Here is a 144,179-nt window from a genome sequence, read left to right as displayed (position 1 = left end):
GGACAGCATTCAAACGGAATATCAATATTCACCACCTATCCTTCTTAGCATTAGGGCTCTTTTCTTCCCCTCCACATTATGATTCCTGAAACTTACTCGGGATACACACCTAAATTATCCTAACCCCCCTAAACCCAATTCTTATTAACTATTCCACAAACTATTAACCTCACCTTTCTTTCTTCCAAGCTTACCAAACATGTGATGTAGATTTTCCATGTAAAATAGCAATCACCAATCATCCTTTCTGGAATTACGAATTTTATATCATTACTACGCAGTAGAACATCAAGGCATATCCTCACTCAACACATAAATTATAAAAGCACAAATGTCTTTATTTGAATTCAAAAGTTTCAATATTGTTCAAATGTGTGTGAATTCCTAAGGGACCAAACTGTTGAAGTCATCAGTCCCTAGACTTACACACTATTTAAGCTTACTTAAACTAACTTATGCTAAGAACAACACACACACCCATGTCCGAGGAAGGACTCGAACTTCCGGCGGGACGGCCCGCGCAATCCATGACACGGTGCCTCTATCCGCACGGCCACTCTGTGCGGCGTTTCAATATTATTTTAACGTTTCCAGTATCTGTTTCTAATAGTTTTAATACCATTGGATGAAGAACGATTGTAAATAAATTTCCGATAGCATATTATCCTCTTGTCCACCCGCCCCATTCCCCAAATTTGAAAAGAATGAAGGAGTTGAAACATTATTATTATGAAAGGCGTGACTTTATATTGAATATATGCTAATTTCGTACAGAAAGCATACGTACCTCGTTGTTTGCAGGTCTACAGGGAGAGTCACCAGACGCTGTATGGGAAGTGTTGTGGTCCATTGCACAAATGACGGCTACGGGACCAGCAGTCTCACTGGTACTTTCTGGGTGGTCCATAGCCGAAGAATTGACAGTGATTTTGGCATCAGGAAAGGCAGATGTACCAGAGGAGGGAATGGAGGTTTTACTGGGAGTGGAAGGTGGAAAAGAAACGATAGGGGAGGCTACACAGCCATTGGAAGTGTTGTCCACGCTGGAGGCAGAATTGATGATGGAAATGATGTTGGATGTGCCCGCATTGGTAAGTGTACAGGAGGTGGCAGGAGTGGAAGCAGATGAAGGAAAAGTAATGATGGGCGAAGCAGTGGAGCCTGTGGGGCTCTGCGTCGCAGCCCTGCTACATGCAGAGGTCCCATATTCATTGGTGGGGGAACCAGTGGACATAGTAGAAGGGTAACTTTTGGGTACACTGGAGCCAAAAGACCGAATGGCAATGGAGGGGGAAGTGACTCTAGCGATGGTGTTACAAGTATGTACTGAACCAGAAGCAGGAATTGCACTGGAAACCGAAGAGCCGAATGTTTTGGTGGGGGAAGGAGAACGAGTTGATACAGCACTTGAGGTAGAAGAGGCGAAGGTAATTGTGGGGGATGCTGCATTGCTACTTAGAGTGTAACCTCCCACTCTGTCGAAGCCGGACCCCACAGTCGCATTTGAGGAAGCAGATTTAATAGTTGGCGACCTGGTCCTGCTGCTGGGAGTGTAAGGGCCTTTTGCACTGGAGCCAGATACAGTGGTTGCATTGGAAGCAGATGAGTCAAATATGATGGTTGGAGAAGGGTCCCTACTAGTGGATGCATAAGAGCCTTTTGCACTGGAGGCAGAAGTGGTGGTTGCATTGGAGGCAGATCGGTCAAATTTAATGTTTGGGAAAGCGGCCCTACTAGTGGGGGAATAACGGTCTTTTGCAGTGGCAGCAGAAATGGAGGTTATGTTGGAGGCAGATGGGCCGAATTTACTGGTTGGTGAACTGGCTCTGCCACTGCTGGCATAAGATCGTTTTGCACTGGAGCCAGAAGAGGTCGTTGCCTTGGAGGCAGATCGGCCGAATTTAATGGTTGGAGAAGCGGCTCTACTACTGGGGACATATGAGCTTTTTGCTGTGGATGCAGACGTGGTCGTTGCATTGGAGGCAGATGAGCCAAATTTAATGGTTGGGGAGGCGGTTCTGTTACTAGGGGAGTAAGCATCTTTCACACTGTCAGCTGTTGAAACAGTACTGTAGTCTGAAGGGAAGGAAGTGACGTTGGGTGATATGGCATAGATACTGGTATTGCAGGAACCAGTTTTACTGGTGGTTGTAGCATCAGTCGCAATGGAGCTGGCAGAACCTCTGGTAATGTCTGGTGAAGCAGCTGAGGTGCTGGGGGACCGAGCAGTGACTACAGTGGTGATAGAAGAGGCAATGGTCAGCGTGGGGGTTTCAGCGACGGTACTGGGGTTGGAAGCAGACGTGGCGCAAGGAGCGTAATCGGCGGTCGCACTGGCAACAGAAGCGCTGTTGGAACTGCACGCGGAAGCAGAAGCAACGGAGCTGCTCCGAGCTGCCATCATAGCGCTCACCACGCCGCTCAGGAGGCTGGCCTTTGAGGGACTCAGAGCCGTCATCTTCGGAACCTGTACGAGAAAAAAGAGCTGTCTCAACAAATAAGGGTGATCTATTAACTAGAAAAAGTTATGTACAAGGCATTTTAGGAAGAATATAACCAAACTAAAAATTACGAGGGTTATTCGGAAAGTACGGAACGATCGGTCGTGAAATGGAAACCACAGTGAAAATCCGACGAAGTTTTGCACAGTTGGGTTGGGCAGTGTTTCTAGTGTGCCCTTCGATCGCGTTACGTCGTTCGTTTTAGTTCTGAGCACACGGGGAGCACATAAAGATACCTAGAACAATAGTGTTTCCCGCCAAGTACGAGGGCCTGGTGAGAAATTTCGCCTGAAGCTATGCAGCCAACATTACATAACTGTCGTACGGTTTCTTCTTCAAGACAATTCTCAGCCGCATTCTGCAGGGGCAATGAAGATGCTCCTGCGTCGTTTTCAATTGGAAATGTATGATTACCCACAATATAGCCCGTAATTGTCTCCCTCTGAGTTTCATGTCTGCTCAGATGAACCGCTGGCTATGAAGACAACATTTTGGCACAGTCAACGAGCTGTAGGCCAGCGTAGAGAATTGGCGGAAAACACTGGTGGCTGTCTTCTATAACGAGGGTATTGGAAAGTTGGTACAACGCTACGACAAACGTCTAAGTCGGATCGGCGACTATGGAGATAAGTAGCTGGAAGTCGTAGCTAACTGTTGCAAATAAAACAGATTTGAGTTTCAATGTGGTTTCCATTTCGCGACCTATCGTTCCTTACTTTCTGAATAGCCCTCGTAATATGAGTGCTGCAAAATTGATGAATTGGTGGCTAAATGAAATGCCACTAGTTAAAAATACAATGACTTTTTTACGCGTTGCAGGAGATACCTCTCATCAGAAAGTCTGTAAATCAAAATACAAATGACAGAAAATATACAAAGATATACAGAGGTATATGACAAAAGTACAAGCATTACGAAGTTTCGTCATACTGAGAGCTGCCATAAACACCATGATCGTCTAGGTATTACGATGTACAAAGGCACGTTGTAATTGATACAACTGTCATTGCAGACTAATTCCAAAACTACAACATGCTTTTATGGTAAACGATTTATGACACCAAAGGGCGGTGAAGTATACATGTGGAGTGCCGCATAGCGACAAAAACAGAATAATAAATTTTAATTTATTTACATAAAAATTACTGAATATAAAACACAACAATCAGAAAGGTATACAAAGCGAGAAAGTTAAACAACACGTCGTAAAACAATTTTTACTTTGATATAAAATGCCATCAATAGAATCGAGATGTAAAATAATATGCATCAGGTATACAAACCAATTATACAAAATCAAAATCATGCACAAAAGACGTACTGACAAAAAGTGTGTACGATCCTTCATACTGATATACAAAATATACGAAATTCGAATGTTAACCAGAAAAAAAGCACTCGTGGTATACAACATGAATACAAGCACTCACAGGATCAGGTAATAGAACTAATACCATTGAAAGATACTAAAATAAATGAAGAGATATGCGAAATACAAGAATAATGTAACAAAGTCCCAGGAATACAAAGCAGATGGAGGGTGTAATAATAAATATAAAAATAATTCCGCACTTGGGTGTCATTTAGCACGTGAGAGACAACTCGTGTTTCCCATAGACACAGGTCTTAAGACACTTCATGTTGAACCAAAAGGGCGTGAGGTTGGTATTTGAAGAGTTAGAAATTTTTATACACCAATCGCGTGATTCATCTTCAGTACTGAATGAACTGCTGTCTTCAAGACACCAGTGGCTCCTTAAATATTTGAGGAAACACTATACTTGTAATTCTGTGTGTTTCCCACCAGCTCTACCCTACTCCACATATGTATTCAGTCATGCAGTTGGTCGTTATACCTTTCATTTTCGTCGTATCTTATTACTTATGAAAAATACAAATATTTTTTGTGTGTACTTGCGACACTTTCCTTCATTCTACCTTAGTTTTGTACTATTCTTTTTGGTTTATGTTATTTTAGACAAATATATTGTTACTGCGCACACTTTTTTTGATATGTATTTTTCTTGAGGGTTTAAGTACCTGACGGCTTTGGCAGTCAAAGTTATTTTGCATTTCATTTACTCATTAATGAGTTGTTATTACTTTTTCTATGAAAATGAGCAGATGGCATTGTTGGCCAGGAGGCCCCATGCGGGGAAGTTCGGCACCGAAGTGCAAGTCTTATTTCATTCGACACCACATTGGACGACTTGCACGTCGGTGATGAAGATGAAATGATGATGAGGACAACGCAACACCCGGTCCCCGAGCAGAGAACATCTCCAACCAGGCCGGGAATAGAATCCAGCCCCGCCCGTATGGACGGCGTTCATGTTACAACCCAGCTAAGCACGTGGACCACTTTTTCTGTATTACGTGCAGCATTTCATTATAACTTATTTTAATGTTCTTACGTGTTCGATCTCCATCCCCTTTCCTGTGAGTGTGGGAGCTATTGCTCTAATTCTATGTATGTCTCATTTTTATGTTTCGTTATGCGGAAGTAGGCTTTCTGTACATACAGGGTTTGAGTCCTTGACAAAATTTAAAAAAACTTTTTTGCTTATTTATTATAACAATTTGATCTGTTAACTTTTATGCATTTCCAAAGCATTATTATGCGCTTCACACTACCTTGTATTCCTGGAGATCAGTTACATTATTTTATGGAATTTATCTTCCTCTTGATTTATTTTAGTATCTTTCAATGGTACTAGTTCCATTACTTGCTCTTGTGTGTCTTGTATTCCACAACTGCTTTGTTCTTTTTTTCTTTTTCTTTTTTACATTGGAATTTCATATATTTTGTATATCAGTATGTAGAATGGTTCACACTTTTTTTTAATACGTCATTTGTATATTATTTTGATTTTATATAATTGGTTTATATACCCGATGGATATTATTATATACCTCTGTTCTATTGATGGCATTTTATACGAATGTAAAAATTGTTTTACGGCGTGTTGTTTAACTTTCTTGCTTTGTATAATTCTTGGAAAGTTGTGTTTTATATTCATTAATTTTTGTGTAAGTAAATTAAAATTTATTATTCTGTTTTCGCCGCTACGCGGCACCACCTATGTATACTTGACCGCCCTCTGGTAACATAAAATGCTTACCTAGAAAGCATGATGTAGTTTCGAAATTAGTCTGTCATGACAGTTGTATCAATTAGAACGTGCCTTTGTACATCTTAACGCCTAGATGATCATGATGTGTATGTCAACTCTCAATATGACGAAACTTTGTAATGCTTGTACTTCTGTCATGTTGCTCTATATACCTTTGTATATTTTTTGACATTTGGGTTTTGGTTTCCAGACTATCTGATGACGGGTATCTTTCGAAGCGCGTCAAATAAAGACATTGGTTTTTAACTAGTGGCATTTCATTTAGTGACCAATTCAGCATGAAACATGGCAAAGTGCTGCGCACGAATGACCACACTTCAGTTAAGCAATAGTTTTAAGAAATTCATGTGATATCCAAAAATATGAGGTGGCTTCAGAAAGAAACCCGGTTGTGGTACGGCCAATAAAACTAAAGTTCCAGCCTTTTTAATTAAGCAAGCACCGATTAGAATGCAGCAGGATGGCAGACAGACGGACGACCAGAGCGGAAGTAGCGTGCCGAAGGATTACGATAAGAGCCGAGTCGGGGGCGGTAGGCCAGAACCGTGACTTGCAAGAATGTGAAGGCGGAACGACACAGAAAAGCCAGGGGTAGCTTAATACGACACAGCATTCACAGTCGGACACCCCTTGGGGATGGAGAAGGTGGACTGGTCCAACCAGAGGCTGTCGAAGGGTAAAAAGTAGTTCGTTTGAAAAAACTTTAAATTAGAGCAAAGGTGCAGAGTAAAATTTGCAGAAGAGTGTAAATCGAAAGTGTATTTGCACAGAAAGCAAAGGCAAAGTATAAGGTAAAATGCGTCCGTTTTAAGGGCTGAGATGGTGGCTGACGGCCCAAGCGGTTTAGTGGGGGAGAAGGAGCGCACAGCTCCCCATTGTTGAGGAATAGCAGCTAGACCGGGAAGCAGTACGGATGGCCGGCAGCTGCACTCCCGCAAGATTACCATCTAAGCTTAGCCTTTTTGCTAAATCTGCTTAAGATCGTGACAAACTAACGTTCGCATAGGTGGTGAAGTTATTTTGACTGTGAATGTATGTTTATCTTAATATGTGTCAATTACTGAGGTATAGACGCAAATAGCAAATTGAGCAGAGCTTAGTGCAGGCAGCAACTCGACAGCCATTGAACACAGTAAGTCAGCTGCTGTGGGGTATCAAGTGTAAGTAAAGACTGAGTTCCATGGCATCCGGTAATACAAGATCCTGGCCTTGTGCACTAAAACACCCACGTGGCAGCTGAGTGAATTACGTTAATATGATCACAATTGGGATTAGCCTGATTGAGACAACAACCAAATACAATTGGTATCCGACAGTGGTCTGAAACCCACTTAGTAGCCAATACTTCACGTTTACTGGGAACATTTTCTGTGTTTTCCTCTTCTTCTACCAAGCGAGGTGGCTGGATTCTGGGGTGCAAACTACGATTTTACAACTTCTTTGTAATAAATGGTATCAAAGAATTTTGAGGCCAACGTGTCTCTAGAATATAATTGCTTTTATCAGAGCTGTGTTGCAGTATTTGGTAGCACCAGAATTCCTCTCCAAAACCTTAGTTCTACGTATTTGCTAAGTCCAGAATCCACAGAGCGCCGAATAACGTACGAGCGGTTGAACTGCAGGTAAGGTCGAGAAAGTGTGGAGGCTGACTACGCCACCACAGCGCAGGTAAGTCACAAAGATGACTTGCCACGGACCCCTGTAAATCTACCGCTTACGATACCAGACAGTCCAAGATGTCCAGTACGTTATAAGTTAGTGTTTGTCATTCTGCAGAGGGGATGTTACAAAGTGGTACATCAGCCTAGGGAATGTTACAAGCGATTTTGCAGCACTCATATTGATTTTATATACAAGGCAGTTCATAAATACCATTTAGGTTCCAGGAGACTGCGCGAAAACTGCAAGACATACAGGAAAATGACACGTATCAGTGGATAGAGTATCTCTCCAAGTTGAGATTCATAATGCACTTCCAGGTGTAGCTGCTGAGCGCGTCATGAGATGGAGGCGTGTCCGGACGCGTAACTCCGTACTATCGCAACCAATTAGTTCACGCTTGGAGATAAGCAACCCAATTAACAAGTTTCCAAAGCGGTTGTAGCAGCTGCAGCAGCAGCAACTGCAGTGAACTGCGTACACATATTGACGTTTGCCGCATAACAAAGGGTGCCCATACTGAGCACCTGTTTTATGAGTTAAAAACTTGAAGGGATGCTCCATGCACATAAAATATGAGTCCATAAACATCGAATAAATTAGGTCAAATTCCAGAACACACTCTGAGTTCCTAGACCTGCCAGGGGAGCGCCTCACAGAACACGAGAGTGGTCCGAGATTGAGGACAAAGCAAACATGGATCTGTATGAAGTTAGATACGCGGTCTTCTTCCAAACACAGTGCTGCACACATATCCATAAGGCCCGTGCCACGCACGCACCAAAGTTGAAATGCCATTGAGGGAGGCCATGTAGCTTCAACGGAAGTGAGTGCACTACTCCCAGGGATGAACTGTTTTAATCTAATTTGCCGTCTTTTACCCGAATTTTATGGACTCACTTTTACATGTACGTGAACAAGGAACACAGGTCCAGAAACCAGGTTGTGCTTTTCTTTTAGGAAATAAAAATTTTACAAAAAAAAGAGGAAAGTCTTCATATGGACCTACGTCCTTTTGAAATGGTTTTCGCTTAGTACAAATTAAATGTACATTTTTTGTCTAGTTTCGTGCATCTACGTGTTTTATCCTAATCCCTGGATTGGTCGTGGTAATGCAATCTGGCCACAAAGATCGCTCGACTTTACGCCATCAGATTGTTTTTCATGGCATTGGATGCAGTCTGAGTTGTATAAATGAAAGGTAAATATGAGAGGTTAGCTGCTTGGTCGCACCATGGTCGTTGCTGCCCTCATTAGGGAGCGTGCAGAGGCACTCACACAAAGAACATAATATTTCTGCCAAGAGTGCACAAATACATTGAAGCTGACTGTGGGATATTTCAAAATTTATTGTGAAGTGTGCGATAGCTGTAATTCTACGTGTACCATAATGCTTTGAGGTAACAATGTTAAAAATACGTATTTTTAAACAGATACTTTGTGAAACGCACGTTGCACTATTTCCTAACTCTTGTACATGTGTAAACCCGACAACTGATACTTCGTTAAACGCATGTTGCAATATTTCCTAACTCTTGTACGTGTGGAAACCTGACAACGTATTGATAATACAGATTATTATTAATAATGTACATTAAGTGTGTTCTGTCTCGTTAACCATTCGGGAATCATTTGCTTCAAATGATCGTTCCTGTCATATCCCTGAATACTAACCATTCCTCCTGGCACATGCTGTACATTATACAGTATTTAACCTTAGAGAACGTTATAAGCAAAAGATTTAATTACATAAAAATACAGTAATTAGACAGACTTCACTCAAAACAAACATTAGTACTACAGTAGTTCCAAATAAAATAATATACTGCACTAGGGTGTATAAAATACACTACATCTACATCTACATTTATACTCCGCAAGCCACCCAACGGTGTGTGGCGGAGGGCACTTTACGTGCCACTGTCATTACCTCCCTTTTCTGTTCCAGTCGCGTATGGTTCGCGGGAAGAACGACTGTCTGAAAGCCTCCGTGCGCGCTCAAATCTCTCTAATCTTACATTCGTTATCTCCTCGCGAGGTATAAGTAGGGGGAAGCAATATATTCGATACCTCATCCAGAAACGCACCCTCTCTAAACCTGTACAGCAAGCTACACCGCGATGCAGAGCGCCTCTCTTGCAGAGTCTGCCACTTGAGTTTGCTAAACATCTCCGTGACGCTATCACGCTTACCAAATAACCCTGTGACGAAACGCGCCGCTCTTCTTTGGATCTTCTCTATCTCCTCCGTCAACCCGATCTGGTACGGATCCCACACTGATGAGCAATACTCAAGTATAGGTCGAACGAGTGTTTTGTAAGCCACCTCCTTTGTTGATGGACTACATTTTCTAAGGACTCTCCCAGTGAATCTCAATCTGGTACCCGCCATACCAACAATTAATTTTATATGATCATTCCACTTCAAATCGTTCCGCACGCATACTCCCAGATATTTTACAGAAGTAACTGCTACCAGTGTTTGTTCCACTATCATATAATCATACAATAAAGGATCCTTCTTTCAATGTATTCGCAATACATTACATTTATCTATGTTAAGGGTCAGTTGCCACTCCCTGCACCAAGAGCCTATCCGCTGCAGATCTTCCAGCATTTCGCTACAATTTTCTAATGCTGCAACTTCTCTGTATACTACAGCATCATCCGCGAAAAGCCGCATGGAACTTCCGACACTATCTACTAGGTCATTTACGTATATTGTGAAAAGCAATGGTCCCATAACACTCCCCTGTGGCACGCCAGAGGTTACTTTAACGTCTGTAGACGTCTCTCCACTGATAACAACATGCTGTGTTCTGTTTGCTAAAAACTCTTCAATCCAGCCACACAGCTGGTCTGATATTCCGTAGGCTCTTACTTTGTTTATCAAGCGACAGTGTGGAACTGTATCGAACGCCTTCCGGAAGTCAAGGAAAATGGCATCTACCTGAGAGCCTGTATCTAATATTTTCTGGGTCTCATGAACAAATAAAGCGAGTTGGGTCTCACACGATCGCTGTTTCCGGAATCCATGTTGATTCCTACAGAGTAGATTCTGGGTTTCCAAAAACGACATGATACTCGAGCAAAAAACATGTTCGAAAAATTCTACAACAGATCGACGTCAGAGATATAGGTCTATAGTTTTGCGCATCTGCTCGACGACCCTTCTTGAAGATGGGACTACCTGTGCTCTTTTCCAATCGTTTGGAACCTTCCGTTCCTCTAGAGACTTGCGGTACACGGCTGTTAGAAGGGGGGCAAGTTCTTTCGGGTACTCTGTGTAGAATCGAATTTGTATCTCGTCAGGTCCAGTGGACTTTCCTCTGTTGAGTGATTCCAGTTGCTTTTCTATTCCTTGGCCATTGATTTCGATGGCAGCCATTTTTTTGTTTGTGCGAGGATTTAGAGAAGGAACTGCAGTGCGGTCTTCCTATGTGAAACAGCTTTGGAAAAAGGTGTTTAGTGTTTCAGCTTTACGCTTGTCATCCTCTGTTTCAATGCCATCATCATCCCGGAGTGTCTGGATATGCTGTTTCGAGCCACTTACTGATTTAACGTAAGACCAGAACTTCCTAGGATTTTCTTTCAAGTCGGTACATAGAATTTTACTTTCGAATTCACTGAACGCTTCACGCATAGCCCTCCTTACGCTAACTTTGACATCGTTTAGCTTCTGTTTGTCTGAGAGGTTTTGGCTGCTTTTAAACTTTGAGTGAAGCTCTCTTTGCTTTCGCAGTAGTTTCCTAACTTTGTTGTTGAACCACGGTGGGTTTTTCCCGTCCCTCACAGTTTTACTCGGCACTTTTTCCATAAACACTCAACATTGTCAGTGTCGGAACAGAAATTTTCGTTTTGATCTGTTAGGTAGTCTGAAATCTGCCTTCTATTACTCTTGCTAAACAGATAAACCTTCCTCCCTTTTTTTTATATTCCTATTAACGTCCATATTCAGGTATGCTGCAACGGCCTTATGATCACTGATTCCCTGTTCTGCACATACAGAGTCGAAAAGTTCAGGTCTGTTTGTTATCAGTAGGTCCAAGATGTTATCTCCACAAGTCGGTTCTCTGTTTAATTGCTCGAGGTAATTTTCGGATAGTACACTCAGTATAATGTCACTCGATGCTCTGTCCCTGCCACCCGTCCTAAACATCTGAGTGTCCCAGTCTATATCTGGTAAATTGAAATCTCCACCTAAGACTATAACATGCTGAGAAAATTTGTATTCCAAATTTTCTCTCAGTTGTTCTGCTACTAATGCTGCTGAGTCGGGAGGTCGGTAACAGGAGCCAATTATTAACCTAGCTCTGTTGTTGAGTGTAACCTCCACCCATAATAATTCACAGGAACTATCCACTTCTACTTCACTACAGGATAAACTACTACTAACAGCGACAAACACGCCACCACCGGTTGCATGCAATCTATCCTTTCTAAACACCGTCTGCGCCTTTGCAAAAATTTCAGCAGAATTTATCTCTGGCTTCAGCCAGCTTTCTGTACCTGTAACGATTTCAGCTTCGGTGCATTCTATCAGCGCTTGAACTTCCGGTACTTTACCAATGCAGCTTCGACAGTTTACAATTACAATACCGATTGCTGCTTGGTCCCCGCATGCCCCGACTTTGCCCCGCACCCTTTGAGGCTGTTGCCCTTTCTGTACTTGCCCGAGGCCATCTAACCTAAAAAACCGCCCAGTCCACGCCACACAACCCCTGCTACCCGCGTAGCCGCTTGCTGCGTGTGGTGGACTCCTGATCTATCCAGCGGAACCCGAAACCCCACCACCCTATGGCGCAAGTCCACTACAGAGTAAATGACTATTTGCAACACTGTCTGCAATCTACTGAAGGTTAATTTTTCCACTGCTTTAAAGAATTCAGTTGCCTTTTACAGTGGATCATTTCGTGCATTTTCCTTTGTGAATATTGTTTTACGTGTATCACGTGCAGCAACGGAGTATGGTTTGCTTCACATTGTCTCTGTACCCTCGCAATCATTTTGTTCTATTAGCCAATACTTCACGTTTACTGGGAACATGTTCTGTGTTTTCCTCTTCTTCTATCAAGCGAGGTGGAGCATTGGTTAGCACGCTGGAGACGCAGTCGGGAGGACGGCCATGCTGATTTAGGTTTTCCGCGAAGTCCCTAAATCGCTTCAGGCAAATGCCGGGATGGTTCCTTTGAAAGGGCACGGCCGACTTCCTTACGCACTCTCCCCTAATCCGATGGGATTGATGACCTCGCTGTTTGGTCCCCGTCCCCGAACCAACCAACCAATTTCTTCTTCTTCTTCTTATCATTTTCGACCGATTTGCCAATCTCAGTAACATCTTTGTCGTCTACGATCTCTGAAATCTTCAAGATCAATGTTGCACCGCAGAATATCACGTGCAGACTGGATATCACTGCTACTGAAACCTATGTCTTTACGTTATTCATCTGTCGCATTGTTCCAGCATTCGTAATACTGGTGAAATTGATGCTTTACCATCCAACGTCTACTGAATACGCAAGCAAGTCTTCGGATTTACATATTTCAAGACTATTTCCGTTTCTTCATCTAAATTTACTACTGAACCGAACAGCTCACTGCGATAATGAACCTTGGATGGTCGTATGATGCCCTGATACAGTAGCTGAATTAATGCCATTGTTTCTTTAGACAATAACAAAGATTTTACTTTTCCATATTGTGACTACAACACATGAGCAGATGGATGATCGCAGGGGCTTCCTCATCGACGCATCAAATTCTTCTTGAAAGCACTTTGTAAAGATGTTAGACGTTATCCAAGCATTCTTTGAATGAGTGTAAGTGAATTGTAACGATGATATATTTGCATACTTGAAAAACTCTGCTTTTCACTGTCGCCTATACAAAAACGTTTCATCTTATGTCTATCCATTATATTTTCGGCAAAGGGAAGGGTAATTCTTTCGTTACTAATTCTGAAATCCATCTTATTTTCAGAATGTCTTACAGCGAGAGTTCTGGTTGGAACAGTCGATAATAATGCGCCGTTTTCATCACAATTAGACTATATACTTAATGATAATTTTAATTTTCATCTACTGTGACTTTAGAACTCCAGGAAACTATCGTTCACCATCCGAAGATCTAGTTTCTCCTTCAATGTTCATTTGGATAATTCCATGGTGACGTATTCTCATTAAAAACGATCTATGGGAGGTCGTAAAGACATTGCTGTCATTTAAATCAAAGTGAAATTTGATCTTTAATAATTGACCCGGAAAGAGGTACACTTTCGCTTCACTTGTTAAAACCCACTTATAAAAACATTCCTCAAATTCTACGTCTTTTCTTAATTTCATCTTTTCTATGTCCATTCCTACAGTACTCTCAACTGTGGTCACAGAACTTTTTATCATACGACAAAAATCTCAAAATTACTATAATTCAACGCTGTTCAGGCAAACAGTATACTGAATGAAAACTTTTCTGTTGATATAAATAGCATACTTTATGCTATTTTAAAACTTTGGTTCGAACTGGGACCCCAATCAGGAGCGTTCCCTTAAACCGGAAATGCTTTCAGAAATTGAGTTCCTTACGCACTCATAATGGTCCGCCCCACATCTTTAGCCTGTACGTAGCTCTACTGTTTCAATCTACCAATATTTCTGCTTAGCGTTCCAAGTGCTCCAAAGACTTTCTCGCACTCTTTACTAATCTTATACTTGTAGGAGGCAGATTATTTCAGTAAATGGCTTACCTACATTAGTTTACAGTTTCGGTTGGCGGGGAGGACTGCCTGCAGTTGGTAAAAGCTTTCATTGCGAGAGTCAATGGACAGAGTTCGAGTACCAATCAGGCAGGTAGCTTTTATTAGCCAGAAAATTTCGATATATAATTTACCAAATAATTATTATATCTGTATTAATAAGCTAACTGACACAAAATTTGTAATGTCAAGGAGAAATAATAAGAAACATATCAAATCTGTAATAACGAGAAGTAACAGCTATACGAACGAACGATTGAATTTTTAGAAAAGTGAATAGGCATTAGCTATATTCTTAGATATTACCAATTAAGTTAATTTGGTCAGCGCCATCAGCAGCAGTAGCTCGCCTCGTCGGGTTTCTACAGTGTCACGAAGAAGGTTTAGAATACTCAGGTGAACTGCGTGTTGCTCGAATATGATACTAATTGTATAACAATGGGAAGTCACGACGTCAGCCTCTTCATCTACATCTACATCTACATGACGTGATTACTCTGCTATTCACTATTAAATGTCTGGCAGAGGGTGCAGTGAACCACTTCCAAGTTGTCTCTGTACCGTTCTACTCTCGAACGGCGAGTGGGGAAAAAAATGGTTCAAATGGCTTTGAGCACTATGGGACTTTACATCTATGGTCATCAGTCCCCTAGAACTTAGAACTACTTTAATCTAACTAACCTAAGGACATCACACAACACCCAGTCATCACGAGGCAGAGAAAATCCCTGACCCCGCCGGGAATGGAACCCGGGAACCCGTGCGCGGGAACCGAGAACGCTACCGCACGACCACGAGTTGCGGACCGCGCGGGAAAAACGAGCACTTACATTTTTCTATGCGAGTCCTGATTTTTCTTATTTTATCATGATGATCATTTGTCCCTATGTAGGTGGGTACCATCAGAATATTTTTGCAATCTGAGGAGATAACTGGTGACCGAAATTTCATGAGAAGATACCGTCGCAGCGAAAAACGCCTTTGTTTTAATGATTGCCACTCCAATTCACGTATCATGTCTGTGGCACTATCTCCCCTATTTCGCGATAATACAAAACAAGCCGCTCTTCTTTGAACTTCTTCAATATCATCCGTAGGTCCTACCTGATACGGATTCCACTCCGCACAGCAATACTCCAGAATAGGGCGGACAAGTGTAGTGTAAGCAGTCTCTTTAGTAGATCTGTTGCACCTTCTAAGTGTTCTGCCAGTGAATCGCAGTCTTTGGTTTGCTCTATCCAAAACATTATCTATGTGATCGTTCCAGTTTAGATTATTTGTAATTGTAATCACTAAGTATTTAGTTGAAAATACAGCCTTCAGATTTGTGTGACTTATCGCGTAATCGAATTTTGCGGATTTCTTTTGGTACTCAAGTGAATAACTTCACACTTTTCTTTATTCAGAGTCAATTGCCACTTTTCGCACCATACAGATATCTTACCTAAATCAATTTTGCAATACATTTTGGTCATCTGATGACTTTGCAAGACGGTAAATGACAGCATCCTCTGCAAATAATCTAAGAAGGCTACTCAGATTGTCTCCTATGTCATTAATATAGATCGCGAACAATAGAGGGCCTATAGCATTCCTTGGGGAACGCCGGATATTACTTCTGTTTTACTCGATGACTTTCCGTGTATTACTATGAACTGTGACCTTTCTGACAGGAAATGACGATTCCAGTCGCGCAACTGAGGCGATATTCCGTAGGCACACAGTTTGCTTAGAAGACGCTTGTGAGGAACGGTGTCGAAAGCCTTCTGAAAATCTAAAAATATGGAGTCAATATTACACCCCCTGTCGATAGCACTGATTACTTCATGAGTATAAAGAGCTAGTTGTGTTCCGCAAGAACGATATTTTCTGAACTCGTGCTGTGTGTCAGTAAATCTTTTTCTTCGAGGTAGTTGATAATGTTCGAATACAGTATACGTTCCATAACCCTACTGCAAATCGACGTTAGTAATATGGGCCTGTAATTCAGCGGATTACTCCTATTACCCTTTTTGGGTATTGGTGTGACTTGAGCAAATTTCCAGTCTTTAGGTACGGAACTTTCTGTGAGCGAGCGATTGTATATAATTGCTAAATATGGAGCTATTGCATCTGCATACTCTGAAAGGAACGTGACTGGTATACAATCTGGACCGGAGGGCTTGCTTTTATTAAGTGATTTAAACTGCTTTGCTACACCGCGGATATCTACTTCTATGTTTCACATCTTTGCAGTTGTTCTTGATTGGAATTCAGAAATACACTCCTGGAAATTGAAATAAGAACACCGTGAATTCATTGTCCCAGGAAGGGGAAACTTTATTGACACATTCCTGGGGTCAGATACATCACATGATCACACTGGCAGAACCACAGGCACATAGACACAGGCAACAGAGCATGCACAATGTCGGCACTAGTAGAGTGTGTATCCACCTTTCGCAGCAATGCAGGCTGCTATTCTCACATGGAGACGATCGTAGAGATGCTGGATGTAGTCCTGTGGAACGGCTTGCCATGCCATTTCCACCTGGCGCCTCAGTTGGACCAGCGTTCGTGCTGGACGTGCAGACCGCGTGAGACGACGCTTCATCCAGTCCCAAACATGCTCAATGGGGGACAGATCCGGAGATCTTGCTGGCCAGGGTAGTTGGCTTACACCTTCTAGAGCACGTTGGGTGGCACGGGATACATGCGGACGTGCATTGTCCTGTTGGAACAGCAAGTTCCCTTGCCGGTCTAGGAATGGTAGAACGATGGGTTCGATGACGGTTAGGATGTACCGTGCACTATTCAGTGTCCCCTCGACGATCACCAGTGGTGTACGGCCAGTGTCGGAGATCGCTCCCCACACCATGATGCCGGGTGTTGGCCCTGTGTGCCTCGGTCGTATGCAGTCCTGATTGTGGCGCTCACCTGCACGGCGCCAAACACGCATACGACCATCATTGGCACCAAGGCAGAAGCGACTCTCATCGCTGAAGACGACACGTCTCCATTCGTCCCTCCATTCACGCCTGTCGCGACACCACTGGAGGCGGGCTGCACGATGTTGGGGCGTGAGCGGAAGACGGCCTAACGGTGTGCGGGACCGTAGCCCAGCTTCATGGAGACGGTTGCGAATGGTCCTCGCCGATACCCCAGGAGCAACAGTGTCCCTAATTTGCTGGGAAGTGGCGGTGCGGTCCCCTACGGCACTGCGTAGGATCCTACGGTCTTGGCGTGCATCCGTGCGTCGCTGCGGTCCGGTCCCAGGCCGATGGGCACGTGCACCTTCCGCCGACCACTGGCGACAACATCGATGTACTGTGGAGACCTCACGCCCCACGTGTTGAGCAATTCGGCGGTACGTCCACCCGGCCTCCCGCATGCCCACTATACGCCCTCGCTCAAAGTCCGTCAACTGCACATACGGTTGACGTCCACGCTGTCGCGGCATGCTACCAGTGTCAAAGACTGCGATGGAGCTCCGTATGCCACGGCAAACTGGCTGACACTGACGGCGGCGGTGCACAAATGCTGCGCAGCTAGCGCCATTCGACGGCCAACACCGCGGTTCCTGGTGTGTCCGCTGTGCCGTGCGTGTGATCATTGCTTGTACAGCCCTCTCGCAGTGTCCGGAGCAAGTATGGTGGGTCTGACACACCGGTGTCAATGTGTTCTTTTTTCCATTTCCAGGAGTGTATTTACTTCGTCTTCTTTGGTGGAGTTTCGGAAAACCGTGTTTAATAACTCTGCTTTGGTGGCACTGTCATCAGTGACTTCACCGTTGTTATCGCGCAGTGAAGGTATTGACTGCGTCTTGCCACTGGTGTGCTTTATATATGACGAGAATCTCTTTGGGTTTTCTGCCAGATTCCGAGACAGAGTTTAGTTGTGGGAATTATTAAAAGCATCTCACATTGAAGCATGCGCTATGTTTCGAACTTCATGCTAAGTACAGTGAGCGCTCCTGGGATTATATTCAACTCCTAACAGTTGATATAGTCTTCGAAAATCGCCATCTAATATTCAATAATATTTGTACTGGGGGCCGGCCGTGCGGTTTTAGGCGCTACAGTCCGGAGCCGAGCGACCGCTACGGCCGCAGGTTCGAATCCTGCCTCGGGCATGGATGTGTGTGATGTCCTTAGGTTAGTTAGGTTTAATTAGTTCTACGTTCTAGGTGACTGATGACCTCAGAAGTTAAGTCGCATAGTGCTCAGAGCCATTTGTACTGGAACATGAACAATTATTTCACAGATTGGAACATGTTATCAGAAGACCAGTATAACTTTACACGTGGAAGTGCGTTAGGTGGACGACTCTCCGCTGCGATCAATATTAATCCCATTTGGTGTATAGCGATGACACAGGCCAGTGCAGGATACTGTTATGAAGGTCTATGACCATAGTGCCATTTTTTTTATCATGCGTATCACATAGAACGAGATGTAAGGCAGTCATCGGAGCACTGACAAAGATACCGCGTCAGCTCGTCATGACCGATTTCGTCCAGATGTATGCTGTGTGTAGGGATTGGACAGAAATGAATGTGACAGAAGTGGCAGCTCCGGATGGACAAGCGTTTAGAAAAAAACCTAGCATTTTTGGCGCTGGTCGGTTGAGGTGTAAGTAGGCTGTCTAGGTTTTTATATGGTAACACCACGTAGCGCTCTATATGAAAACCACTGGCTGTGCTGTGTGCAGTCTGTGGCTAGTTTGCATTGTTGTCCGCCATTGTAGTGTTGGGCAGCTGGATGGTAACAGCACGTAGCGTTGTGCAGTTAGAGGTGAGCCGCCAGCAGTGGTGGATGTGGGGAGAGAGATGGCAGAGTTTTGAGAGCGGATGATCTGGACGTGTGTCCATCAGAGACAGTAAATTTGTAAGACTGGATGCCATGAACTGCTATATATATTATGACTTTTGAACACTATTAAGGTAAATACAGTGTTTCTTCTCTATCAAAATCTTTCATTTGCTAACTATGCCTATCAGTAGTTAGTGCCTTCAGTAGTTTTTATTTAGCTGGCAAAAAAATGGTTCAAATGGCTCTGAGCACTATGGGACCTAACATCTATGGTCATCAGTCCCCTAGAACTTAGAACTACTTAAACCTAACTAACCTAAGGACATCACACAACACCCAGTCAGCACGAGGCAGAGAAAATCCCTGACCCCGCCGGGAATCGAACCCGGGATTTAGCTGGCAGTATTGGCGCTCGCTGTATTGCAGTAGTAATGAAGATTTTTGTGAGGTAAGTGATTTGTGAAAGGTATAGGTTAATGTTAGTGAGGACCATTCTTTTGTAGGGATTACTGAAAGTCAGATTCCGTTGCGCTAAAAAATATTGTGTGTCAGTTTAAGCACAGTCATGTATAATTTTTCTAAGGGGACGTTTCATAGAAGCACTAGCCATATATTTTATTTTATTCAGTTTATTGGCTTTCGAGAGGTGCCCATCCAGCTAACTCAACAGTGGAATGTCAGTAATGACGATACGAAAGCAAGGACAATACCGAGTTCCTGAACGGAGAATATCTCCGCCCAGGACGGGAATCTAACCCTGGCGCACGGCTTGGCAATCTGTCGTGTACGGTAATCTGAGGGTCGTGAGATTAAGGCCTTTCCGAGAACGTCGTTTTTACGTTATTTACACTGCAAATAAACCGAGATAATGCTCATTATGATGTACCCTATGTGATGAAACTCTACGTGTAGGTAACAACTTTCTTCCTAGATGTTTCAAGATGAAAAAAGATTACTGTCGTACAATATTATAGTAATTTCCAACCCCCCCTTCCCTTCCATCTCCCCACAGCCCCCACACGCACACCGCTAGTGCAATCCTGGGACATCCAATTTTATCGTCAGCAAAGCAATTCGTTCAGAAAGCTTCAAAACTACTTTTACCTCATCGCGAGAGCAAAAGAAATCACATACCGAGAAGACGCCATCAAAATACGTTCCACTATACATTACGAGGGAAATGATGCGTTACGTGTGATTTTCTGTCAAACTATGTGATGAGAGAGAATCTCTTATGAATGGAATCCAAGTATGTTTTCGTATAGAAACTTTAAATCAACCAAGTAATTGTATAAACGCGGCGTTTGTAACGTATGAAAGATGCCGAGGAAATTACTGCTTCCGCTGCTTTTACGATGAATATCACCCCAGCATGTGTAAATCAACAACTGTAAAATAATAAAAGTATCCAATTTTATATACGAACTTCTCGTATACGCCTTACAAACTCTTCCTGGAAATTTATTTACAATCCTAGGTTTTCCTTTACTTTTCCTTCTACGAAAATATTAAGAAATACAATATACTGAGAATTATTTCGGTTTATTTGCAGTGTAAGTAACGCAAAAACTGAAAATGCAAAATGCATTTCCGCTTAGTGACTTGATCTCATAACCCACTGATAAACGCTCTGTACTCTTTCCGCCGCGCCAACCACTACCTTGAAACTATGCCTCATGGACTCCAAAAGTGCTTTTTTTTCTAACTACTTGACGATCTGAAGTCCCACTTCTGTCACTTTCATTTCTGGTCAAGTGCTATGTATATCACAAATTTGGATGAAATCGGTGAATGGGCGCTGTCTTCTTGTGAGACCTAATAAGTGGTGTAGCAAGAGGTGAGTAAGTATTGTAAGAGCTAAATCTGAATGTTCCACATTGCCATATTGGTAAAAACAGTGAGAAGGGAATCTACGTCTACATCTACATAGATATTGTGGAAAACATCGTATGGTGCGTGGCAGAGTGTACCCTGTACCACTAATAGTCATTTCCTTTTCTGTTCCACTCGAAAATAGAGCGAGGGAAAAACGTCTGACTTTATGTGTCTGTATGAGCCCTAATTTCTCGTATCTTATCTTCGTGGTCCTTACGCGCAATGTACGTTGACGGCAGTAGAAACGTTCGGTAATCACCTTCAAATAGCGGTTCTCTAAATTTTATCAACAAAGTTTCTCGGAAAGAACGTCGCTTTCCCACCAGAGATTTCCTTTTGAGTTCCAGAAGCATCTCTGTAACACTTACGTGTTGCTCGAACCTACTGGTAACAAATGTAGCAGCCCGCCTCTAAATTGCTTCGATGTCTTCCTCTAATCCGACGTCGTACGGATCCCAAACACTAGAGCAGTATTCAAGAACGGGTCGCACCAGCGTCCTATATGCAGTCCCCTTTACAGGTGAACCACTCTTTCCTAAAATTCTCCCAATAAACCGAAGTCGACCATTCGCCTTCCCTGTCACAGTTCTCACATGCATGATGTAAGATAAATATTTCTGACCGTGCTGAAATCTGCAAACCACTAAAAATCTTATCCTTCAACAGTTTTTCAAATTACTTCCAACAAAAATTAGTCTTTAGAATGTATCTCCAGCGCAATATGCTTTGTCTTGAAACCTCATAGGACTCAAACTTGGAACTTCAGCCTCTCACGGGCAATGCTCTTATCTATTAGCCATCCAGGAACGTCTCGCGAACCGCTCGCGCTGGTTTGCTTCTACTAGTACCGGGTGCTTATAATTAAAGTGCGGCTACTCACAGAGATACAGTGTGGGCTGTAATCACCATAAGGCAGCGAAAATTGGTAGATATTCGAATGCGTTAATGCGGAACCGATTTACGCTGAAAAAAAATAGTTCCAGTTTTGGCCACCAGATGAAAATCTGGCGCTGTGAATGCAAGAAACACGTTTTGAAATGTTTCAATATGTAATGGATCAGGAACGGGGTTGCGCAGAAAAGGTCAAACAAGTGAGAAGGGCATGATGTGGATTTTTTATTATTAACTGCCACTTGCACTATTTGTTCAAATATGAGCACTGGAGACGTCGATGAGATGCTGTAAAGAGCCAGATTTGCATCTGGTGGCCAAAATTGCAACTAATTTTTTTTATAGCGTAAACCGGTTTCGTTTAATGCATTACGATAATAACAGCCCACAATAGATCTCCCTGAGTAGGTACACTTTGATTACAACCACCTGGTACCTCGACTGTGATTATTTCATTTTCCCGGAATAACCTTCCCTCCAGGAGTGCATGTCCTGTAGGCTATGTAGGAGAACTTATCTGACCTTTGGGAAGTAACAGAAAGGTACTAACAGTAGTAAATGAGTGAGGGCAGTTCATGTGTCGTGCCTGGATTACTCAGTCGGTAAGAGCACCCCGAGGTACCCGCGAAACACTAGCTTCTGGGATCGAGTCCAGATATGACACGCAGTCTTAATCTATTGGGAAATTTCAAAAGCTTGAGTGTACAAGTCGAGTTCACTGACCTTTGCTAACCACCCGGCCTCATGCCTAAGGCAACTCACAGCGGTAGCTACATACTGACACACGGTTTTACCCACCAGCAATATCATAACACTGCAAGTTAGCCTCACTGCTAGATATTATGTGTACATATTTGAAGGCTAGATGTATTCCATGTTCGAAACTCTGTTTTACTCAGAAGATGCCTTACCGTGGTGATCGTTCCGCTCACAGTACAACTGCTATTGTCCAGTTGTGGTCTGCTGGACATTCAGACGATGTATCTCCCAGGTCTCCACAGTCCACAGACCTCATAATATAAACCCTTGTTCGTTGTTTCTAAGAGAAGTGCTTACATTGTTATAAAATTCGATTGAATCCGTCCAGGTCTTGTAACCGTTAATTTTTAGACTAATATTGTTGTATTGGTATACACCATATTACACGACAAGATATTGCTTTTTAAAGGTGTTTCTGTATGTTGCCTGTCTACATCTGTATGTATAAAATATGCAGTAGGCACTCGACAAATAATTTTTAAAAGAATAGCTGACAACTACGCACCTGTAGCTTGGGTCTACACTGTTCAAGTGATTCGTTTCTAAGGCGCAACTCCTGGAGCTGTTGGGCCAGTAGCTCTTGATTTTCCAACCACGACATATACGTCTCCGTCCAGCTAGAGCGCTTCGCCTCCAATGTGCCACCTCCATAGCTGTAGAAAAACCAGTATAACTGTCGGAGGATTGTTGCAATGACTCTGTGAAGAATGTGATTTACATTGACTAGTTAAATTAGAGATAGGTGTTATCTATCTCCTTTTTAGGTGTTATCTATCTCCTTTCTCCTTAACTAATGCAATAGTTCGGCGTGCCACACGTTCCAACAACGCACAGACCTTTTACTGGCCGTCTGTGTGGCAGTCGTTCACATGACGGGCAAGACAAGAGATTTCTGCACAAATGAGAGTATTCAGTTCATCGAGAACAGAGGCTTGGGGAAGTCACTCTCTGCATTGTGTGGTCGTTAGAGTTTTGGCAGGATACTGTTAAAGGGTCTACGAGAATCTACATTCTGGTAAGACTTGAGCTACCTGCATCAAATGCTACTGTCAACAACAAGTGGATTTGAGGGTAGTAGTCAGCTTGTAACAGCTGATAAATTAGTCATAGCGCATCTTAACACCCATCAATTGGAAGTGGACTACAGCCATACTATTCAGAACCAACTCTTCCCTATCACTTACAGATGTCACTGTCGTATCAAAACATTATTGGTAACAACGCATTGCAAGGAACATAGATTATCACGTTGGTCAGGAAGTTACTATTTGATGCCCGAAGGATGTAAAAACTTGTGCTAATGAACACTAATCTAGTTGTAAGAGCGTACTGAACAATACATCATTCGAAGGACGATTTTGACAAAAGAGGAGAGTTTGGGCATGTTATGAATTCTATTTATGGTAAATATTTACATGGGATGGTACTGAACACTCGTTACATCCGTAATCTTCTTCACAGTTGGACGATGCAGCTGATAGTGGAGCATCAACTTCTAGTTGGTCCTCTAGGAGTACATCAATGGTCACTTCGTCAACAGAACGCTGTCATGAAGGTTGTAATAGCCTTGGATTCTGATTCTGCTGTGTTCAGGGATTTAGTTACAAGTGGTACTCGAAAGATTATAGACCAGCGGGCAATCGACTCGAAGACCAGGCTGTGCCCTCACATCGCTGTACCACATTTTCCCCCACACCTGCCCATCACCAACAATGTCTTCAGTAATATCAGAAACATTTGAATTGTACATAGTTTAGTCTTTTCTTATCCACTGCATGATGTTCACCCTTGTCACTTAAGTGACTTTAATGGACCTTTATTTCTGAGAGTAACAGAGTAGTTGGAAGCAAAAAAAGCAATTCAGTAAACATTTCAAGGTGTAAAAAAGGGGAGCAACGAGCTCTCTGGATCGATGTTGACCTTAAATCTTTGGTGACATAAGTACGTGACTTGAAGTGAGAGCAGTATTATTGTCTTCTCTCACTCCTCTGATGTGAAACGTCTGAATTTTTCGAGTAGAGAGGGGATGGGGTAAGAAGCGCGTGGCCAGTTGGTCCAAAGCCGCGATGGCACTTCTGACTGAAGACAAATTTTGAAAAGGGTTAATATTTCACAATTTTAAACTGTACTGCAGATGGAATCTCTGCTGCATAATGCCACACTCCTCTCCCCGAGATTCTAATGTGATTCAACTCTACTTAATCAGTATGCACATCTATGAAAGGCCTTCTTGTTTGTGTTGCCACTTCCAAATGTATTGCAAAGAATTCTAAATACATTTTATCAGAAATCTGCTGATTGGTGTGGTGGTCTTTGGTCAATCAATATAGTAATTCATACACACACTGGTGTAGTGATGAAGGGTTTCACTTATGGTCTGAATGTGGTATGAGTAGTAATATGTGGTCACCATGACACAATTCTCACAAGTTTTTCGGGCTAAGAAAAACCATAACCATAGTTAGAACTTAGTATATCTTTTCCCTCCAACATATGTTTTCTCGATTGCACAGTCTCGCGCCGGTAACATTGAATACGAGGGTAATCCCAAAAGTAAGGCCTTCTATTTTTTTTATAAGTACACAGACCTGCTAATTCTACAACGGTTTACATCAGTTTACAGCTTGAACATTTAGCTATTTTTCGACATAATCACCGTTTCTGTCGATGCATTTTTATAGACGCTGTGGCAGTTTTTGTATACCCGTGTCATACCAGCTCGCCGCCAAGCTGCGAAGGAGGATGCCGCCACTGGCGTGATTGTTGCTTGGTCTCAGGTGTAAAGTGGTATGCCCAGGTTTCGTCACCGTGACAATTGAGTCCAGAAAGTTGTCCTGTTCGGCTGCAAGGCGGTGAAGAAATGCACGGGTATGCATCAACTCGTTGCCACATGTGGTCCTCAGACAGCATGCGTGGCACCCATCTTGCGCACACCTTCCGGTAGTTCAATGTTCCCGTTAAAATTCTGTGAGCGGTGCTTCGGGAAACCTCAGGAACCAACGTGCAGAGATCATCCAGGATGTTCCGCCGATCTTTACGCATGCTTTGCTCAACCTACAACACTGTCTCCTCAGAAATTGACGGTCTTCCGCTCCTTTGTTCGTCGTGAATTTCGATTCGACAAACTGCAAACTCTCTACACCACTTACGAACATTTTTGCCAACCATGCACGACTCACCATGCAACTCCGTCAATTGGCGATGGATTTCAATCGGTACAGTGCCTTTTGCGTTCGAAAACCGAATAATTGCGCGCAATTCGCACTTGGCGGTAACATCCAACTGAAGCTCCATTCTCAGTAGATACCAAGCCAAGACTGAGCGCCTCAGCCCGGTGTGCGCATGTTTACACACAGCGCGTGAAGCACTCTTCATAACAGTGTGACCAACTGCCACACAAACAGAGTTCTGTACTTATAAAAAAATAGGAGACCTTACTTTTGGGGTTACCCTCGTAAAAAGTTCTCAGATTTACAGCCACGTCGACTGATTAAAATTACACGAGCTTTCCGCCAAGCACTTCGTGGCGATTGTCAAGTGCTATGACAGGCAGAGGCTGCTAGTATGCCCCTTATATAACATTAGCTGCTGTTGCTCGCGGCGACGCCCTGTGTGGGCATACTTTGACTCGGCGTTGAATGTGCCCGCTTCAACCATGTGGTCACTGGTGGGCTGCAGCTCAGCAAAGGGTGGGATCCAGTGATTGCGCCACTTCAAAGTATCCCGACACATGGCGATGCCACCAGCACCAGCAGCTAATTTATATAAGGGGCATATTAGCAGCCACTGCCTGTCCTAGCACTTGACTGTGAGCAAGGAGTGCTTGGCCAAAAGGTCGTGTAATTTTAATCACTTAATGCAACTGGAAACCCGACAACTTTTTATTCATTTCTTTTCTCGTTTTCATTGTTTTACTTGAATGTGTCTGTCATTAGGAACTTCTTTATTAAGAAAATGATACGAAAAAAGAGCGAGAGAGGGGGGGGGGAGGGGGGAGAGAGAAGCAATGTGTGTTTTACATATTTTTTATTATTCGTTTTTAAAACAGAAAGTTGTCAACTGTTTTCTTACAGATGTGAAATATCATCCTCCGATAGGCTATGCATAATTAATTTCATAAAAACAGTAGAAATTGAGATAATATAGTACTTGCATATATATATATATATATATATATATATATATATATATATATATATATATATATATATATTATTTTCAGGATTAACTCTCTACTCATAAGTTTGAAGAATGTACAAGGTTTCTTTTCTCTTGTTCTTCACAATGTTTTTGTGTCTTCAAATAATGAATGCTACTTAATCATTTTTGTGTGCACTTTGCTACAGATTACCTACTTACAAACATTATAATGTTTAGTATAACTAAACAGTTTGCCAGCGTGTGAACAAAACGTCAAAAATATAGTATTTCTTAGCTACCAGTGATACTAATGTTGTAAAAACTTGTGTGTACGGCTACTGATGAAAAAGTGAAGTGGTTATTCAATGAGGACAAGAAGGGGGATGATGAGTATAAGGACATGATGGAAACTTAGGTTAGTATTTCACTTCATTTCGAATAATAAAATGCAATAGCAATCTTCGTGAATGTTTTTTGCAATATTTTCTAATTAATGACTCTAGGAGTCAAAATCGATGAACACTGCATATGCGATGAGGCCAAGGAAATCTGTCTACAACGTCATCGCCATTAGGATGTATCCATATCGTTTTTGCAAACACTCACTTTATTTCTTATGCAAACTTAAATCATTCCTCTGTCCATGTACCGGCACTTCCCTACTACTTTCGTCTTTTATATAAATTATGAATCAGGTATTGGGTATGAGACGATCCTTGATATTGTTTCTCTACCAAAGGAGATCTCAACCATACCTGTTTACCTATTACATTTTGTTTTAGTGGTGTTTGGCCTACTGTTTATTTAAAATCGAAATAAGTTACATATTTTGCGAAATTAATTAATTGCAATTCAGTAATGATGGTAACTGCAATTATATGATTATTCCTGATATTGGTTTTAAGTCAATATTTCCAAAGAAACTTAATTGCGCAAGAGTTCAGAAAGATTTCTGTCGTCCAAAATCACATTTAATCCAAGTTTTGTGAGGAGTTATAAATCTTATCCAACTAATATGACATAACGGCGATTTTGCAACATACTTATTGTTATTTTTACTTCTCTGCACTAACATTCACACCCACAATGAAGATATTTAAATCGCATCATAAGTGTTGCATTTGAAAAACATGTTACATTCCAAAATTATGGGAAACAATCTACTTACTTATATTATTAGACATCGATTTAGAATGCGAACAGTATCGAACACCTAAGCTGTCGACTATCTACATTGACTATCTACACTGAATATTAAAGAAAAGCCAACAGTACCATATGTGACAATTAAAAAGAATCTTCTCTATGAAACAAGGAAATATAAGACAGATATGTAAGTCTCACGATTGATAGTCGAATGCAGTTACTACATTTAGCTAATCTCTAATAATTAATCTCGACCAATTCATTTCACATGCAGCCTTAGATTCTACCTCAGTGGATTTAAGTTTCCTGTTTGTTCCTCCACCTGGTTCAAATGGCTCTGAGCAGTATGCGACTTAACTTCTTAGGTCATCAGTCGCCTAGAACTTAGAACTAATTAAATCTAACAAACCTATGGACATCACACACATCCATGCCAGAGGCAGGATTCGAACCTGCGACCGTAGCGGTCGCTCGGTTCCAGACTGTAGCGCCTAGAACCGGACGGCCACTCCGGCCGGCTGTTCCTCCACCTTCAACATCATTCAGTCACTCTTTTAGGCAAACACTTCAGTTTATCGCAAGTTTGATTGTTGTCAGTTTTCAGATTTAGCAACTTCTTGTCGCTGAGTTTTGTGTGAGACCCACTACCCTCTGGATGTGCTTTAAATTCTGGCCTTTATCTATGCATGGTTTTGCGGTTGACTATAGTTGGAGTTGTGAACTATGGCGGGTCGAGTTCAGGCTTGTTCTGCGCAACCTACGTCACGTATTCTCCGACAGCCAATGAGCGCTCAGTAGTATTATGAGCGCTCTGCTGTGAATGCTGTATCTAATGCGAGCATTAAATGTGATCGTAGCGAGTTGATCAGTTACTTTAGATTCCAGTTGTTGCGATTTGTCATCACTGATTGTGGAAGTAAGTGATAAATTCTGCATAAGCAGGCGAGAGACATATTTTGCAGGATATATGCTTTCTTCAAGCGGAAAGCACGCGCATACGCGTACCTTAATTGTGGCTTGGAATCGTCAACAATGCAATTCCCGTCTGTACCTCGACATGCGCAAACCGCCATGGTTCGTGGACCGGACTCTATAGTCCGATCACGAACGATGGCGGTTAGCGCAGGTCGAGACAAGGACGGGAATTGCATTGTTGCCGGTTCAAAGCGGCACTTAACGGTACGCACATACACGTGCTTTGTGCTTGATGAAAGCGTCTATCCCGCAAATTATGTCTCTCGCTTGCTTGTGCAGAATTTGTGGTTCACCATCATCAACCACGACAGCTCACAACAAATGGCTTAAAAATTAACTAAGTAACTCGCTACGATCGCGTACAATGCTCGCATTGCATACAACATTCACAACAGAGCGCTCAGAACACTGACGCTCATTGTCTGTCGGAGAACGCTTGATTTACCAATAGTCACTTAATATAATAAGCAAAAAAGGATTCTCACGTATGAGCGTTCCAAACAAACAGTGAGCTGCGCTCGTGCCGAGATGTAGCACAGATACCAAGGATTTTAATGATAATATCATACTTATTTTCTTGTGATTCCCAGTTCTACTTGTGCAGTCTTAAACAGTGTCGGGTTTTTGTTGACAGTAGGTAGGATTAGTGTCACAATGGGCGCTTTTATGTGGTTTATATGTTTTCTCCAGCCGAACAGATCGCAAGCTAACCAACGCGGGTTAACCGGCCGACAGCAACTGGAAAGTGTTCTGTATTAAACAGTTTGTAATTTTGCAGAATTTTTGCCATTCGAGGACCCTTAGAATCCCCATCTCCCGGCACCTATCCTGATTACGTTAACAGCCACTGGACAACGGCCTTGCCGCTGTGATAAGACCGGTCCCCGTCAGTTCACCGAAGTTAAGCGCTGTCGGGCTGGGCTAGCACTTGGATGGGTGACCATCCGGTCTGCCGAGCGCTGTTGGCAAGTGGGGTGCACTCAGCCATTTCGAGGTAAACTGAGGAGCTATCTGATTGAGAAGTAGCGGCTCCGGTCTCGGAAACTGACATACGGCAGGGAGAGCAGTGTGCTGACCACATGCCCCTCCGTATCTGCATCCAGTGATGCCTATGAGCTGAGTATGACACGGCGGCCGTGCAGTACCGTTGGGCCTTCATGGCCTATTCTGGAGGAGTTTAGTTTTTTAATAGCCACTGCTGGTGGACAAGGTACGTTAGACCCGTTTGAGGGTACGACTGGTGTTTTTAAACCTAAAAAATGTAGCATCACCGTTCTGGCGTCAGACAGGTCAATCGGGACCGACCGACCACCTAGTCATCGTTTCCCAATGGTGCCATTTGCATGCCGTCTGGAGGGCCTGGGGTCTGCAAACCGCTCTCCCGGTCGTTGTAGGCTTTGCAGATCTTCGAGCCGCTACTTAGCAAGCAAGTAGCTCCTCAGCCGGGATCAGCGACAGACTGGACGTGCTCCAGACCTTCGGCGAATAAAAAATCTCTGGCAGTACGGATAACTGAACCGAGGTCCTGTGCACGGCAATCAGCCATGATGACTACTCAGATACGAAGGCAGATGTTTTCAAACCTACAGTGCACATAAAACCAGTTACAACTTAGATTTTCTCGGGGCTTCCAATTTCTTTGGGTGCATTCTCACCCTCAGCTAAAAGGTAGCGAAATAGGGGTCTCGCCGAAGATTTCTGTTTCTGTGTTCCTGATTTTACGCTTTATGTTACTGAAGTATTGAAGGACAAAGTTATAAAATAGTAGGTATTGAAGTGTGGGCTAACAAGACACTTAAGCTTTCAAGCAGATACCGGGAGACATGCGCAGGAGTCGATCGACATCTTCCTTGAAATGTGGATTGCATTTTTCCCAAATCTTGTGAACGATGTAAGCTGAGCAATCCAGAGCCCTTAGCTACCTTTCTTTCCACCAATCCTTCCTGTGTGATAGGTACAAACTGTAAGACAACTAGTAAAGAAGGTAAATGCGAATAAAATAATGAAAGAGGTGTGTTCCATGAATCTTTCTAATCACTTAATGTTGCGTGTCTGATGGCTCCTCGCATTTGGACCTCGGCAACTCAGTCATCCGACTACATCTTACAGCCACGCTTAAAGCTTCAATAAACAACTAAAAGCCATATTATAAATCCCAGCAGTGTTAAAATTAAGAACGAGTTAATAGACGCGAATGAAGCATTGTGATCTGTGGAGAATTTCGCACACTTCTAGGTGATAACGCTGTCACCTGAGTCAGATAACGGATGTGAGAAAGTCTGAACAAAGGACCGATTAAAACTGAGCCCTTCCAGATATCGACATCTTAATAAATGGTAGTAGTTTAAAACAATTATTCCGCACATTATAACTAGGATATCGTTTTTACCTCCCGCTCTGCATGCTGGTGTACGATGGGACGATTGATGGCAGCCTGTCAATGGGTGGTGCACCGTCGTCTGTCAGGAGCTCGTCATCCAAGTCCTCCAGAGATGGCTGCCAGTCCTGCAGAGTGCTGGTCCTCGATGGCGATCTGCTTGCTTCCGACTGCTCAGTCTACCAAAAGAACATTGACATCAATAGCTCATAATTATGAAAATGCTACTTTCTGATGTAATGCCACTATGTAAATGTTTAAGAGTTTTTTCTTCCTCATATTACTTTTTTCTTCATGGTAAAAGCTCCTTTCTTCATCTGCAGCTCTTTTGCAATTCCAAGCAGTTCGATATTTTGTGTTTATTTTTTAAAAATATATATTTGTTTTTACAAATTCCTCTATACAGCGAGATGGATGAGTACTGGAATAAGTATGCAAGATTTTACAAATTGAATAAACCTGTGTGATAGATTTTATTTCAGTGTTAACACAGCTGTTTCGGTTGTCGTTCCTGGGTTAATATCTTATGAGGTAAAAATCCACAATTTTGCACGGTTTATGTCACAAAATAGGGGCCACGCACACGTGAGTAATATAGCGAAATGTTTAAGCACTTTTAGCATGTAGCAGGTAAAACTGACAGTTCTAAAGAATCAATTATGTAATCGACAATAATGAATATGTAGCGTAATTAGACAAAGGATATGTTCGATTATCGTGTCTCTTTCCATCTCCTCCTCTCCCTCTCTTGTTCATCACCTCCTCGTACTTCTCTTTCTGTCCATCACCTCCTCCCCCTCTTTCCCCATTTCCTTTTGCTCCTCTCTCTGCCCATCTCTTCCTTTTCGCTTTCTGCATTCACTTCCTCCCACCCCTCTGCCCACCTCCTCTTTCCTCTCTCACCACTTTCTTTGACCTTGAGCCTTATCAATTGTTATTGCAAATTCAGATTCCATAGTAGTATTCAAGTCATAGAGTGATAAACCGTAAATACAACATTTCGGTAACGTATACGAACGTTCGGTTGCGTCAAAATTTTGAAGCAATCGGCGAAGAATTTTTGTAGATCTAAGATTTTGAACGAACGAACATTTACATCTTTTTATATAGGTTTTCTAAATGTGTTACTTGTTCTCAACCCCTTTTACCTGCCAGGGCATCACTATACTGGTAAAGTGGATGCTGGGTCTCATATATTTCAAGTGAAACTCCTAATTAATCATCCCAAACATTTTTTATCAACGGTTCTCCGACATCTTTAGAAAATTAATAGACCATGGATCTGTGTCTGACGAATGGTCGTAAAAATAAGATACGCTTAACTACCTTTGACGTTCAGAGCTAAATACTTCGTGTACCATCAAGTTTCGAGTCAAGAACTAATTTCACTTTTGGTAACGATTGTTTCAGATACCTACATGTTCAATAGGTGAAATAACTTAATTATTTCAGAACAGAAACTAAATTTGAAAAATAACAATCAAATCAGTCAAAAATATATGTAGAGAACTGTAGCAGTTTTATGGTTAGATTTCTTTTACTAATCCTTCTGACTGCTTTAGAGAAGGTTAGACTAGCGTGTACCAATAAACTTGGACCTTTTAGTTTGAAGCCGGACAAGTCATCAGGTGTCCCATGGAGAAAATATGGTAGGCGGAATACCTTTAAGTTTGTTACGTATTCCAAACCTGAATGTAGTGCAGAAATTGGGAAGGTCAAATCCTGGGTAGATTTAGAAAATCAGTGCAAATGTAAGAATAAACTATTTCAAGGTGTTAATCCTTTTTATATTGGTGTAGAAATAGCAGGAGACGAACCCGCTAAGAATGATGTTGTTCAATCTGAAGTTAAATATGTAACATATGTTGTACGTAGCTGTAGATGTAGGAAGTATGCAGCAGACCTCAGCAGTTACGGTGGCTAGGACAGTTGCAAAGTCTAAGAGAAAGAAGAAGGTTCTGCTGTTAGGTAGTTCTCATGGTAGAGGTGTAGGCCAGCAGTTGCAGGAAGTTTTGGGGAGTGAGTACCAGGTCACCAGCATTGTGAAGCCTAATGCAGGATTGGCTCAGGTGACTTTTAACATAGGGGGGTTATGTAGGGATTTTACTAAAGAGGATCAGGTAGTGATTGTGGGTGGGGCTGGTAATAGTATTGATAGGGATGGGAAGTATGACATAGATGGTGACCTGGAAAAGATAGCCACTCAGACTGGCAACACGAATGTGCATTTCGTGGAACTGTTTCAGCGTCACGATCGGCCTCATCTTAATATAGCCGTCAGGCGTAATAACATGAGACTTGGGGGTGCGCTGATGACAGAAGGCATGAGTCACATTTCAGTGGTGTCGGTGGAGTCTATCAGTAGGACGGGTTTCACCAGACATGGCCTGCACCTCAACAGGTATGGGAAGGGGAGGTTGGCAAAACTTATAGGTGACAGCATAGGTGGGGGTGGTGGGATCACTCATGGGAAAATTCCGGTAGTTGTGGGTGTTAGAGCTGTACCTTTTTTAGATTGAAGTCAGCTGATAGGTATTTCTGCTTAAGGGAAGTCTCTCTAACAAAGAAACCACTTTCTACAAAGCTTGGGTATCCGATTAATGAGGGAATTAGTATATTTCATCAAAATATACAAGGTATTCGAGATAAAGTTAGTGAACTGCTTATAGATGTTGACTCTGAAATTATTGGTATATCTGAACACTTCTTAAATAAGGAGATAATTCAGAGACTTCCTTTACCAGGATACAGGTTGGCTGGCAGCTTTTCTAGGAGCTCTTTGCGGTGTGGGGGAGTAGCCATGTATGTGAAAAACGGTATCCCATTTGAGTCAATTGATGTTTCAAAGTACTGCACTGAAAAGGTGTTTGAATGTTGTGCAGGTGTGGTTAAATTTAGTGGAGCTAAACTTCTTACTGTTGTTATTTATAGATCCCCAGACTCCGATTTCACAACATTTTTGCTAAAGCTAGAGGAGGTTCTTGGTTCACTTTATAGGAAATACAAAAAGTTAGTTATATGTGGTGACTTCAATATTAATTGTATAAGTGATTGTGCAAGGAAAAGGATGCTGGTAGACCTCCTTAATTCATATAATCTTATGCAAACCGTATTCTTTCCAACGAGAGTGCAAGGGAACAGTAGAACAACCATAGACAATATTTTTGTTCATTCGTCATTATTAGAAGGGCATTCTGTTAGCAAAAAAGTGAATGGCCTTTCAGATCATGATGCACAAATTTTAAGTCTAAAAGATTTTTGTGCTTCAACACATGTTAAATATAGTTACCAACTTTTTAGGAAAGCTGATCCAGTTGCTGTACAGACTTTTGTAAACCTTATCAAGGAACAAGATTGGCAAGATGTTTATAGTGCTGATACAGTAGACGATAAATATAATGCTTTCCTCAAGACTTTTCTCGTGCTCTTTGAAAGTTGCTTTCCGTTAGAACGTTTAAAACAGGGTACTAGCACAAACAGGCAGCCTGGGTGGCTGACTAAAGGGATAAGAATATCTTGTAGAACAAAGTGGCAATTATATCAAAACGTTAGAAACAGTCAAAATCTAAATGCAGCAGCCCATTACAAACAGTATTGTAAGGTGCTTAAAAAAGTTATTAGGAAGGCAAAAAGTATGTGGTATGCAGATAGAATAGCTAAGTCTCAGGATAAAATTAAAACCATATGGTCAGTCGTAAAGGAAGTGGCTGGTCTGCAGAGACAGGTCGAGGATATAGAATCAGTGCGTAGTGGGGATGTCCGTGTTGCTGATAAGTCGCATATATGTACAGTACTTAATAATCACTTTCTGAATATAGCAGGTGAACTAAATAGAAACCTAGTCCCAACAGGGAATCATATAGCGCTCTTAGAAAAAAGTGTTCCGAGACTGTTACCTGAAATGCTCCTCCATGATACTGACAAGAGGGAGATTGAGTTAATAATTAAATCACTAAAGACCAAGAACTCTCATGGATATGACGGGGTATCTAGCAGAATACTGAAGTATTGTTCCACGTATATTAGCTCAGTACTTAGCCATATCTGTAACTTTTCCTTTAGCAGTGGTCGGTTTCCTGACCGATTAAAGTACTCGGTAGTGAAGCCACTTTATAAAAAGGGAGACAGGGATAATGTTGACAATTATAGACCTATTTCTATGCCATCGGTGTTTGCTAAAGTTATCGAGAGGCTTGTATATACAAGGTTACTGCAGCATTTAAATTCACATAATTTGCTGTCAAATGTACAGTTTGGTTTTAGAAATGGCTTAACAACTGAAAATGCTATATTCTCTTTTCTCTGTGAGGTTTTGGACGGATTAAATAAAAGGTTGAGAACGTTAGGTGTTTTCTTTGATTTAACGAAGGCTTTTGACTGTGTTGACCACAAAATATTACTGCAGAAGTTGGAACATTATGGAGTAAGGGGAGTAGCTTACAATTGGTTCGCCTCCTACTTTAAGAACAGAAAGCAGAAGGTAATCCTCCGCAATATTGAGAGTGGTAATGATGTTCAGTCCCAATGGGGCACTGTTAAATGGGGCGTTCCCCAAGGGTCGGTGCTGGGGCCACTGCTGTTCCTTATTTATGTAAATGATATGCCTTCTAGTATTACAGGTGATTCAAAAATATTTCTGTTTGCTGATGACACCACCTTGGTAGTGAAGGATCTTGTGTGTAATATTGAAACATTATCAAATAATGTAGTTCATGAAGTAAGTTCGTGGCTTGTGGAAAATAATTTGATGCTAAATCACAGTAAGACTCAGTTTTTACAGTTTCTAACCCACAATTCAACAAGAACTGACATTTTAATCAGACAGAATGGGCATGTTATAAGCGAGACGGAACAGTTCAAGTTCCTAGGCGTACAGATAGATAGTAAGCTGTTGTGGAAAGCCCATGTTCAGGATCTTGTTCAGAAACTAAATGCCGCTTTATTTACCATTAGAACAGTATCTGAAATAAGTGACATTTCAACACGAAAAGTAGTATACTTCGCATATTTTCATACGCTTATGTCATATGGTATTATTTTTTGGGGTAATTCTTCTGATTCAAAAAGGGTATTTTTGGCTCAAAAACGGGCTGTTCGAGCTATGTGTGGTGTAAGTTCGAAAACCTCTTGTCGACCCCTATTCAATAGTCTGGGAATTTTGACATTGCCCTCACAGTATGTATTTTCTTTAATGTCGTTTGTTGTTAGCAATATTAGCTTATTCCCAAGAGTTAGCAGCTTTCACTCAGTTAATACTAGGCAGAAATCAAATCTGCATGTGGAATGCACTTCCTTGACTCTTGTGCAGAAAGGAGTGCAGTATTCTGCTGCATCCATTTTCAATAAGCTACCACAAGAACTCAAAAATCTTAGCAGTAGCCCAAACACTTTTAAGTCTAAACTGAAGAGTTTCCTCATGGCTCACTCCTTCTATTCTGTCGAGGAGCTCCTGGAAGAGATAAAAAATTAAGCAAATTCCAGTGTTACATTCTTGATTTTCTTTATTTAAACTAACGACTTGTTTCATTTTATCTGTTTCTACAATCGTGTTATAATTTCATGTATTGACTCGTTCCATGACCATGGAGACTTCTCCTAAATGTGGTCCCACGGAACAATAAATAAATAAATAAATAAATAAATGTGCGGACAGCTTTACGTTAATTGCAACAGCGGTCACGCATATAACTCACTGCAAGAGTCGAAGTTTGTTCTTCACTGTTCGATTAAGACTCCCACTACAAAATATTGTTTGTTCCTTGGCGCATGTGGCTTCGATTGCTTTACCTCTCTCCGTTGCCAATGGGAAGTTCTATACCTACATCTATATCTATACTCTCTCTACAAACCACCGCTAAGTGCATGGCAGAGGGTTTTGTTGAAATACAGCTGTCGATATATTCTGTTACTGGATTTATCGGAAATTTAGTATAACTCGTAAGGACACATGGCCACCAAAGGTACCGAAAAAAAGGAAGATTTTACTATGGAAAACAGACCACTTATTTTTTCCGGAAGTCCTAGCAATTTAAATGCCCCCTACTGTTGCTAAAAGGTACAGATATTTTAGTGGTCACCAAATAAATGTGTCACCCGTGTAGTTAATGCTGGACCTTTTTCAATTTCTTGAGTCATTCCAGCATAACGCAGAGCCCGAAAGACGGGCAATATTGAAGAGCAGTTCACATCTGTGCCCTCTAGATGCTTACTTCTTTCATAATGCCCATCCCCGAGATCTCCAACCCCCGCAATGGAGTTTACATTCTCCAAAATAAGATATGTGCGGCTTTCCAAGCTTATATATCATCATATTTTGAAATAGTGTAACGAACTCCTTTGACTTGCTGCAGACTTTAGAGACAAACAATACTGATGAATTGTTGACCACTTATACATAATACGTTGCAGGTGCTTATGTTCTGAGTTCTCTGCGTGACCCGACGTGTAAATTCCTTGTAAATCTTTTTGAATGTTACATCAGAACATCCTCTCTATGACTGAAAACACTGTTTGCAATCGACCTATAGCTATCATTTACTAAGGTATTTGCCGTCAAGTTGAAAAAAAAAAAGAACTGTCTTCGACGTCACAGTAGCTGAAACACCCATAACAGCTATTTTTTACGAGATGAGGTATCTCTACATCCAGAAAACTTTTTAACTGACTCTACTACTCACATCTATAGATTTCGCTCCCGAAAGGCCGACACAGAAATTTGACATTGGCAAATACGAACACGCGATTTATTTTCGAAAAACCGTTTTGATCGTACTGGTTGGGCTTATACCAGTTTACCGGCTTCGACTCTTGTGAGCTACCATCATAATTTAAAAAATACAGAAAAGACGAAGTACGAAGTTGGTGTTAAACATACATAAAATTAAAAAGTGCAAGATAAACAGAAGAACAAAAATATACTCAGTATCTTGTTACAAAATATGCACATCTTCAACGGGACAACGAGCACATGAAGTCAGCAGTACTTGACTGTAAGCGTGTAGTGTTGTCTGACGAGTCACGATTTTGCCTCTTTTCAAATGAAGCAAAGCGTCAGGCGCACCGACGAACACACACAGTCAATAATGAAAATTGCTACTCACCAACTTTCCTTCTCTGTATATGGTGAGGAGCAACTTTCCTTCTCTGTACATGGTGAGCAGCAACTTTCCTTCTCTGGTGTTGTTACATTCCATCCTGGATTTTCCATTGTTTAATAAAGAAAATTGTGACATTCCTCATGTAATCTCGGGTGATGCGAATAAGATCACTGATGTAGGATTTTCACACGAAGATGCAGTACTGTGACTTGAACACCTTTTGTTTGTTGAAACTTCAGTATCACAGTATTCGAAAGAGCTGTTGGCAATAGGTTTATGGGTTTGGGTCACAGTTAAGAACACATCTTTCACTGCAATATCTGGATATACACCTATCTAGTATTTCAAGGCAACATTGTTTGTTTCTAAAATCAGACTATATCGATTACTGTAAAATCTCTGCAGTTAACAGCTACAACATTGCTATATACTGAAACCTTTCGCTGTACCTGCTGTCCTGTGTGACTTGGCACTGTAGATACTGAATGATGGCTGGGCGAACTCAGACGCACAGTGCTCAAGAAGCCTTCCTCTTCAGCAGTAGGCGACTGCTGTTCGGGGACGTCGTCCTCCAGCCGAGTTACGTGCAGCTGCTGCTGGTTCTGCAGCCAGGAAGTGTACGTGTGCGTCCAGCTACTGCGTTTCGCCGGCGTCGCTATGCCACTGGAGCACACAGGAGGGTATATAAGTCACTGCTACCTTACACAGCCACTATATATTTGTTCCATGTGCTGATCAAATCTGCTACAGAACTGATAACGGGTAAACAGGGGACGACATTAAGCCAACATTAAAATTCTTCGTCTTAGAAACCTAGGCTCTCTTACCTTTGCATTTTTTTTTTTTTTTTTTTTCTTTATTGTATTTCAATTCCCCATCGGGGCGGGCTGGCAGCAGCATATGCGCTGCTCTTCAGCCGAAAGACATAGAACAAAACAATAGAAGACATTTAAAAACAGCAAAGGAGAGAAGAAGGCGAACATAGATATACAAAAGGGAGAACATCATGGAAGGCAATATACAAAAAAAACGGGGTGACTGTAAAATGGAGATAAAAAAACTGTTTAAAAGTAGCACACACAAAAAGCCACACTCTGCGACGATTAAAAGAACACAAGGCACAGTATGACTGGAGCATGAAGGTGTTGACGGATGGCATAGCACACTGACGGCGAACCTCAAGGCAGTACACAATTAAAATCACACCTCTGGACGCACACGAGAAATAGCACGAAACACAACACTGACGTGGCACACTGATGATGATCAATACAGAGGATCTGCCAGGTTCAAGGAGATGAGGGAGACCTGAAGAAGGGAGGGAGGGGAAGAGATGGGGGAGGGGTACCTTTGCATCAAGAGGAGCATTACATATGTAAAGGAATTTGAGTACTTGAATGAGCTTCAATGTGAAATCTTTTTCTTGCTTGTACTATGGTCATTCAGTACATAATGCTTCACAATTTTTCTCAATATACAGGGTGGTCCATTGATAGTGACCGGGCCAAATATCTCTCACGAAATAAGCGACAAACGAAAAAACTACAAAGAACGAAACTTTCCTAGCTTGAAGGGGGAAACCAGATGGCGCTATGGTTGACCCGCGAGATGACGCTGCCATAGGTCAAACGGATAAAAAAATGACTCTGAGCACTATGGGACTTAACTGCTGTGGTCACCAGTCCCCTAGAACTTGAACTACTTAAACCTAACTAGCCTAAGGACAGCACACACATCCATGCCCGAGGCAGGATTCGAACCTGCGACCGTAGCAGCAGCGCGGCTCCGGACTGGAGCGCCTAGAACCACACAGCCACCGTGTACGTAAAGAAATATGAATTTTTTAGTTGGACCACTTTTTTGGCTTTGTGATAGATGGCGCTGTAATAGTCACAAACATATGGCTCATAATTTTAGACGAACAGTTAGAAACAGGCAGGTTTTTTAAGTTAAAATACTGAACGTAGGTACCGTACGTTTGAACATTTTATTTCGGTTGTTCCAATGTGATACATGTACCTTTGTGAACTTATCATTTCTGAGTACGCATGCTGTTGCAGCGTGATTTCCTGTAAATTCCATATTAATGCAATAAATGATCAAAATGATGTCTGTCAACCTCAATGCATTTGGCAATACCTATAACGACATTCCTCTCAACAGCGAGTAGTTCGCCTTCCTTAATGTTCGCACATGCATCGACAATGCGCTGACGCATGTTGTCAGGCGTTGTCGGTGGATCACGATAGCAAATATCCTTCAACTTTCCCCACAGAAAGAAATCTGGGGACATCAGATCCGGTGAACGTGCAGGCCATGGTATGGTGCTTCGACGACCAATCCACCTGTCATGAAATATGCTATTCAATACCGCTTCAACCGCACGCGAGCTATGTGCCGGACATCCATCGCCAGTCTGTCATGCAGTGAAACATCTTGTAGTAACATCGGTAGAACATCACGTAGGAAATCAGCATACATTGCACCACTTAGACTGCCATCTATGAAATGGGGGCCAATTATCCTTCCTCCCATAATGCAGCATCATACATTAACCTGCCAATGTCACTGATGTTCCACTTGTCGCAGCCATCGCGGATTTTCCGTTGCCCAATAGTACATATTATGCCGGTTTAACGTTACCGCTGTTGGTGAATGACGCTTCGTCGCTAAATAGAACGCGTGCAAAAAATCTGTCATCGTCCCGTAATTTCTCTTGTGCCCAGTGGCAGAACTGTACACGACGTTCAAAGTCGTCGCCATGCAATTCCTGGTGCATCGAAATATGGTATGGGTGCAATAGATGTTGGTGTAGCATCCTCAACACCGACTTTTTTGAGATTCTCGATTGTCGCGCAATTTGTCTGCTACTGATGTGCGGATTAACCGCGACAGTAGCTAAAACACCTACTTGGGCATCATCATTCGTTGCAGGTCGTGTTTGACGTTTCACATGTGACTGAACACTTCCTGTTTACTTAAATAACTTAACTATGCGGTGAACCGTCCGGACACTTGGACGTGTCGTCCAGGATACCGAGCAGCATACATAGCACACGCCCGTTGGGCATTTTCATCACAATAGCTATACATCAACAAGATATCGACCTTTTCCGCAATTGGTAAACGGTCCATTTTAACACGGGTAATGTATCACGAAGCAAATAGCTTCTGCACTGGCGGAATGTTACGCGATACCACGTACTTATACGTTTGTGACTATTGCAGCGCCATATATCACAAAGTGAAAAAGTGGTCCAAATAAAACATTCATATTTCTTTACATACTACACGAATATGTAATAAATTGGGGCCCGCATCTCGTGGTCGTGCGGTAGCGTTCTCGCTTCCCACGCCCGGGTTCCCGGGTTCGATTCCCGGCGGGGTCAGGGATTTTCTCTGCCTCGTGATGGCTGGGTGTTGTGTGATGTCCTTCGGTTAGTTAGGTTTAAGTAGTTCTAAGTTCTAGGGGACTGATGACCATAAATCTTAAGTCCCACAGTGCTCAGAGCCATTTGAACCATTTTTTAATAAATTGGGGGTTCGTATTTAAAGAAACGCAGTTGATATCCGTTTGACCTATGGCAGCGCCATCTAGCGGTCCAACCATAGCGCCATCTGGTTTCCCCCTTCAAGCTAGACGAGTTTCATTCTTAGTAGTTTTTTTGCTTGATGCTTATTTCGTGAGATATTTGGCTCGGTCACTATCAATGGACCACCCTGTATATTTATACTTAAGATATATAGTTCCGTGACAATACCAGTAAACAATTGTTTTACTTGTATTATTTCATCACGTTCTATGGCCTTACGCCAGCATTGGATAAGAGTATATGTTGGTTAAAGCTCTTGTCGTGTGCTCGTAGCTGCGTTTCCACTGCATGAATCATTTTCAAAGTGTGTCCCAGGGGAATGTGGCCCAAACAGATGGAATTTCGAGGGCGATAGGTCTGGGCTGTAGGATGCCTGAGGTAATAATGTCCAACACAATTTGGCGGTAGGTTGCTGCGTTCTGAGACTTGTGTGTGAACGTGCGTTATCCTGTTGGTACAAAATTTCTTTTGGATTCTTGTCAGACGGAACACTTCGAACACGGTTTATGAGTTTAAAATAATATCTATCTTTCAGATGTGACTTTGTTCAGAGTATTGACATACGTCTCCGAATTAATAATTGGCCCTTTTGGCATCACATCCACGAGAATGACACTACCAGTATCCCAAAAGACTCATCATGACTTTGCAGCTGAGGGAACTACCTTGAATTCTCATTTTTTGCTGATACAGGTGATGCCACATAAGTGACTGCCTTTTTGCTTCCGGCTCAAAGTGATGCACACATCTTTCGTCACCTGTAACGATCCGTGACAGAAAGATCATTCCATTAGCCTTAAATTGCCGCAAAAGTTAAGATGAAATAGATTTTTTTCTTTTGTGAGTGTTCGTGGAAACCATAGTGAACACATCGTGAATATCCAAGAGCCTCAGTCAAGTTCCCCGATAACTGTAGAGCCAATTGCCGAGTTGTGATGCTCCTATATGCACGTATAATGGCATCCATGTGATTCACCATGTCGGGAGCTGTGGCGGTGACAGGGCGTCCCGAACGTGGCCGATCATGGATTTTAGTCTCTGCACTTCCTAACACTTTAAGTCTCCCTACTCAGTGTCCAACAGCACTGTTATCGACTGCATCTTTACCATATACGGCACACAATCGTTTGCAGATGTTCACCACGTTTTCTTTTTCCGCAGCCAAGAATTCAGTTACAGCTCGTCACTTGTAATGAGTTCGTTGACTGCGGATCTCCCATCTAGCGGAATCCGAAGCTTCGTAACCGTGTAGAAGAAAGATTACAGTTGAAGCGCTAAAGCGACGTTTCCACATACAGGATGGTCAGGAACAGTCTGGAAACCTTGTAAGTGTTTTGCAGGTGAGAGTATGCTGAGAAATAATTGTTCAGAAAAAATTTTGATACGTTGCGACGTTTTCGAGTTGTTTAGCATTGAAGTTAGCTAGTTACCTCCTCACGCGCGCAAATTCAAGCAGCTCGCCAGCGGCGGTGTCTCCAAACGTGTTCTTCATTTCGTTTCCCCATACCGAACAGTCGTAGCTTTTGCTCTCCTAGTCAAAATTTATCACCTACGAAAAAGGCACAGTTTAACTGGGGGTGAGCATTTCAGCAAGGTGTATCTAAAGGACCCACTAAAGACTGTGCATTACCAAGTTCTAGAGCACGCAAGTGGCCGAATTTTCTCGTGTAACTACCTAACTGGCGAACTTTTAATGCTAAATAACTCGGAAACGGCGCAGTGTACACATTTTTTTTAACAATTATTTCTCAGCACAACTTCCCCTGCAACACCATTACAAACTTTTCAGATTGTTGCTAACCACCTTATACGTATTAACAGCTGTAAAAAATTGAGAGATTGCTCATTGAATGACCCTTGTACAACATTTTTAGCTCGTTTAAGGATAATTTTCTGTCTTGCAAAAAAACAGTAGATATTGGATGTACTACTTGATTAAACGGAAAATTTTAAGATAAAGCCGGCCGAAGTGGCCGTGCGGTTAAAGGCGCTGCAGTCTGGAACCGCGAGACCGCTACGATCGCAGGTTCGAATCCTGCCTCGGGCATGGATGTTTGTGATGTCCTTAGGTTAGTTAGGTTTAACTAGTTCTAAGTTCTAGGGGACTAATGACCTCAGCAGTTGAGTCCCATAGTGCTCAGAGCCATTTGAACCATTTTAAGATAAAAGGGAGCTTCTACAGTACGTTTATTCAAACAGTTTACAGGTATCCGCGTTTTCAACTACAAACGAAACATTTGTCATATGTAAGAAACACATTTTGTATACAGTATAAAAACGCAGACAGGTAAGCAGATCGGACAGTAGAATAGTCACCCCTAAAACATATCACGCTAATGCCGTGTAACAACCCTTCTAATTTTGATACTGATCTCAGTTCGGCGAGGGAAGAATTCACAAGTCACTTTACGTGTGCCATCTCCAACTGAAACCACCTACTGATGATTAGATTCCGCAGAACTACCAAACTGATGGGATGCTACTGCTAAGTTTCACCTGCTGTTAAAAACAGTCCTAGAAATTTTTCTGCACGATTAAGATAGGGTGATTTAGCGGGGCAGCCGAGGTGCAGTAGTGTGCCTGAGTGGTTCATCGATCAAACCGGGAATATATGCTCTGTAAACACAGTGTTGTCGTTTTGGAAGAAGGATGTGCCCACAGCATACTCGTCATGAAGATAAAGAACAACAATAGGACACCGAAAATGTTGAAATAAACACCGTTGTAACCTGAATGAGTAGACCAAGTCATGGTATTGTACATCACTTTTTTCTCTTGTATTGTGAATCTTTCTTCTCTCGAATGATATCCCTGCAATAATCTGCTAACATAGAAGGCAGCCCCTTCCTTTCATAACGCCTTTCTATGGTAGAAATGTCTTTATGAAATCATTCGCCACGTTCATTCGATACGTCTCTGTGAAGTAGTGTAGATGGGAGTCCATCATATGCATCTCAGATCTTGATATGCTTTGATCAAGTCATTAACCTTTGCTTTGTAGTTAGTAGCTCTTCTTCTTCCGAGGAAGTTTTCTGCCACCGTCTTGAAACAGTCCCATGCTGTCTTTTCTTTGTCAGTTAAACGTGCTTCAAAATTTCCATCTTTTTGCAGCTCCTTGTTTTGTGGGCCCACAAATACGCCTTCCTTTATTTCTGCAGCTGAAAGGCGGGGGTATCTGCAAGCTAGATATGCAACCCACTGCCTATTGGATCCATGGCCTTAACGAATTGTTTCATTAGGCTAAGTGTGATGTGAAGCGGTGGAAGTAGTATATCTTCAAGAGCTACCAGACTTTCACATTGTACATTCTTTTCGCCCACTTTCCATCTCCGCCTAGGCCGCTTCTTTTTCACATAGTGAGAATTTCTGTCTCGACTATCCCACTCGCAAAGAAAACAGGCATACTTCGTGTAGCCTAGTTGCATTTCCAATACAATAGCAATTACTTTGAAATCCGCACATATTTTGCATTTGTATTCATTGTATTGTACTGAATTTAGCATCCTTGGTACGAATTCGTAATTCTCTTTGGTCAAGCAGGCGTAAGCTACTGTAACAGAAGGTATTTTATTTCCATTATGGAGCAAAACACCCTTGAGACTTGGTTTCGACGCATCTATGAAAAGTCTCCAATCCTGTGAAATGTAGGTGAAGTACAGCACTTTCATTAGCCCAACAACGTCATTGCAAAACGTCAGTGCTCTGTCAGCTGCAAAATAGGAAATAAAGGCATGTTCTCTGTGCCTGAACACACTGATTTTAGTACTCTGGTGGAGTAGATTATACTCTTGTAATCTTGAACCAAGCAGATGCGCCTTTTGTTTACTTAGTCCTAGATGACGTACTAAATCAAAAATGGTTCAAATGGCTCTGAGCACTATGGGACTTAACTTCTGAGGTCATCAGTCCGCTATAACTTAGAACTACTTAAACCTAACTAACCTAAGGACATCACACACATCCATGCCCGAGGCAGGATTCAAACCTGCGACCATAGCGGTCGCGCAGTTTCAGATTGTAGCGCCTAGAACCGCTCGGCCACCCCGGCCGGCACGTACTAAATCATTTAAAACCGCTTGTGTTAACAAATGTGGGGATGACTCACTTGTGTAGCGATATAAAGGATCATCATCTATGATTTCTTCAGTACTACTTACTTCACTGTCACTCCGAATTTGACCTGGAGCTCTTGAAGGTACTGGAGGGCTGTCAGAATGTTGCACTGGCATTCTCGCTGAAGGCAGATATAGGTAAACAAAGTGCCTCTTAGATTTTTTTGTTTGTAAAACCCTGAATTTTTGTTAGACAGAAATAACAATTAGTAACGTGGTCCTTGGGCTCTCTCCACGCCATGGGCACAGCGAACATTCTCTTTACCTTTCCACTATCGAATTAGTTTGCAGTAACATGTAGCACAACAGAAATGTGGTGCCCATTCTTTACCTTGATCTCCTACCTCTACTACAAAGTAATCTTTATATGCTTTCTTTATGACTGTTAAATTCTCTTCCTACTTCTGACAAAGGCGAACTTCCCACAGAGATAGCAGAAGTTGTCTGGCTTATATCGACATCCACAACGACACGGCCTTTCTGAAAATTTAAAAATACCTCTTCAATAATACACCTGTACTACATTAATACTAGAGAACTAGAGAAACGCCGGCCGTGGTGGCCGAGCGGTTCTAGGCGCTACAGTCTGGGACCGCGCGACCGCTGCGGTCGCAGGTTCGAATCCTGCCTCGGGCATGGATGTTTGTGATGTCCTTAGGTTATCAGTAAACTCTTCCGGGCTAAGCTGCCGTGGTCGATTTGTAGAACTTCTTCTCCCTGCCGTTTCGTTCTCAACTACGGAGAACATCTTCCGAGGTGAGTCGACGACTGGCTGCTAGGAGCTGGGGCCGCCGCTTATATAGAGATCGTAGGGGGCGCCACCACACGTCACGTGGCGTCGATGTGCAGCTAAGTTGCCGTGGTCGATCCAACTTAGTCCGGAAGAGTTTACTGATAAAGACGCCGGCCGTGAAAGCCTACATGGAATGATTCGACGTCTCTACGGGGAGGAAATGTCAACTAAGGTACGACGACTGGAGAACCTACGCAAGAAGAAAGGTCAACAACTTTGCTCACTCACTTTTCTGCTACGCTGTCGTGATACCGGTATAGTTCCCAAGTTTTTAAAAGTGAGAAGAATGTTTCATTCGGCACAAGCTAACCGTATTTACTCTCGTATGGAACTGGCATTACTACGTGAGCGGATACATCAGACACGACGAGGACTGGCGGTATGTGATGGCCAACTGCTAAATCTTCATTTACTTATTAGCAATACTATGCAGTTTTGTCATTGGAACAAAGTGGACAGTTTAATATTTAGATCTATGGAGATTAGTGCAGAAGTGTCTTCCAATAGGCAGAAGGAGAAGTTTAATCGTCTACAAGAGGGTCGACAGGAAACACCGATTCCAAACAATTCCCAAACGGTTATTAATTTATCGGAAAAAGAATTGTCGAAGGAAGAACTTTCTGTTCTGTCTAAAGGAGGGAATTTTGCAATAACTCCATCCAAGATTCCTGTGGAGGACATTATTGCTAATATAGAGGCAGGAATTCGTCAGTTACCATCATATTCTGCTGATGAAATTAGAATGGAAACCTCCAGGATATTTCGCAAAGCTAAGCCACCCAGCAGCAATCTGTCTCAAGGGGAAAGGAAGGCATTGCGGGAGATCAATGCAGACAAGAATGTTATTATAGTTGCCGCTGACAAGGGAAATGTTACTGTTTTAATGAATACTGAGGATTATCACAAGAAGATCAGTGATCTCCTGGAACCCAGCACATACAAGAAGTTGAAAAAGGATCCCACAACGAATGTGCTGAATGCCACCAATCGTCTGATAAAACAGTCTTCCATTCCTACAGAATTTAAAAAGTATCTTTGTAAAACGGAGGCTTATCCTCCGAGATTATATGGATTACCAAAGATACATAAACCTGATGTTCCTTTGAGACCAATAGTCAGCGCAATTGGAGCTCCTTCCCAAGAACTAGCCAGACACCTTGCCTCTTTGTTACAACCTTACATAGGCAAAACTGAGAGCCATATTAAAAACTCTCTACACTTCATTGAGAAATTGAGGGAAATTACTGTCGGTCCTAATGACATACTTGTCAGTTTTGATATAGTGTCTTTGTTCACGATGGTTCCAGTTGATGAAGCTCTCTCCCATATAGCCGATATGTTCCCTACTGATATAGTAGCCTTGTTCCAACACTGTCTATCCTCAACCTATTTTCAGTACAATGGTGAATTTTATGAACAGATCGATGGGGTAGCCTTGGGAAGCCCCCTAAGTCCCGCAATTGCGAATTTATTCATGGAATATTTTGAACATCAAGCACTGCAGTCGGCCAAAAAAAGCCCCTCGAAGTGGTATCGGTATGTGGATGATACCTTTGTAATATGGAATCATGAGGAAGAACACTTGAATGATTTTCTGGTACACTTAAATAGCATCAACCCAAAGATTAAATTTACTATGGAGAAGGAGAAGAATGGACAACTTAACTTCTTGGATATATCAGTTATCAAACGGGCGGATGGGACCTTAGGCCATAAGGTCTACAGGAAAGGTACACATACTGATCGCTACCTCCATAAGAACTCAAACCACCACCCTAGGCAAAAAAGGGGGTCATAAAAACACTAGTGGATAGGGCCAATAATATTTGTGAGCCAGGCTACTTACAAGAAGAACTAAATCATTTACGAATGGCCTTTGCGATAAATGGTTATACGAAAAACGAGATTAACCGAGCACTTCACCCAAATAGAAAAATGCCTAAAAATAGGAGACAGCAACAACCATCAGCTGGAAAAGTATTTTTTCCGTTCATCCATAATATAGGCCAATATAGGGCCAATAATATTTGTGAACCAGGCTACTTACAAGAAGAACTAAATCATTTACGAATGGCCTTTGCGAAAAATGGTTATACGAAAAACGAGATTAACCGAGCACTTCACCCAAATAGAAAAATGCCTAAAAATAGGAGACAGCAACAACCATCAGCAGGAAAAGTATTTCTTCCGTTCATCCATAATATCACGGATCGCATTGGAAAGGTACTAGCCAAGTTTCAGGTAGAGACCATTTTTAGACCTACTAAGAAAATTAGTGAATGCCTAAGATCAACAAAAGATGCTCGTCACCCCCTAGCCACCCCCGGGCTATATAAAATTCCGTGTAGTTGTGGCAGGGTTTACATAGGAACTACAAAAAGAAGCATCAATACACGGTTGACGGAGCACAAAAGAAACTGTCGCTTGGGACATATCGACAAATCGGCAGCAGCGGAACATGTTTTTAAGGATGGAGATCACGAAATAAAATTTGATGAAACAAGCGTGCTAGCGAGGACGTCGCACTATTATACACGTATGTATAGAGAGGCAATTGAAATCCACAAACATCAACACAATTTTAATCGTAAAGAAGAAGGATTAAAATTGGATAAGATATGGCGGTCGACGTTGCATCAATCACGTGACAATCGATTGCCTGCAATCGAGAGAACAGACGATAGCCAGAGATAGCTGCACATCGACGCCACGTGACGTGTGGTGGCGCCCCCTACGATCTCTATATAAGCGGCGGCCCCAGCTCCTAGCAGCCAGTCGTCGACTCACCTCGGAAGATGTTCTCCGTAGTTGAGAACGAAACGTCAGGGAGAAGAAGTTCTACAGATCGACCACGGCAACTTAGCCCGGAAGAGTTTGCTGATAAAGACGCGGCCGTGAAAGCCTACATGGAATGGTCCTTAGGTTAGTTTGATTTAAGTAGTTCTAAGTTCTAGGGGACTGATGACCTCAGACGCTAAGTCCCATAGTGCTCAGAGCCATTTGAACCATTTTGAACTAGAGAAACGCTGATATGCAAAACCAAACAGTCAATTTACCTTCAGCGACAGGCTAAATCAGTTTAAACACAGGAACTTATAAGTTCAACTGTGCTTGGAGATATGACAGAGACGGTTACTTGTCAGCCAAAACACCCGATCGTTAAGATTGACACAAATTACTGCTAACACCACTGTTGTAAACTCGATGCACCTGCCTCTGGGAAGCGTGAAGGTTTACTGCCGAGGCAGCGACCGGCTGTCGCCCTTCGAATTAATGAGCTGTTCAGGTGGTCTTAATGACATAGGTGTGGCGGGGGATAAACAAATAATGTCTGATCCTTCCCACCTGCCGTTGAACAAGAAATTGTCACTTTCCATCAGTACTGGATGCGGCAACATATCAGTTTTTTTTAATAAAGTATCCCTGACTACGATATTATGTTTACATACTAGAATTTCCAACGGTAAACAGGTTTAGAAGCACACACTTTAATATCAGAAATAGAACCCTTGCCGAACAGTGTAATGCGTGACACTCATCACTGGTGCCTGTCGCTTAGGAAGTTCTTAAGACCACTCATCATAATATATCATATTACATGGTTGCGCGTGGTACACCGCCCTTTGTAGAGTCGTTACTGCGTCCTTGTTGATACACCAACAAATAAAACAACTTTATTCGTGGAGTGGTCATGGGCACATCCAAACATGACGTTCCTTTCTGCCATTCTGTAACGTCTCAATATCGACTGCACTGATGACATACTAACAGCAGCACATACACACCACAAACAATTGTACACTTTCCTACATACCACTTCACTGCCATGACTTATGTCGGCGGCGGGGGATCACGTAACCGGCTTCACAGCGACCAGCATTCCTTTTAAGGGAGTGACTAATATTTTGTGCATTCTAATTATTACGAAAATGCAAATACATTAATTTGTTCTTAACTCCTGAAATTGCATAACACATACTAGCAAAGGTCACTGTCATCCACACCTCCAAATTTTCCCGCACGCACTTGTACACATATGGCGCAGCTGCAAAACGTTGTGTGATACTTATTCCAAGGTCATGTGTACTGACGACCATGAACTTTGAGTCACAAGTGACTTTTGTTTTATACGAGGGCTATTTCGTTTTGTAGGCGTAAGGTGCGATCGGTCGCGACATGGAGACCACAGTGAAAATCCCACGAAGCTTTGCACAGATGTGTTGGACAGCGTCTCTAGTATGCGCTTCGATCGCGTCACGTCGCACCTTTCAATTTTAAGTGCATAGCGAGCACGTAAAGATGCCTAGATAATAGCGTCGCGCGCCAAGTATGAGTGCCTGACGAGAGATTTCGCCTGATGTCATACATCCCATACAGCTGTTATGCTTTTCCTCGTTCATGGCAAAACTCGGAGGCACTCTGCAGGGATAAAGAAGATGATCCTGCAGCGTTTTCGTTGGGAAATGTTGATCACCCACTCAGTATACAGCCCGTAATTGGCTTCCTCTGAGTTTAATCTCTGCTCTTATGAATCGCTGGCTATGGAGGCAACATTTTGGCACAGACAACGAGCTGCAGACCAGCGTAGGGACCGGGCAGAAAGCACAGGTGGCTGTCTTTTATGGCGAGGATATTGGAAAGTTGGTACAATGCCACGACAAACGTCTAAGTCGGATCGGCGACTATGGAGATTAGTAGCTGGAAATCGTAGCTAACTGTTATAAATAAAACATTTCTGATTTTCACTGTGGTTTCCATTTGCGCGACCGATCGGACTTTAATAAACGAATCGCTCTCTTTCAAGTATCCACATTTGTCACGAATTTGGGAATGACAGAAACTGGAACTAACTAGTAGGATTAATAAAGTTCTATGTTAAACTAACAGCCTCGTAGAAATTATGTCATTCTTCAAATTTATTGAGGCTGTGGCGCTCACTCAGAAGAAGACAATCAATATGAAATAGTAGGCAGTGATATCTTGATCCGAAACAGAACCAGCGAGATATGTGAAAGAGGTACCTGCTATGTTTGCTGCTGTGGGCTGAAGAGGTATCTGATTTTGTTGCCGTCGGTAGCCGCTGTTTCGATGGCGCATCTTCGGGCGGCAGTAACTGGTCGCCGCTGCCTTCCGGTAGAGGCTGCAGGCGGCTTGTCCTGATCACACTCGACGGCGACCCGAGCGCTTTCTTCTGCAAGCTCTGTACAATACAACATTCGGCGTGCTCTATCATTATTTTAAATACACGTCACGAAAAACAGCATAGAGTTCCTTATTTGTTGACAGATTTCTTGCACATGCTGCTGAACAGATCTGCTAAGCGGAATCAAAAGTGTCAACTATTTATTCTCGGCCATAATGGCTATGTTTGTGAACCATGACTGTTTCTAATTTCTGACAAAATACAATATGCAACAGTGCAATGTTAATCAACAGCTCCGCCATTACACTAGTGATGCAAGTGAAGCAGCAAGATGATGAAATCGCTGTGATATCATACATAGTCAACCACAAGGAAGAAAACCAGCAGAAGACATCACTGATTTCGATTTCTAGCCATCCACTGCCCCCCTTCTCCCCCTGAAATGCCAGACCAGCCGCTACGATAACAAACAATGGGCAATGGGTTCTAAATTAATCTAGTTTAAGACTGTTTGTTAAGTAACATTTGTCTGCATGTATTTATGTATGTATGTATGTATAAACGCCTGAAGATGAACAGAACATGTTCAAAACGCGTTGTATTATGTTGGAATAAACATAAAATAAAAAAGTTACTGGTAGCAGAAATTAGAAATAAATAAGTGTCAACTATTCTCGCATTTGCGCAATGCATCCACTGTGTCGGCGAAACACAACTTCATTAATTTACCGAGAACAATGCCTGGACATGCAGAGAGATGGTGGTATGAATGGAAAATTGTATTTACGAGGGGCGTTCCACAAGTAATGCAACACATTCTTTTTTCTCGGCCAATTTCGGTTGAAAAATGAGGAATTTGCTGTGGTACATCGTGCAATATTCCCGCTTCAGTCTCTATAATTTCATGAAATTCCGACAGGTGGCCTTCAAAATGGTGACTGCAACGTAGGTGCATTCCGAGGATAGAGCTGTCATTGAGTTTCTTTCGGCACAAAAACACAGCATCGCAAATACTCATAGGCACTTGCAGAATGTGTACGGAGACCTGGCCAGCGAACGAAATCACAGTGAGTCGCTACGCGGGACATCAATGCTGCAAGGTCGCCAAAACCTATCCGATCTCCCGTGCCGACCGACCGCCCAAAACTGTCTCTCCTGCAGTGTTGGAACATGTGGACACTCACATTTGAGGTGTTCGACGGATCATAATCAAACATCTCGCTGCACAACTGGATATCTCTGTTGGTAGCGCTGACACACTTGTCCATCATTAGGGGTACTCAAAAGTGCATGCACGCTGGGCTTCTCGTCCACCCTACAGTCCGGATCTCTCGTCTTCCGACTTCCGTCTGTTTGGCCCAATGAAGGATGCACTCCACGAGAAGCAGTACATGCATGAAGGGGAGATTATTTATGCAGCAAGACGGCGGGTCCGATGTCGACCAGTAGAGTGGTACCATGCTGGCATGGTCCCTCTCAGTAAGGAAACGTAAGGCCGTCCCATTGAACGGAGACTATGTTGAAAAATATAGCCAAAAGAGTCATGAATACTATAGTGAATTGGAATCTTGAATAAAGCGAACCTGCTTTTAGGGAGAAAAATGTGTTGCATTATCGCCGGCCTGTGTGGCCGAACGGTTCTAGGCGCTTCAGTCTCGAACCGAGCGATCACTACGGTCGCAGGTTCGAATCCTGCCTCGGGCGTGGATGTGTGTGATGTCCTAAGGTTAGTTAGGTTTAAGGAGTTCTAAGTTCTAGGGGACTGATGAGCTCAGATGTTAAGTCCCATAGTGCTCAGAGCCATTTGAACCATTTGGTGCATTATCTATTGAACGCCCCTCGTATTATGACGGTATATGCACTGGTGAGCAATACTTAGGGGCGAAAGTAACTTTTCCCTGATATGTCGCAGTCAAGTATCACAGATCGATCAAAGTTGGGACCATACATAGAAATAGAAAAACTGCTACAGTATAGTAGTATAGTACAGAAGTTAACTGAAAGAAATACCTAGTGAGACGAACAGAAATGACACTTTCATTGAAAGACAATGATTACACTGAAGTCATCCCGATTCATGATGGTCCCCCAGACGTTAAAGAAGTCCGGACATGGTTCTTAATAGGTTGTGTGGTCACCACGGACGGCACAGTATTCTCTGAAATGTGCTCCGATGCTGATCACAAGGTTAGTAAGGAGTTCGTGTGCTACGGCGTTGTGTTCCTTCACCAGCACGGTCTTCGACTGCTGGATGGTCATTGGTGCATGTGGAAGTGCTGCGATGTCTCCCGACAGCATCCCACACGTGGTCGATGGGACTTAAGTCGAAAAACGGGCAAGATAACTCCGAATACCCTACCGTTCCAAGAGCTCCTCCACATGCGCTGTTCGAAGCTGTCGCGCCTTTTCATCCATAGAAATGAAGTCAGGGCCGAATTCACCTATGAAAAGATGCACAGGGGTAATGAGTACAGTGTCACTTACAATAATGTTGACCGGTGAGTACTTTTGTCGTACGTACCACTTAGATTTCTGTTAGCACTGAAAAACCTACGTAAAGGCAGCTGCTCTCAGTCGTTAAGTGAAGGCCATGAGGTTCTGGGTTGTCCATGGTGAGAGGTAATGTCTGAAATTTGGTATTCACGGCACACTCTCGATACTGTGGAACTCGGAATATTGAATTCCCTAATGATGTCTGAAATGGAATGTCCCAGTAGTCTAGCTCCAGCTACCATTCCGCGTCCGAAGTCTGTTAATTTCCGTCGTGCAGCAAGAACCACGTCGGAGATCTTTTCACATTAATCACCTGAGTACAAATGACAACTCCAGCAATACACTGACATTTTGTACCTTGTGTGTGTGATACTATCGCCACTGTATATGTATATATCGCTACCCCATGAACTATGCAATGATGTAAGTCATGTTAGCTTCATCTTAGGAATAGTTCCTTTTATATGGTAACACGGTAGTAGTAGAGTGGTATGACAGTCGTTTAGATGGATAAACTGGAAAACAAGTTGTCAAAAATTTCTTTCTTTTGGGTAGACAATCATCAACAGAAATTCACCTGAAGTTGTTAAAAACATGTAATGAATCTGTGCCTCCAGTTTGTGCCAATCTTAACATCTAATTGCTACACAATCTGACAATTATTATTTTTATTACTACACTGACGGAAAAAAACTGAAACAACAAGAAGTTATGCGACATAAACGAAAATTGGTAGGCGTGTTTTTACGTCTGAAAGACATATTCCATTTTTGCGCCGGGGTACAAATCAGATTTGCTTGAAATTCTCGATATGATTGTGGTGAGCGTTTGTTACCTTTGAGACTGGACATGGAGCGTTGATGTTAGTCAATAATTCCTTTAAGACGACAAAGACCCCATTATCAACACCTCACTAACTTTGAGTGAGATCGTGTAATAGGGCTAATAGAAGCTGGATGGCCCTTTAGCCATAATGCAGAAAGACTGGGCAGGAAAGTGGTTACTATACATGATTGCTGGCAGCGGTGGTCACCAGAATGTACGGTCGCAAGAAGACCGGGCTGTGGATGGGCAGGTGGCACTACCGAGAGGTAAGACTATCGTGTTCGGCATATGGTTCTGACGCATCGTACTACATCTGCAGTAGCAATTTGAGCAGCAGTTGATACCACAGTGACACTACGAACTGTTACAAATCAGTTACTTCAAGGACAGCTCCACGCAATACGTCCTATAGCGTACAATCCACTGACCCCAAACCAGCGCAATTTGCGACTTCAGTGGTATCAAGCGAGAAGTCATTTGACGGCAGGGTGAAGGTCTGTTGCGTTCTATGATGAAAGCTGTTTCTGCCCCGGTGACAGTGAAGGACGTGTGTTGGTTAGAAGGCCAGCTGACGACCTGCAACCAACTTGTCTGTGTGCTAGACGCACTGGACCTACACCTGGAGTTATGGTCTGGGGTGCGATTTCGCTTGACAGCAGGAGCACTCTCGTGGTTATCCCACGCACCCTGACTGCAAAGTTGCACGTTAATATGGTGAATCGACTTGATAAGCTGTCATTCATTAACAGCATTTCAGACGGTGTTTTCCAACAAGATAACGCTCGTACTACGCGATTCATAATCGGCGCGCTATTTGAAGGACCCTTTATAATGATTAGTTTTACCCATTCCCACCCTCCGTCTTTCCTTCCATATTCATTACGCTTACTGGGTGCTTGTGCATAATATCATTGATAACCGAATCATGAAAAGAAACAATGTCACCACAAAACCACATCTTCGTAACCAGTGTTTTATGAAAAATTTCATCAACTGTATTAAATCTGTAATTGTATATTTAATTCATTATATTAATCATTTAATTATGTAAATTTGTTTTTACATGTACATTATCTAACAAAAAAATGAAGGACGTAAAAGACATGGTAGAATGCCAGTCTAGTTCCGTACGTTTACACACCACCAGCGGGTAAGTAACTGGAGGTGCTATTCTCTGTGAAAGGTAAAATGGCCACCAGAGTGCGTTAGTGTTTAGTGTTATCAGACTCACTGTGGGTCTCCATTTCGGGAGGTTGATCTAATCGTGTAAGGTGGTTACTGAGAGTTAGGTCCTATTCTGCCAATGTTTTGGAAAGGTATAGAGTTATTTCTAGTGTCATGATGGGGCGAGTCATTGGGTACGGCACCAGGCTATAGCTAGCAGTAATTGAGGGACCCCTGTGTCCTCACGCGTTACGTCTGATGCGACAGTATTGTCGTGCCATTTTTCAATAGGACAACGCTCGTCCACACTTGAACAGTGTCTGTGAACTGTGTGCGAGATGTTAAGGTACTCCTATGTCTAGCAGGATTCCCAGATCTGCCCCCGATATAGCTTGTGTGAAGCTTGTAAGGGCGTCGTCTCCTTCCCAGTGCCAGTATCCAGTATAGTATACCAAGAGCAAGCTGCAGCAGTTGTGGATCAGATTGCCTCAGAGCATTATACGACGGCTTTATGTTACGCTTCCCCACCGTATTTGCGCAAGTATGATATACCCCTTGGGCTTTCTAGGCGATGGATGTCGTGCATCGATCGGCTGACCAGACTGACAATTTAACCAATGCTACTGGTTTAAAGTGAACATATATCGCGAGGTGGTGCGTTTCACCTGCGCAAGCGAAATGTTAATTCATTGACATAGAGTTGCTCCTTGTTAACGTGGAGTTTAGTAGTGACGGCCATAACAGAGTCTGTTGCTTTTCAAAGGTAATTGCGCGTATTTAATTTTGATGAAAGGATTCTGTGATGAACTATTATGTACTACAAGCTTGTATAGGACTTCGAACGTTAGGTGGACGATGTTTGCCGTAGAACCTGCTTCAATAACACAGTAAAAAGCGTAGAAAAAAGAAACTCATTTCACTCGCAGGCAATCATCGAATGACCAAATGCGAAAGGCAGTTTTCCAGTTCGAGAAGATCATATAGAAGATTTCTTTCTGTTACATGTCAAGAATTTTACTGGCAAACGTCGGAGTCGGCAGCTGCTTCTCCACCACGAGAGAAACTTGTCCACGTGTACGAAATTAGGTACGTTGTGGGGGTCTTCGACGCCGCACGGAATGTTGTTCTACACAGACATAAAGAGACACACTAGTTCAATAACAACGAGTTTAATATTAAAAGCTGGAGAAACATTAATTTTTCCTTATGAGCAGTAAAATATAGTAGCGTCGAGGGGCGGAGGGGTGTAACGTCACGCTGATGGGTTGGTTCACGCTATTTAACTTTGTTTCGGAATCATTGCAATAACTGTCTTCTCGACTCGTGTAGATTCATTTGTTTCCTATTTCTTTTCTGGCTGCTAACAATCTTTTGTCAGGTAGCGTATTTCAAATCATTTTGGGCTGAATAGTAGTGAGGTGACTACACTTAACTATGGCTACTCGCTCTCCTGATTGGTTGACAACAGGAACTACCAACAAAGGAAAACTATCAAGGAATTTCAGAGTGTTTTCTTAGATGAAATAAGTCTACATATTAAATTGGCTTACCGTAGTTGAGTCTTCAGAAGCACTCTCGGCTGTAGCACTGCCACTATCAAAGTCCTTAACCATTTTACAAACGAATAGAGTGGATTCGTTCTTGTCGCTAACGTTGCTAGGACACTCACTCGGTGAATGCGCTGGAGGAAAGGAAATAGTAGGTTCACTAGAATCAGACACCATGGCGTTCACCAAGCAGCTAAGCAGGCTTTTTTTGGATGCGCTGGTGTCCTGAGTAACAGCAGCCTGTACAAATTATAGAAGGCAAATTTACATAAATTTTCTTTCTCGCCTGATTTTCAGCATACATTTTGCCTCTTACAAGGATGACAAGTTATTGTGTACCTTATGCTTTGCAGAATCCTGGGAGATACTGTCACCACTTAGGTACTGGTCTACTGCTGCGTTCGACGAAAATGGTAATGATGTCCTTTGCTTGTAATCTTTGGCTTGATGGGATGCTGCTCTCAGTGGTTGAGATAGCCATCGCAGTGATCTCGTCCATGATGTAAATCTATGAAAAATAATCACATATCAAATATTTCGTTCTAATGTCTTACAGATCTATCTTCAGAGTCTCAACAAGCATCACAGAGATAATTTAAAAGCAACTCTTAGACTTAGCTAGAGGCTAAGAATGCAAAGTAGATTCATATTTTGGAAGAATTTGTTTAAAACGATAAACATCTACACGACTACTCTGCAATTCACTCTTAAGCGATTAGCAGGAAGCTCCTCGAAACACCTTCAGGCTACTGATAATGATTTGTGGGTTAGGGCGCTAAACAGCAAGGTAACCAGCTCCCTTGCTTGACTTAAATACAGACTAATGTGGTAAAAACCAATTAAAAATAACAAAAAGTTGGAAAACTAAATTGTATCCATCAGAATTCAAAAATTAACCCTATTATTCTGAACATCATAAAAGATCATCAATAAAGTCATAAAACACAGCAGAATAACTAGATAAATTAAAGGATCAAATACACGAACCGACACTGTTATGAAGGAAGCTACTAAGAAATAATGTGTGCCTCAGACTAATGAGTTTGAACTCGGAATAGTAGTTGGAGCTAGACGCATGGGAGATTCCATTTCGGATATCTTTAGGGAATTCAATATTCCGAGATCCACAGTGTCTTGTGTGCCGAGAACAAAAAAATTCAGGCATTATCTCTCACCACGGATAACGTAGTAGCCGACAAGCAACACTGCATGAAATAACGGCGGAAATCAATGTGGGAGATACGACGAACGCATCCATTAAGACAGTACAGCGAAATTAGGGGTTAATGGGTTATGACTTCAGACGACCGACGCGAATGCCTTTGCTAAGAGCATGACATCGCCTACAGCACCTTTCCTGTGCTTGTGACCATATCTGTTGGACCCTACACGATTGGAAAACCGTGGCCTGGTCGGATGAGTCCCGATTTCATCTGATACGAACTGAATGCGTCGCGGACCCCACGAAACCATGGACACAAGTTCTCAACAAGGCACTGTGGAAACTGGTGGTGGCTCCATAATGGTACTGGCTGCGTTTACATGGCGTGGACTGGGTGCTCTGATACAACTGAATTGATTACTGACTGGAAATGGCTATGTTTGGCTACTTGGAGACCATATGCAACCATTCACGGACTTCATGTTCCCAAACAACGATAGAATTTTTATGGCTGACAGTGCCCATGACACCAGGCCGCAACTGTTCACGACAGCTTTGAAGAACGTTCTGAACATTTCGAGAGAATTATTTGGCCATTCAGATCGGCCGACGTGAATCCCATCGAAAACTTACGGCACATAATAGAGAGGTCAGTTCGTGCACAAGACCTTGCACCGACAACACACGCTACAGACACAGCATGGATCAATATTTCTGCAAGGGACTTCCACCGACGTGTTGACTCGATGCCATGTCGAGCTGCTGCACCACGCCGGCGAAGAGGAGATCCGACACGGAATTAGGAGGTATCTCATGACTTTTTTCACCTTGTAAGTAGGCTGTTTAGGTTTTTATGTTGGTAACGCCACGTAGCGCTCTGTATGAAAATCGCTGATTGCGCTGTGTGCAGTCTGTGGCTGGTTGGACTCATTGTTACATTATTCGCTAGTGTAGCGTTGGGCAGTTGGAGGTGAACAGCGCATAACGTTGGGCAGTTGGAGGTGATCCGCCAGCAGTGGTGGATGTGGGGACAGTGATGCCAGAATTTTTAGGGCGGACGATCTGGACGTGTGTCCGTCAGAAAAAGGAAATTTGTGAAGATGGATGTCATGAAATGATATATATATATATATATATATATAATGACTTTTGAACACTATTAAGGTAAATACATTTTTTGTTCTCTAGCAAAATCTTTCATTTGCTAACTATGGCTATCAGTAGTTAGTGACTTCAGTAGTTAGAATCTTTTATTTAGCTGGCAGTATTGGCACTCTCTGTATTGCAGTAGTTCGAGTAACGAAGATTTTTGTGAGGCAAGTGATTCATGAAAGGTATGGGTTATTGTTAGTCAGGGCCATTCTTTTGTAGGGGTTATTGAAAGTCAGAGTGCGTTGCGCTAAAAATATTGTATGTCAGTTTAGTGATGATTAGAATAAGTAAAGAGAGAACTGTCTGAGTACGTTCAGTTCTGCTCAGATGCTTGAAAATCAAACAACGTAAAAATTTTTCCAGCACTATCATTGTTAATTTTCAAAGGGGAAGTTTCAACCTTAGCGTATGTACGTAATTAAGGTCGTACGGAACCGTCAGATAGCGAGTTCTACTTGTACTTGTCCGATTTTCTACTTTCCAGAGCTTTATTATCCTATTAGAATGTCCTAAATATGTACTCCCCCAGAGATAAACTTAATGAAGGAATACTCAGGAATATATGAAGGAAATAGGAGTGGTTCAATTGACGAAATCTCGGATAATCAGCTGAGTAACAGCACCGTCTTGAAGAAAAGTTTCGACAAGTTTCACACTCATCATCTAGAGCCAAAGTGACTTTGTATATAAATTGTAGAACGTATCCTCTTCTGCAAATGAACCAACCGTGGGGCTCTGAAGGAATGTGTCCCAGTCGGTGTTAGGTGATGCCGTAGCGGACGATCTGCAAATGGAATATTGGTGCTATGTTTCCATTCCCTCTGCATCCACTTTCCGCCTGAAGTATTCTTGCTGAATGTTAGTGCGTTAGTTTAAACTCGGCAGGAAAGCTTCTGGCTCAGACCGTCGCTTGCAACGAAAAGGATGGTCATGAATTCGGTGCGTGACGCTCCCACTACCCCATCCACCACTACCTGTAGGGACACAGTTTCCAGAGGCACGCAATTGATTCACTTAGTGCTCCCTCAGCAGACGAGAGGGGTCTGGTGAAGATCACTTCTTACAGAAGCGTGGCTCTTTGCCCAAAGATGACGAGTCGGGAACTACTCAAAACGTGGTGTCGAGAAGGTGTTGATACTTTGCTGAGGACAAAAGAAAATTTCAGCACTGAAACACGACATGAACGCCTGCATTCTCACAAAGAAAGTTGAGAATTAACGTCCCGTCGCAGTCTGTGCCATTAAAGATGTAGCACAATGTCAAATAGCACTCAAATTTCGAAAAAAAAATCGGCGATAGTCTTATCAAAAGTGCATAGAGATGAATTGGGTTAGGGAAGTCATTAAAAATCTTACATCAAGATGGCAGGATGGAAGGTTGGATTTCCACTTCTTCTGGATTGCCGTCCAATGTCATCTTCAACATTGTACAAAATCGCTCGGTGGAATGATACGTAAGATGTGTCTGTGACAGACGAGATCAATGAAGATGAATATTAACGAAAGAAATTTCAGGCAGGACCATGAAAGTCAATATTATTTATGAGCACTTGCTTTCTTCAATAGTGACGTTTTCCTCAGCGGACACTATACTTTCCAGTGGGAAATATTTTCCAAACCACGAACCAGAATCATGCTATAATAGGTTAAGAAACGTCATAGTAAGTCATGTTTGACGTACTGATCCTAAATTATCAAGATGTCACTCTAATCGAACACTGTGGGCGTTGTCAGGGCCAGCTCAGAACTTCAAAACCATCTATACATGCTGTAAAAAATGACATGGCCGGTCCATAGATATCTAGTGTCATCTGAACCATTCTCATACAGAAGTTCATAAGGAAAAACTTTGTCTATTGCTCGAACCATAGGTAGAGTAGGAATTAAAGTCCAAGGAGAAGAAATAAAAAATTTGAGGTTAGCCGATGACATTGTAATTCTGTCAGAGACAATAAAGGACTTGGAAGGGCTGTTGAACGGAATGGACAGTGTCTTGAAAAGAAGATATAAGATGATCATCAACAAAAGCAAAACGAGGATAATGGAATGTAGTCGAATTAAATCAGGTGGTGCTGAGAGAATTAGATTAGGAAATGACACACCTAAAGTAGTAGATGAGCTTTGATATTTGAGCAGCAAAATAACTGATGATGGTCGAAGTACAGAAGATACAAAATGTAGACTGGCGATGGCAAGGAAAGCGTTTCTTTGAAGTCAAATTTGTTAACATCGATTACAAAAAAAAAGGTTCAAATATGTGTGAAATCTTATGGGACGTAACTGCTAAGTTCATCAGTCCCTAAGCTTACACACTACTTAACGTGAATTATCCTAAGGACAGACACACACACCCATGCCTGAGGGAGGACTCGAACCTCCGCCGGGACCAGCCGCACAGTCCACGACTGCACATCGAGTATAGACTGAAGTGTTAGGAAGTATTTTTATGGAGTTTACCCACGTATGGAAGTGAAACATGGACGATAAGCAGTATAGACAAGAAGGAAATAGAAGCTTTTGAAATGTGGTGCTACAGGGGAATGCTGAAGATTAGATGGGTAGATCATGTAGCTAATAAGGAGGTACTGAGTAGAATTGGGGATAAAAGAAATCTGTGGCACAACCTGACTAGAAGAAGGGATTAGTTGACAGGACACATTCTCAGACATCAAGGGATCACCAAATTAGTACTGTAGGGAAGTGTGTGGCGTAAAAGTGGTAGAGGAAGACCAAGAGTTGAATACACTAAACATATTCAAAAGGATGTGGGTTGCAGTAGTTACTCGGAGATGAAGATATTTGCACAAGACAGAATTGCATGGAGAGCTACCTCAAACCAGTCTTTGGACTGAAGACTACAACAACAACAACAACAACAGCAACATCAGGTGGACTAATAAGTCTTTAGTTACGGTGGTTGTAGCGTACAAGCTGATTAGTATGGTCTCTCAGTTTCCTACTAGACGATACGTTTCACAGATCGCATGTGCTTTTGAATGACAAAAAAGGGAATATGTGACACTTGAGCTGTTGTGAAGAAGAGGGGATAAGCATTTTAGTGACATAGTACTTTGTAATATTACTGCAATACAAAGCCGGAACGTATCTTAAAGATGGTATTACTGTGGCCGTTACACACTTGACATGGAAATTGCTAAATGTTCTTAAGGATACCTAAAAATACATTACCCTGTAATAGTCTGAAATTCGAAACCAATGATCCCAATTTACTCTGTAACAGTGTACTCTTCCTCATACCTGTCACTCGGTCGCCATCGTAGAGAAAGTTCTGGCAACACACTACCAAATATTATGTTTCTCCCTTAAAGCACATCATGTGGTTCTTTAAATTCTCCTGGCGTATTTGTTGATAGAGCAGTCCACAGGTATACTGTCTGTTCTCTGTGTCCAACAGGCCCGTTAGGCACCTCGAACTGGTAGTACGCACATGAACTATTGTGTCAAAGGCACATCATTATTCATTGTAGTTGAGTGCAATGTTGCTCCATAACATCTGGAGGATGGCATTGGGCAATCTAGCAGATATTTTTTAACGGTACGTTGAATATAGTGTCGAAGACCCTCCTTCGGCACATTGAATATCGCCCCGTACTTGACTTGACAGACACGTTTGAAGATAATAGTTTAAAACTCTCCTCACTATGAAACATGGAGTGGAAGTGACGCCTGACATTGCCATCAATGAAGTGATACCTGTCTTTTTATTTAACTGTACGAAGGAATACTTCTCAACAAGTGTGTTTGAGCCATCACCTCAGATAGCAGCTACATAAATTATATGTCTGTTTATAAAGACAGAACGTGTTTTACGCATTACAGTGTCGATGTTTTAACAACAGGTCCGTCACACCCTTCATTTAAAAGCATTTTTCGTGAGAATTTCGATACATTACATGACTATTGTTTCAGCCTTTATTTATACGCAGAACAAAAACGTACTCGCAGCAAATTTAACCCTGTGGTTCAGGTTTTCACTGCAGTGGACGGCTGTTAATGTCGCTTCTTTGGCGTTTTTAATGAGTTCCGAGGCTGCAAATGCACGCAGTTCACTCCAGTGATGCAGCCCCAGGACTGACTAAAACCACCAAGGAGACGAGAGTAACAGCTGTCCACTGCACAACACCGTTAATGGTCCAACGGCTGTTTTGTGTTCCCTTTGCTATCACAGATCATGATTGTACGACATATTTACTTTTATTGGCGAAACACGGTTCTCAGCTTATCTGTCAACAAAAAATAAATACTGGAAGAGAGCTGTTGCCGAAACTGTCATGAGAATTCAACTTTCATCCATAAAGCCTAATTTTAAGTATATGTGCGAAAATAAGAGCCACTACCACTTACCTTATTTAAATTGAGAAGTTGTGCTTGACTACGCTATTTTAAATTTATTTTAAGAACTTTTGGATTCATTTTGAAATTACTTTTATAGAGAAATAATCATTTGATATAATGGTGAATTTTGTTGGGAATATTCCGTTTGGAGAAACGAACTATACAAAGAAACAAGGGATTCCACGATAAAAGTGGCCATTAAAAAGAGGTTCCACTTATCGAAAAGAAAAGATTTTACGTCTCTACGTTTAAATCTTTTGTTAGTACAAAGCGTATATTAGGTTGGAGCATAAGTTCTTAGCGTTTTTGTTTTGCATGTTGGTATTCCGGTTGCTATGGGTTTATTTATCGATTGTAATTTATTATTTGTAGTTCATCGTTGCTCTCTGAGTTTACATATTGTCATTTTGTCATCTGGAGACAGTGAGTGGAGCGGTGGCCGCTAGAAAATAGGGTGCCAAGTGAAGAAGACGGCTCATTTCCGACATATTCTTCTGTTTGAGTTCAATAGAGGGGTAACAGCAGTGGAGGCATTCGGAAACATTTGCTCCATGCATGGGGATAATACCTCTGGACAGAGCACGGCAGGAAAATGATTTCCTCGTTTTAAGGAGGATCGTTTCGACATCAATGACTCTTCACGTTCAGGAAGACATTCGAGGTTTGACGAGATCGTTCGAACGCATTAATTCACAACGATCAATGTCAGCGTACTCGAGAACTGGTAAATGTTATGAACTGTGATTATTGCACAACTGTGCGACATTTGCATGCAATGGGGACGGTTCAAAAATCGGGTGTACCGGTACCACATGCTCTGAGTCAAAATCACAAAAAATCTGCAGGAGACCATATATGCATCTCTGCTTGCTCGTCTCTAATTGGCTCGTGAACAACACCGACCATTCCTATCCTGTATCATTACCAGTGACAAGAAATGATGTCTTTATGCTAACATAGGGAAAAGAAAAGAATGGTTGAGCTCAAACAAAGCAGCAACTTCTCTTAGAAAGACCTACGCGTTTCCATCAAAGATAACGTTATGCAGCTGTGGAACAGCAACGGTGTGGTTTACTATGAATTGCTACTCCGAGGTGAAACCATCACTGCTGACATTTATTGTCAACAACTGAGAGGTCTTGCAGTTGCAACCCAAGAACAGCGACCAGGAAGACTGGGTGAGGTGATGCTGTTATACGATAACGCCCACCCGCCTTATGTTACACTATACAAGAGTTGGGTTGGGAAGTCATTCCGCACCCGCCTTACTCATCTGACCTTGCGTCATCAGATTTTCTCTTTTTCCGCTCTCTATCGAACAGCCTGTGAACATGGCTCGACGAGTTCTTCGCCTCGAAACCACGTGATTTCCACAGTCGCGGAATCGAAAAGTTATCCCTGCGTTGGCAGACTGTTGTAAATAGTAAAGGAGAATATATTGCTGACGACTAAAGTGTATGGAAAAATTCTACGAACTTACGCACCGCCCCAACAGCCGAGGTCAGTGAATTGGAGTTTGCATATTAATTTCCTGCAGAAGCTTTTCGGTAAGCAGAGTTGCTAATAAAAAAGTAACAGTTGATACATGATTTTCAGTAGATAAATTTATATCTGCTTTAAGACCTTGCGAACCTGCTTATACAGGGTGTCCCAGTCAAACCTCCCTGATCTCAAGGACCCAAGAGAGAAAAACCACAATAGGTACGACAATGAAAAATGCACCACATTGTAGAGCATCTCAAAGAATTTATATTCCCGCGTCGTAAGTGGTTTTTTTTGGGTTACAGAAACTCCACACCCCACCCATATTTAGGATCATAGACGAATTGTCTGCCAAAATCGAATTTACACCAGCTAAAATGTTCTCAGAGAATGTTCGTCCCTGCAGTTCAGATGTGGAAAAGATTAATATGATGTAGTAATCTGCAGGAGCAGCCAACAAAAGTTTTCAGAGGTAGTATTGCTTTTTGAAGGTTATTACGTCCAGATAATATTAGGAGCAGAGGGTTGGTTGAAACTGGAAGTGAATAGCAATGAAATCTTAAGTTAAGATTGGAATATTTATCGTAAGGATAGGTTAGTTGCCAATGGTGGAGGCGTATTTATTGCAGTAAAGAACTCCATAATATCAAGCGATGTCATCACGGATTCCGAATGTGAATTAAACTGGGTGAAGTAAGCATCAAAGGTCGGTCGAAAATGGGGGAATTCGGGTGCTTTTATAGACTCCCTGCGTCAGGAGCTGTAGTGGTAGAGCGCTTCAGAGACAACTTGCAGAATATAGTTAGTAGTTTTCCTGATCATGCTGGTGAAATGGGGAGGTGGGGATGATGTCAACTTGTCAGGTTTAGTTTGGGAAAGTCGTGGTATCGAACTTGAGCCAGAGACAGGGATTCCTGTGACATTATTCTGAGTATCTTGTATGAAAATTACTTAGAGCAGATAGTTAGAGAACCAGCTCATGAAGGTAATGTCTTAAATCTCCTAGCAACAAATAGACGTGAACTTACCGAATAAGTTACGTATAGGAAGATATCAGTGATTATAAGGCTGCTGTAGCAGCTATTACAAGGAATTTTAAGGAAGGTAGGAAGATATTTTTGCTCAGCAAGAGCGACGCTATACAAATTGCAGATATCTGAGTAGTCAGCATCAAATATTCATTGATGAGGACGAAGATGTGGAGCACAAATAGAAAAAAATCAAAAGTGTTGTTCAATATGCCTTAGACAAGTATGCTCCGAGCAAGGCCTAAAGGGATGGGAAAGACCCACAGTGGTTTAATAAGCCGAGTTAGGAAACTGTTTCATAAACAAAGAGAGCTTCATTTCAATTTCAAGGAAAGTCAAAACCTAGCTGAGAAACAATAGCTGAACGAAGCGAAAAATAAGCGTAAGGAGAGCAATGAGAAAAGGCTTTAATGACGTTGAAAGTAAAATTTTGTCAGTCGATCTAATCAACAACGCTAAGAGGGTTTGGCCTTACGTAAACTCAGTAAGTGGTTCGAAATCATCTATTTAGTCATTCAGTAACCATAATGGTACCGAAACGGAAACTAACAGAGAGAAAACCGAAATATTGAATTTGGTCTCCGAAATATTTTCACCGCAGAAGATTGTAATAAGGTACTCCTTTCAATAATCGAACGAACGTCGATATAGTAGATACTGAGATACCCGATCACGGAACAGAAAAAGAACTACAATCGCTTATTAGTATAAAGGCACCAGAACCAGATAAGATGCCTATAAGATTCTACAAAGATTATGCGAAGGAACTTGCTCCCCTTCTAACATCAGTTCATCGTAGATCGTTGGAGCAACGAAGAGTATCTAGCAACTGGAAAAAAAGGGCTTATTATTCCCATTTTCAAGAAGGGCCATAGAACAATGCACACTATTTTAGACCTATATAATTGGCTTCAATCTGTTGTAGAATTATGGAACGACAATCTCCTCTTTAGAAATCAACGCGGATTCCGCAAACAGAGACCTTGCAAAACTCAGCTCTCTCTGTTCCTCCATGAAATCGATAGAGGGTAGACAATGGCGCTCAGGTTGATCCCATGTTCCTTGACTTCAGAAAGGCATTTCACATCGTCCCGCACTGTCGTTTAGCGAAAAAAATACGAGCTCATCCGGTATCGGACCAAATTTGAGACTGGATCCAGGACTTCCTCGCAGGTGGAGCTCAACACGTCGCTCTCCACGGAAGAAAAGCGATAGATGTAAAAGTAGTTTCTCAGACACCACAAGCAAATATAAAATATGATATAGTAGAAACCTTAGGGTGCTCTATAAAACTGTTCGTAGATGATGTGGTTGTCTATAGGAAAGCAGCAATGCCAGAAGACAGTATTGATTTGCAGAATGACATGCAGAGGTTTGGTGAATGGTGCAGGCTGTGCCAGTTGACCTTGAACGTAAATAAATGTAACATATTGTGCACACATAGAAAAAGAAAGCCACTGTTGTACGAATACTCTACTGATGAGAAACTGCTCGAAAGATTATCTGCCGTAAAATACCTAGGAGTATACAGAGCGGCCTTAAGTGGAATGACCACATAAAAAAAATAGTACCAAAAGCAGAAGCCAGATTGAGATTCATAGAAAGAATCTTAAGGAAACGTAACTCACCCACGAAAGAAAGGTGCTTATAAGGCGCTTGTTCGACCGATTCTTGATTACTGTTCGTCAATATAGGATGCTTATAAGGTAGGACTGATAGAAGAGATAAAGAAGAGCCAACGAAAAGCGACACGTTTTTCGCCGGATCGTTTAGTATGCTGAGAGCGTTATAACAGTCGTGGTCGCAGACGTTACAAGGGAGGCGTAGTGCATCACGGAGAGGTTTATCAGTGGTATTTCGAGAGAGCACTTTCCGGGAAGACTCAGGCAACATATTACTTCTTCCCTCACATATCTCGCGTAATGATGACGACGAGAAAATTCGAGAAATTAGAGCGATTAAAGAGGCTTACCGACTCCCCATTCGCGATTGGGACAGGTTAGGGGGACTAGTTAGTAATACCAGAAGTATTCCCCACCATACACCGTTAGGTAGCTCGTGGAGTACAGGGTGTCCCACTCAAACCTCCCTGAAAAGAGAAAAACCACAGTAGATACGACAATGAACCCGTCGCCAGAGTGCAGCATGGTCGCATGATGTGAAAACAGCGACTCCACAGCAGCGCGCACAAGCAGTAGTGTGGTTTGCAGAAACGAAATCGCCGATTACGGTGCAAAGAAATTATCGTCGTTTGTATGAATGTGATCCACCTGATGTGAAAACAATTAAGGAATGGTATAGGAAATTTCAGGCAGCAGGAAGTGTTCTGAAACATTCTGGCAGTGCGGGCTAATGCACGACAGGATTGCTGGACCACTCTTCTTTGCGGAACAAACAGTGAATGGGTCCGTGTATCTGAACATGTTGGAGCAGTTTGTGTACCCTCAGATACAAGACTTCCAACCCAACATCATTTTTCAACAAGATGTAGCTCTGCCGCATTGGTCAACAGCTGTTCGCAAGTTCCTGGATAGGAAATTTCCCAATCGTTAGACTGAACACGAAACACTCATTGGCCGGCCACCACGTTCACCCGACATTACACAGCTTGATTTCTTCGTGTGGGGATTCGTGAAGGATCGCGTGTATGTTACCGAAGTGAACAAAATTCCCATGTTGCGACATCGTATCACTAATGCAATTGCAACAATAACAGAGGAAATGTTTCAGAGAACTTGGCCAAAAATTAAATACAGACTCGATGTTCTTCGTGCTACAAATGGTTCAGATTTAGAGGTGTACTGATGATAAATAAATAAATTCTTTGAGATGCTCTACAATGTGGTGCATTTTTCCTTGTTGGGTCTTTGAAATCAGGGAGGTTTGAGTGTGACACCCTGTATTATGTCGGGAAAACATTCTATGCGTCAGGCTGATACTCCTCTACATTTTTTCTGCCACGAGTAACAGTCCGATAAGGAATGAAGGGGAACTTCTGTGAAGTTTGGAAAGCTGGAAGCTCCGACGGCGAGCTGTGGATAGGATAGGTGGATAGTTCTGTTGGTTAGAGCAGACTTGCGAAAGAAAAGATTCTGGGTTCGACTCCTTGTCTACAACACAATTTTAATCTGCCAGGAAGTTTCAGAAAGCATACTGGTTAACATAAAGACTTAGGTGCTGGTTTAAGGGTTTATAGATGCGTTGGTACAACGTAAATTTGAGGACTGTAATGGACTTATTTTGACGCTTTAGTAATAGTACTCTTCCTTGAGGAGGGGTGGGTGACGATTAAGGCCTGTAGAGATTTTTTTGCTTTTATTTAATCGAATTTTTATGTTGTTTACAAATTGCAACACCTCCTAAGCTTTTCATGCTAATTAAGGCCCTATAAGCATGGTCTTCTCCAAATGTACTCCTGACCGAAAAGCGATTCTGGTAACTGGAGTCCAAAGTTTTTATTAATCATGCCTTCTGCGTTCTTGTGAACATATTTCCATAGCAACTTTCATTCCCTAACAAATATTTCTTTATATCTAACCGAGAAGTGAAATACCAGTTTTCATAAATATAGCTTTAATATTGTTTTAATGTAAGGAAATATTTTCTTAAAAATGTTCATCCCCTACAGTACTTCCCTAGGGGCTAAATTTCCAGAAACAGGGAAATAAGTATTTTTTTATTTCTAACAGAGAGGTCAAATACCAATCTCCATAGATGTAGCCTTAAAAATCCTTTAGTAGTTCTTTAGTAACTATTTATTTTAAAAAACACTTTCAATAAATATTTTACCCCTTAGTGGTTGTATTTCTAAAAATGCTGGAACACGTATCTTTTTATTTTATGACTGAGAAACAAAATACTAGTTTTCGTAGTTCCACCTTCAAAATTTCCTGAATAGCGACTTACTTTCAAGAAGCATTTTACCCCCTATTTCATCCCCTTAGGAGTGGAATTTCGGACAATCCCTTCTTAAACGACACCTACAGTATAAGATCCACATCCTCTCTAGACTTCAAGTTTCTCTCCTTAGCGGTTTGGCCCGAGTGATGTAGAATCAATGAATCGGTTTGACCTCATTTCACCCACTTAGGAGTAGAATTTCCAAAAACAGTGAAAAACGTATTTTTTCATCTTTAACCGAGAAACCAATCACCAATTTCCAAAGATTTAGCTGTAAAAATGCTTTCGCAAAGAAATATTTCCATAAAACGCTACATTCCCTATTTCATCCCCTTAGGGACTGAATTTCTTAAAACAGTGACATACTTATGTTTTATATCTAATAGAGAAGCCAAATACAAATTTTCACAGATTTAGCTTCAAAAATTGCAAAATAATAATTGCATAAAAACTTTCATCTCCCGTTTTACAACCGAAGTGGTTGAATTTCCAAAAATAGTGCAGTAAGTATTTTTTTATTTTTAACTGAGAAGCCAAATTTAAATATTCATAGTTTCAGCTTCCACCTCCCGCCCCCCCCCCTCCCCACAACCCCCGGAAACCATATACCTTGCCGTTGGTGGGGAGGCTTGCGTGCCTCAGCGTACCGTAGGTGCAACCGCAACGGAGGGATATCTGTTGAGAGGCCAGACAAACGTGTGGTTCCGGAAGAGGGGCAGTAGCCTTTTCAGTAGTTGCAGGGGCAACAGTCTGGATGATTGACTGATCTGGCCTTGTAACACTAACGAAAACAGCCTTGCTGTGCTGGTACTGCGATCGGCCGAAAGCAAGGGGAAACTACGGCCGTAATTTTTCCCGAGGGCATGCCGCTTTACTGTATGGTTAAATGATGATGGCGTCCTCTTGGGTAAAATATTCCGGGGGTAATCAGCAGGACGTCGTTATCAGGAGAAAGAAAACTGGCCTTCTACGGATCGGAGCGTGGAATGTCAGATCCCTTAAACGGGCACGTAGGTTAGAAAATTTAAAAAGGGAAATGGATAGGTTAAAGTTAGATATAGTGGGAATTAGCGAAGTTCTGTGGCAGGAAGAACAAGACTTCTGGTCAGGTGAATACAGGGTTATAAATACAAAATCAAATAGGGGTAATGCAGGAGTAGGTTTAATAATGAATAAAAAAAATAGGAGTGCGGGTAAGCTACTACAAACAGCATAGTGAACGCATTATTGTGGCCAAGATAGACACGAAGCCCACCCTACTACAGTAGTACAAGTTTATATGCCAACTAGCTCTGCAGATGATGAAGAAATTGAAGAAATGTATGATGAGATAAAAGAAATTATTCAGATAGTGAAGGAAGACGAAAATTTAATAGTCATGGGTGACTGGAATTCGATAGTAGGAAAAGGAAGAGAAGGAAGGGATGTAGGTGAATATGGATTGGGGGTAAGAAATGAAAGAGGAAGCCGCCTGGTAGAATTCTGCACAAAGCATAACTTAATCATAGCTAACACTTGGTTCAAGAATCATAAAAGAAGGTTGTATACATGGAAAAAACCTGGAGATACTGACAGGTTTCAGATAGATTATATAACGGTAAGACAGAGATTTAGGAACTACGTTTTAAATTGTAAGACATTTCCAGGGGCAGATGTGGACTCTGACCACACTCTATTGGTTATGAACTGTAGATTAAAACTAAAGAAACTGCAAAAAGTTGGCAATTTAAGGAGATGGGACATGGATAAACTGAAAGAATCAGAGGTTGTACAGAGTGTCAGGGAGAGCGTAAGAGAGCAATTGACAAGAATGGGGGAATGAAATACAGTAGAAGAAGAATGGATAGCTTAGAAGGATGAAGTAGTGAAGGTAGCAGAGGATCAAGTAGGTAAAAAGACGAGGGCTAGTAGAAATTCTTGGGTAACATAAGAAATATTGAATTTAATTGATGAAAGGAGAAAATATAAAAATGCAGTAAATGAAGCAGGCAAAAAGGGAATACAAACGTCTCAAAAATGAGATGGACAGGAAGTGCAAAATGTCTAAGCAGGGATGGCTAGAGGACAAATTTAAGGATCTAGAGGCTTATCTCACTAGGGCTAAGATAGATACTGCCTACAGAAAAATTAAAGAGACCTTTCGAGAAAAGAGAACCACTTGTATGAATATCGAGAGCTCAGATGGAAACCCAGTTCTAAGCAAAGAAGGGAAAGCAGAAAGGTGAAAGGAGTATACAGAAGGTCTACACAAGGGCGATGTACTTGAGGACAATATTATGGAAAAGGAAGAGGATATAGATGAAGATGAAATGGGAGATATGATAATGTGTGAAGAGTTTGACAGAGCACTGAAAGACCTAAGTCGAAACAAGGAACGGGGAGTAGACAACATTCCATTAGAACTACTGATAGCCTACTCTACCATCTGGTGAGCAAGATGTATGAGACAGGCGAAATACCCACAGACTTCAAGAAGAATATAATAATTCCAATCCCAAAAAAAGAAGGTGTTGACAGATGTGAAAATTACCGAACTATCAGTTTAATAAGTCACGGCTGCAAAATACTAACGCGAATTCTTTACAGACGAATGGAAAAACTGATAGAAGCCGACCTCGGGGAAGATCATTTTGGATTCCGTAGAAATGTTGGAACACGTGAGGCAATACTGACCCTACGGCTTATCTTAGAAGCTAGATTAAGAAAAGGTAAACCTACATTTCTTGCATTTGTAGACTCTGTTTCAAATTCTGAAGGTGGCCGGGGTAAAATACAGGGAGCGAAAGGCTATTTACAATTTTTACAGAAACCAGATGGCAGTTATAAGAGTCGAGGGACATGAAAGAGAAGTAGTGGTTGGGAAGGGAGTGAGACAGGGTTGTAGCCTCTCCCCGATGTTATTCGATCTGTATATTGAGCAAGCAGTAAAGGAAACAAAAGAAAAATTCGGAAGAGTATTAAAATCCATGGAGAAGAAATAAAACCTGTGAGGTTCGCCGATGACATTGTAATTCTGTCAGAGACAGCAAAGGACTTGGAAGGACAGTTGAACGGAATGGACAGTATCTTGAAAGGAGGATATAAGATGAACATCAACAAAAGCAAAACAAGGATAATGGAATGTAGTCGAGTTAACTCGGGTGATGCTGAGGGAATTAGATTAGGAAATGAGACACTTAAAGTAGTAAAGGAGTTTTGCTATTTGGGGAGCAAAATAACTGATGATGGTCGAAGTAGAGAGGATATAAAATGTAGACTGGCAATGGCAAGGAAATCGTTTCTGAAGAAGAGAAATTTGTTAACATCGAGTATAGATTTAAGCGTCAGGAAGTTGTTTCTGAAAGTATTTGTATGGAGTGTAGCCATGTATGGAAGTGAAACATGGACGATAAATAGTTTGGACAAGAAGAGAATAGAAACTTTTGAAATGTGGTGCTACAGAAGAATGCTGAAGATTAGATGGGTAGATCACATAACTAATGAGGAGGTATTGAATAGAATTGGGGAGAAGAGAAGTTTGTGGCACAACTTGACTAGAAGAAGGGATCGGTTGGTAGGACGTTCTGAGGCATCAAAGGATCACCAGTTTAGTATTGGAGGGCAGTGTGGAGGGTAAAAATCGTAGAGGGAGACCAAGAGATGAATACGCTAAGCAAATTCAGAAGGATGTAGGCTGCAGTACGTACTGGGAGATGAAGCAGCTTGCACAGGATAAGTAGCATGGAGAGCTGCATCAAACGAGTCTCAGAACTGAAGACCACAACAACAACAATAGTTTTAGCTTTATGCTTTCATAATAAAAAATTTTCACACTAAACCTCATCGCCTAATTCACCCCCTTAGGCGTTCAATTTCCAAAAACAATGAAATACGTATTTTTTTATTTGTAACCGAGAAGTCAAATAGCATTTGTTCATAAATGTAGCTTTAAAATTACTCTACTAGTTATTGAATAATGATATATTTTCAAAAAAAGATTTCACCCTCTATTTTACCCCCCTAGGGTTAAATTTCCAAAAATGCTGAAACACATATGTCTTTATTTCTGACTGAGAAACCAAATACCAATTTTCGTAGGCCTAGCTGAAAAATTGGTTTAATACCGACATTTTTGAAAAAACACTTCATCCCCTATTTCATCTCCACAGGGTTGGAAAATCAAAAAAAAAAAAAACCTTCTTAAGCGATGGCTACAGTATGAGATCCACACCTTCTCCAAATTTCAAGTTTTTGTGCTGAGCGGGTTGGGCTGGGCCATGTGAGGCAATTAGTCAGTCAGTCAGTTAAGATTATTATTAGAAAGTATTGCGGTAGACTTACACGTGCCTACAGATAATTCAGCCAAGGCCCATAAAACTATTGTATTCCAGTGGTGATAACGGAAACAGATTAAGTTCATACTACATGAGTGAAGAAGTTATATGGCGTGGATCGAGTATATGGGCTGTTCCTCAAATCTCGCCAAGCGACTGGTACACAACCAGTAATCCCCGATTCCTTAAAGAATCGGACTCACGTGTACTCACATAAAACAGCTTCAAACTTCTGATTACGTTACAAATGAGTTAAAGTTTAAGCATTTGACGTAAAGCATGTAATCAAGAAAAAGTTTAGAAAAGGTTTGAAATTATATTTAAAGTTTGTTGCAAGTCACTAAGAGCTCTCATTCTCAAATAGTGTATGAATATAGCGTGCCGTGAGTAAGGCTGCGTCAAGACATATAAAAGATTCTATCTCTAATACTTATTTTACCGTGTTAAACCTTTAAAGTTTATACGTCTTAATGAGAAGATTATGACAGCATTTTAAATTTTTAAATTCTGTCGACAATAAATATGAAATGCTAAAAATCAAATTTTTGTTGCCCCTGGAAGCTGTTAGATGGCAGCCAGCATTCGAAACAGCGTGACCTTGCACCGGATTAGTCTTTTACTAATACAGGTGTGACCTGTGTGCTCCTGTGTGCTCAGTGCTTGTAATTTTTGTATCTTGTGTCACATTTATATAATTATATTTCGATGTACCCGTGTAAGCTGATGATGATGCAACACATAACAACATCTTTAGTGAAATTTCCGGAAAAGAGATGGGATCATACGAAACGTAATGATCGAGATTAGCGGCGCATCGACTTTTTCCCATAATCACTCGATGTGCACATAGAGAAGAGGACTGCACCGATGGTTCTCATCTTCGTAGATACCGTTTTTTAGAAAACCGTGGCAGTCGCTGTGTTACTGTCTTTTTCTTCTAATCGGCAATCGGATTCCATTAAAACGGAGAACGTATGAGTAGTTCCGTTAAATAAAAGTTTCATCACTGTCACAGCATATAAACAAACACTGACCTTACAGCAAAACCCTTGCCCTCAGTTTATAAACAAGCACTGACGGTACAGAAAAACCCTAACTCCTTGGCGTACCATCGCTTATCCAATATATTTTTCCAGTAACTTGAACCATTAAATAAATAAGCCACTCAATGTGTGATGATACAGGGACAAAAATGGTTCTGAAAACAAAGTTCAGGTTGAGGTACTCATTGGAAGTATTGACGAAGATTGGTGTCGGATGCAGCCATTAGCAACTCTACCCCAATCTATAACGAGGTGTTACCTGTACGTTATTGGATGTAGTGTCTAGTTCGGATAATGGTGCAGTACCGTAGAACAATTCCATTGAGAACGACGATATGGACTCGGTGAGGAAAGAGACCATAGGAATATATGTGGTTATTTTTCTGGGAAGGAGCTGTCGAATATAATAAACGTGACGATACAATATGTTACTAAAAGCATATGCAACATATCTGTAGATTGTTCTACCTGATGTTGTGTGGTGTATCTTAGTGTCTACTACAGAAGTCAACATCTAATCTTAAGTCACTAAAATGTTACTGCTGAAAAATCCAGCGTCTTAAAAGTTCTCGCATTGTCATGAAGACGCAACATTAGTAAACACAATGAGGTAATGGGGTTCATACCTGCTTTTCCTGCTGCTCTCAACAGCAGGAGTTACCACCAGATCTTGTTCCGCCTCTGTGCTGGATTCCTCATCCAGATTCTTCGTCTTCTCCTCAGTCACTTCACTCTGCTCTTCCGGCTCTTCATCCAGCCTTTCCTCTATCATCTTATGCATTGCTCTTTTCTTCGTCAGTACTCTAGACACGTGCTTCCTTTTGAGTGTCTGAGTGCCGATGTTCTTCCGCTGTATTGGAGTGCGTTCCTGCTTTAGAAGAGTTCCAGTGGCTGCATCCGTTGGTAATGTCTCACCTACGCCCCCCATTAATGGCGATCCTGGTCTGCGTCTGTTTGGAGGTGCTTTGGGCCTGCACTTCCTCACTGATGGCCTAGTCTTCTTTTGCTGCGGGACCTGCTCAGGATGGCTCGTTTCGTCCTCGCCTTTCTCTGACGTGACTTCTGTCTCTTCCTGAATAGAGTTGTCCTCCTCGAAGTGGAACTCCGATGCAATGGAAGATGTTTCTCCAAACTCTTTCTCCTGTTGAATCTATAACACAGAAAATGCATTACTGTCTTATCGTCTGTCTGTTTTGAAACTCAATTAGCTTTATTTTAGTTGTACACAACAACTTATTTAGCTCCTACTCCTCAGGCTACCAATAACAAATGTGGCATAGTATATTTCGAACGACAATGCAAAATGTAACTTCTTCGAAAGCAAAATAATAATGCCGGCTGCATATCTTTAGCTACTACTGTATAGACAAAATTATTTGGCATGTAGTTGTATGCAATGGAGACTCATCACAACAGTTTGAGTGGTTAGCGTACAGCACTCCTATCACACAAGTAAAGTATGTGGAAGCCCTATACGTGTTCTTGGTATCGACTTTAATAATGCTGAAGTAGCTGGTGCAAAATTGGATTACTATTAACGTTCTGTGTTGTGAGTCAACTCTGTTACATGCTGTAAGACGTTTGGAAAGAGTATCGCCACGAGAAGTTGTTGTCTACAAAACTTTAATTTTAATTGAATCTTCATAGGCGCTTAACAAAATTGAAGCTTCATAGGCGCTTAACAAAAATGTATCCGTTGTCAGTGCTGACAAACAACTGCTTATTGATTCTCGACATATTGAATGCTGATAATTGTTTCATTAGTTGACTATAAGGTCGTAATGATGTCATAAAATATGTTGTTATTGATGATTTACCCATGTACGGTAGTATCTAATATGAGGATTAGCATAATCTAACGCCCGGGTTCCCGGGTTCGATTCCCGGCGGGATCAGGGATTTTCTCTGCCTCGTGATGACTGGGTGTTGTGTGCTGTCCTTAGGTTAGTTACGTTTAAGTAGTTCTAAGTTCTAGGGGACTGATGACCATAGCTGTTAAGTCCCATAGTGCTCAGAGCCATGTGGACCAAGCATAATCTATTTTTAAAACTGACTGTGGCTAATCGCCTTCTTGCGCGATGTTCTGTATGTTTAATGTAATGTGACCATTAAGGGTAATGTGAAACAACGTGTTACTAAAAATCTTTGCTTACATGGCCTATCATCAGTGCGCTCCCTGCCGCCGTTGGATAAGCAGCTGAGCAGCAAGTCGTATACTCCTAGCTCACTCATTTGTTACATAGTTTAATTCTTAATTTCTTTGCGTGTTTTTGGTTCTTGCATTGTTTAATTCATAAATTTCGGGCGTATTATAGTATTTGAGAGTTGTAGCATCGCGTTTTAGTACCTGAATAGTGTAAATTCGCGTAGTCGTTTGTCTACTGTTTTGTTTTGAACGGCCAGTGTCGGTTGGTCGCAGTCAGTGTGCTCCCTGCCGCCGTTGGATAAGCAGCTGAGCAGCAAGTCGTATACTCCTAGCTCACTCATTTGTTACATAGTTTAATTCTTAATTTCTTTGCGTGTTTTTGGTACTTGCATTGTTTAATTCATAAATTTCGGGCGTATTATAGTATTTGAGAGTGTAGCATCGTGTTTTAGTACCTGAATAGTGTAATTTCGCTTAGTCTCCTTCCGCCGCCGAGCAGTGTCAGCAGTGCGCAAGTAGCAGCATTACTGCATTTACTAGGCAATCTTGTATTTTAATAACCGTTTAAATTTTGTCGATTTGTTTGCGCTCTCTGTAGATTAGTTCAGACGTTCTTAGCAAAACAGTTTTTAGCATGGATAGGGACTGCAACTGCTGTGTTCGGATGCAGGCTGAGTTGGCATCCCTTCGCTCCCAGCTTCAGGCAGTGTTGGCTTCGGTCACACAGCTTGAGGCTGTTGCCAATGGGCATCACTGTGGGGGTCGGGATGGGGGTTTGTCGGGGACGGCCAGCTCGTCCCACGCATCCCCTGATCGGACTACGACTGTGGTTGCCCGGGATCCTGCCCGCATTGAGGCTGATCCCTCACCTGTGGTAGAGTGGGAGGTCGTTTCAAGGTGTGGCAGGGGGCGAAAGACATTCCGGAGGGCTGAACGGAAAGCCTCTCCAGTTTGTCTGACGAACCGGTTTCAGGCTCTGTCTCAGGCTGATACTGATCTTCGGCCTGACATGGCTGCTTGTCCTGTTCCAGAGGTTGCCCCTCAGTCTGCAAGATCCGGGCAGTCGCAGAGGGTGGGCTTACTGGTAGTTGGGAGCTCCAACGTCAGGCGCGTAATGGGGCCCCTTAGGGAAATGGCAGCAAGAGAGGGGAAGAAAACCAATGTGCACTCCGTGTGCATACCGGGGGGAGTCATTCCAGATGTGGAAAGGGTCCTTCCGGATGCCATGAAGGGTACAGGGTGCACCCATCTGCAGGTGGTCGCTCATGTCGGCACCAATGATGTGTGTCGCTATGGATCGGAGGAAATCCTCTCTGGCTTCCGGCGGCTATCTGATTTGGTGAAGACTGCCAGTCTCGCTAGCGGGATGAAAGCAGAGCTCACCATCTGCAGCATCGTCGACAGGACTGACTGCGGACCTTTGGTACAGAGCCGAGTGGAGGGTCTGAATCAGAGGCTGAGACGGTTCTGCGACCGTGTGGGCTGCAGATTCCTCGACTTGCGCCATAGGGTGGTGGGGTTTCGGGTTCCGCTGGATAGGTCAGGAGTCCACTACACGCAACAAGCGGCTACACGGGTAGCAGGGGTTGTGTGGCGTGGGCTGGGCGGTTTTTTAGGTTAGATGGCCTTGGGCAAGTACAGAAAGGGCAACAGCCTCAACGGCTGCGGGGCAAAGTCAGGACATGCGGGGACCAAGCAGCAATCGGTATTGTAATTGTCAACTGTCGAAGCTGCGTTGGTAAAGTACCGGAACTTCAAGCGCTGATAGAAAGCACCGAAGCTAAAATCGTTATAGGTACAGAAAGCTGGCTTAAGCCAGAGATAAATTCTGCCGAAATTTTTACAAAGGTACAGACGGTGTTTAGAAAGGATAGATTGCATGCAACCGGTGGTGGAGTGTTCATCGCTGTTAGTAGTAGTTTATCCTGTAGTGAAGTAGAAGTGGATAGTTCCTGTGAATTATTATGGGTGGAGGTTACACTAAACAACCGAACTAGGTTAATAATTGGCTCCTTTTACCGACCTCCCGACTCAGCAGCATTAGTGGCAGAACAACTGAGAGAAAATTTGGAATACATTTCACATAAATTTTCTCAGCATGTTATAGTCTTAGGTGGAGATTTCAATTTACCAGATATAGACTGGGACACTCAGATGTTTAGGACGGGTGGTAGGGACAGAGCATCGAGTGACATTATACTGAGTGCACTATCCGAAAATTACCTCGAGCAATTAAACAGAGAACCGACTCGTGGAGATAACATATTGGACCTACTGATAACAAACAGACCCGAACTTTTCGAATCTGTATGTACAGAACAGGGAATCAGTGATCATAAGGCCGTTGCAGCATCCCTGAATATGGAAGTTAATAGGAATATAAAAAAAGGGAGGAAGGTTTATCTGTTTAGCAAGAGTAATAGAAGGCAGATTTCAGACTACCTAACAGATCAAAACGAAAATTTCTGTTCCGGCACTGACAATGTTGAGTGTTTATGGAAAAAGTTCAAGGCAATCGTAAAATGCGTTTTAGACAGGTACGTGCCGAGTAAAACTGTGAGGGACGGGAAAAACCCACCGTGGTACAACAACAAAGTTGGGAAACTACTGCGAAAGCAAAGAGAGCTCCACTCAAAGTTTAAACGCAGCCAAAACCTCTCAGACAAACAGAAGCTAAACGATGTCAAAGTTAGCGTAAGGAGGGCTATGCGTGAAGCGTTCATTGAATTCGAAAGTAAAATTCTATGTACCGACTTGACAGAAAATCCTAGGAAGTTCTGGTCTTACGTTAAATCAGTAAGTGGCTCGAAACAGCATATACAGACACTACGGGATGATGATGGCATTGAAACAGAGGATGACACGCGTAAAGCTGAAATACTAAACACCTTTTTCCAAAGCTGTTTCACAGAGGAAGACCGCACTGCAGTTCCTTCTCTAAATCCTCGCACAAACGAAAAAATGGCTGACATCGAAATAAGTGTCCAAGGAATAGAAAAGCAACTGGAATCACTCAATAGAGGAAAGTCCACTGGACCTGACGGGATACCAATTCGATTCTACACAGAGTACGCGAAAGAACTTGCCCCCCTTCTAACAGCCGTGTACCGCAAGTCTCTAGAGGAACGGAGGGTTCCAAATGATTGGAAAAGAGCACAGATAGTCCCAGTCTTCAAGAAGGGTCGTCGAGCAGATGCGCAAAACTATAGACCTATATCTCTTACGTCGATCTCTTGTAGAATTTTAGAACATGTTTTTTGCTCGCGTATCATGTCATTTCTGGAAACCCAGAATCTACTATGTAGGAATCAACATGGATTCCGGAAACAGCGATCGTGTGAGACCCAACTCGCCTTATTTGTTCATGAGACCCAGAAAATATTAGATACAGGCTCCCAGGTAGATGCTATTTTTCTTGACTTCCGGAAGGCGTTCGATACAGTTCCGCACTGTCGCCTGATAAACAAAGTAAGAGCCTACGGAATATCAGACCAGCTGTGTGGCTGGATTGACGAGTTTTTAGCAAACAGAACACAGCATGTTGTTATCAATGGAGAGACGTCTACAGACGTTAAAGTAACCTCTGGCGTGCCACAGGGGAGTGTTATGGGACCATTGCTTTTCACAATATATATAAATGACCTAGTAGATAGTGTCGGAAGTTCCATGCGGCTTTTCGCGGATGATGCTGTAGTATACAGAGAAGTTGCTGCATTAGAAAATTGTAGCGAAATACAGGAAGATCTGCAGCGGATAGGCACTTGGTGCAGGGAGTGGCAACTGACCCATAACATAGACAAATGTAATGTATTGCGAATACATAGAAAGAAGGATCCTTTATTGTATGATTATATGATAGCGGAACAAACACTGGTAGCAGTTACTTCTGTAAAATATCTGGGAGTATGCGTACGGAACGATTTGAAGTGGAATGATCATATAAAACTAATTGTTGGTAAGGCGGGTACCAGGTTGAGATTCATTGGGAGAGTGCTTAGAAAATGTAGTCCATCAACAAAGGAGGTGGCTTACAAAACACTCGTTCGACCTATACTTGAGTATTGCTCATCAGTGTGGGATCCGTACCAGGTCGGGTTGACGGAGGAGATAGAGAAGATCCAAAGAAGAGCGGCGCGTTTCGTCACTGGGTTATTTGGTAACCGTGATAGCGTTACGGAGATGTTTAATAAACTCAAGTGGCAGACTCTGCAAGAGAGGCGCTCTGCATCGCGGTGTAGCTTGCTCGCCAGGTTTCGAGAGGGTGCGTTTCTGGATGAGGTATCGAATATATTGCTTCCCCCTACTTATACTTCCCGAGGAGATCACGAATGTAAAATTAGAGAGATTAGAGCGCGCACGGAGGCTTTCAGACAGTCGTTCTTCCCGCGAACCATACGCGACTGGAACAGGAAAGGGAGGTAATGACAGTGGCACGTAAAGTGCCCTCCGCCACACACCGTTGGGTGGCTTGCGGAGTATCAATGTAGATGTAGATGTAGATGAATGCAGAATCACACATAACACAAGAAAATAAATAAAACCTACTCTACCATTCTTCCAAGAGTTAGAAACTTTGAACAAATGACAGCGTACTTGCTGAACATGTTGTCCAAAGGGCTACAGTATGACATTAACCCTAACTACGAGACGTCCGGCACGCAGCAGCAGCCAAAAATGTAGTGCAGAAAGTAAGGAGGGCTGTTCGAGTTGTATGCCAGTGTGGTCATTGTTCTCCTTATGTAAGCAAATCAGCCATTTGCTCTCGGATCCTTATGTAAACAAACTGCGTTTGTTTATGATGTTGCTATTGGAACACAACTGTCAATTTAACTATCCCTATGTATTGATCAAGATAGGTGCCAAGTAGTCTATGTTTATGCAAAACTAGCTTAATCTTAGTGATTATATCTTATTACCAAAAAAGGCGTCTACCCTCCACTACTTGTGCAGTGTGTGTTCCCTCCCCCAACCACGACCCCTTTTTAGGGTACCCAGCATCATGAGATGGGATTTGGCATTCGTGGTCTGTACCTCGCTCGAGCAACAGCATTAAATTTGGGTGATATAACAAATCTGAAGCAAAGCATCTACCCAGTGGTACTTACTGTTTTGGGGCCTCCTTTATGCAATTTCCAGCAAAGTGTGACTCCTAAGAGCATTTTTTTGCGACTGATATTCAGAGTTTTGGGGATATTTCGCTGATTTCCTCCTACTTTCCAAGATTTCGCACATAATTATAAGCAGCTACCACCACCGTGTATGCCCTGCTATCTTTTGTGATTTTTTTCTCAATATGACATATACACCCACTCTTTCTTTTTTCAAGAAGACACGTAAATAAGTTTAACGACTATCGCCGTCGTACGTGCCCTGCAATCACACCAATGTATGGCACTGTTTACAGTTTTGGTGCTTTTTATTGATCTTCTCCCACATGTTATCAAGAAGACAGAGGATATCACTAAATAACTTTTGCCTGTACACTACTACTACTGTTCCTAGCACAACCACATAGGATAGGAAATAGGGGAACTGTGAAAAACTATGAACTTCACTTAAAAGCAAGCTAAATGATGAGGGACCTCTCTCCAAATATCTGGAGCACATCATGTGAGGTCGGCTTCCGCACGCTCCCACTATGTAATCATGACTTCATACAGGGCAGGTCGCTGCAACCGCTTGCTCATACCGGTGCTCAACATTTGAGAAACTCAAACTGTCACCATTGACTTGATAATACAGGAATAATTGTAACATCTATATTAAAACAGACCGCCACACCGTGTAATGTGTCTGTCTTGCACTGCATAGAGTACCACATCCCCTCTCGCCACACGCCACTGCAATCGTCGGTCGGACCTCAGCCACCAGTCTTCCTCTCCGGCCGCGCTACCGTCCCTTCGAACGCTCGTGAGCAAGCCGGTGTTTAGCAAGGAACGAGGATAGAATTACGTTTTTACTGACAGAAAACAAAAAATACAACAGGACCCCTCCCGCGATGTATCCAAAGCACCTCACCGCGCCGAAGGCTGCCCGTATAGCAGGAGCGGCTCATAGTTTTCATACTGGGGAAGGCTGCGACATTTATCGATCTGAATTAACGTAGACGTCGGGCTACGCTACAGATCAGTCTGTCACCACAACCAAGATTTCAGGAGGGGAGGGGGCGGGGGGTGGGGGGGATATCACACTCTAGCCAAATGTATACATACTGTCTTTCTGTTTCATAACCAACTACTAAATAACACCATGAGCTAACTCCAAGGTAAAATCTGTAGGTAGATTATTTATCCCGCCAAGGTCTCATTTACTGGCAGTTTACCAAAACAAACCCGCTGTGTGTTAGCTTCGCTGCATGCTTAATGTTTTAGGTATTTTCATTTCTAAATATCAGCCTGTTAACGTTTTGCGAGCTCAAACTGCAGCGTTTGTGAGTTTAGCTGCATTGCACACTGCTCTTCTAAAATTGCGTGTATACCCTTGCCTAGTCTTACATTGGTTTTGTTCTTGATTCATGTTCGCAGTTTAACCGTATGTTCCAAAATTTTACCTAATAAATTACACTGAATTCATTGTGTTGTTTTCGAACTCGTCGTATGCTGCTGTTATTTGCAAGAAAGCAAAACTCACGAAAAATACGCTAGCAAAAGTAACTTACTAATATCGCAAGTTAACCGCAATGAGAAAGCAAGGGAACTAAAGTAACGAAACATATTTTGCGCACGAGATGCATTTCCCGCCCTTTCTCCTCTAATTATTCGTGAAACTTTCGCTAGGTGGTGATAGTTACGTTACTGTACTGTAGTGCACTCTGACGAGATATTTGCAAACTTATTTCCACGATGTATAGAATAACCAACGGTAGAAAAAAACTGTCTAAAGCATTATCAAGACAACCATACTAAACGTCGATTAATGACGCATCAACGCATAATAGAGACATGCAGAGACACGGATTCGATAGCGAAGTTTCAGCAACTCTGTTTATTCCCTTTTGATGTCTGCAATGGAACGTGAATATTGTGCACAGGTTGGCAGGACACCCTTTGGCTGAAATACCAAAGCCAGTAGGAGCTGTACTCCGAGGAACCCGAGTCCCCAAAACTCTGCTACGCAGAGCTAATTGACATTTCATGGAGCAAAAGACTAGCTACCCAGTTCGAAAAACATCGCTCGATATTGTATATTAAGCTCCAAAAACGTTGACAGTGTTATTTAAATCCATGTGGGAAATATGCGATATGCGTGCTGATAATTTAAATTCTGTAACACGTTACTGAGAAATTTATGTTAATATATATTGTGTAGCGACTTCGCCTCAGAGCCTTTAATTACAAGCCGCGGATGCCCTATAGGGAGAACACAACCAGCCGGCCGCTGTGACGGAGCGGTTCTAGGCGCTTCAGTCCGGAACCGTGCTGCTGCTACGGCTCAGGTTCGAATCCTGCCTCGGGCATGGATGTGTGTGATGTCCTCAGGTTAGTTAGGTTTAAGTAGTTCTAAGTCTAGGGGACTGATGACCTCAGATGTTAAGTCCCATAGTGCTTAGAGCCCTTTGAACCAATTGAGAACACAACCTGTCTTCATTCACTGCCACAGTCGCCTGCAGATCACCTAGCAAGCCACTGCAGCGAGTGTCGTAGCCTGAGCACTGTGCAGAGTACATGAATAAACAGACATTAAGAGCACAGACATCTCATTGTCTTGAACGGAGGCTAGATCCTACAGTGAACGTTTATAATATATAGTAGTTCTTCGCTGTCATGCAGAAGTCATTGGAGCTCATCAATTTCGTAGATGTGTAATAAGTTTACCATTATAGTGAAATAACGAGAGATAAGGACGCGCTTGGACGGTCACCGAACCGTAATGTAATGGTTGCAGAAAAGAAAGAGAAGCGCTGACGACTGCAAGCAAATTGCATTTCAAAATAAGGAAGATGCTAATGCTATATATTGAAGACGGTACTTTTCATGGAAGATTTGTTAATGGCGAAAACATGGGGAGAGTGACACTTTAAAAAGGGGACTGAGAGTCGATGTTTTTTTTAATTTCTTCTAACTGTTATGAGAAAAAATATTATTTCCTCCAACTTATATCTTGTGAAAGAAAGCAAAGAGTAAATTAGAGGTAATATGAAGGTTTACTGGGAGACATTCCTTTCACACTCCATTCCCGAATGGTATAGGAAGGGATGATGCTAACAGTAGACCCGCCGCCGGCCGGTGTGGCCGTGCGGTTCTAGGCGCTTCAGTCTGGAACCGCGTGACCGCTACGGTCGCAGGTTCGAATCCTGCCTCGGCCATGGATGTGTGTTATGTCCTTAGGTTAGTTAGGTTTAATTAGTTCTAAGTTCGACGCGACTGATGACCTCAGAAGTTAAGTCGCATAGTGCTCAGAGCCAAGTAGACCCGCCAGGATAGCCGAGAGTTAGCCGGCTCTCAGCCGTGGCAGCGTGCGGACGGCCACGCGCGCCGGCCAGTGCTCCGCTGCCGGCGTTGTTTACTTCCGCGTCGTAGCTTTAAGGCTTGTGTCAGTCCACCGCGAACAACATGTCGAGCGCTTACCGCCGTGCGACCCTTAAAGTTTCCTTCCAAGCTGAACATGCGCGACCACGTGCACATGAAGTTGAAATGTTCCTACGTGAAGAAGTTCGTTTAGATCCTAACCACGTTCTCGGAATCCATTTTTCGATCACGAGTAGTGTCGTTTATATTCCAATGACAAACACCGAGGTGTGTGAAGATGTTATTCGCCGACATTCCAATGGACTTAAGTTCAAATACTCTGATGGTCACGTCGGAGCTGTAACACTTGAACTCGCAGAGTACGATCAACGCACGATTAGGGTGTTTGAACTACCTTTTGAAGTGGCGAAGGACGAAGTTGTCTCTGCGTTACAACCATACGGTAACGTTATCGGTTACGTAGAGGAAAAATGGCAAACCTTCACGACCTACCATGTCCTTAATGGTGTGCGTCAGGTCAAAATTGAACTGAAAAAACATATACCATCATACCTGACAATTGGCTGGGTGCGAGCCATTGTCATGTACGACGGCCAGCCCCGAACATGTGCGGGTTGTGGACAAGAAGGCCACGTCAGATCCGCCTGCATGCGACGCCGCCTGATCCAGACACCGGTCGGCGAGGAAGCGTCCCCAGCGGTCATCACTCAGATCCCTGTCACATATGCCACGGTTGCCCAGGAAGGTAGCACCTCTATACAAGGTCTTCCTGCTCCGTTGACATCGTCTGATCAGGTAGATGCAACCGCTACTGAGATTCCTGCTGAGGTGCCACAGAAGCCAGATCCTGACCTGCCGAATCTTTGTAGCACGGTGACTAAAAACGCTACTGAGATGGACCCTGATCCGGAAGTGGTACCTACTTCTGCTTTCCTTCAGACTGGTCCGGAGTCAGACGAAAGTCATCCGCAATCGGACTCTGCACGACATGTTCGAAAACAAGGATCGCCACGAAAGAGAAAGAAACGTAGCCGTACACCCCCTGATAAATCCGTTCTCCGGATGGATACCAGGGATGCAGACCCGAAGATGGACGACAAACCGCTCTTTAATGACCAAAAGTCTGATGCGAACGACCCGCCACAGGCGACCACTGGCAACGAACACCCCTCCTTACTGGCGCCATCGCGCCCACAGGTCGACGTTGAAGAGAGCCTATCCGCTGAGCCGAAAACTACGTCTCCTCTCCACGTTGATGATGTGCACAGCCGATGCCCTACCGCAGAATCAGTCTCCTGGGGAGACGACATGGAGATCGAAGGGACTGGGGTGGACGGTGCTGATGATGGGGCGCCCCCATCGGTTGCGCCCGCACCCGCAAACTCTCCACAATAGCAGCCTCTTCAGCGGAACGGCAAGACCGACGACCTCTCGCTCCTGAAGAAGGAGCCCCACCTGTGCCTGTGGGACTCCAACACCAGCATTATCGTCTCGCAACGATTAACCTCGCGACCATTCGTGCGCCCCACAAACTAGCGCTGCTTCGCGATATGATTTATGATGCGGACATAGATATTGCGCTTTTTCTGAAAGTGCATGTCGCCGATTTTTCACCACCACATGGCTTCACGGCGCATCTTTCTCCCGCTTCGGACACCGGTAGTGGTGTTACCATCATCTTACGAAAAGGCCTTCCTGCCGAAGATGTCCTACACCTCCCCGACGGCAGAGGTATGGCCCTTACTCTCTTTGGTGTACGCATCGTCAACATTTATGCGCCGTCGGGCTCCAGCTACCGTCGTGAAAGCAATGCCTTCTTCGCGAATGAAGTTACACCCCTTTTTATGGGACCACACGATGACTGGGTCATGGGTGGAGACTTCAACTGCACCCAGCGACCTCAGGATCAATTGCCGCGTCACTCTCCATGCGCAGCTCTGGAAACAGTCGTCACGCGACTACAATTTGTCGACACGTGGAGACATGTTCACGGTGATCTTTTGGGCTTTACGTACTACACTGCCCTCTCCTCTAGCGGAGTGGATCGCATCTACATCTCGCGATCCCTAATTCAACACACACGACAGGCTGAAATCTGGCCTGTTGCTTTCTCAGTTCATGAGGCTTACTTCTGTGATGTTGTTCTCACAAGACAGGCAGTATGGCACGGACGTGGTTTATGGAAGCTGAATACGGCACTTCTTAATTCACCTGACTGTCGACTTCTAATAGAAGACACTTGGATCACATGTAATAGACGCCGTCCCACGTATCCGTCTACCATATCCTGGTGGATCCAGTGTGCAAAACCTGCTCTTCGAAAAACTTTGATCCGGTATGGCAAAGATGTTGTCGCCTGGAGGAAGAGCACTATGGAGTTTTACTACAGGATCCTACGAGAATGCTCCACGATGCCAGCCTCATCTGAGCGCCATACAAGGATGAACCATGCTAAGGCCCAAATCTCCAATCTCATGCGAAGGCATTTGGAAGGAGCGATAGTACGATCTCGTGCTGCTGATCGCATGCCTCATGAACATCCGTCGATGTACCATATCATCCAAGAACGCCAAAATCGACGCCGAAAATTGATTCACGTCCTAACAAGCCAAGAAGGGCGTCGCTACGTAACCCAATCTGCATTAGGGAATGTGCTTCACGCCCACTACCAGCAGCTCTACGCCGCAATTCCACATTCCGCAGAGTTGATCGAGGAAGTCTCACAGCTCAACTTCCGTAGTATCCCAGGAGATGCGTGCGGCGATTGACTTGATGTCAGAGGTGACTGATGATGAAGTCCGCAATGCGATCCGGGCAGGAACCATCAATCGGTCCCCAGTACCCGACGGTCTTCCCCTCGAATTCTATCGCACCTTCCGTGATTTGTTAGAGTCCACCTTAACCTCCATCTGTTGGGAACTGATGTCTCCGGAAGTACCTGTGCCGGACGCTTTCATGGAAGGAATTATTTTTCCTGTAGATAAACTGCATGGTGGCAACAATATCAGTGATTATCGGCCCATCACGCTCCTTAACAGTGATATGAAAATCTTCACTCGTCTTTTGGCGGAACGACTTAAAAACGTTGCCCGATATGTTGTGTCGCCAGACCAAGAATCTTTGGGAGGGGATAACAATATCCGCACGGCTTTATGCCGCTACAGGGATATGATCGCCGTTACCCAGGCACGACGCCTCTCTGGGGCACTTGCGTCTTTGGACTTTAGTCAAGCTTTTGATAGGGTTGACCATTCGTTCCTTACGGCCGTTCTCCACCATATGGGTTTCCCCGTCGCCGTTATCACGGTAGTGATGCCCCTTCTGCGGGGTGCCTCATCCGGGATTATGTACAATGGCAGACTCACTCCGATAAAAATAGGTCGACCTGTATGTCAAGGTTGCCCTCTAACGGCGATTTTGTACGCCTTTCCCTTGGAATCCTTGCTATGTGGACTAAGACAAGGTTTGGTAGGGTTGTCCATAGATCGCTACCGATTCTGTTGCACGGACTATGCTGACGATGTAGTCATCTGTTTACGTTATGCCGACGATGTTCGAGCTGTTTTGACGTGGGTAGCGACTTATGGTGAGGCGTCGGGCAGTTCTTTAAACGTACGTAAGTCACAAGTTATGTTCATTGGCACGGGACTTCCCGTGGAGTGCGATACACCTCTCACCACTGTTGATACCATTCGCTGTTTGGGAATAAATTTTTCATCTGATCTCCGACGTTCAGCCACCATCAACTGCCGACGCCTCCTTTTAATGATCAGAGCAGGTCTTATGGACCTAGATATTCTTCAACGAGCTCGATATGTCAATATATATATCGTATCCCGAGTTCCCCATGTAGCACAAGTTCTACCTTTCCCGCTTACTGTGGCACGTCGCATGTTGGCAGCGATGGCATCTTTCGTCAGCTCTGGGCTGTTGTTCAAAGTTAATTATGCAGCCCTTACTCTTCCTCATGAACGAGGTGGGATAGGTCCGTTTCACGTGCCGGATAGAGCTCGCGCCCTATTTGTCAGCTCCCAGATGACGGTATGGACACGTTGCCCAACGAACCTCACTGTTCTCCTCCTGCTGGCATATACGCCGGTCTCACTGTCAGCCCCAGTGATGATCTCTGATGTTTCGGACCAGTTCCATTATATAAATACTTCTTTCTTGGACTCAGTTATCTATGCCTCACCTTACCAAGACAGCTTTTACTCAAGACAAAGGCAGTATACAATGTACTCCAATTAAGTCGTCCACCTAACCCGATTGAACAAAAGTTCCCCCAGGTTGATTGACGTCATGTATGGCGCGCGGTGTTCGCCTGTTACCTTGACACGAATGTTCAATCTGTCTGGTACCTAACTGTCAATGGTAAGCAAATCAACCAATCTCGCCTTCATCGTATCCACCTCGCCCAATCACCTCTATGTTCCATGTGTGGAGTGCCAGACAATGACGGACCGGCGGCGGAGGTTTGGCAATTGATTCGTCGTATTGTGGCTTTTCTAACGCGGGACATTCCGGATCGGATTACTCCCCTTTCATTACTATTTCCAGAACGTGACTATTTTCCTCAGACAAAGACCAGTGCTGTGAATTGGATTCGAGGACATGCCATTCACTACCTATTTGGGCAAACTGTAGACTCTGTACTCGATTTTTGGACATACCTCAATGACCGTCATTATGTCGTTGTCCGTCACTCAAAATACAGACAATTTTTCTCGAACTTCCTTGGGAGTGCTTTCCACGACCCGCCTCGCAGCTGGAATGTGTTAAGCCAAGTGAGAAGAAGGTTTCCTGTTTGAACCAATGAACATTTCTGAACAATTGAACGGAACACATCAATTTCGAGAAGACGTGACTCAACATATTACCAGTGGGGCGCAGAAGGCCTCTGATCAATTACACAACAAAAATAAGAAAAAAAAATAAAAATAAAATTCAGAAAAAAAGAGTACTAACGCACTGCTTCCTGGACTCGGGTAGGCTCGCCGTCTGTGGATCGAATCCGCCCGGCGGATTAATGAGGAGGGCCGGTGTGCCGGCCAGCCTGGATGTGGTTTTTAGGCGGTTTTCCACATCCCGCTAGGTGAATACCGGGCTGGTCCCCACGTTCCGCCACAGTTACACGACTCGCCGACATCTGAACATGTTCGCACTATTCCATGAATGAAACCAGTCGCAGACAGCTGGGGTACACTAATTCCGTCCTGGGGGGTACGATGTGGCGGCAGGAAGGGCATCTGGCCGCCCCTTCATCCTAACCTTGCCAAATCCGTTCCTAACAATGCCGACCCTGCGTCAGTGCGGGACATGGCACCAGTGAAAGAAAGAAAGGATGATGCTAACAGTAGAGGAAAAAGATACCGCTATTAATTTGTAAGAGTGACACACTGTATCTCTGATCACTACGACAGTGAAATTGAAAAAAAGAGGAAGCGTCATCTTTCGTAACTGGGGCGTCATTTCACGGGTGACAAATTCGGTGATTATCACTCTGTTGGGATGAGTGAACAGTACTAGAATTGTCAAACCGTAACTGGACGTGCTATATCTATAGAAATCTATAAAGCCTTTGTGTCACGTAGAATTGATGTCATATTCCCTGTAAATTCTATACCAACGTGCTATTAAGGTGCTAGCATGGATTAAGTCTGTATTAGCCATTGTGGGTTAGCGTACAGATTTTTAGTCAATTAGTATCGTGTGTATGCTCCTCTAAGATAAAGGGTGTTAGTACTGCCTTGCAGCTCAAAATTTTTTGTTGTTGGCGCTCTGTAGTATCAACCTGTTAATATGAATTACTCCCTGCCATACATGTCTCAGAATGATGTTTTCTTTCTTCCATAGAATCTCATTTACGTTTCTAGAAAACATATGAAACAGCAGGTCGTAATACAGTAGTGCTAGCATTTTGAAACGAGGGGAAGGCAGGTAACCTACCGGAAGTAACAGCGACTTGCAGGAAGCCCTGTGGCAGTTATGTGACTACTGCTGTAGTTGACGTGAAAGTAAATAGCTGTTTCAAATTGTGGGAGTTAGGAGTTGGAGATGCAAATGCTAGAGGGTGAAGCCTGGCGCGTTGGAATGTCAGAGGGATGCTGTTTTACAAACACCAGATTATATGGTAATACTTGCCAAAGAACTAATAAGTTAAAAATAACGTTAGAGCGTTATGACACGTGACTGCTTACCGCATACAATGACATGAGAGACGCTTGCTGCGATGGCACCTCGCGTGGCATCTAGCTTATCTGCCTGCGGGTGAGGGGTAGATGGGTGGGCGTGTGACCTCCGGTCAAGACAAGGAGAGAGAGGTCTGTGCTTTTAATGTCTTTTTATCCATGTATTCTACCAACTTCCCAGACACCCACTGCAGTGGCTTGCTTAGCGTCCGTGGCAGCGAGTGAAGACGGATTGTATTCCTTCTATACAGGTTGCATTCGGCATGGCGCAGTGCAGATGGGGGCACTTTGGATACATCACGAGAGACGACACCTTTATGTACACCACAGAATCTTTAACAAACAGCCGTTGATTGCTGCTCACTCTGTCCGTCAGATCATTTATGTATATTGAAAATTAATTGAGGGTCAACTGCATATCTTTGCACCATGTGCTGGTCATCTGTATGTTTCTCTACACTGCGTTTACAATCAGTTCCCTAACGATGTCACATCCCTGTACACGACAGTCTCGTCTCCGAACATCTTCTTTGACCTATAGACGTTGTCTCACAAGGCAAATACAGGTTGGGCAAAAAAAAAATTGATACAGAAAATATTTGTAAGGCTGACAATGCTGGAAATCGTGGTTTTTATGCAGCATTCGTTTGCTGTCACAAGTCAGCGCATTTGCAACTCCCACATGCCCTGTTCGCAGTATTACGCTGTGTCATTACGTGAAAGTGAGTGAGAGAAGCAGACGTGTTTATTGACCAGTGGAATGCAACATAAATGGTGCTCGTGATACAAAACAGCGCGTGTTCACTATCAAGTGATATGCGAAGCACAATTCGTGGAAAATATGTGCGGAACTGTTTGCACAAGAGTTTAACACTGGAAGCGTTTTGGAAAAACCTCCAGCAAAGTCTGGAATGCAGAACTGAGTGGTAAAATGGTGTGAAGCAAGCTCTGTAGAGAATAAAAATTGTAACCATATAAAGGGAAGTGCAGGGCAAAATACGACGAAATCTCAACGACGTTTGTCTGTGCAACTGGGAGTCGTGGAGAGATCGTCATGCTGAAACACTATCGAAAAGGATTTGCGTCTTTTTCTTTACAAATATACTATTGTTCGTAAGTGGAAGCTTGCAGACGAACTTTCACGTCTTGAGTCCTACCGATGGTTTCTGAGTAAAGTTGAATTACGGCTTTTTCATTTCTTCAGATGAGGCCTGGTTCAGGCTGTAAGGATATGTGTACTCACAGAACATACGCAGTTGTGCGTCAGAAAACGCCATCAGTACTCTGAAACGCCTTTCCATAATCTCAGAATTAGTGTTTGCTGCTCGGTGTCTGGTGTCCACATCGTAACACAATTCTTACGCCAAACTGATAATGTTGGCCAGCATGTCCATGAACTGTTTAATCCACATGTTCATCACCTTACTGAAAATAAAAGACTGTATTGATATTTTCAGCAAGACTGAGATACAGTACACAACGTATTAACAAACTTCTCACAAATGCGTGAGGTGTTCTGCGAGAAGAGAAGAATCAGCAGAGGCAGTGCATGAACTGGCCACCTCGATCGCCTGATCTACCTCCCTGTGATTTTTGCCTATGGGGCAAATTGAAGGGTTAGACGTACCCAAATAATCCTCACACACTGGAAGAGCTACAGCAGAACGCTGCAAGCGCTATTGCTGCTATCTATCAGACAGAGCTGCTACGTGTGTCTCAGATTGATAAGTCGAGTACAGCGCTGCATCGACTTCAGCTGTCGCCATTTCCAGCATTTTCTGTGACAAGAGTAATTCTCGAGACAGTCTTGTTGTCAATACTAGACGAGCACTAGGCTTTGCACAAACATGTACAATGAAGGGGCAAAGAAACTGGTACATCTGCCTAATATCGTGTAGGGCCCCGCGAGCACGCAGAACTACCGCAACACGATGTGGCATGGACTTGACTAATGTCTGAAGTAGTGCTGGAGGGAATTGACACCATGAATCCTGCAGGGCTGCCCATAAATCCATAAGAGTACCAGGGGGTGAAGATCTCTTCTGAACAGCACGTTGCAATGCATCCCAGATATGCTCAGTATTATTCATGTCTGGGGAGTTTGGTGGCCAGCGGAAGTGTTTAAACTCAGAAGAATGTTCCTGGAACCACTCTGTAGCAATTATGGCCGCGTGGGGCATCACAATGTCCTGCTGGAATTGCCCACGTCCGTCGGAATGCACAATGGACATCAGTGGATGCAGGTGATCCGAAAGGATGCTTAGGTTCGTGTCACCTGTCAGAGTCGTATCAGTATCAGGGATCCCATATCACTCTTTCACACGCTCCACACCATTACAGAGCCTCCACCAGCTTGAACAGTCCCCTGCTCAAACGCAGGGTCCATGGATTCATGAGGTGTCTCCATACCCGTACACGTTCATCCTCTCGATACAATTTGAAACGAGATTCGTCCGACCAGGCAACATATTTCCAGTCACCGACAGTCCAATGGCGATGTTGACGGTCCCAGGCGACGTGTAAAGTTTTGTGTCGTGCAGTCATCAAGGGTACACGAGTGGGCCTTCGGCTGCAAAAGGTCATATCGATGACGTTTCGTTTCATGGTTCGCACACTGACACTCGTTGCCGGCCCAGCACTGAAATCTGCAGCAATTTGCGGAGGGGTAGCACTTCTGTCACGTTGAACGATTCTCTTCAGTCGTCGTCGGTCCAATTCTTGCAGTATCTTTTTCCGGCCACAGCGATGTTGGACATTTGAGGTTTTACGGGATCCCTGATATTTACGGCACACTCGTGAAGTGGTCGTACGGGAATATCCCCACTTCATCGCTACCTCGGAGATGCTGTGTCCCATCGATCGTGCACCGACTATTGCACCACGTTCTAACTCACTTAAATCTTAATAATGTGCCATGGTGGCAGCAGTAAATGATCCGAGAACAACGTCGGACACTTGTCGTCTTATATAGGCGTTGCCGACCGCATCGCCGCATTCTGCCTGTTTACATATCTCTGTATTTGAATACGCATGTGTATACCAGTTTCTTTAGCGCTTCAGTGTATTTGTCTACTAGCCCATCTCCTCCTTCCTCCTCTCTCTGTCCATCTCCTCCTCCTCCCTCTCTATCCATCAGCTACTCCCCCTCTCACTGTCCATTTGCTCCTCTTCCTCTGTCAATCTGCTCCTTGCCCCACTGTCCATCTCCTCCTACACCTGCCCATCTCATCTTACCCCTTTCCTCTCCACGCCATCATCCCTAGCCCAATAGGAGGTTGCTAGTTGTTACCCACACAGTATTTCTTTCCATATAGCAAGTATTATGAGTATCAAATTCAGTTGAAATCCGTCGAGGGGTTTAGCAGGAGATTTTTGCCTGTAGCTTCGCCAGCATATGCACATGTCACATGTTTTTGTCACATTCCACACATATCTGTGCACACAGTTCTCGAGCATCAGAAGCGAATATCGCCCTGCAGTTCCGTGTTCATGCAGCTTAATGCTTATGACGTCATATCCAGCTCGTTAGTTATCACGTCGTAGCTCTTGAACTATATGTCGTGCAATGATATTTTCTAGCTGCGTACATCCAGTGGTATATGTGTCTGTTGTGTGCGAAATGTGTTGCGAATACAGTTAGTAGCAAAGAAGTTGCGGCGGTTTTTAACGTATCTCAATGTTGATGACGGCATATGCCCTATATTACCATACATGACGAACAATGATATACCATAATTTTTCAGGTATGTTAAGTAGTATTGTGAATACTCTCTGCAGAATTTTTCACGTACATAGTTGGTAGTAAAGATGTAATAAATTAAAACGTCGTACCTCATGCGGCACTTTTATTGCATTAACAGCGAAAATATAGTGAGCAATACACTTTCAGCATTTTGTGTGGGGGGGGGGGGGGAGGGAGGGGGTCAACGAGAAAAATTTTCATTAAGGTTTGAAATTATGTGAAAAGTTTGGTGGAAGTCGATCTAATTCTCAAATAATGCATGAATAACTTCTAAGTATTCACGCGTGGTTAGCTACACTTCTCTTGCATTCCCAACGCTTTGACAGGTAGGTGGTTTCCATTCCCAATCCAGCACAGCGATTCGTTACAGATAGTGAGTAATATGTTTACCAAGTTTGGCTGAAATCGGTCCAGTGGTTTATGAAGCGATGTGGAACGTATATTTTCATAATATATCTATTTTCCAGCCTAGTTTATATTGTCCATTGTTGTGGCTATCTGAACGAAGACTGGTTTGATGCAGCATTCCACACTATCCCAGTTTGTGCAAGCTTCTTCATCTCTAAGTAACTACAGCACTTACGTGCGTACACGGACGGTTAGTGCTGGTTATAAATGACGCTGGAGTTGTCGTCCTACAATGTTCTACATGTACTCGACTAGAGACAGATCCGATGATCGAGCAGGCCAAGGCAACATAATGACACCCTGTAGAACGGCGTGTGGGCAAGAGTTATCCTGTTGGAAAACAGCCTCTGGAATGCTGTTCATAAATAGCAGCAGAATAGGTCGAGTCACCAGATTGACTTACAAATTTACAATCATGGTGTGTGGGGATAGCTGAGAGATTGCTTCTGCTGCCATACGAAATCGAACCCCAGGCAACAACTCCAAGTGCAGTTCCAGTATGTCTAGCAGGTAGTTAAGTTGTTGCAGACCCACAACTGGCCTCCTGACCAACACACGGCCATCACTGGCAACGAGGCAGAGCCAACTTTCAACAGAAAACACAACAGACCTCCAATGAGCTCTCGATTGACACCAGCGAAGTCGCAAATGACGGTGGTTTGGGGTCAGTGGAATGCACAATACAGGGCATCTGGGTCAGCTGCCCTTGAAGTAACCGATTTGTAGCAGTTCATTGTGTCGCTGTGGTGGTAACAGTTTCTCATGTTCCTGCTACAGATGCAGTTACGATGGGCTAGAGTAACACGCCAAACACGATAGTCTTCCCTTCCTGTAGTGTCAACGTGTCTGCCCGGAACTGGTCTTCATGCAACACTATTTTCGTGACCTCCACTGCGAGCAGTCATGTACTGTGGTTACTTTCCCAGCAAGTGTTTCTGCGGTATAGGAGAAGGAACATCCAGATTCTCGTAGCCCTATTACGCGACCTCTTGAAAATGGTGCTGAAGGACGTCGCATCCACTGAGGCGCAAAGAAGAAAAACCTTTACAAGCGATAATAGCAGCACAAGACCTCATTTTTCTCACACGACAGTAAACACAGACATCAAGCAAAGGCTACTTACTTTTCCATGGCTTCTTCCTATTCTGCTGCTGCGACCGGGCAGTGCCAATGTGGGCTGGTGTTTCATGCCGACTAAAATGAGGCTGCAGAGCTGCTGGGCCCATCTTACATCCCCGATGTGATCAGATTCTGCGTTCCTATTGGCTACTGCCAATTTAAAGCGCCTGGTTGCCTGGTCCTCTGTATTGGAGGCAGATGTCTCTTGTGAGGTGGAAAACAGACTGAGAATTTCAAAAATGGTTGGCTGTTATAGCAACAGCATTGGTCTGCCTGACTTGCAGAATCCATTATGCTGCATAGCTATTATCTGCTGGACAGTATTCCTCTTCTTCTTGAGGCACTCATCCAACATAACTCCTTTCCATTCTGCATTTATGAGGCTATGGGAACGGTCCTCGACTGTATGCTTTCAGGTAACATGGGTATTAAAATCCTCCCGGTCAGACACCAACAGCTCTTTGATAGAACACAGAGAGGATGGGTTGCTCGAGGGGGAACTGGATGGGGATGAGCGGTTGAAGCTCTTGAAAGGTATTTATTATGTATACCAATATGCTTCCACTGAAGCGAATTAACATAAGCTGCCTGCCTCTTCCCTTTTGGAAGAGTGAATGCTTCATGTGGAATATCTTAGCAGCCTGTGCATGCACATGATCATGTATCAGTCGCGACATGCTTCTTGGCTCGATCCCTCTGCATCGTCACAATCTGTTGAACCGAATTCTTCTGCTTCTTTCTCCTACACTCTTCTGTTATCATTGTCGTCCAATCCGCATGTAGTGAACTATGGCTACAGTCCTCCTTAGAATGTTTACATATAATACAGCTATTGAAAGTTGCTCTATCCTTCACATTCATCTCATTAATCACATTCATTTCATTGATCGAACACATCGCAATGCTTGTAGAACGATAGCTCACCATAGACTGAACTTCTCCCAACAATTCTGGTCACGTGAGCTGAGAAAAAAATTCCCATTCAAATTTGAATTTACCGCCAATTTCTGTGGGAGGCGGTGGGGGTGGGACGTCAGCACAGCCCTGGGAAAATGAAATTCCCAGCAAAATTTGAAATTTCCGCCAAAATTCGAAATTCTCACCGATAGGGTAGATGGGTGAGGAGAAGGGGAGGCGCGTGGGTATGGAGCAGGACCCACGTCCAGGAGGAGGAAAACGCATGACGTAATCTGGGAGTGGGTGTAATTAATTGATCAATTTAAATAACTTGCATATCTATTTGATATCAAAATTGCGCTCATGCCGCCATCTCCCTGCTTCTTGCTTGTGCCTGTAGTGATTATGTTTCTAATTAATCTAGTTCAATGAGAACGAGTAAATGTAGACTCAAGTGCAGAAAATGAACCACAGTTCCTTCATTCATCAAATGGTGCAGGGTCCTCAGCTCCTGCGCTATATTTGATTGATAAAATCTTTTCGGATTATCAGCCAAGTCCTGGTGCCGTCTTTCCACGAGGTTCAGGCGAAGATGGTGAGAGAAAACTCGTCGAAATTTTTCGACAAGACGACTCCAGTATTCGGCTGATAACACGAGATGATTTTATCAGTGATATTCGCGGAGAAAGCCTGCAGTTTAATGCATTTGATGTTTTTGGTAAACTATGAATGACACTGACAAAACAGTTTTAAATTACGCCCAAATTGAGAATTTCAGATCCTGCCAAATTATTCAGTAGTTATCTGTGAATCATCCCCATTGTCCAGTAGGTACTTTGGATAGTTGTCAAGTTGTCAAACAATTACAATGCTTGCTAGACTACTCGGCTAGGATACACAAGAGGATAAAAGTAGCATTAGGCATAGCTGCCATTGAGGAAGATTCGTTACAATGGTAGAGTTTACTGGCCTTGAAAAACGTAAGTATTAGAAACGCACCAGTTGAGAGTCACCGGAAGCTCCGCCAACAACAGGCCTGGTATCACCCGTGCCCTCTGCTGCTGTGCTGGCGAATTTCGCACTGTCTTTGTCTCCGCCATAGCTGTCAAAGTGTTTCCGTCTTTTAAATTCTGAAATGATGGACGAACTGGAGGCAGTAAGCATGGTGTTCACGGTGCAGCTGAGCAAGCTGCCGCTACTCACGCTGACGTCCGCCACGAAAGACACCTGCAGGAAAAGTTGTCTGAATCAGACGTCTGAATAATAATATTATCAGATTTATAATTGCAATTGCATAATAACTGCACTCTAACACAGACGGAAAGCGCACATGTAATGCAAAACAACGGTAAAGTAGTATAAGTGAAGAAAATATGTTGGTACGCTGGTCTGCGTTGAGGATCATGAAGATGATAATATTCACTTGGAACGAGAAACGTATTCCAAAATATGCTCAAAATGAAGAAACTCCTGTGAATACACACACACACACACACACACACTCACACACACTCACACACACACTCACACAGACACATACAGACACATTTACGCACATGGAAGTACCAGTATCTGGTTTCATCAGCCCCATTCATCCTACAGAATTTACCCGGTCATTTTCTTATTTATTTGTAATTTTGATTCGTTAATCCACGTATTTACCACTACATGGTTAAGGATTCGCTCTGTGTTAAATGTTTTTGCTTTAAAGTAATGATGCGTTACCGATTGCTTAGACTTCGAAACGAGGCAGGTCACCAAATAACTAGGTTAAGCACTGCCACACCAACAAGAGGCAATAAAACCGCCGGTGTGCTCATAGGATTATTCTTTAGTTCGGCTACATGTCGAGTATCGATAGTCATGCAGCAACGGTTGGTTAAGCTGTATATAGCTACCAAAATAATCTTTCTCTCTTCATAATGTTTTCTAAAATATAATTGTTATCGTGTTTAGCACGCGATGGGCGTAATTTTGAACCAGTCCCAGTAGGTCGGCAGCGTTCTTGCAATACTGACACCTTTAGGTGTGTGTGTTTCCACGTAACTCGAATGAAATTGAATTTATCTCAAGATTACGTTCAGTCAGTCACGTCGCATTTACAGTAAATTTGCAGTCTGAGTGTAAAAAAATTATTATGTTTTGTCACATACTCTCGTATTCTGTACCACAGTGTAACTTTAACTGGTTTTTGAAGGAGCAATTCCAATAATACGCAATACTTTTGTAATTCGACATTAATAACTGTAAATTAATTCATTTGTTGTCCGCAGATGCTACTGAAAGAACATATGATTGGGCAAGTAGAGAAACGGATGTGGGGATGCGTGGGGAAGGCTGAAACCCGGTTGCGGCACAAAGCCTATTCCTAATATCACTAAGGAGACCGCCGTGCTTTACTTCCTATCCAAAGGACGGATAACCGACAATAGTCACATGCCCTCACTCCACAAGACACTGAAAAGAGTTTCGGAATTTAATGCAGAATACTGGCGCAAGTTCTGAGGATCAAGGACTGAACATGACTACCTCTCCTCACCTTTCCTCCCCTTGCCAGCCAAATACTAGGACTTGAACCAAGGACCTTGGAGTCGAGCGCCACACCACAAGCGTGTGGTAGCAGCTTTGACTCTAAGGACGAGTACAGCGAGGGTTTATGAGAGTTCTTTAAACAATTAAATTATGGTGAGAACTTGGTGTCGCTGCAATCCTTCCTTACTTGAGGTTTCAATATTAATTATAATACTGCATAGGTCAGTGATAAGAATGATTACTGAGGACTTACCTTCGGTCTGATGTCTTCCTGGACTGGTTTTGGTTGCTCACCGACAGCATCGACCTGCGGAGCTGCGATGGAAGCTTCTGACAGCTTAGGCGCTGCCTGCAGCTGTTGCGTTAGCCGCTGCAGACCTCGCAGCCACAGCATCGATGCCTGCGTACAGCTGCTCTTCGACTCTGCCAGCATGCTCTCGCTGCATTCGAAGAAACATCAGTCACTATTGCTGCTGTAACCGAGAGTCGACTGGTTACAAGCTGAAGTACGACACAGGTTACTAAGTAGCTCGAATTAAACTTTCAGCACTTGAGCCAGTGAAGACGGAAGAGTATTTACCGTACGTATACTAAACTTTATAGAAATAATATTCAGACTGGGCGCTGCAGGATTTGCGTTGTGTGTTATTAGTAATGGATGACTTGGTGTTAGGCGCCGGTGTTGGTAAGGCGATGGAGGGGTGAAACATAAACATCACTGTGCATTACATTTGCAGACATTCATCATGAGTCTGGACAAGGTGAGCAGGGCTTTAATCGTAAGGATGTTTTATCAAAACAAAGGTAGTGCTGCTGCTCTTGGTGAGTAGCGACACATTAAAGCAATATGGAGAGGTCCTCCTTCCACATCGTTGTTGAAGAACAGTACGGAAGTTCGAATTAATTGGCGGTTTTTCACTTGGCTGAGGATGCTCAACGCACTTGCGATCTTCTGGCAGTGTATCAGCTGTGTCATAGCAGCTGAACATTCCATGGCCCATCGTCCGAAAAGTGTTGCAAACAACTGTGAAACGCTATCCCTAGTGCGGTACCAGGCTGTCGTCACATTGAACAACGTTTGCAAGTGGAGGGTAAGTATGGTATGCAATTAGCAAACGTTACATCCCCATGTGGAAATTGAAATGTGTTTCTTTCGATGGTTTACCCATATTTTCTTCTCCGCATGGCCTTACAAATGTTTCCACAGCTTTCCATTGCCCTGTGATCACTCATTTTTCAAGGGCGCTCTCTCAAGTTAATTGTAGCACACCTGTAACTGATTTTAAGCCTTCGAGTTGACGATTCCCTTTCTGCAAGGAAATATTTCGACAGCTAACTTAGCTGTCATCTTTTGATGTTGTGATTGATGGTCCTGACGTAAGCTCGCTTCCAGTACTTCAACCAGATAGCGATTTATTGTTGGTGTCGCTGTCCTACTTACAGTTTAGTCGAATCCTTGCGTCCACTAATCGTAAATTATATAAGAAATAGCACTGAATTTCCCATGTAAGAGTGACAGGACGTCGACTGTAAAAGGAAAGGAGAATATCTGCTAGCTAAATACCCTTATTTTGGACGGATGAGTGAAGAACTCTCGTGGTATATAGTGCTTTTGGAAATGAATACGTTCCTTCACACGTCCGAGCCGAAAGTACATGTTGGCTTTCGATGTCCGCTAACTCATGACACTAACCAGTACTTGGCAGTGGATCACAGTACAGAATTTTTGTCGATAGAGAAGGGCAGCACGAATGGTCAAAGCTTTGTCTGAAACGCGGGACAGTGTCACTGAGATGTTGAAAGAATTGAACTGGCAAATTCTTGAAGATTCACGACAACTGTCCCGAGAAAGTCTATTAACAAAGTTTCAAGAACTGATTTTAAATGATGACTCTAGAAATATACTACAGCCCCCTACATATCACTTCCATAGGGATCGTGAGGATAAGATCACATTAATTACAGCACTCATAGAGGCATGCAAACAATCATTTTTCCCGCTCTCCGCACAGAACGGGTGGAAGCCCTAACAACCCGTACAGTGGAAAGTACCCTCTGCCATCCACTTCACAGAGGTTCGCAGAGTGTAGATGTAGATGGTAAAAGATGACCAAATAAAGTGATTCCACCATCAACCACAGTTGGGCCCAAGCTTTACTTTCGGAATCGTCATTTGAAGGCATTAGATGACGCCATGGAACCGAAGAAGAGCTCCACTGCTAACCACTGGCCCGAAAACGACCCAGCGATGGAGAATATCATCTCAAGAAGTGGTGGGTCCAAAGAACAGCTCCTCTTCTTTCTACACCCTAACCCATCATCAATACAGCAAGGGGGAAGACTGGAACGTCGAAACCGAGGAGGCGAGTAATGATACACTATGTGATCAAAAGTACTGAAAATGACTTACAAGTTCGTGGCACCCTCCATCGGTAATGCTGGAATTCAATATGGTGCTCGCCCACCATTAGCCTTGATGACAGCTTCCACTCTTGAAGGCATACGTTCAGTCAGGTGCTGGAAGGTTTCTTGGAGAATGGCAGCCCATTATTCACGGAGTGCTGCACTGAGGAGAGGTATCGATGTCGGTCGGTGAGGCCAGGCACGAAATCGGCATTCCAAAATATCCCAAAGGTGTTCTGTAGGATTCAGCTCAGGACTCTGTACAGGCCAGTCCACTACAGGGATGTTATTGTCGTGCAACGATCCACCACAGGTCGTGTATTATGAACAGGAGTTCGATCGTGTTGAAAGATGCAATCGCCATCCCCAAATTGCTCTTCAACAGTGAGAAACAAGAAGGTTCTTAAAACATTAGTGTAGGCCTGTGCTGTGATAGTGCCACGCGAAACAAAAGGGGGTGAAAGCCCCCTCCATGAATAACACGACCATATCGTAACACTACCGTCCCCGAATCAGCTCCAGAGGAGTAACTTAGTTAAAAGGTTCATAGCAACAGACAGCCAGACTTAAATCACAATCTACCTACTAAAATTCAAAAGATGAAATAGAAGGTTGTGGGCTTTAACAAAACTAGGGAACACAGAAGAAGACCCTGCAAGGATTCCACTGTCTTCTGGCTCCCAATAAGGTCTTTGATTGTCATTTGTTTTCCTAAGCCAGTCGAATTAATTAGCACTCTAAATCGTTGGACTATTTGACCGGAGACTTTGTTTATCCTGTTTACACCAGCGCAGAAACTTTACACGCATCAAAGAGCGTTGTGATGCGCTAGCACTACCAGACACACACAGAATTCTAGACCACTTTCATATTTTACCTGTCATGACAAGTTAATAGTGGCTCCAGCCCCTGGGTTTTGGCCATTTGTTTTAGAAGTTTCCCATTGTTTATCAGGCAAATGCTGGGACTGCTAATCCCTTCGTAAAATATTCCCGATTGGGAACCTCTTTACCCCAATCCCAGTTCGATGAGGACAACTGAAAATTTCACAATGGTCTATATTATTCATTCAGCAAAGTAATATAAAATGGAGGAGAAAGGTGATGTCAACAGTCTGACCAGCAGGCAAACACAAGACTTGTGATTGTATTACAAGACGACTTTAACTGAGGCAATTGTCAAAATATTGTTCGTAACAATGGAGTCGTCACTCGATCTGACACTCAAAAACATGGCTGTATGGGCGATCCGACCGTGAGATTCCCACCCTACTGTAGGTCCCACAGGAACCTTGCAACCTCCGACCAACTGGTTTTGCACCGTATTATTTCAGACCCATGTCTCCCTCACTGCTAATTTAAGCCAGTCGTTGACCAGCAGAGTATATCTTGCCTCCGTCACCGTCATCGTTACCAACATACGTTACTTGATTTCTATACATTGTGAGTGATGGTCACAATTACAAAAACGGAACAGAAGCAGGGTATTCTCAAACATGGTCATTGTCATCGGGTGCACACAAAATATGTTGAATGTACAAACTAATTTTGCGTGAATTCCTAAAGGGGTAAGTGCCGAGGGCGTTTAGAAATTGCAAATTAGGAAATTCAGCTGAGTGAAGGCATTTTGAAATTATTGAAGGTAATAGTTTTTTTTAAAATTGACCAGAGGCCTGTTCCTGACAAAAGAATCCTGCTGTTCCGTTGTGAGGGAGCGGAGGAAATCTTGTGTAAAAAAGATTATGGACGAGACATTTGACAGTTGCTCCATTTCATAACACATGTCGACATCGGAAGCGCAGATGAAGAGACGAAAATTTTTCATGTTTCATTTGCTCCGTTCCAAAAGAAAATTCAAAGTACATATGAAAGAAAACGAAACTTCCTGTTAGATTGAAACTCTGTGCCGGAACGAGACTCGAAATCGGAACCTTTGCCTTTCGCCGGCAAGTGCTCTACCCGACTGAGCAACCCAAGCACGACTCGGGACCCTTCCTCACAGCTTCACTTCTGTAAGTACCTCTCCCCATTCTGGATACATGTGAAAGACTTTTTCCCGACTGAAAAATGTCTGGATGGCTACTGAAAACTGTGGTGTTGGACTTTTAAATGGCTACTATTAAAGTTATGAAAACAGTATTCCCTGAAACATCCCTTTCCGATTGTAACTGTCGCTTCACCTAGTGTACGTGGAAGAAAATACAAGAACTGAGATTAACGGAGGAATAAAGGGATATGGAAGAATCCCGACTGTGTGGCCGCATGTCTGCTGAAGTGGCACATTTTCCATTAAACTGTGTTGATGAAGCGTGGATGGTAATAATGGAGGAAATGCACAACTGAAGAAAGGTCACGCAATGCGCAGACTATATGGCCGTCAATCGCCGGAAAATCCTAGTACGCCGACAGAAATGGGAATACTTTTAACTAGCGGCTTAGGTCCACGAACACTGTCGAGGGCTGACACAGGAAACTAAACTCCTCAATAAATTCAGAACATCGAAACATATACTTTGTGGTCAATAAGTTGAGTGAAGAGGCAGAAAATGCTATATTTGAAATTAAGAAAAATTCCACTAACCTACCTCTCCATAAAAAGAAAAGAAAAGAAATAAATCGTATTAAAAGATTAAAAAACACTATAAAATCTATAACGACTCGGAAGATTTAATTATATGATCAAAATCGCTGGCATTCTTACAAAAAGTTGATTGAGAAATTAAAATTCATAAAACAAGACAATAAGTTTAATCATTTGCTGCAGCAGTGTTGTGGAAGCAGAAACAGATTAAAAATAAATAAAAATAAAAATTCATTGAAACATGCCTAGGTACTACGAGCAGAACCAGTCCTCAACTTGGATAAAATCTGACGGGTGTGCTTATTACTAAAACGTTCGGAAAATCAACGGCTAAAATATTTTTGGTCGTAAACACTACGTTGACGTCACAGGGCGCCAAGTCCACGGTCGGAAACTTCAATACAACGAAAATATGCTATTAATCAGTCTCGGGGAGAAAATCTCAGAAACCGAAACTCTTATTAGATGGAGCAAGTTGAGCCCCTGTAGATGCTCAGTGAGGAATGCTAACTGGGACTAATCTGTCTATAATAGTTTTGGGGAGATTGCCTTTTTCCTAGGCATGGAAGTACATTGAGCCGGATAAAGTACATCAAATGATGTTTCAATTTTTTTCTTTTCTCTTTGAGTGTAGCATTAACAGTTTCATTGCTCTTTACAAATGACCATTTGTTTCAGAAAAAAATGAAGCAAGTATGTTAGCAACTGAATATTTTCAAATAATACTTACTTTTTTTAAAAAAAAACTGGAGAGAATACTCCGAAACATTTATAGCGTGTCTTCGGTTTCGATATACTTGACACCTGTGCGTGTGCCGCAACATTAATCTGATCACAGCATTGTCTATGTCATCGCAAATATTACCCTCATTACCAGCCATCTCGTAACGGCATTGTTTCGTAACGTGTTTAACTTCTGGTTGCATGAGGCTATCAGCAATTCGATCACCGAGAAATCTAGAGGCAGGGCCCCAAAGCTCATTATGTGTATTAAAATCGCCGAGCGGAGAAAATATCGGTGCAGCTGTGTGATAAGTTTAATGAAAGCATCACCGCGCACATAGTCATGTGTTTACAGGTGAATGGAATATACTGTTATCTCTTAGGGTAAAAAAACTGAAACCATCAACGTCAGGTGCTCCTCTAGCAGATCGTAGTATCTAGATTATTTCTCCAAGACCTTAGAGTCTCACTCTTTCTACATGCAGCCAGAATCCACAAATGTTCAACTGTAACGTGAGACTCACTTTATCGGTGAAGTTTATCTACTTCTTTTCCGTTTTCTGTCTGTCGGTGTGAATATGTTGCAACAAAGGAAGTCTACTTGAGGGACTAGATGATTTCGCAGGTAGATCACATAATTCTGTACATTCATCGAACGCATCCGAAAATTCAAGCAACAAATGGTTGGATGTCTTTGAGCTGCCTTGTGGTTTTTACTGACACGTTTAACGTTTATGGTGATAAGTACGGTTTGCAGTCATACAGCCAACGACAGCACCTTACTGTTCATGTTAAATTGTCGACTCCTCGAACTAGCGTTTGTAAGGGCAGAAGCGAACGAGGTCGAGAGTATCAATGATTGCAACATATTTGTAGGTTTTTTTCACTTTGGGGTACTATTCTGTCTTCTCGCTTTGAGTTTCTGTGACTTCGGTTTTCCAATACATACAGGACGTTCCCTATTCCGGAGAGAGGTGATTTCTTGAGGAACTGGAGCACATTTTAAGAGATAAACAAGTAACTTCATCATTTGCTGCCTTACACCACTTTGGTAACGTGTGTCCGTATCACAGTTAAAGCAGTGCATAGGATTTGGAATGTATGGCCTAATCGGGTACATCCTGTGATTTTGTGCTCAGGGAATTTGTTCGATTGAATCTAAGAATTAGTACTGCTAATTCAGCATTTGCAATTCCCATTATACGAGGGAGTGCTGAGAAGTAATGCCTCCGAATTTTTCATGTGAAAGCTCTTAAAGCTTTTTAAATAAAACCAACGTTATTAACATTCTATATCTTTTTCTTTATGTCTACGTGTTTGCAGCTCTCTGCCGCTAGAGGGCTCCGAATTATAACGTGTAAAATAACTATGTGTAACGTAACGATGTCATCCCGTGAGAAATAGGGTGCTGTAATCCAGATCGGATTCGAAGAGTGAGTCCACATATTCATCATGACAATGCCAGACTACATATGAGCGCTGCAACGTCTGCAACAAGATGACACCTTGGATTTGGATTCACTGTCATCGATCACGCTCTATACAGCCCCGACTTGGCACCAACCAATTTTCATCTGTATCCAAAAGTTAAAGAACATCTTTGAGTACATCGCGGGGCAAGCACAGGTGAGGTTGTGCTTCCGTCAACAAAGTCAAGCAAACATTCTACAGCGGCGGTATCAACAAACTAGTCTCTCAATGGGAAAAACGTGTTCGTCGCCAGGGTGACTATGTTGAAAAATAAATAGGTTGTTTTGAAGATTAAAGTTGTAGATTGTTAATAACGTTTGTTTTATTTAAGAAGCTTTAAAGTTTCCACATAAAAAATTCGAACGAATTGCTTTTCATCACGCACTCGTATTTTGGATGTTAACGATCCCTACCTGTGCTCTTTCATCGTTAGAATCTTCTTTATGTCGATGCGTTTCTGCACAATACAACACAAGGTTATTAATAAAGGCAATAAATTCCTTAATTGAGTCTGCCATCATAAAGTACTTTTGCGAATAAAGACTTCTAGATCGCTTCAACTATTTTCATTTATTACGACGTTTCGTAGACTACCACTATCAGATGAAACCTCACAACTAGTATAAAACCAAGTTGTGTTTGTCGCTCACACTAAACTTCGTTTTACGAGTTCTGTGGTCTCATCTGATCATGGAAATAGACGATGTATCCTACAAATGAAAACTTGTTTTGCGACCTCTACAGCTTATTCTCAAAATATCCAGTACCAGGATTTATTGTGCTATGCAGTTATGTTTTAATGAGATATTCCTCAAGCATTTTCTTTGAGCTTAATGGTATTTTGTGAAGTGGACGTTCCTGTAGACAGAATCCAGCCTCGCAGACATACCTTTCCACACGGACACTCTCGACGTCTTTGACAGCGTGAGTTTGCTCTGGTATTTCCTGTGACTCCTGTATTGATTTGACTTTCGGCAATGTGTGGCCTTCTCCATCTTCTGGCACTGACTGAGTGTCATAATTCTCCACAAACACCTCAGTCTCTTCCTGCTCTGGTACTGTCTGGTGTTCATTCTTCTGCATCGGCACGAGGATCAGGTTTGGCCCCCTCGTTGTCTCGGTCCTTACACGTGATGTAACTGGCTGCGTTTTAGTGTCTTCTAAAGGCTCTTGGAAGTCACTCTTAGGTATCTGTTGATCCTGAGTTTGCTTAAGTGGTGCCTGCGTGTGGCCGCTCTCCGGTGAAGATCGACCTTGACGCTGTTGTAATGGTAACAAGTTGCCTCCCTTTTTCGGTGCACCTTGCACGCCCTCTTTCTTTGGCTGGAACTTAGGCTTGTGGTCCTTCAGCGTCTTTTCTTCCTCGATCTTCTTTAAAGGCCTGCGTATCTCTCTTTTCTCTTGCACTCTCTGTGGCCGCTTCCGTGGAGGAGATCCGTGGGCCCCTCTTTCAAGTAACAATTCTTTGTCAATCCTTTCCTGTAACTGCTTCGTTTGAATAGCACTTTCCTTTAGTGGGGGTTTGACGTCTCTTTTCTTCCGTTGAGTCTGCATACCAGCATCCTTTTGTAGTGCTTTTGCCTTATTCTCTTGTGACAGTAACTCAACTGTTTCCTTACTTGTTTGTACGCCACCTTCTTTTAACTCAACTGTTTCCTTACTTGTTTGTACGCCACCTTCTTTTAATATTGGCCGCGGTGTTCTCTCGGTCACCAACGGCTCGTCCATTTTGAGGAGTTGTTGTCGTAAATCACTCTCCTCTGCTACCGTCTGGTGACTGAGTTTCGCCACTGGTGCTTCCATATCACTCTGCTCATCAGGACCTGGAAGTACACTTTTCTCCTGCAGTGCATCCTGCTCGCTGCCCCATGTCGGTAATTGCGCAGAGATGCTCTTCGTCTGTTCTTGCGCGTGGCTCTCCTCTGGCGACGTCTGTTCCTTCCGCGGCTGCTTGCCCATCATCTTGGACCAGCTGTAGCTCAGTATACTGCCACTGCGATCCTCGGACTCGGCAGGAAGTGTCTGGCCAATGCTGCCCTCCAGTGTCAGGGGTGAAGGCGTCAGGATGATGACGCTTGACAACTGATGATCCTGCAATTAGGCATGCAACACAAATTAATTTTATCAGTAATATTATTTTCAGTCAGCCTGTATTTTACATAATTAATGGTAGTTATTTTAACATGGAGTGTTCAAAATTGATCCTAGCCTGACAGAGAAGTAAAATAGGAGGATACCTTCGATCCGCAGAGAGATCCCAGCTCTGATATTTTTGACTCGCGTAGTGTCACAAGTTAGTGTTGGTGTGTTCACGAAATTTTTTCCGCCTGAGCAGTGACAGGTAAATATTCATATTATCGTATTTGAATATATTCACGATATTTATGTTTCAATAATTACTGCAAATGTGTTTAAATGTGGAAATGACGAGAATCTTTACGAAGCAATATAGTGTTTTGCATCTGAGGCACAACTTCTGAGTGGCGGACAACGCAGCAGTGATCGAAAGAAGATGGCAGTCACATTTGCATAATATTCTACATCCTTTACCATAAAAATAAAAAAATCTATTCACAGCGAAAAAACTTCGTCAAAAAAGGTAATATGGTCGGTCAGTGAAAGAATACATATTAATGAATGAATTTTATTAAAGCCGGGACGAACGAGCTGCCATGCTCAAAGAAAAGGATTTAGAATCTGTGTTCTTATTTTACGGTGAAATTTATTTCCTTTCTTAAGTCACAGGGATTTTATACATATGGAACAAAGGAAATGGAAAGTTGGATGAAACAAACAGCAAGAAATTTTACGATCCAAACAGAATAGACTATTTACACTGTTTATTGTAAAAACTAGTAGCAACTGTTTGAACCAAAATAATCACTAAGCAATATATCTACTAAAAAAATTGGCTTTCTAGTGTCCTATGTTCTTTTTCATAGCAAGAACTCCGCAAACAGCTGTATTTTGTATCCATTTTATTAAGGCACTATCGGTTTCGTGGCTTATAGCCGCATCATCAGATGCATATCTAAATAACAAGAAATAAACAATGATAGTGATTGAGCCCCTATACATCAAAAGAAATACCAGAGCCACAAGCACATAATTATTAGACTCGATAAAAACACAAGTGTACTTATAAAAATAAAACATAGCAGAAAATACAGAAGGCTCACCCTCCTTAGTGAAAACGATAATGTCTGTAGGGCCGGCAGTCAATGAATAAAAAATTGAGCAACGGACAACATTCTACGCCACGTAAAAGGGATGCGCCTATAGCCAAAGAGCGAAAGTGAGACATTGGATCAGAAGCAACATTTCGATCAGGCATAAGCAGAATGCTGATCGGCAAGTCGGCGCAACACAGAGCCAATCACGTGAGTCACATCAAACAGCGGCCGCACTGCACGCGCGGAAAGTTGGGGCCTCGTTACATCAGTTTTGGCAGAATAAGGGTAAAAAAGCAAGTAGATACCATGTAAGGAATGTCTAGAGCAGAGCTGTCGAGCCCTCGGCCCGCAGGCCGCTTTCGGCCCAAAGCAAGTTTCAGTGCGCCCCAAGAAGTGAGCATATCACATGGTCGTTTATGTAAAGTTATGATGAAGCGAATGTTTTCAATTTGAAATTCCGCCACACGATGCTCTCTTCTCTCATCGGTCCATTCCCCCCCCCGGTTTCCTTTTTTTTCGCACCTGGCGTATAGAGGATAGACCCAGGCGCAAGAGTAAATTACATTGCCCACAGAGTGATGCCATAACCGAATACACAATAAGTAGAAGATATCACAAACCAAGAAATACCTGAAAATAAGTGAGGGAGAGAAACAAACAGTAATAAAGCAGGTGAAAGGATTAACTAAGCTCTCGTAAAACAAACAAAATTAGATAACATGCCCCGATGAACAAAGTAAGAGCATATGGACTATCAGACCAATTGTGTGATTGGATTGATGAGTTCCTAGATAAAAGAACGCAGCATGTCATTTTCAATGGAGAGAAGTCTTCCGAAGTAAGAGTGATTTCAGGTGTGCCGCAGGGGAGTGTCATAGGACCGTTGCTATTCACAATATACATAAATGACATTGTGGATGACATCGGAAGTTCACTGAGGCTTTTTGCGGATGATGCTGTGGTATATCGAGAGGTTGTAACATTGGAAAATTGTACTGAAATGCAGGAGGATATGCAGCGAATTGACGCATGGTGCAGGGAATGGCAATTGAATCTCAATGTAGACAAGTGTAATGTGCTGCGAATCCATAGAAAGAAAGAGCCCATATCATTTAGCTACAATATAGAAGGTCAGCAACTGGAAGCAGTTAATTCCATAAATTATCTGGGAGTAGGCATTAGGAGTGATTTAAAATGGAATGATCATATAAAGTTGATCATCGGTAAAGCAGATGCCAGATTGAGATTCATTGGAAGAATCATAAGGAAATGCAATCCGAGAACAAAGGAAGTAGGTTACAGTACGCTTGTTCGCCTACTGCTTGAATACTGCTCACCAGTGTGGGATCCGTACCAGATAGGGTTGATAGAAGAGATAGAGATGATCCAACGGAGAGCAGTGCGCTTCGTTACAGGATCATTTAGTAATTGCGAAAGCGTTACGGAGATGATAGATAAACACCAGTGGAAGACTCTGCAGGAGAGACGCTCACTAACTCGGTACGGGCTTTTGTTGAAGTTTCGACCTTCATCGAGGAGTCAAGCAGTATATTGCTCCCTCCTACGTATGTCTCGTGAAGAGACCATGAGGATAAAATCAGAGAGATTAGAGTCCACACAGAGGCATACCGACAATCCTTCTTTCCACGAACAATACGAGACTGGAATAGAAGGGAGAACCGACAGAGGTACTCAAAGTACCCTCCGCCACACACCGTCAGGTGGCTTGCGGAGTATGGATGTAGATGAAGATGCTGTAGCTAGGTCTGGTTGTTCAACGTGGGTTGCGAATATAATTTCATGCCACACATAATCCACATCTCCTCTAAATTATTGCAGGTGAGATTCTTTTCCTCACTATCTAAAATTCTTTATCTTTTAGGCTTACTGACCGAAGAGTGACCATAATACGTACTCCATACATGGTATCTACTTGCTTTGTTACCCTTATTCTGCCAAAAGTCAGTAACGAAGCCCCAACTTTCCGCGCGTGAACTGTGGTCGGTGGTTTCTGCGGCTCACCTGATTGGCTCTGTATTGTGCCGACTGGCCGGTAGGCACTCTGCTTCTTACTTCAACAATATACTGCTTTTGATCCAACGTCTCATTTTCGCTCTTTGGTTATTGGTGCGTCCTTGTTACATGGCGTAGAATGTTTTCTGTTGCTCAATATTTTATTTACTGACTATCCATCCTACGGACTTTGTGGTTTTAATTTTACGCATTGTTTTAACTTTTGTAAGTACACTTGTTATTTTACCTAGTATCATAATTATGTGCTTATGGCAATGGTATTACTTTGATTTAGAAGGGTTCAGTCACTATCATTATTTATTTCTTGTTGTTTAGGTATGCACCTGATAATGCCGCTAGAAGCCACGAAACCGTAGTGCCTTAATAAAATTGATTCAGGATACAGGATACAGGTGTCTGCGGAGTTCTTGCTATAAAATGCACTACCACATTTGTGGATGCCCCGACCACAGAATCGTTTATCTTCTGTTCTATACCCATAAAAACGACCGAACCTGCAAGAAAAGAAAAATCGAAAACAATATATAACGTAATAATGGATATTTATGTCAGAGATGGATTGTCTATTGACATGGTTTTCTAGGACTCACACCGTCGAACTGCATTACATACACACTCACTGAAATTTTGGAAAACAATTTAGGTCAACAAATACATAAAGAGATAAACATTAGTGAACCAGTCAGCGGAAACACGAAATTTGGCTCTAATCTATTTTAGCGAGGTATTTCTGTTCCTTGATGAAAGGAAACATCGTGTGTTCCACTGACTCACGATAATTTGACATCATATAAACGGCAAATCATCATCTTTTTCTTCTGCCAAGACCTCTTCTCACTTTTACTACGGATATGTGGAAATGTGTTACACAGTTATAGAAAACATGGAGCGTTTTACAAAAACATCTTGATAAACGCCGCAAGGAATGCTGGGAAGAAAAACAGAGGGTCCGGATTTTAAGAGCACTAGCGCGAGACATGATATCTCTTAGGAAAACTGGGAGGAAGACGATCCTTTACCCGGAGCCTGAAGTAACAACAGGCCAAATTGTAAATAAAATGTCTTCCCTCTCCACAGCCCCTTCATATAAGCCAAATAAAAGATTGGTTAAAAATAACCTTTACGAGAAGGCACCCAACAGATCAGAGTGTTCCAAGGACTTCACGTTTGCTAAAATCAACGCAGCACTCAAAGAAATGAGAAAAAGGATTTGACGGGATACACCAAGAGCTCCTCATAAGGAAGAAGGGCTGGCAAGTGATTTGCGAGCTCCTTCATCAACATCATGCTACCGGGTAACCTTTCAAAAGTCTTCAAAAGCACAAAAATCATAGCTACGCTGAAACCTGGTAAACCAGGAAATAAATGTGTCAGCTATTATCCAATAACTCTCCTGTGCTACGGTTACAATATTTTAGAAAGACTAATTCGTAACAGAATTGGTACAAAGACCCATAAAATTACGCCTATCGCACAAGAAGGATTCAGACCTAACAGAAGCTCTCCTGTACAACCTCATAAATGCTATGCACTGCCAAACCGCAATTAGGCTTATAAACAACTTCTTGTTTTCGAGATATTTACAAGCAATCGATCCGACAAAGAAACTTAATAATGTCCCTTCCCAGGTTTCAGTTTTGGCACCAATTCTGTTCAATTCATATACGTCGGATCTCCCTGTGATAGAGATACGTCGGATCTCCCTGTGATAGAGACAAGGAAGTTCATTTATGCGGCCACTATGATTTTGGCCGCTCAAAAGAGAAGTCTTGAAGCTGGTGAAGAGGTACTGTCCCCATCAATAATTCAAAAAGCAGAATTTAACATCAAATCCAGCTAAGACCGACGTTAGTTGCTTTCATATTAAGAATAGAATGACCAATGAAAAACTAAATGTCACTTTTAATAGTAAAGTCGTCCATCAGCGAGACTTCTCAAAATATTTACGTGTAGCTGTTGATCGAATTTTGTCCTACAAGAAACACATAGAAAACACCACAGTAAAGTAGAGATAGCATCATGCAGAAGCTGAATGGTACCTCATGGGGCGCAAAAGCTACAATACTGCGATGTTCTTCCTTAGAATTCGTCCACTCTCTTGCCGAATACTGTGCTCCAGTATAGCTTAATACATTGAAGCGCCAATGAAACTGGTATAGGCATGCGTATTCAAATTCAGAGATATGTAAACAGGTAGAAGACGGCGCTGCGGTCGGCAACGCCTGTATAAGACAACAAGCGTCTTTCGCAGTTGTTTGATCGGTTACTGCTGCTACAATGGCAGGTTATCAAGATTTAAGTTGGTTTGAATGTGGTGTTATAGTCGGCGCACGAGCGATGGGGCACAGCATCTACGAGGTAATGATGAAGTGGGGCTTTTCCCGTATGACCATTTCACGAGTGTACCGTGAATAACAGGGATCCCGTAAAACATCAAATCTCCGACATCGCTGTGGCCGGAAAAAGATCCTGCGAGAACGGAATCAACGACGACTGAAGAGAATCGTTCAGCGTGACAGAAGTGCAACTCTTCCGCAGACTGCTGCAGATTTCAATGCTGGGCCATCAACAAGTGTCAGCGTGCGAACCATTCAACGAAACGTCATCGATATGGGCTTTCGGAGTCGAAGGGCCACTCGTGTATCTTCGATGACTGCACGACACAAATCTTTACGCCTCGGATGGGCCCGTAAACACCGACACTGGACTGTTTATGACTGGAGACATGTTGCCTGGTCAGACGAGTCTCGTTTCAAATTGTATCGAGTGGTTGGACGTATACGCGTATGGAGACAACCTCATGAATCCGTGGCACCTGCATGTCAGCAGGGGCTGTTCAAGCTGGTGGAGGGTCTGTAATGGTGTGGGGAATGTGCAGCTGGAGTGATATGGAACCTCTGATGGTCTAGATACGACTCTGACATGTGACACGTACGTAAGCTTCCTGTCTCATCACTTGCATCCATTCGTGTCCATTGCGCATTCCGACGGACTTGGGAAATTACAGCAGGACAATGCGACACCACACACGTACAAAATTGCTGCTGAGTTGTTCCAGAAACACTCTTCTAAGTTTAAACACTTCCGCTGGCGACCAAACTCCCCAGTCAAGATCATTATTAAGCATATATGGGATGCCTTGTAATGTGCTGTTCAGAAGAGATCTTCACCCCTCTTACTCTTACGGATTTATGGACAGCCCTGCAGGATTCATGGTCTGTTGACTCCAGCACTACTTCAGACATTAGTCGAGTCCATACCACGTCGTGTTACGACTCTTCTGTGGGCTCGCAGGGACCCTACACAATATTAGGCAGGTGTACCTGTTTCTTTGGCTCTTCATTGTAGTTCATGTGTGAGAAAAATTGCTGTTCAGATAAATGCAATACAGAGGACAGTAACAGGATGCATCAAGTTCATTCTTTTTCACTGGTTACCATCTCAAAGCCACATTTGACACGATATATGCGAAAACAAATGTCCCTCTCAAGGAAGATGAAACATTAATTGAACTTCTTCAGCTTATAACCCACTCTGATATGCCTGCACTTAGAATGAGCCAATTAAAATCCAGGGAGTCACCCGTAATATTGGCAGAATCACCTTAAGCGATGGAGTTCAACACGAACAGGAAATGGTCAGAAACGTGTATTAGGATCGCCCAAAAGAAATATCACTCATAACCATAGCATCACACTGTCATGAAGTTTTGAGCAGCCATGGTTCCTATACGATTCTGGGCAAGGAAGAGCATATCTACGATTTCAAGACTAATAAAAGAGGACCTACCATTCTAAATGTCTGTTCTCATTTATAAAAAACAAACCAAGGCAGTGCCACGAGTAAAGTCGCAACAACACACTTCTCCTCTCTGATCACTGCTGAAGTGAAGAAAACATGGATAGTTTTAAGGACATTGATCGATCAGCTGTAATAAAACCTAGAAACCCTTTGAGTGTTAAAAAAGATGAAGAGGTAAAGAGATTTTTTGATACGTCATTACAAGAAGCCAGAGAGTTCTATGGGAGGCCCTAGACTGTTGCAGTGAACAGGACAATGAAACTAATGACGTACCGTTTTAATGAACCGATTCGTTAAAGTATTAGTTGTTCAGTAGGTCAAAATAAACTACAAAATTGCTGCAACAAAATAATTAATTTGTAGATGTTTAGTTTTTGAAAACAATCGTGATTTTTACATATTTCCTATTTGCAACTAAAGTCTTATCGAAATGTTTTCCACCGTTATACATCTAGAGTTTGTGAAATATTCTGCAGTGTATACTGTTCACATAATTCAATAAAATGTATTTCCTGGAAATTTTGTTTTTTTGTTGATGTTGACTTTGGTGAAAATAGTCTTCAGTTCGCGTACAGTCACAGAAAAATTCCATACATCAAAAACACTCTTGGCAAAGGGACAAAAGCTAGAAATATTCTTAAGCCCCCAACACATATGTTGCATAGTGATAGTGCAGATAAAATTAGGTGAATCATATATTCTATGAAAAAGTAATTGGTCAAATGAAACTCTATAGTTTCAGAGATCTTTTTCAAATCTCAAATACCTATGATGTATATATGGATCCTAAAGTCAGGAATGAATATTTGTACCAAGCCCAGGTTTCGAACCTGGGTCTGCTGCTCACTAGGCAAATCCACTAAGCACTACACCATCCTGACACAGTGGCTTTGAAAGCTGTATGGACTGCCCTAGCGCTCCTGTCACGTCATTCACACCTCATCCCACTTGGTAATCAGTATTAACAGTACTGGAATATGAATAAATTTCTGTTGAGAATATTTGCTAGTTTTTGAAACATCACAAGAGTCTGCTACCTGCCTGCGGTGCTGTTATTAGTTGTGTTTGTTTTATAGTATCTTTGTAAATGATAAACTTCATTGATAATTTTGTTTTTGGGCACCATCAGCACGCGAGATTTGTTGTCAGTCTTTACAGTTCTAAAAGTGCAGAAAGTTATAGTGTGAGCTCGGTGAGCTCTGAGGTGGTTTTTGTCAAACTTTGTCACTATGTTGTGCAGATTATTTTTTATATAGTGACTTTATGTATTTCGAAGGTGGATGATAAAGAAATTCGGTTAGGTAGTGAAATTTAAACTTGTGTCTGTTTATTCAGTGTTGTGTAGTGTGCAGAGTGCCAGATGAACTGGGACAGTAACATGAAAAAAATATAAGTTAGCTTCAGTTATAACTGGCTAGCTTGCAACTGTGCTGATTGATCAGGATGAAACTGTCGGTTTTCATAACTCCCAGGACAAAAAATCTATAGGTGCGATATCTGGGGCCCGTAGGGGCCATTTCAGAGTACCCCCCTCTTCCAAACTATTCATCAAAGTTATCATTTATAAGGTCTCTTACAGTAACTCTATAACGCAGGGATACTCTTATCTTGTTGCCATATCAACTTTTACTTCACCAGCTGCGGCTGTTCCAAAACTGGTCTATTTTCTAGTTCTAACAACATTTCTTGAAGTATATTTAGGTAATTTACAGACCTAACAGTAGCGTTAAAAAAATAAGACTCTATTGGCACACCGCTGAAAACCCCTGCCCATACAACCACGCCAGCAGAATTTAACTATGTCTCCACCGCCGCATGGGGAAATGTAGAACCCCAATAGACACAGATGTGTCTGTTCACTCTGCCATTGATCTTCAAAGTCGCGTCGTTACTCCAGAGAACACTTTCGTAAAACTTGGGATTGGCTTTTTGTCGGTTTGTGCACAATTCACGGAATTCCATACTTCTGTCCAGGTCTTTTTCATTTAGGCCTTGAGGTAAAGTAGGCCTACTTGGTCTCGATTTCAGCTTTTTTAAAATCCATCGTAAGCTTGTTCTTCCTATCCCATGTTCCTTGGACGCTTTTCTGTGAGATGTAGTCGCCGATTGCATAAAACATTGCGAGACAATGTTAAGAATTTCTTCTGCAGTAATCAACTTTGGTTACCTGACCGAGGAAGCTCGGCTACCGCCCTAATCTCTTCAAACTGAAAGGCCTCTTTGCAGTAGCAATCTGGGGAGGCAGTTGCAAGTCAGCTTCAGTGGCATCTTTTGTCATCAGACGCATCCATGCGTCTTCAGGTGTGGAGCTACGTGGTTGGCCGCTTCGAACCCGAGCGTTGGGTTGCAGCCTTCAAGATTTTAGCCATTGAAAGGAACTGAAAATTGTAGGCAGAGACAAGTGGGTGTTTCATTTCTTGTTTTCTGATTGGACGAAACGCCTGCTCTTTCCAAATAAACCAGTTTAGTGCTTGGTCAGTATGTCTGGTCGCTCTATTTACGCAGAAGGCGAGGCAGTGGAAGTGTACACTCCTATGTGAAATAAATGTTAATAATGCGGCTACTTTGTTCGTTTAATTTCCGCCACCCCTCCCCAAAAGTGCACACCAACATGTTTCCCTATGCCCTATAATCTTTGACAGCCTGTACCCTGTGAGAGGAAATTACTTAATATGTTTGGCAAAGTGTTTGTGCACAATTAGTCCTCATGTAGCCAAAGTCCTTGTTATAAGGAGAAATGAACCATTTTTATCTGAACTGAACCACTTTTAAAATCTTAAGATTAATTTGTGATTGCCTTGTCTAGATGGAAATTCGATATTGAATGCTTGGTTTGGTGGCGATGTGTTCTGATAAAATTCTCTCGAGCTTCCAGCCGCATAAAGTGGTTTAAATTCCACGAGCTTCCTGCGGAGTACACCTCAGTGGTGACTGTTTTTCTGGTAGCTGCCACCGTCCTTACATAGCAATGCTGCATTCAGTGACGTCACTAGTGTGTGCTCCAACGAATACACGGGTAATGTTTTTGCCCCCCACGATTGCTTCAGCCTTCCGATGGCCGGCGAAACGCCGTGCTTAGCTGTAGGCCACCGCCTTTATTGAAGGTGTTGTCATAAATTTTTCTCTCTATCGCTACTTTAATTACTCTCTCCCAGAAACTACTAGTCCATGTAATAACTAATGTCTCGTCGAATGCAAGACGCTGTCCGTTTTCTAGAGCATGCTTCGCTACCACTGATTTGTCAGGGTGCCGAAGAGGAAGCACTCTCATGTTCTATAGAACGCTGTTCAGTTGAACTACAATCCATCCGACATACAATTGTCCACACCCACTCGGTATTTTTTATACTCCTGTCATTCTGAATCCTACATCGTTTTTCACAGGCCTTATGTGTTGGAGCCCTGAAGAGAGAAACGATTTTATACGTCCTTAGAAGCCGGCACTTCTTTCCTGTCACTGATCCACAGAACGGCAGAAACGCAAGCTTCTTCGAGTCCTCCTAGGAGTCCTTCAGCTTCCGTGTTTTCGAAAAAATGGCTTGCGAAGTTCGGCTGTTGCTTTAGCCGCTTTGCTTGAATACCTTCCCAAGTGACTCAGTACCTTCGACATGTTGTCAGCGACTGAAACGGCTTCCGCTCGATGCATCAAGGTCCTAAGAAATGAACGTTCCTGAACAATGGTGATAGCCGGTAGCGTGCAGATGTCGGTCCGTGTGGGCGAGTTTCCAGTAAACACTTTGACTGAGAGACCCATTTGCTTTACGGTGGACGAGGATGTCAAGCAAAAGAGCCGACCGAGGTGGCCGAGCGGTTCTAGGCACTTCAGTCCGGAACCGCGCGACTGCTACGGTCGCAGGTTCGAATCCTGCCTCGGGCATGGATGTGTGTCATGTCCTTAGGTTAGTTAGGTTTTAGTAGTTCTAAGTTCTAGGGGACTGATGACCTCAGATGTTAAGTCCCATAGTGCTCAGAGCCATTTGAACCATTTGAATTAAGCAAAACGAAGGCACCATCGGACTCTTCCTCCATCGAGAATTTGATGTTGTTATAGATACTGTTGACGCGGTCCAATAAATCTCCCAACTTTTCACGACCAAGAGGCCAGACAAAGAACCTGTAGTTGACGTAAGGGTAAAAGCAACTAGGCTTCGCAGGAGCCACCTCTAGGGCGATCTCCTCAAAGTACTCCATAAACAAATCGGCTTAAATGGAGCTAATGGGCTCCCCATCGCGACGCCATCAGGCTGCTTGAAATATTCTCCATCATACAAAAAATGCTATGAAGTCAGAGTGTGGGAGAGAAGACCTACAGAAACTTTTATTGGAACATGCGTGAATAATGACGCCACATCAAAACTGACCACAATGTCTCCTTCTTAAAGAAGTAGGCATTTAATTCGACTGATAAAGTTGGTCGTATTTTGGTGGGATGAACACAGTGAGCACGTGCGGTGTAAAGAGGCTAGTCAGACATTTCGCGAATCTGTAAATCGCCGATCAAGTGGTGCGCAGAATGGTACGTGAGGTTTGTTCTTCTTCTGAACCTTTGGAAGGCCACACAATGTTGGTACATTTTAAACCACTTGACGCGGTTGGGAGTTCGATAGAAATTTATCGGTACATATCGCCGCGAAACCACGGATTCATAATTACATACCTTTACGGGGAGGAAATGTGGAACAGCATCAAACGCCTGGGGAAGCTTCGTGTTAAGAAGGCTAATTTACGAGGTGCGGCTAGAAAAAAACAGGACTGATGCTGGAAAAAACATTTATTTACAATTATTTACAATTTCATGTTATCTCCTTCAATGTACTCTCCTCCTCGGTCTCTACACCGCTCCATACGAATTTTCCAGTGTTCATAGCAATGCTGCAGATCATTTTCGGTAAGTCCATACATTACTTCCGTCGCTTTTTCTTTTACTGCTTCAACAGTCTCAAATCTAGTTCCTTTCAAACAATCATCGCCGTACACTCCTCCTCGGTCTCTACACCGCTCCATACGAATTTTCCAGTGTTCATAGCAATGCTGCAGATCATTTTCGGTAAGTCCATACATTACTTCCGTCGCTTTTTCTTTTACTGCTTCAACAGTCTCAAATCTAGTTCCTTTCAAAGCTGACTTGACTTTAGGGAAAAGAAAAAAGTCACAGGGGGCCAAAATCAGGCGAGTAGGGTGGATGATCTAAGATGGGAATGTTGTGTTTTGCCAAAAACGTCTTCACTGACAACGCACTGTGAGCTGGGGCATTGTCTTGGTGAAGGATCCATGACTTTTTTCTCCACAAATCGTTCCGTTTTCTCCGTACTCGCTCACGTAGGGTAGCCAGGACGCTAATGTAGTAATGCTGATTCACTGTTTGTCCCTCTGGTACCCAATCAATGTGCACAATCCCTTTGATGTCAAAAAAAAAACAATCATCATTGCCTTGAATTTCGATTTTGACATTCGTGCTTTTTTTTTGTCGTGGAGAACCAGGAGTTTTCCAATGCATCGATTGGCGTTTAGTTTCGGGATCGTAAGTAAAAAACCACGATTCATCGCAAGTAATAACATTTTGTAAGAAGGTGGGATCACTTTCAATGTTTTCCAGGATGTCAGAACAAATCATTCTTCGGCGTTCCTTCTGTTCAATTGTGAGACACTTTGGAACCATTTTTGAACACACTTTGTTCATGTTGAAACTTTCATGAAGAATCTGCCTAACACTTTCCTTGTCAACTCCTGTTAACTCAGACACTGCTCTGATTGTTAAACGGCGATCTTGTCGAACAAGTTTACCGATTTTTTCAATGTTTGCATCAGCTTTTGCTGACAATGCCAGTGCGAGTGTCATCACTGGTGTCTTCGCGGCCATCTTTAAATCGTTTAAACCACTCAAACACTTGTGTTCGCGATAAACAATCATCGCCGTACACTTGTTGTAACATTACAAACGTTTCACTTGCAGATTTTCCTAGTTTGAAACAAAATTTGATGTTAACACGCTGTTCTTTCTGTACACTCAACATTTTCCGACGCACAGACAAAACGTCAACTACTTAAAACAGACACCACGGGCAGACTGAGTGCAGGAGGCAGATGAAACTCGAGCAGAAGGCGGAGCGAGAGTCACGTGACAGGCCACGCAACTTTCAGCCTTATTGCATTCGTTTTATTGTTTCATCAGTACTAGTCCGGTTTTTTTCTAGCCAGACCTCATATTAAGCTCTCTAGCCTTCCTACTACGCTGCCGAGAAGAGAAGACGAGTCCATGTTTTGCCTTCGTGAGCCAACATATCAACACTCCTGCGGTCAACAGAATATTTCATCGTGACAGCTTCGCCCTGCCGCGAGAGAGATACACCACTGCAGAAAGAAGTTGGATACAAAGGGCCACGAGCTAATGGCCTGCACTTGCGGCTGACGAAATCGCTCTCAGTTTGGATTGGGAGTGGATTGATGCAGCCATAGTAGCATGACAAATGTCATCACAGAGAACAACCCTGCAAAGGCAGAAAGGGAAATTAAACTGGCTTTCATTGCAACAGCATTGGAAGATCGGAAAACAACAGAACGCGCCGTGAACAACACGGCGACGAGAAACAGCGACACGGGTGCCATGTCTGGTCTAAAGAAGAGACTTAATTTTTCACCATCGCCGATGAGTATCCCTTTAGTGTGGAAGAAGCAGATCGTAAAATGCCCAAAGAAACTGCAGAGAAATTAATCGAAAACGAGCCGCGTTCTTTCAACGAGAAACGAGCCGCATTCTTTCAAGATCCAGACCGCCAGCCTCGCACATGACAAGAGCTGAGCGTAATTAGATTAGATTAGATTAGACTTACTTTCATTCCAATTGATCCGTAGTGAGGAGGTCCTCCAGGATGTAGAACATGTAGGGAAAACAACAATACACGACAAATATTTACAGCTAAAGCAAATAAGCTAATGTACCATTCCACAGGTCCCAAGTGGAATGATCGTCATTTTTTAATGAACAATATATGAAAGAGTCATTTTACAAATACTAATGCACTGAATTTAAAATAAAAAAGTTTTTTATTTATTTATAAGGTAATATACGTGTAATACTACTGCTATAATACTTATTTACAATGAACACATTACTGCACTGAAATGATGCAGAAGTTAGATTGTACTTACACACACACACACACACACACACACACACACACACACACACACACACACACACACACACACATTTACAATGAACACATTACTGCACTGAAGTTGTGCAGAAGTTATATTGTACACACACACAAATCAGTTGGTTTTACTGAGAAATTCATCAGTGGAGTAGAAGGAGTTGGCCACCAATAAATCCTTTAGGCTTCTCTTAAACTGAATTTCCTTGGTTGTTAAGGTGACCATAATATTTCATTCTTCTAGACGCAGGTATTTAATTCGACTAATTTAATTCAAGTAATGGTCTGAAAGAAATCCGCAACGATCCCCTCCTCGTGGTGCTGCCAACTGACAAGGGCAGCGCAGTCGTCATAGCGGAATGAACCGACAGTGATGCGAAGATTCGGTTGGTGCTGGAGGAGGAGAAATATAAAAAATTATCAAGAGACACAAGATCCAGAATAACGAGGAAGACGTTGGAGCTTCTCAAGAGGTCTTCACTGGAAGTAAATGTCATGTCATTAAAAATCTCTTTCCTTGGGTTCTTCGACCACCTACTTTCTATGGTCTTCCAGAGGTTCACAAGAAGAACACAGCTCTACGTCTCATCGTGCACACCATTTGATCACCGACTTACAGATTCGCGAAACGTCTGACTAGCCTCCTTTCTCCACACGTTGGTTACTGTGTGCACCACATCAAGAATATGACCAACTTCATTAGTTGAATTAAATACCTGCGTCTTGAAGAATGAGATATTATGGTCAGCTTTGATCTGGTGTCATTATTCACGTGCATTCCCATCCAGGATTCCATAGATCTGCTATCCCAGTTATTTGAAGACAATGTTAGAGGTTTATTTGAGCACACTCTAACGTCTTTGTATTTTTTGTACGATGGAAAATATTTTGACCAGATGGACGGCCGATTAGCTCCATTTATAGACAACTAGTTTATGGATCACTTTGGGGACATCGCCCTGGACACAGCTCCTGCGATGGTAGTTGCTTTTAACGTTAAGTCAACGAAAAGTACGTTGTCTTGCCTCACGGACGTGAAAAGCTGGGAGATTTCTTGAATCACGTCAACAGTATCCACAACAACATCAAGTTGTCGATGGAGGCAGATACCGATGGTGCCTTGCGTTTGCTTGACGTCCTAGTCCATTGTAAAGCAAATGGATCTGTCAGCCAAAGTGTTTACCGGAAACCCGCCCACACGGACCCATATCTGCACGCTAACAGCTATCACAATCCGTCGCAGGAACGTCCATTTCTTAGCACCTTGATGCATCGAGCGGAAGCCGTCTCAGACGCTGAAAATCTGCCGAACGAACCGAGCCATTTGCGGCTAAGACAACCGCTAGACTTCGCAAGTCATCTTTTCGAAAACACGGAAGGGAAAGGGCCCTGATGAGGACTCGAAGAAGCTTGCGTTTTTGCCAATCTGTGGTTCAGTCACAGGAAAGAGTGGCCGGCTCCCAAAGGGGCATATAATCGTATCTATCTTCAGGACTCCCACGAAAATTCGACAACTGGTGAGACCTGTGAAAGATGATGTAGGCCTCGGAACGCCAGGCGTTTATAAAATATCGTGTGGGTGTGGACAGTTTTCTGTCCGACAGACAGTGCGTACTATTCAACAGCGCTGTGTAGAACACGAGAGATTCTTTCGCTTTCGGTACCCTGAGAAATCAGCGGTAGCGGAGCACGCTCTAGAAGATAGACATTGTATTGCATTCGATGAGAAATCGGTTATTGCAGTGACTAGTAGTTTCAGGGATATCGTAATTAAAGAAGCAATCGAGATAAAAATTTTTGATAACACCTTCAATAAAGACCGCAGCCTACAGCTAAGCAAGGCTTGGGACCCGGCCACCGGAAGGTTGAAGCGGGTGCGGCGGGCGCGCTGCGGAAACGTTACTTTGTATGGTGTTGGAGCGGGAACCACTGTCGTCACTGAAGGACGGTAGCAGCTACGAGAAAGTCATCACTTGACAGTGGCCAAGGAGTACTCCACCGAAAGCTCGTAGATTTTAAACCATTTTATGTGGCTGGAAGCTCTAGAAAATTTTATATGGATGTTAGATGTTTGGAAAAGTTTCCACAAGCAAACCATGGACCTCACTATAATTATGTCATGTTTCCTTCATGTATGCAAAACAAACACATGTTGTTCTGTAGTTAACTTTGTATTCCTTGTTCCCCAAACAACATAGCCTGAGACTACCAGTATCCACTGGCATATGGACACTAGACGGGTTCACAGGCGACTACTACTACTCTGGAAAAAACAAAGTCTTAAGAATGCCCTTAGCAACTGACTTACGTCCCATCCCGTAGAAATAAGTTAAAGCCAAAATAAAAAGCAGATAGAGGGTATTGCTAATGATTGTCATAATAAGACTGCAGAGTTAGCTAAGCACTGAGAAGGCGCCACAGTCTTTGTAGAAAAGCAAATTAAATTCGCCCGAAGTCGCAGTGATCAGAAGCATGAAGTAGTTGTAGTAGTACGAGTCTGTATGCAGAAATCTGGTTTGTGAGTTGCAAAAAATTTTGTTGATTTGATCGTGTGAAAAATGAGGATTCTGTACAGTTTTTGATAGTTTTTCGTATTTTGTTACCCATACACTGGTGAGCTGCAGAAAAGTGACATTTATAAAAACGTCATGCATAAAAAGTTATGCATATAGGTGGGTGGCTGAAATGGGACAGTTTTGTGAGTCCGTTTTTGAACTGCAGTCCATTTTGTCTAAGGATAAATAGCGGTATTGAGGGAGTTCTGGGGACGGACAAGATATAACCTTATATCAACATTGGATTAATAAGATCTTGACAATAAACTGGATGCTGAAACAGTTATGTGGGGTCCTGAAAATAAACAGCTTACCCAGTACGTCAAATGATGGTTGCAGGATCTTGAGACAATGCTGACGGTTTTATTAATTTCCTGGAGGAGTTCAGAGAGTTTACCCCATCGAGAAGCGAGAGAAATATGATAGACGTGATAGACTGGGTGACAAGGGGCAATATGGAGTAAACTAAATGAGAATGAATAATTAAAACGATATGCAGGAGATGCCAAACAGGTGTAACAATCTTGACAGCGTATGGGTACAAAATATGGATGAGAACATAGTAACTCCAGACAGGAGTGACGTCCAACCTGACCTTGAGAGAGCAGGCACAAGAAACAGGAACTAGAACTGGCTGAGGATCGTGCAAGAGTAAGACTGGGGAGAGAGTCTCAAGCAAATAGGCATTGGCAAAAACATGTGGGGAACAGGGATAAAAAGATGAAGTGGAGAGTTACTTTAGTTACAAAACGGAAGAAGAAAGCAGGGTTATTGAGGAACAAGAGTAGCCAGGGAGCCGAATATCTAGTTTTAAATAATTACGGACCTTTGGTGTGACAGGTGGGTGACAGAACAGTTTGCTGAAAGCAGCAAGGAGAAGAAGGGTTTTGAAATGGCATTAGTTGTGTAAAGAAGAATAGCAGATGAAAAGATATCAGTTGGCTTAAATTGTATTCCAATGAAAATGGAATGGAAGAATAATGGAAACAAAAGTATGACAAGGAAGGAGAGCGTATCTCTGGTGAGAAAGGAGGATAGAGGGTGATGGTGAAAAGAACAAATTTGTTATTGTTGGCGATGGTGTGTTGGTGAATCTGAATATACCAGTTATGTGTCAGCCATGGGCAAGGTAATAGTAGCAGAACAACGAAAACAGTGTTGCAATTTCAATCTTTTGGACAGACTGCAAAATCTGCAGACCATACGTAAAAGTGGAGTACGTGACAAGCTGGAGATGGTTGAGTGTGGTAAGAGAGAGCAGATTAGAACCGACTTATTAGATGAACAGCAGCGCTCGGTGTATAAAGTAAAAGTGAACCACCCAGTTATTGAAGCTGAAACAGGGGGGGGGGGGAGGGGAGGAGGGGGGGGAGAGGGGAGGGCTACAAAGATAGCTGTGCTACTGAGTGAAAGTAAGGTGTGTGGGGTATCCCAGGCATTATATGAGCCAATGGTTATACAGATGAAGTTAGTAACCACGCTGGTAATGAGTGAAGGCCGATGGGATGACGAATAAATTGACAAAAGCAATTAAGTGGGAAATTTTATTGCACATTTAAATTCTGAGAAGTGGAATCGAATTTCTGTTTTTAGTCGTTCCTGGTTTAACTATAGCACTGCTTTTTGGGGTCGATCCCTTCATAAAATTTAAAGCGAAAATTGACTTGGTAAAATGGGCGTTTTAAAGTGTATTCACTTAGAAAAAGAGTATGATGAAGACACTGAAGAAATATGACCCACTGCAAGTGCAGAGGTGGATGACTAAGAGGATATTACCATAGAGAAGTGAAAGGTGTACAAGAATTGGAAGATAAACAGCAGTAAGACCAAAGACAGGTTCAGAAGGAAGCGAAGTTCTGGGGATGTGTGGACAGAGGATAGCACCATATCCTGAGGAGCCAAAGTTTAGAGAAAAATTTGCAGTATTCAGAAATCAAAAACAACTGAAAGCAATGTTGGGCCTATTGGGTTTCTATCTTAAATTTGTGAATGGCGCTTGTACAGCGATCTGCATGTAATGCATCTAATAAAGAGAAATTGCACCACCAAGCCTTGCAAACAAGCATTTCGATGTCTGAAGGTGGCACAGCTCCATGGCAAAAAACCACATCATCTTCATTTTAGTATGCCATTTTGAATAGCCTTAGATACATGTGGTTATGGACTGGTTTTTCAGAGTGTACTCTCGACAGGAGGCCAATAAAGCATAAGAGAATTGCATTTGGTAGTCGAACATTGTTTCCATAAAAGAGGAACTGTGGTTTTTTTCGAATTTGAAGTGTGGAGTTTCAAAAAATTGTAATACTACTCATTGGTAAACAAAACTATTGTACTGACAGATCTTAGGGCACTAAGCTTTCTTAGAACCTGTAGATTGCAACACATTAGGTTCACTCAATGTGTGCTGAGTTTGTAGCAATTTCTAAAGGAGATATGGTATATAAGAAATGATGAAAATATCGTAGTGGATTTGTCTCAGATGCCAAGGTGAGTGTGACAAAGAGGGAGCACTAGACATGAGTGAGATAAAAATACTACACTTAGAAAAGGTTAAAGATGAGATGGTTAGGAAAGTGTGCTAGATTATTAGGTGGAGCACAATAACGGACCAGAATATTCATAAATTTTAAATATTGGCAGCATTTTGTGGTATTATTTAAGGTTTCCATAAGTACGATGTATATGTTTTGGACTTCATTTTTTTTCGTGTCAACATTGTTCAATGACAGTTACGAAGGATTTTTTCGCATTGACTTTTACAGTGCTCTAGTTTCAACAATCAAAAGCAACAGGAAAAGGGGAGGGGGCATCGCAAGAATATGCTCTCTGTCTGCAGTGTTATCATCAGATGTATACATTTTGTCGTGTCTTTGCAGTCGATAATTTCGCTCAGTGCCTTTTGCTTTTGTGTACTATTAGCTTGCTAATACTGTCAGCCTTTTTTAAAATATTTTATTTATTTAGTTTTTAAATTCTAGCAGTAGAGAGAGTTGCACTATGAGAACAGCGTGGTCTGTCAAGGTTTTTGTCAGAAACTTTGTGACTAGGTTGTGGAGATTACCCTTCATGGCGTGAATCTGTGTATCTTGTGGAAATCAAAGAATTTAGGAAAAGTACAGAAGTTTAACCCTGAGTTTGTCTACTCAGTGTCTAGTCATGTGTGGAGTGACTGATGAACTGTGCCAGTAATATGAAGGGAGTAAGTTAGCTTCAGTTATAGCAAGCTAGATTGAATTTTCTCTTTTGAGAGTACTGAAGGCGCGATATGTTTTACTTGCTAAAAAACATTCAAGAGCCCAGATCACATTTCTTTACGACAGCTGGTTTCGACAGACTTTGCTGTCATCTTCAGGTCTTAAAAATCTTTTTGTTGTGAAACGTGTTTATTTCACATTGAACCTCACGCCAAGTTGTCAAGTGGGTAAAAATTTGACAATCTGGCGTGAGATTCAATGTAAAGTGAACACGTTGCACAACAAAAAGGTTTTTAAGACCTAAAGATGACAGCAGTGAGTGTCGAAATCGGTTGTCTTAAATAAAGAAATATTTGTAGCTCTATTTTATAGTTAGTTGGATATTTTGAATGTAATCATATGAAAATGTAATTTTAAAATGTTGAATTAAAAATGTATCATCTATATTCACTTCAACAACATAGAAAGTTGTACTCTGTCTATGCGTTTGAAATTTGCTTAATGTTTGAATATCAGAGTGTAAGGAGCAGTGAAATGAAAACCGAAGACCTTCCACAATTGGACCATGAAATGCTTCCATTCAATAATTACCACATGCGTGAAGACATTTATCCCACTTGGAGACGAGACGATCAAGTCCTTTTGCGTAGAACGCAGTTAGGCGATGACGGATCCACAACACACCCAGTCTTGCACTTCCTCATCTGACCGAAACTAACGTCCATACACGTATTTCTTCAAGTAGCTAAAGACGTAAAAATCATATAGTAAAAGAATCCGCGATTTATGGAGGATATTGCAGTGTTTCCCAACTAAATAGCTGAAGTGTAGCCTTCATCTGATTGGCAGTGTGAAGGCGGGCAGTATCGTGCAACAGGATGATTCCACCCAACAGCAGTGGAAATTTGTGGTAAGTTCCTATAGGACCAAACTGCTGAGGTCATCGGTACCTAGGCTTACATACTACTTAATCTAATTTAAACTAACTTACGCTACGGACAACACGTAGACCCATGCCCGAGGAAGGACTCGAATCTCCGACGGGAGTAGCCGCGCGAACTGTGGCAAGACGCCCAAGACCGCACGGCCACCCCGCGCTGCTTTAGGTTTCTTTGAGGGGGTGATGTCTCCGCTGTTGGCTTTGCCTTTTGTCCTCGGGCTGTCGGCATGCGGTCAGACGGAATCATCCTCTTGCACGATAACGCTCGCCCCCCACGTCACCAGTCAGACGAGGGCTATGTTTCAGCGATTTGACTGGGAAACACTGCAACATCCTCTGTACAGCCCAGATCTTTCACAATATGATTTTGACATCTTTGGCGTCCTGAAGAAATACTTGCATGGACTTCGGTTTCAGTCAGACGAGGAACTGCAAGAGTGGGTACAGTTGTTTATCCATCAGCGGCCGACCGCGTTTTACGAAATGGGAATCGATCGTCTCGTCTCTCAGTGAGATAACTGTCTTTATACGTATGGTGATTACATTCGAATGGAAACATTCCAGGGCTGACGTTCGGTTTTCATTTGACTGTCCCTCAAAATCTACCTTAAAAATTCTTAGGTGATATCTGTTAATCGTTACATAGAGGTTTTGATCTCGTTTACTTCTTGTGACATTTAATTCGTGGAGCCTTGACACGTTTTTCAGACTCACGAAAACAGTTACAATGAAAATGGAACAGTCATAACGCGTATTTGTATGCGTACTACAGTTTTAAAGTGTTTCGCGTGTATATTGTAAACTATTTCGTTTAGACGTTACAACAGATGATGATAGAACTGACACCATGAAACCTTTCTTTAATCTGATATTGGTGAATATCTGCTATATTCAGTACTTCAGTTAAATTATTTTGACATGCACAAGAGACAGCAGCTCCAGACAGCTTCATACATAAATCATGTCTCACTTGACAGAAGTGCTCGGATCCAGTAGCTAGCTGCAAGTAGTTTCGGTTATGGCCGAAAGGTGTCACAATATTACGGACTATGAAATTTTCAAGTAGTTAAAACTCTGTATTTGGAAGATAAAGCTGTATTTATTGTGACAATCATTAATTACTGTTGATTTGTTTAATTATTAGAGTGAATGACTGTTTGCATGTGAAGCATTAAATAAATGAATATTGTCATGTCTGTTAATTGAATACACATTAGATTGAGAACTGTGTACTGAGAGAATAAATCATACCCAGGGGAAATTATAAAGTGCAACTAACCAGTTAATGGAACTGAGGAAACAAAATAAGTTTTACAATAAATCTTGCTATTTAAAGAGAGTTAATTTTGATATTTGTAGATTTCATAGAATGGTGCTTTTGATAAATTGTTTATAAAACCTATTGAGTTGTGACTGATCAAAAGTAAACTTGGGATTGCGCTGTTTAATACTAATATTGAATTGGTTGAGTTGTATGTCAGCCAATCAGAAGACAGCACGGTCGCGCATATTTTGTGGGCTAAACAACTATCTTGTGAAATAAAATGTAAGTCGGATCTCACCTTAATGTTCCAACGTGGATGATAAGGATTCTGAATAGATGTTAAAGTTTTATGGAATAATGGTTAAAACTTTACTGCGAAGGTCGCAAAGTGACACGAACGTATGAAAGAGACAAACGTATGAAAGAGACGAACAAGTGAAAGTCCGATTTTAGTATGTAAACTGCGATTTTGGAATAGCCAAAATCCACGTGGCTTGTTATAAAAAGCGTGACCGCGAACTGAACATTCGTATTGATCAAATTGTGTACTGCTGGAGCGAGCGCTCTGTCACAGACAATTCGTTTGTTAATCCTTTTGGTAACGTGTTTGTTAATTACCAAAAAGCTGGCTATTTCTTATGAGTGTGATTTCTGTGTGCGTGGTTAAATTGTAACTTAAGACTAACACGGGCTTAGCAATTTTTTTTTTGTATTAAACAAGTCACAAAATGGTGCTTGAGGTTTTCTCAACGCACTAGTTGTAAATACGGTTCTTGTGCGAGACGTCGGATGTCGTTGTGAAAACTCCACAATATTTCAGCGGCGCAGCGGCCAACACCTTCAGGTGTAGCGAACACAGTGTTCTGACAGTGTTTTTTTTTCCCTTTATTGTCCTTTCATTCCCCTGCCCCATGAGGGGCATGTGTGGGCTGGCAGCGGTATAATTCGCCGCTCTTCAGCCAAGAGATTACATGAAATACCACACGAGAACATTACGTACACATAATATGAGGATAAAAGATGAAATGTACATTTGGGAAGGGGGAAGCAATTTGAGTTAAAATATACAAAAAAAGGGTGGTTTGACAAGGAAAGTTTACATAAAATCCACATGCAGTTAAAATGGCACTCGATGAAGATGTAGCACCAAAACAGGACAAAGCAACTGCATGAAAATATGAAGGGCCTTCCAACAGAAGGGAGGTCAGATAGGAGGGAGACAGGAAAGAGAGATTGGGGGGGGGGGGTTGACGGAGGAGGAGGGGCAGGAAAGGGAAGGGGTGGAATCGGCAGCACATCAAGGGGGAAGAGATGGGGAGGGAGTGCAAGGACTGGGAAAGGAAAAGCGAGAAGAACAGGAAGAGGAGGGAGGAAACAGCAGAGGGGGGGAGAGGAAGGAGAGGGAGTCCAAGGGAGGAGGGGGGGAAAGAGGATGGTCAGAATTGGAAGGAACGATAAATATCAGGGTGAAGCACATCATCTAGAATGGGGAGACGTTGAAAGTTCCTTTGGGAAGGAAGGTGGAGGGTGTGGAGATGGAGAGAGTGGGGACGCATCAGTAAAGGCGCGGCGGCAGTTGGGGCATGGAGAGGAATGGAGACATGTGGGGTGAGGGGATAGAGGTGGTGGTTGGTGGAGAAGATATGGATGTGTTCAAGGAATAGAAGGAGATGTGGGAAGGGAATGAGGTCATAGAGGATGCTTTTGGAGGACAGGAGACAGATAAAGAAAGCGAGGCAGAGCACATGGCATTCAAGGATTTGGAGGCCTTTGTAGAATTTACGAGGGGCAGAGTTCCAGGCAACAGTGGCATAACACTGAATGGGACAGATCAAGGATTTGTAAGTATGAAGGATGGTGGAAGGGTGCAAGCCTCCTGTCCAGCTGGACAGGGGTTTCAGGAGGCAGCATCTATTGGGGGCTTAGCATTGTATGGTAAGGAGATGGGGAGTCCAGGAGAGGCTATGGTCAAGGGTGAGGCCTAGGTATTTCAAAGTGGGGGTAAGATAGATAGGGCGATTGTAGATGGTGATGTAGAAATCATGGTGCCTGAAGGTGGTGTGGTACATACTTTAATGATGGCCTGCGTTTTGAAGGATTGATTCTAAGGGGCCACTGGTTGCACCAAGCAGTAAACTGGTTTAGGTGGGTTTGGAGGGAGCGCTGGGACCATTGAAGGGAAGGATAGAGGGCAAGGAAAGTGGTGTCATAAGAATATTGAAGGAGCTGGGCAGGTGGACGTGACTTGGGCATATCAGTGGTGGACATGAGATACAGGAGAGGACAAAGTATGGAGCCCTGGGGTACACCTGCGTTAGGGTACAAGGTATGGGAATTAGCATTATCAATGGTAACATAGAAAGGACGAAGGGAGAGGAAGGAAGCAGTGAGACAGATAAAGTTGATAGGAAGGGCCTAGGTCTGGAGCTTGAGAAGGAGCGCAGAATGCCAGACATAGTGATAGGCACTATGGAGGTCAAGGGAAACAAAAATAGCAGAGTGACGGGAGTTAAGTTGGAGGGAGAGGAGATGGGTGAGGTTAAGGAGATGGTTGTTGGTGGAGAAGGGGGGCTGGAAACCACACTGTGTAAGAGGGAGAAAGTGGTGTATATTAGGTGTCGATGGATACGGTGGGAGAGGATGGACCCAAAGAATTTGCTGAACACAGAGGTGAGGCAGAAGGGCCAATAGGAGGAGGTCTCAGAAGGGTGTTTGTTAGGTTAAAGAAGAGCAGGATGCAGGAAGTCTTCCACAGGTCAGGGTAGAAGCCTGTGGAGAGGATGGTGATGTACATGGTGGCGAGGGCTGCGAGGAAGGAGGGAGGGCTTTCCTTGAGGTGGTGGTAGGTAACGCAATCGTGACCAGGCGCGATGTTACGTTTGGCGCGAAGGATGAGTTTCATGTTGTGTGCTGTGATAGGAATGTTCAATTCTGAGGGTTGTAACTAGGCCAAGTGCTGAAAGCTGGGAGCAAGCATTGGGACAGTGGTATTGGTGCGATTGAGGACACTGGGGAAGAGGGTGTAATCAAAGTGAGGATTTTTGGATATGGAGAACACTTCAGAGAGGTGGAAAGTAAAATGGTTAGATTTACTGAGATTGTCGGGGAAGAGGAGGTTGGCATGAAGGCTCAGACAGTGCTGAAGTCTCCTATTTATGACAGTCAAAGAAGAATCTGCGCAGGCACGTAAGCGCTAAGTTTCAGTTACAAATAGTTCAGACAAGCAGATCGGTAGCGAGAGAGACAACTACGCGAGTTTTTACTCGCAAGCTATGTTTCAATTAATCACTCAGCTTACCTGATACTGAAAAATATTTTAATGCGACCTGTAGATAAGGGTAGTGTAACTAGTTTCCAATACAGCTTTTTATAGAGAAAGAACACTATGCATTTTTTCTAACAGGAAAGGCTTGTGGACAGGACAGCAGAAGAAGAAATTGACCACAAGCTGACGGAACACACATAACCGCGCCATTGCAGGTCATACATCGAGTGCAGGATTGAAAGCTGTATAGGTCGAAACCGCGGTCGAGAACTGTTTGCAGCATTAATGCTTAACGTGAACAAAAATTTTACTGAAGTAAATAAAAATATCGAGCAACAGATTAACAATATTGATGAGAAAATCAAACAACATTCTAGTGAGCTTAGTGGGCTTAAACAACAGACAGAAGCGTACAAAGGTTTGGCTAATGACCTTTAACAGCAGTGTAGTAGTATTAATAGTTTAGATGGTGAACTTAAACAGTGTAAATCTGAAATTAATGTGAAACTGGGAAACCAGGCTGCTGAACTAAAGAAAATGTGGGAAAAAGATGTGCATTTGTTTAATACTAAGATTGATTAAAGAATTTTTCACTTTGCGAAAGATTGTAAAAAATCCCCAGAAAATTTTAAAAGACAATTAACAGAGGTTATTAAAAAGTTAGCTATTGGTAGGAAGCAAAGTGTAGATCAAGTTAAGGAGCATTTACATCAAATGAGCAAAAAATTGCTCCTGTACAGTTTGTTTACGAAAATGACCACAAAGCTTTAGACATTAAAATTAATACTGAATGTGAAAATTGTTTAAAATCCGTGAAGGATGGTCTGATCGTGTGAAAGTGATATAATCTAAAACAGATCAGTCGAATAATCAAGCTGAGACAATACAAACTAAATTGCATGAGTATAACAATAGATTCTCTAAAGCAGAACATGATATTACAAGGGGTACTAACGTTGACGGGTTGTAGTCTGGCGACAGAATCTTCTGAAGTGGCTTATATTACGAATAGATAGTTTACACGCTTTGATTCGTCTGGAAATGGGTATCCAAACGAGTTTCGAACGATGTTGAAAATATTTTTCCTTTTTTGTGGACCGATAGACAAAGACTGGTTTTATTACGTCAAAACTCTTAGTGAAGCTAGAACATGGTGTGTTACTGCTACTGAGCAGTATGATACATCATAAAAGTTCACGAAAGCATTTTTCAAAGAATATTGGGCTAACTAGAAAGAAATGGAATTACGTAATACTTTCGGGGCTGGGGAAAAATTTTATCCCAGAAAGGAAAGTGTGAAGAGGTTTGCATTGGAGTGGGTTACTAATCTGATGTGTTTGACGAATAACTTGGAACCTGAACAAATTACTACAGGCCATGAAGACCCAAAGGTACCGACCGGCAGCTGTGTCATCCTCAGACCATACGCGTCACTGGATGTGGATATGGAGGGACATGTGGTCAGCACACCGCTCTCCCAGCCGTATGTCAGTTTCCTAGACCGCAGCCGCTACTTCTCAATGAAGTACTCCTCAGTTTGCCTCACAAGGGCTGTGCCTATGAACTGGCGTAAAAAAACCTATTGCTGCTCCTAAGGATGTCATTAACAAGCTTATTAATTATCTGAAGAGAATTGGAGAGTTTCTGTGGTGTCACCACCAGACACCACACTTGCTAGGTGGTAGCCTTTAAATCGGCCGCGGTCCGGTAGTATACGTCGGACCCGCGTGTCGCCACTATCAGTGATTGCAGACCGAGCGCCGCCATACGGCAGGTCTAGAGAGACGTCCTAGCATTCGCCCTAGTTGTACAGCCGACTTTGCTAGCGATGGTTCACTGACAAATTACGCTCTCATTTGCCGAGACGATAGTTAGCATAGTCTTCAGCTACGTCATTTACTACGACCTAGCAAGGCGCCATTATCAATTGCTATTTATCTTGTGATGCATGTACCGTCAGACCTATGTTCACCAATTATGGATTAAAGTTAAGTATTCCAGAAGCTACGTACTATTTTTGCTACTATAAAGACCTTGTCCTGTTCCAGACCTCACGCCATCCTGCGTGAGCTTAAACGCGTGCCTTTCGGCTACCTGTCATAGTGGATTGGCTGTCTTGTCAGTCCACAAAAGTTTCACAAGAGGAGGAGTAAGCAAATAAAAACTTTAGGCCCCAATGTAACAGAATGGACGTGTTCCGAAATAATAACAATAGGAGAGGAACTGGGATGTGGCGCCATACTATGGCAAATAGACCAATTGACAGAGAACAAGGACCTATGTCTAGATCGCATTTTCGAAGAAGTGACGATGAAAATTTTCGAATCAGACTACAGTTAGGAGTGAGAGTAGGAAATGAACCAGAAACACGGAGTATGGGAAACTAGATCCTGTGTGTCAAGTGGCTAGCATTTGCAGAATAGATAGCAGTAATTTGAATCCACTTGTCATGACCTTTGTGTATGATGATAACAAGGTATTGATTGGAAGTTATAAGGTATCATAGGGGTGATATATCCAAAGCTAATGAGACTAATGAAATTTGGATATGCATGTTTAATGGTTGCTGAAGAACTTCTTAAAAGGAAAGAATGAAGTAAACACTGCATTATAGAGAATATGGTAGATGATTTAAAGGAAAATGACAAATCATCCGATGTACAGAAAAGTGTGCACAGCAAAATGGATAATGAATCTTCTCATGAAGAAGGGGGAACATAGATTCTGAGGAACTGCAGAATCTATGTTTCCCCTTCTTCATGAGAAGATTCATTATCAGTTTTGAAAAGGAAGGAGGAAATATTCAAGGCAAGTAATGAAGATTTATGTGCAGCAATGGGAAAAGTGCAGGCAGGTAATGGCCATCATGGCCGTCAGTCAGTAGATGAGAACTAGGGGAGAATGAATGGTGAAGAATACTATGAGTCAGTGAAAAAATTAATTATGGTAAAAATAGAAGAGGTGGATGTGGAGAAGTTGTACTCTCCAGACAGAGAGAAGGTTTTGACAGAAGAAAAGTTGTACACGATTACTCGAGGAAGATAAAGTCAATAATACTGACATGAGAACCTATAATTGGTTTGAGGATACAAGCCGAAGAAGTGCTGTATTTAGCTGACAGTGGCAGTGATCTTTATGCTGTTAATCAGAAATGGTTACATGTCTTAACTAATAAATGACACCCACTGGAAAAGTAAGAAAGCCTGTTAAATATGAAGTGCTGTTACCTGTTTTATACATATTTTTCCAGAAAAAAGAAACTGACAAATGATGAAGGTGACAATATACCTATAAGGTACTATAGAAAAAAAAAAAGACTGAAAGAGATATGTACACCAAGGATAGGAGCTGGGTGTGTCCGACGATCACCAGGCACTCGAGCTATTGGCAGTATTATTTCATTTTACTTTCACATTGTCAGTCTTCGTCTTCTGTCATTCTGAACTCGCACATCTTTTATCTTCTTCGCTACTGAGAGAAAAGTAGAGGTATTAGGGGGTGTTGCCATCTAGAAGCTGACCATTGAGAGTGTAAATAAATTCAAGTGAAGAGAAATATAAATGGTTTTGGAAACACACATAAAGAGTGATGGATGTGATTAATGAGGAAAGCAATTAATGAAGGAATAAGATAATTGATGTAGAGAATAGTTGTGTTGAAAAACAGACATTGTATATTGAGTTAGTGGTATAAAGATTGCTAGAGGTGACATGTAAATGAAGTGGTTAGTACAAGGAAACTAAGGATGAAATAATGTGGCTTGTAATAGAATGAGGTGGTGGTGTTATGAAAAATGATTAATGGGTTCTGAATAGTGACATAAAACTAATCAGGTGGGACTTATGAAACCAAGCAGACAATGTATGGAAAGTGATGAGGACAAAGATAACTAATTACAAAAGGATACATTGTGGAGATGAAAAATGGATAGACGATTTTGTAGTAATAATGTGAAAAATACTGGATATGACTACTGAAGTGAGATAAATAGTATGGTGATGTATTAGCTTTAGTGGGAATATGAAATGAATCTACTAGTACTGACATGGCTAAACGTAAGTGTGAAAAAATAAAAGTGGGCGATAGTGGTATGAAGGTCTGTAAATAATAGCATTATATTTTGTTGTGATCTACTCTGTATTAGGTCAAAATACGTTATAGTAAAGATTTCGAGGGGCAGCGTGGTCTATCTAAAATACATGTGACTGTATATAAACCATAAAGAGAACCTGGTAAAAACAGTTGTAACTATATTATGTTGTATAATTTTGTAAAATAATAATTTGGGCTAGTTTTAAGTTTTTGTAAAGATTTTACAAAACCTAGTTAAGTAAAATTTACTGAGTTAGTTAAGTAAATCTAGAAAATGCTTTCACTAGCGACTTGTTATACTAAAGTTATTGATGTTCCTCACTTTGAGAAGTAATTTTCTCAAGCAGTTTTATATTTTTGCTGGTTGAGAGCATCAATTAAAGAAAAATTCCCTGTTACTTTATTTTCAATGAGGAGAATCAATTAAATAATTTAAAATTACAATTAAAAATATTAAGAAAAGAAAAATTTTAAGAAAAATATCTGAACTAACATTTTTCTTTCAGGAAGATATTGTGTAAAATAGAAGTCTTAGAAGAAACTATGGTCTCAGGTAAATTGTCATGTAACTGCAGCCTAGACTGTATTTTAAGCAGAGGTGGAGTGTTAAGGACACCACACAAATAATGTGCCACGATAATGTTAAAAAAAAAAGAAAAAGATTCCCAATGTAGGACACTAGTGAAATATTGTATATGAGGTAGGAATGGAACTGTAATTTTACACAGACGCATTACTGAGAGAAATATGTAGCAGAACTTGGAGGTGAAGTGCAAAAAATTGCGGAGAGTATCAATAAACAAGGATTTTGAAATTAAAAGAAAACGTAAATTCAGTATTTAAACAAAATGCTGTAAATAACCTAAACTGCTCTGAAAACAGAAGTTGATTTGTTGCTTTGAAAAAGAATTTGTATAATTTATGATTTTGTAAAGAAGTCAGGGAAAATGGATTTTTGTAAGATAACAGACTAGGTTAGCTTTAGAACTGCCAAGACTGGAGTAAGGATTATGTAATTTATTTCACTACGTTTTCTGTTGGAAATTAATTATATTTTGGAAAATGGTCTTGGTGCTGTACAACTACACTTTTTTTTTAAATTACAGGCGGTGTGAAGTGTAGAGCCTTGTATCGCGCCTATGTAAATAAGAGACAGTGTCAGACAGGCAGCTTCGTGCATTAGTCACGACTAACATGACAGATGCCCTTAGATCCAGTAGCTAGCTGCAAGTAGTTTCGGTTGTGGCCGAAAGGTGTCACCATCTTACGAACGAAAGTAAGTAGTTAAAACTGAGTATTTTAGGAATAAAACTGTATACTGTAAAGATACTGCCTACAGGAAAATTGAAGAGACCTTTGGAGAGAAGAGAAGCACTTTTATGAATATCAAGAGCTCAGATGGAAAACCAGTTCTAAGCAAAGAGGGGAAGGCAGAAAGGTAGAAGCAGTATATAGAGGGTCTATACAAGGGCGATGTAGTTGAGGGCAATATTGTGGAAATGGAAGAGGACGTAGATGAAGATGAAATGGAAGACTGCGTAAAGAGTTTGACATTTCACTGAAAGACCTAAGTCGAAATGAGGCCCCGGGAGTAGACAACATTCCATTAGAACTATTGATGGCCTTGGGAGAGCCTGCCCTGACAAAACTCTACCGTCTGGTGAGCAAGATGTATAAGACAGGCGAAACACCCTCAGACATCAAGAAGAATATAATAATTCCAATCCAAAAAAGCAAGTGTTAACAGATGTGGAAATTACCGAACTATCAGTTTAACAAGTCACGGCTACAAAATACTAACACGAAGTCTTTACAGAAAAATGGAAAAACTGGTAAAAACTGACCTCGGGGAAGATCAGGTTGGATTCTATAGAAATGCTGGAACACGTGAGGCAATACTGACACTACGACTTATCTTAGAAGATAGATTAAGGAAACACAAACCAACGTTTCTAGCATTTGTAGACTTAGAGAAAGCTTTTCACAATGTTGATTGGAATACTTTCTCCCAAATTCTGAAGGTGGCAGGGGTCAAACACAGGGAGCGAAGAGCTATTTACAATTTGTACAGAAACCAGATGGCAGTTGTAAGAGTCGAGGGACACGAAAGGGAAACAGTGGTTGAGAAGGGAGTGAGACAGGGTTGTAGCCTATCTCCGATGTTACTCAATCTGTATATTGAGCAAACAGTAAAGAACACAAAAGAAAAATTTGGAGTAGGAGTTAAAATTCATTGAGAAGAAACAAAAACTCTGGGGTTTGTCAACGACACTGAAATTCTGTCAGAGACAGCAAAGGGCCTGGAGCAGTAGTTGAACGGAATGAACAGCGTCTTGAAAGGAGGATATAAGATGAACATCAACAAAAGCAAACCGAGGATAATGCTGTGCAGCCGAATTAAATCACGTGATGTTGAGGGAATTAGATTAGGAAATGAGACACTTAAAGTAGTAAATGAGTTTTGCTGTTTGGGGAGCAAAATAATTTATGGTAGTGGAAGTAGAGATGGTATAAAATGTAGACTGGTAATGGCAAGGAAAGCGTTTCTGAAGAAGAGAAATTTGTTAACATCGAGTATAGATTTAAGTGTCAGGAAGTCTTCTGAAAGTATTTGTATGGAGTGTAGCCATGTACGGAAGTGAAACATCGACGATAAATAGAGAATAGAAGCTTTCGAAATGTGGTGCTACAGAAGAATGCTGGAGATTAGATGGGTAGATCACTTAGCTAATGAGGAGGTATAGAATAGAATTGGGGAGAAGAGGAATTTGTGGCACAATTAGACCAGAAGAAGGCATCGGTTGGTAGGACACGTTCTGAGGCATCAAGAGATCATCAGTTTCGTATTTGAGGGAAGTGCAGAGGGTAAAAATCGTAGAGGGAGACCAAGGCACGAAGACACTAAACAGATTCAGAAGGATGTCGGTTGCAGTAGTTACTCAGAGATGAATAAGCTTTCACAGGATAGAGTAGCAAGGAGAGCTGCATCAAACCAGTCTCTGGACTGAAGACCAAAACGACAGCAACAACGTCAGTCATCGCTAATTTGTTTTATTAGTAGGGTGAATGATTGTATGAATGCGAAATATTAAATAAATGAATATTGTTGTGTCTGTTAACCGAGTATATGTTAGAATGAGAACTGTGTACTGAGAACAAGAATCATACTTAGGGGAAATTATTAAGTACAACTAACCAGGTTTATGGGACTGAGAAAACGCGATACATTTTACGATAATTTTGTTACTTAAAGAGGAAGTTATTTTCATATTTGTGAATTTTATAAATTTGTTCTTTTGATAAATTGCTTATAAAAGCTATTACGTTGTGACTGATCAAAAGTAGATGCGGTGTTGCGCGTTTTAATACCAGTATTGGACTGGTTACGATTCATATCAGCTAATCAGAGGACAGCACGCTCGCGCATGTTTTATGGGCTTTGTGGAGTAAATAGTTCATTTTGGATCTCTGCCGTGACGTGGATGTAATTAACTCTGAATAGATGTTAAAACTGTACGGTATTATGCTTAAAACTTGACCGTGAAGTGTTACAAAGTGATACGAATTTATGAAAAAGAGGAACACGTGAGATTCTGATTTTAATACGCAGACTGTGAGTTTCAAATTAACAAGATCCATGTGGGATGTTATAGAAGGCGTGACAGCAAACAAATTATATAATGTCTGAGCGAGCATTCTGTCACAGACAATTCGTTTGTTAATCCTTTTGGTAACGAGTTCGTTAATTACCATAAGCTGGCTATTACGAGTGAGTGTGATTCATTGTGAATGACAAAACTGTAACTTAAGATTAGCATGGTCTTACCGGTGT

General features: G+C 42.5%; 1 protein-coding gene across 1 annotated transcript; it reads right to left on the bottom strand.

The window, feature by feature from the left end:
- Positions 1-31,005: 31,005 nt before the first annotated feature.
- On the bottom strand, positions 31,006-117,435 carry LOC124788887 (microtubule-associated protein 1B-like). Its single transcript, XM_047256169.1, has 7 exons — positions 117,406-117,435; positions 109,765-110,966; positions 101,953-102,139; positions 100,167-100,394; positions 76,826-77,349; positions 38,544-38,757; positions 31,006-31,176 (listed from the first exon to the last, which is right to left on the bottom strand). Exons 1-7 carry the CDS (start codon positions 117,433-117,435, stop codon positions 31,006-31,008), a joined length of 2,556 nt encoding a protein of 851 aa, XP_047112125.1.
- Positions 117,436-144,179: the final 26,744 nt, after the last annotated feature.

The sequence above is a fragment of the Schistocerca piceifrons genome, chromosome 3 (genome assembly GCF_021461385.2).
Source record: "Schistocerca piceifrons isolate TAMUIC-IGC-003096 chromosome 3, iqSchPice1.1, whole genome shotgun sequence".
NCBI classification, from domain to species: domain Eukaryota; kingdom Metazoa; phylum Arthropoda; class Insecta; order Orthoptera; family Acrididae; genus Schistocerca; species Schistocerca piceifrons.
Note: the sequence above shows the minus strand (reverse complement) of the source record. Positions and strands in the feature narration are given on the sequence as shown.

Coding starts and splice junctions, on each gene's coding strand:
- LOC124788887 (XM_047256169.1), bottom strand. CDS start 117,435: ATGAACTACAATGAAGAGCCAAAGAAACAG. Junction 110,967..117,405: donor ATGAAGAGCCAAAGAAACAG/GTACACCTGCCT, acceptor GCCTAATTGCAG/GATCATCAGTTGTCAAGCGT. Junction 100,395..101,952: donor AGGAAGACATCAGACCGAAG/GTAAGTCCTCAG, acceptor CTTTTCCTGCAG/GTGTCTTTCGTGGCGGACGT.